The 126,182-nt window shown below is 38.1% G+C and overlaps 4 protein-coding genes across 6 annotated transcripts; all 4 read right to left on the bottom strand.

The window, feature by feature from the left end:
- Window positions 1-5,368: 5,368 nt before the first annotated feature.
- LOC145770317 (WD repeat-containing protein 93-like) lies at window positions 5,369-8,690 on the bottom strand. Its single transcript, XM_082581918.1, has one exon. It carries the CDS (start codon window positions 8,662-8,664, stop codon window positions 6,634-6,636), a length of 2,031 nt encoding a protein of 676 aa, XP_082438044.1. The 5' UTR covers window positions 8,665-8,690; the 3' UTR covers window positions 5,369-6,633.
- Window positions 8,691-38,776: 30,086 nt separating this feature from the next.
- On the bottom strand, window positions 38,777-49,148 carry LOC145770025 (ciliary microtubule associated protein 1A-like). Of its 2 annotated transcripts, none has more exons than XM_082581608.1 (6): window positions 48,893-49,148; window positions 47,696-47,899; window positions 47,279-47,380; window positions 46,653-46,774; window positions 42,554-42,694; window positions 38,777-41,042 (listed from the first exon to the last, which is right to left on the bottom strand). In XM_082581608.1, the coding sequence occupies exons 1-6, from the start codon at window positions 48,999-49,001 to the stop codon at window positions 40,950-40,952; spliced, it is 771 nt and encodes a 256-aa protein (XP_082437734.1). In that variant the 5' UTR covers window positions 49,002-49,148; the 3' UTR covers window positions 38,777-40,949. The 2 variants fall into 2 exon arrangements, with proteins under 2 accessions (XP_082437734.1, XP_082437733.1); XM_082581607.1 differs by lacking the exon at window positions 46,653-46,774 and adding an exon at window positions 43,507-43,628 and having other exon boundaries at window positions 48,893-49,147.
- Window positions 49,149-53,052: 3,904 nt separating this feature from the next.
- On the bottom strand, window positions 53,053-56,284 carry LOC145770889 (uncharacterized). Its single transcript, XM_082582633.1, has 3 exons — window positions 54,837-56,284; window positions 54,260-54,476; window positions 53,053-53,076 (listed from the first exon to the last, which is right to left on the bottom strand). The coding sequence occupies exons 1-3, from the start codon at window positions 56,282-56,284 to the stop codon at window positions 53,053-53,055; spliced, it is 1,689 nt and encodes a 562-aa protein (XP_082438759.1).
- Window positions 56,285-67,382: 11,098 nt separating this feature from the next.
- Window positions 67,383-117,840, bottom strand: LOC145771402 (uncharacterized). Of its 2 annotated transcripts, none has more exons than XM_082583163.1 (16): window positions 117,545-117,840; window positions 94,645-94,737; window positions 90,915-91,031; window positions 77,972-78,123; window positions 76,928-77,050; window positions 75,998-76,566; window positions 75,501-75,640; window positions 75,002-75,112; window positions 74,528-74,677; window positions 73,408-73,548; window positions 72,915-73,135; window positions 71,899-72,042; window positions 70,942-71,071; window positions 70,531-70,644; window positions 69,845-69,939; window positions 67,383-69,105 (listed from the first exon to the last, which is right to left on the bottom strand). In XM_082583163.1, exons 1-16 carry the CDS (start codon window positions 117,708-117,710, stop codon window positions 68,965-68,967), a joined length of 2,607 nt encoding a protein of 868 aa, XP_082439289.1. In that variant the 5' UTR covers window positions 117,711-117,840; the 3' UTR covers window positions 67,383-68,964. The 2 variants fall into 2 exon arrangements, with proteins under 2 accessions (XP_082439289.1, XP_082439290.1); XM_082583164.1 differs by having other exon boundaries at window positions 75,510-75,640.
- Window positions 117,841-126,182: the final 8,342 nt, after the last annotated feature.

Genomic DNA, 126,182 nt, shown 5'->3' with positions numbered 1-126,182 from the left:
AGGCTGCTATTTCTTGCATGCCATGATCTCAAAGTCGTCAATGATTGTGCAGAGCGGGCACTGGGCAGTCAAATTAGCTACTGACTTCAATGAAGTCCTTACGGAAAATGAACAACAGCGCCAGCTCCTCTATCAGGTGATCGAGCACCACAGAAAGCTGCTTCCAACAAGTGCAAGTAAAAGCCAACATGCCAACAGCTCCATTAAATAAAATCAATGGCTTGACTCTTTACAAACATTTCTTTTGCAATTTCTGGGCAATGTGTTGTCACCTGAAGCGTTGCGATTGTGACTGGTGAACGTACTTTTATACGGTTTTCGCTAAAGTTCAGTGCATTTAATTTCATACCAAACGCTTGTTAATGTGATCTATTTTGTGCATTATTTATGTTTTTCTGCATGTGGAAACACTTATTATATCATAAATTCAGAGTAAAACAATGGTTAACACACAAATGCTGCAACTGCAATCAGGACTGCAATGTAGATAAGTCAAAAAAGAATTACGTCACATATTCAAGGAATTTTGACGAATTATGCCAAAGAAAGCAAATTTAGAGGTCGATGGGAGAGCACTTCCTCTTGTCGGATTCACTTCAAATTTTCACAGTGTCATTTTTTCATGAATCCTCCTCAAATGAGAGGGTGTGCAAACAAAAATAAAAAATTTCCATTTTTTTTGGCCACCCTAACACCCATGGTTCCAATTGAAATAAAATGCTTCTGGGTAGTATCGAATTCATAGCCTTGAGAATACCAGCCCGAGAAACATCGCACGCGCTGCTAGTTGAATAAAACTATTGAATTTAGAACTTATATAGGCACTGTTTTCTTCTCCTCTCGTCTTTTGCTTTAAAAAAGAAGAAAAAAAAAATGTCATGACTGGTCAAATAGTGTTTCAGATTAAAAGACCGGAGCCGACCAAATAGCCAACTGCCTTAATCTTAACTGAAATATTATGCATTAGCTTAAGAACTTAGTTTCAAAATTTGAGTTTTTGTTTCATTTGCGGATATGCCCGACACTCTGGCAGCCCTGAATATACACATTTGTTTCATCATCTCAGTTTTGTTTTGACTTTTTAGTTTGTGGTAACAGTGGTACTTTCTTTGAATCCAAACAGTGGTAGGTCAACTGTTAAACCTGCACAAGTGAACAATGGCAACAGTTCAAGTCTTGAAACTCAAAAATTTTACAGTCTACATATAAGTTGATGGACAAATGGTTAAAATGAAGTATCCAACTTGCATAATCTAGTCTGGGTGCAACCTAGTTCATACCTTGAACCATTCGTACAGTCAGTTTGTACCCTGAAAAGATCGAGAGAAAAAATTAAAAAAAGCCGAAGTTGCCGATCGCAGTTTAATAGCACAAAGCCGAAGTCGCTGATCGGAGTTTCCCCAAACAAATTGAAACAAACTCGAGGGTTAGGGTTAGCGGAAACTGCAAAAAAATGTTTGTCGAAACTGCGGAAAAATGTTTGCGGAAACTGCATTCAGCGAGGGTTAGGGTTAGAGCATAGATTACTCTATGGTTAGAATTAGGGTAAGGATTAACGGAAACTGCGGAAAAATTTTTGCGGAAACTGCGATCAGCGAGGGTTAGGGTTAGAGCATAGATTACTCTATGGTTAGAGTTAGGGTAAGCGGAAACTGCGGTTAGCGGAAACTGCGGAAAAACTGCGATCAGCGAGGGTTAGAGCATAGATTACTCTAAGGTTAGAATTAGGGTAAGGGTTAACGGAAACTGCAGAAAAATGTTTGCGGAAACTGCGATCAGCAAAGGTTAGGGTTAGAGCATAGATTACTCTATGGTTAGAATTAGGGTAAGGGTTAACGGAAACTGCGATCAGCGAGGGTTAGAGCATAGATTACTCTATGGTTAGAGTTAGCGGAAACTGCGGAAAAATGTTTGTGGAGACTGCGATCAGCGGACTTCGGTTTTGAGCTATTTTTTCTCTCGATCTTTTCAGGGGAAAATTTTAAAATGATTGCGGAAACTGCGATTGGCGACTTCGGCTTTTTAATTTTTTTTCTCGATCTTTTCAAGGTACGAGCTGACGGTCCGAACTGTTCATGGTACGAACTAGGTTGCATCCATCTAGTCTGCTCCAATAGCTTAGTTGATTAGTGTGTGACTTTATGCACAAAGAAGATTTAAGATCAAGCAGCGCTGGTTCGACTCTCAGGGTGTGCGCTTGAGCATCACATTCTAAGAACTTTTCTTCATTCACCGGCACCTAATGGCTGGAATAACTCCATAGAAACAACACTTCAACAATTGAAAAACTTCACTCTGTCAATCTCGGCAACTGGCCCTGCGTTAAAAGCCTCTACAAGTAACCGGTATACGAAAATACCAGAAATAACTTATCAAAGCTTTGTCAGTCAGAGGATAAAGATTCAAAACCAACAAACTAATGTGCTTATTACGGTAGTTCATTTCTACTTATCTTTACAGCATAAAAAGTCATAAACTCCAAGTTATCAAGAACTAGCCTAGTCCAAAAGCTAAAATCTTATGAACATATAATATAGGTTGTGGCTATATTTACACCATGATTATAATATAGTGTGAATATAGCTTCAATAGCGTTGCCAGATAAGGAATTCTTCCCTAACTTGAGAAAAATTTAAAGCTGTTGAAAACAAAAAGTTGTATTTTGGAATTTTTTTTTTAGTCCTGGGCAAAGATCAAAACCCTAACCTTATTCCTAACTCTAACCCTTCTTAACTTTAATCCTAACTCTGGCAACACCTGATTGTAACCATGGCAATAAGTGGGTAATAATAGCCACTTCATATAAAAATATAAAGTTTTACAGTAGTTCTTCAGTTGGGACTGCAATATTTCTGAATGACTAGCAAGAGTTTGTTTATGAGTCTATTTCTCCTCCAAAATATGATAGGCCTAGATTTCTTCACAAATTTCCTTACTATTGAACTTTAATATTACTATTATTATAAATGAAGAAATTTCCTCACAGGCTCTGTTGTGCACTTTCACTTAGCTACTTGTTCAAGAGAGTTGAAACCCAGCCTGCAGATTAGTTTTTTTTTTAGATTTATTCAACCTTTGTAGACAACAAATCAACATAAAAATAAATAAATTGGCGACTGTTTTTTTATTTTATTTTAATGCTACAGCCAAAAAATTGAAGGAATCTCCGATCAGCTCGTTCCGCATGATCTCTCTCAGATTGGCAAACTTTAACTGAAACGCGAAAGGATCATGTTGTTTATAACTCAGGTCTTATTGTTTTTACCAAACCATGGAGCAGCATTTAACGATGAGCGTGGGAAGAGATTTGATCAGTGGCGCAGAGTCTAACTTGCATTTCAAATACAACTAACAAGTGGTGATTACACGGTTGAACTCGGGGGTTGAACCCCATCCAGAGCTTTTAAAATAGGTACCGTACCGTAGGCTACAAGAAAGTTTGCTGAAAAAGTGAACCCCCAAAAAATTAGAGACTCTGGATTTCATATAATTATGTATGTGTTTAATGGGGCAGAGTTTAAGGTTTATTTGACAACAGCATACCAATAGAATTTTTCAATATGCATCAAATGTTTGTCGTATCCAGGCTTACACCTGATGTTTGAAGATTTAGATTAGTGAACGGGAAGGCATAATGAAGCCAATTTTTGTGTCCACTCGGCTGTGCACTATGCAGCTTCCATTCTTATTTGACACTTGGCTATGCAGCTGACGTCAAATAAGAATGTAAGCTTTCACGGACCCCTAGTTGAGCACGGCTGGCCTAGACTACTGTGTTGAATTTTCGAGCATGTAAGCTAATTATTTCACTGATCGTTGCTGTTGTGGGCTGTGTTAAGGATAGCCTACCAAGACTTTTAATAAGGTAGGCTATGATGTAGATGAGGCCTAGGCTGCAACCACACAAAAAATTGAAAACTTGTGTAGGCTTTACAGACAGTGCCTATTACTAAACGTAGAAATGCAAAATAAAATATTTAAACTGACATAGGCTACGCTATTTCAATGTAGCCTACGCTCTCAAAGTGCAAAAAAACTTCATCTTGGAAGCTAAACTACCTTGAAAAATTGTTGATCAGTGGTGATATTTGAAGAATCACAGGTGCAGAGAAATAATATTCCATGGACATTTGGTTATCGCCTGTTCATGCTATTCTTTATCGACAGGATATCACAATGTTTTGCATTATTCCCTCTACATGCATAAACCTAATAATAAGAAATGAAGTTTAATGATGGTTGGAGAGACAATTGAAGTTTGTCCCCTGGTAAAAGGGTGCCATGTTGAAAACATGAAACACAAGAGGGCCTAGCTTAATTTAGAAGCACCACGGCCGAATGCCTGTCATTTGCAGAAGAATGGAATTAAGAATTTTCGAAAATTTACAACGAACATCTGTTGGCATTTCACAAAACTAGCTCACAGTAACGCAATGACTCACGTTTATTTATTCTCATTAAATGTTTTTAAAATCTAGTCTACTGTGGCGCTCGAGAGCTATTTTCTCTGACGTAACGCGCGTCACTTCACTGACGTCAAGTCCAATTCAAGAAACTTCTTCTCCAATTAACAAATACCGCGTGCTCTCGGAATGCAGTCTTGTAATCAATTTTTGCATTATGCCTGAATCGCATTTCTACTGTAGGCTACTTCATCGACACGTAGATCTACTGTTGTGTTGCGTTATGTGGTCGCGTGTAGAGTTTGCGATGCTTGTGGCTGCGCCTCTCCAATCAAAACTGGAGTTCTTTTTAAGAAACTGAAACTATGATAGGCTATAGATGTTGTAATCAAGGATGTAGAAAGGCTTGTAGAAAGTAGCTTGTAGGATGTGGCTGGTGAAATGTAACCTGTAAGAAAAAGATGCAATTTGTAAAGGGTAGGCCTAATATGTAAAATTCTATTTTTCAATCAAGATGCAATTGTAAATGAAAGTGAAAACGAAGTTCTTCCTTTCCGAAGTTAAAGTTCTTTCCTTTGTAATGAAGTTAATAATGTAGTACGCCAGTATGCTGAACTAAGTTTTGGTAGTGCAGTTATTTAGTCGTTCGGTGTGTTTGGATTCTGTTCTTCGGCAGTTTGAAGCCGAGTTAATAAATAACGCAGCCTTGAAGAACTCTAGTTGTGACCAAGCATTATTCTGTTAAGTTCAGTCGATAAACAAGGCAGTAGAGAAGACGACTTCGTGTCCTGGTCATTCCTCGCCAGTTATGCCCAGGAATGTCGCCGTCCTCATTGACGGCTGTAGCCTATATGAGCGCGCGTGTTGACTACCGCGTCCGCTACATCTACCTTTCACACTTAACTTGAAATTTGCTACAGCTTGCAGGTTAACCTTGGCTTCACTGGTGTGGTGTATTCCGGCCATACGGATTTTGAAAGCTATGTCAATACGAGCTGAGCATCAACTGCTATGATCAATAACCTTACAATATTTTAATGTATTTTTGAAAAACAACTAGGCCTATCCAATTTTATAACAGAACGTTTAACAGTGTAATGGAAAAACGTAGGCTACTATAAATCTTTTACTTCACAAATTGTTGATCTACGGTACTGACTTAGGCAATGGAGCGAAGGAGAAATATCAGTAAATAGCAAAAACAGACGAACAAAACGAATGAATGAGACAGGTCATCAGTAATTAAATTTTAAAGCACGAAACACGCTTTTCTGGTGTAGGCTAAGTTAAGCCAATCTGTTAAGCCTACAAGGCGCAGTAACAACATCTTGTGGTAGTTCTGCTTCTTTTGCACCAGAAGAGCTTACCATGTTTTGAAACGTACAAAACTTAAACATAAAAGTAACAGACCAGTCACTTCACAAATATATAAGGAAAACCATGCGCGGTTTTAAAGCCGATGTGGCGGCTATATTATAGATAACATACCTAATCACAAGTACACGGAGTTTGGCACTTGAAATCATTCCTTGAAACATATCAGAAAACTACACTTTTCAAGTAGAACATACCAATAAACTTAGCATGCGATTTGTACAAACACAAACTATGATAAATAAGATAATCTCTTGTGCCTTAAAGGTCATTAAGAAACAGGAAGAATTTGCATCACTCTGAAAAAATCGGTGTTTCTCTTCCAAGTTGCTGCAGCATCTCATCTAGTACAAAACATTTGAATGAGTTGAAGTGACCTTTTAAAATAAATTACACGCAAGAATGATTTAAGCAAATTTATTTTCAGACCAGACAGTTTAATCTAAACAGCTAAACCATCGATTCCGATCTGTCAAATTATTTTCAGTTAAGATGATGATAATTCATACAGAAATAAGAATAAGTGTGACTGAAGATGAATTTTTTAGCTGTTTAAGATTGAGCTGACACACGTGAAAACAAATTCATTTCTATTGCAAGACATGCAACCGAGTCGTTCATATCAAAAATAATATTGTGGTGGCTTGTGAGTAGCATGTGTCAGAAGATATTCCTTTCCTTTTTTTAATACAAAAGCCATATTATACATATAGGCTTTAATGCAAGACATGGATAACCATTCTAGTCTGAAAATCAGGCCCTTTTTCTATTAATGTAACGTTTGCAAACGTTGCATTAGTTTTAATAGAGTTCTTTAAATGACAATTAATCTGTTTGCATTTTTTTTGTCAGTTTGTTACCGCATTAGTCGCGACGTAATCGGCTCAATACTTGGCGACGATTTGGACGAAGGAGTGGAAGTTGCGTTGGAATTGCTGCGCGAATCGGGAAGTTTTGTGTTCAATAAAATGGACAATTCCTTTTTCATGGATCGCCATCTGGATGCCATCTCGCTGGTTCGCCTGGATTGTTTGTTGATCCGTTCAGTAAGAAGCCGTTGACATCTTTCTTCAACAGTTTCTTTAACGATCAAAGAAGGAACGATGCGAGAATTATCTCGCTGGAAGTTACTCAGAATCGGGTAATCTCTTAAGCAGAACGAATGAACGGTTAAATCATCGTTTTTAACAAACAAAAATCCTCCATCAAAAGAAAATGTCAATCTACATTTGGGATCTTCAAGGGACTCCGTCACACCAAGTTCACAAACAATATTCCCAGTCAAGGTGTCGCAAAGTTTTGCACCAGTGGTTTCTGTGCTGTATAGAAATACTTGACATCTATCAACCAAAGGTTTGATATAAATGCTTTGTTCTTGTGAGGTACCGGATGGGGGTATGATGGTTCTGCACTGGTTTACCGCGCAATCTAAAAATACAACAGCACCATTGCTGAGACCTATCAAACAAAATATGGGGGGTGGGTTGCTGACCACGGATGGAGAGCCGATTAAAGACCCATCTATGATGCAGATTTCTTTCACAGCGGATGAATGTCCAACATATACAATCCCTCGGGGTATACACAAATGCTTGTCTAGTACACTGACCAGTCCACTTTCAAATCCAAATGCTACAATGTTTGTGCAATCACTGACAGTTGACGCTGTAATAATACCACACATTGGCCACACAAGGTCTGGTTTCAGTTCTATGTCCTTGACGTTTTTGCCTAGGGTGTGAAGGGGATAAACTTGAGCCATGCATGAATTTTTCCACCACACACAAACTGACACGGGAATGTTTTCTGGAGACCCTATAGTCTCCGGCTGCATACGGCTGGGAAGAAGAAAATGCCACATAGGAGTCGTTGGAGTAGCATCCCCTATGTCATGTGATTGCAGTTCCTCATACACATTCTTTATCATGGCTCTCCGGATATCTAGATGAGTCTGTGTGAATAAATGAGTTCCTCCATTTCCAACAGTGTTGTGTAAACCTACTTTCTCTACGTTGTCTTGTTGCATCTGTGCATTGTTGCCAATAAGAGGAGCCGGGCCCCTGACCTTTAGCACAGCAGTCATGGCAGAGAACTTATATTCAAGTACTTCTGACTGTGCTACAGGTACATCAGTGGTACTATTGGTTACTGCTATGCTCTCAGAACTTGTTTGAGCACGTTTGGTTGCTTCTCTTTGGGCTGTTTCAATTTCGCGAAGCCAAGCGTCTCGAGGAAGTTTATAAATGTCAAACCACGAGGCATCCTCACATTCCAAAGCTAAGCCGCAGTAGTCTCCGTGCTTGGAAAGATTAAATCTTGTTGCATTTGATTTAGGACTCCCCTCTGGTTGCTCGTTCATCAGGTGGATCACTTGAAAAGTTTCATTAACAAATACAAACAAATAGGCAAATCCCATATCATCAATAGCAGCTATGAGATGCACATCTGGACCAATGACAGTACATGTCATGTGATCAAAACAAGCATTGAAGTCAGTGCTGTTCCAATCTACTATACGATTGTATGTTGCTGAATCGAAGGCAGCAAGTTCTCCAGTTGAGAAGCCAACAAATATGTAACGGTTATCATCACTGTGACATGTACATGACTGGTTGGCAAATTCTTCAACAGTTGACGAAGGATGACACACTGGTGGTAATATCCTCATTGCTTCTTCCATTCGCTTTTGTTCTCTCTCTACACTAACTTCCCAAGCGTCATCTAAAATTTGATTGAGACATTTGTCGATCAAACGATAGGGATGTGGAAGTTGATCAAATATTTGATCTGGATCAACAATGAATGAGTCTGCTTCATCATCGCTTCCGACTGAACTGATGGATGGGGCTGGTATGTCAAGTTGTCCTGCCCGTATATAAACTGGCATGATCAGTGCAAATACTACAACAGAAAGAAAAAAATCCTGCAAATCATAATATGCTTGATTAAAATAATGGATAGTTACTACCAGTATTAGCTTTTTGGTTGGCATTAAACATTATCGTTTTTAGGTTAGAGATAAATAACTTTATTTGCTAATCATATTCTATAACAGTAGGCTACGATACACAACAATAACATACATACTGTACCTACAATTCATAAACATAGAGAAATGCATATTATAGGTGTTGAATGATTCAATCTGATTAGCTTGGAGCAGCAAACGACCATTTGGTCATATAGTCAGCTGCTCCCTACTACAATATTAAAATAATATATACAATTATACATATACAATGTTAACTACAATATTACAGTAATAAAACAAAAAATCAGACTAGAGCAATGCTTTTCAACTTTTTTCCTCATTATGGTCTTCTTAAATAGAAAAAGCTTTGAGTGACTTGGGCTGACATGAAACATTTTGACAATTTTGTTTGGAAATGTTATTAAGTTGTTATCGATTGTCTGTCTATGGTTTTTAAAAAGTACCTCTCTACCAAAGCTAAACCTTAAAATGTGAGAAAAAATATTTAAACACTAAAAATAAAAGGGCTGATGTACTTGCAACTTAATTTCTTATTTGTTGTGGGTGGCTTGACAGAAAACAACTTCGTACAGAACGTAGTGTTCATAATGTCATTTTCAAGATTGTTTCAGTCCATTGATGTTGTTGTAGATTGTAAAGCCTAACACACATGGGTAATGAAGATAAAGCTAGTTAGACTATTTGGTGAAAAGACCCTCACCATCTCTCTGTCATATACTAATATAGCATGTTGTACTTCCCCTATTCATGAACTGTTTTTTAAAGTGTAATTTTCATTCTGTGCCATATCATCTTGTTTTTACATCATATTGGTTAAAATATAACATACAAATTCACTAAATAAAAAATAGTACCAGTCTAAGCAAGTTCATATTCATGAATAAAATGCCAAAATGGCTGTAAAATAACTAAAGTTAAGCATTTAAAGACATTGATGTTTTTGTAAATCATGTGTGATTGTCGCTTCTACTTTTTTCTAGACCTCTGCTATGTTTGGCATATACAGTTTTACGTTGTGATGGTAAGAAATAAAAACATGTCAGAGGCTATGTTTATCATAGATTGTAAATATAGCCTTTGAGGATAGCCTATATGTTTGTCCATGTTAACTCAAACAATATATTTGACCTCAGTATGCACTAAGGCATATTGTCAAATCTGTATTTTTTGCAAAACTTAAAGTTGCGTTGCATATATAAACATATGAAGGCAACAGCAATAAAACAAAAACAAAAATTGCAAAACAAAAACCCTCAAATTATAGGCAACTTTGATGAAACTACTTTGTTTTGTTTCTGAATTAAGTTGCCTAACTAGTTAACTAGTTAGTTACCACTAGTTAACTACTGTTATTTTTTATGGCCACCAACCTTGTAGCAAAAATGTAGTGTGTCACACCAGTCATTTCCCTAACCTAGGTTAACTAGCAAGTTTAAAAGAAAATTTGACTCAGCCATATAGAACAAACAGTTGTGCGACAAAGATCATGTGCAAGTTTGTTCGCCAAATGTGGTCACATTCCCTTTTGATGAAGAAAAACTTACCAAGTGAAATTCTCCAATTTTAGCAAAATTAAACTACAACATTTAAACTTTATAACTCGTGTTGAAAAAGGCATAAAAACTGGTTTGTGCTCAAATTAAAAATGTGCTGCAAAAAGTATACACATTGATTGAGTCACTTCGAATTTGAATCAAGTTAAAAGAAAAAAGTGCTTCTGGGAAGTGTCGAACTGAAATCCCTCGGCATCTCAATCACAAACACAATGAGAAAGTATGAAATCTTTCAAAAAAAACTATGAGCTTTAAGGCAATGAGCTTTTAAGTTTTAAGACAGATACACAGCTTTTCTTCATTATTCTTGTCTCGGTCTTTGTTGTTGAAGAGTAGATGAGATAAAACAGGTGAGTGAGTGAACAGCTTGAGTGAGCAGGTGAATATAGCCTCAAAGGCTATACCGATTACCGGTATTCACAATATATGGAAAGAATAGCCAGTGCTGTGTAAAACAAACTGAACTGAAACTATGTATGATAATACAGAAGCATAATCCGCACAAAACATTGGAATCAACATAGCATGCCGTACAATTGTCAAAAAGGAATCTAGCACAACACACAGCTGACAGTAGTAAGAGCAGAAGAAAATAGGTTTGAAAATGACAAGCACTGATCTCATTCATAATATATTCAGGATTAATATTGTTTAAACAGTTTTCACAAGTTTTACACGTTTTCACAAGTTAAGATTTAGTATCTTACCAAAGGCTGAATAATGAATATTACACAGATCGTCTACACTTTTGTGTCAAAACATCAAGGCCTCCTTATCTGAAAGCAAGTCTATGGTTTGTATAGCTACGTACGTACGGTTAGTCTTTCTGGAGCAAATTCTTGTTGAACAAAATTTATTTGATACAAACTACTGTATTCTAATCAATAAAAACAAAACTTCTTCAATTCAAACAAAATTTCACAAGATTTCACGTTCTCATCCATCACTAAACAAAATGTTCCGCTTGAGGTATTTGCGGTTGTTGTTGCTAGGAAGTGCGTTCTTGCGGAAAAGAAAAATAATGAAAAAGACAGGTCAGTTTTCAAAGTTAAATAGTGGAAGAGATTTTAGTTTTACCATTAAAGATAAAAACTCTCGGGTTCTTGTGAAATGGTTTAAATCTATAAATTAAGTATCTTTTTACAGAACTATACCATTTCAACCTTAGCCTGAAAGCTAATCTCTATGCTTGTTACAGACAATTTTCATATCAAACGTCACATAAGAACCGTTGTCTACTAAACCTGACGTCTTACGTCATGGACTGCTGCTAGAAACAAGCAAACATTAAATCATCGTTAAATCTTGAATTGCACAACCGTTTGAACACCTGTTGAAACATTACGTCATCGTTAAATCTTTAATTACTTGAACAAGTGTATACCAAACTTGAACAGGTGTAAGCCAAACTTGAACAGGTGCTTGAATAACTTATCATTGCTTATCCTTATTACGTCACAGTAGCTGCCTACGTGCGTTTGAGATATTGCAATGTATTCTCGTCATTCTTAAAATTGTTACTTGAAAGTTGGTCGCATTTTTAACTGTTTTGCTTAGTGCTTGCCAGCTGGACGAAATTTCCGTCTTTATCCAAATAATTTGCTTTGTAGGGACAACTTTAGTGGTGTATCGCGTTGCACCTCATTTTCGATAGCCTTGGGCTATTTTTACAGAAATACACTTTTTGAATAGACGTTTCAAAAGAGTGTTTCTTTCGGTCATGGCATACAGACGAACGGATCCGGAAATCTTAGCCTATGTTACAATTTTCCCACGAAGAGATTATGGTTTACCGCTGTGACCAATGCTATTCTCGCAACAGACAAAATAAAAGTTTTCTCACTCTTCCTCTTTCATGTGACCGATGGTTTATTTTAGGCTACCGTAAGTTTATATTACGCTTAAACACCACAATTAGCATTTACATATTTTTAAATGAGAATCATTATGACACTTTTTTGTTCGATTTCTGGCTGGAATATAGTCTATTATGTTTCACTAGCAGAAAATGTGGAAAAACATTTTGGAGAGCATCAAAGTTTAGCTAAAGCAAAAATAGTTGAAATAGTCACAGGATAAAGGATAAAATATTTGGCCTACTGTATGAAAAATAATACTCGTCAACAATTTTTTTTTCCTACATGGACTTTAAGAATTTATATAGGGGAATTTTGGGGTGCTGAATCCGAATCTGAGCTCAGATTTCCTCTATTACATCACATTTTCTTGCAATATGCATGTTCCATTTTGATGAGTTACGTAAAGCTGCTCATTCACTCACGAGTTTGACACCACACAATCATGCACAAAAGCAGCTTCAAATGCTTCCAGGCTACAGAAGAAACATGTTTTCAAGACCGGTAGCCTACAAGCGCTTCATTTATTGGGACAGAAGGGGCCAAATTAAAAAAAGTATTTTCACTCGGACGGCTAACTTGTTTACTGCACAGATGTTCAGGCTTCAGGGGCTTCTTTTTTCTCTTAGTTCACCTGCACATCATTCAAGTGACTGGAAACCTAGGACCCTGTTGTGTTCTTAGCTCATTCAATCAGAGTCATACTGGAATTCTGTTTTATTATAAAATTGCACAACCAAGATATAGTGTGATACCTGCAAAGTAAGCCCAAAACGAGAAGTGCCAATTAACAAAAGCAGGCGGATGAATATTAAGCAAAAGAGAAGACCTGAGGGAAACGAAAACAAAGTACATCGTTTCAATGCAAATAAACTAAAATACATAACACCTCCCCAATAAAATTTATGACCACCCATAACGAAGAGGTGGTTGGCGTCTTCTCTTTGATCGCCTTAATGTTTGTTCTTGATGCGATGACGATGATGGATCGTCGGTCGCTATCGGCGTCGATGAATCCTCGGTCGCAATCGGCGTCGATAAATCCTCGGTCGCAATCGGCGTCGATGAATCCTCGGTCGCTGTCGGCGTCGATGAATCCTCGGTCGCTGTCGGCGTCGATGGAACTGGAAACTCGTCAGCTGTCGATGACGACGTGAAAGTAGTCTCCCCTGGGTTCCCGTCTTCCGGCGAGATGTAACGCGGACGTAGCTGGTTGATATGGCGTCTCCATATTGGACCTCGAGGGTCTACTCGAACCTGCAAACTACGACTCCCGTGTCGTTTCACCACGACGGCAGAAACCCACCGAGGGCTTCGGCTTTGCCTGGAACCAAAGTATAAAGCATGACAAGGATCACCAACATCGAAGTTAATTGTTTTCCGGTTTTGTTTCCGAGGCGAAGGACTCGTCGATGGTTTCGTGATCTGAGATGAGGAAGGAAGTAAAATATCTAATTTAGTACGTAGTTGTCGGTGGTTTAATAACTCACTGGGAGAGTAACCACTGGCATTAGGCGTACGGCGAAACTGCATCAAGAATTGAGTGGTGGCACTTTTAGGCGGTAACGACGATTTTCTCAACGCCTGCTTGAAAGTGCGCACCAAACGCTCTGCAGCACCATTCGTAGCTGGATGGTATGGTGCTCCAGTGATGTGGACTATACCCTTAGCTTTACAATAATTCTTGAAGTCTTCTGAAGAAAACGTAGTCGCATTGTCTGAGACAATGGAGTGGGGGTATCCAAAATGGGCAAAATCCTGCTCTAAAAGATCAATAGTAGCAGACGTCGATACGGAAGAAGTTGGGTGAATAGAAGGATAGCCTACTTACTATAAGCATCGGTAACAATAAGCCAATTGGAACCTAAAAACTTAATAGCGTGATCGACATGAATTCGACTCCAAGGTTTCTCTGGAGCTATCCATGGGTGGATAGGAGCCTTGCTTGGTGCAGCTTGATGCTCACCACATGTAGTACATGTTCGGCAGAGGTCGACAATGTCCGCATCGATATTGGGCCAGTAGACTGCTGTGCTGGCCAGCTGTTTCATTCGCTGCATGCCGAAATGACCTTCGTGTAAAAGAGAAAGAATATCATTGCGGAGTTTAAAAGGAATAACTACTCTAGAACCATATAATAAACAACCATAACATGTTGTTAGAGAATCAGCACCTCTTCTAAACTGTTTGATTGGATCGTTAGCATTTGATTTCGCAGGCCATCCTTCTTGTGTAAAGCGAATAATTTTAGACAAGACTGGATCCTTGGAAGTTTCCTTGCGCAAAGTAGAAGAATCGGAATGACTAACCTGCGAATCCAACGTATCAATTGCGCAGACAATATCAACATCATCTGCACTTTCCTCCCCATCAAAAATTGTGTCATCGTTGGACGGAAGACGGCTCAAGGCGTCAGCATTTTGGTGATGCGTTGTTTTGTGATACTTGTTCCCGACAATTTTCACCAAATCAAACGTCATATAAAAACCGTTCAAGTCTACTGAATATTACGTCATGGAAATTCCTAAAGCATGTGCCAAAATTGCACCAGCGTTCATAAGAATTGTGTCAAACCTGTTTGGGCCTGTTTGGGCCTGTTTAAACAGGAAATATTACATCAGCTTTAAACACCTGTTGGAATGACTTCATAATTGTCTTTCATTATTGCGTCACAGTACTGCATACGTGAATTTGAGATATTGCTATCTATTCTGGTCATTCGTAAAATGATTGTTTGAAAGTTGGCCGCACATTTAACTGTTGGCTTAGTGCTTGCTAGCTGGACAAAGGTTCCGTCTTTTATCCAAGTAATCTGTTCTGTAGTGACAGTTTTCAGTGGTGTACGCGTTGCACCCCCTCGTTTTCGGTAGCCGTGGGCTAATTTTTACAGAAATACACTTTTTGAAAAGAAGTTCAAGTGTGTGTTTCTTCGGTCATTATATGCAGACGAAAGGATCCGGGAACTTTAAGTTACAATTTTCCCACGAAGAAATTATGGTTTACCGCTGTGACCAATACTCTATAGTATAACTAAATTGACTCAAAAACAACGCCCAGCGTGCTAACCGGTTAGCCGCCAGCGAAGGGGTAGGTTTATCTGGACCAAAAAGTGAAAGTAAAGGCTTATGATCCGTTACCAAAATAAATTTCCTACCGTAGAGGTATTGATAAAATTTCTTCAAAGCGAAGATGATGGATAAAGCCTCCTTTTGGATTTGGCTGTAGTTTCTTTGGGCCTTTGTCAAGATTTTCGACACATTGGCTATTGGCCTCTCGCTTCCGTCCGGGGAGCGGTGAAACAGTGTGGCGCCAATGCCCACGCTTGATGCGTCGCACGCAATTCCTAAAGGGAGCAACGGGTTAAAGTGTACGAGAACATCTTCTGCGGAAAGAAACGTTTTTAATTTTGCAAAAGCGCATTTTTCTTTGTGTTCCCATCTCCAAGGAACACCACTCTTGGTTAAATGATATAAAGGTTGCGCTACCGTAGAAAATTCTGGGGGCATAAACTTAGAAAAAATTGAACCGACCCCAGAAAAGAACGTAAGGTACCAGCATTGGAAGGAGCAGGCATGTTCAGCACAGCATCGACTTTAGGACCCTTTGAAATCCCCTGATTAGAAAGAACATGACATAAGTACTCGACATTTGCCTGGGCAAATCTACATTTTTCCTTCCTACATCTAAGACCTTTCGAAGATAAACGATCGAGTAGTCGTTTAAGGTTCTGGAAATGCTCTTCCGCTGTAGCTCCACTTATCAAAATGTCATCCAGGTAGACTGCTACACCTGGAAGGTCACTAGTTAAATCATCCATTATCTTTTGGAAATGGCCTGGGGCAGAAGAGATGCCAAATGGCATAACATTTTGCAGTAAAACCCCTCTATGGGTACTTAATGCCAATATTTTTCGACTCTTTGGACCTAACCTAATCTGGTTATAAGCATCTGCCAGGTCAATCTTAGTGAATCCGTGGCCACTCCCTAGTTTACGCATTAAATCCTCTGGAAGAGGCAAAGGGTGCCTGTGAGTTTTAAGTTGTGGATTAACCGTCGAAGAATAGTCACCACAAACCCTTAATTTGGATTTCTTACCTTCGGTAGAAGCCTTGCGAACTGGTACAACAGGAGTTCCCCAGTCGCAAAATTGTACAGGTGTCCAGATACCTTTTTCTATGCCGGCGTCATAGGCAAGAGCTAAGTCTTCTTGAATGGCGAAAGGCACTGGTCTGGGCTTTGAAAACACTGGTTTACAATCAGAGTTAAACTCAATCTCTAATTCGTAATCCTGAAGACAACCTAACTCAGGTTAAATAAGTCTTCGTATTGGTCACATAACTCGGAACATGATTTTTGAAAGTTAAAATCTATGTCGTTGTGACGATGAATAGCATGTAAAGATGAAGAAAAGAACTTATCTACCGAAATATCTAGTGCTTGAATAGCATCACGCTCTAATAAGTTAAGGTTAGGGATTTCACATACCATAAATTGAACTGTGGTCGTCTTTCCCGATTTGTTGCAGCTCGCTTCGGCAGTGAAAGATCCAATAATAGGCATCGAGTGCTTACTTGCCGATTGAAAACGTAGCTGCGGAGTCTGCAAGATAGGGTTGCCTAGCTGCGACCAAACTTAAGAGATGAAATTTCCCCCTGTAGCTGTATCAAGTTCCATTAAGACGGGAAAAGACTTAATAAAAATTTGAACCTCGAGTTTAGGAACTTTACTCGACGAATTATGAACAGTATTGACCTCCTGTATGCAGTTGACCTTAGAAGAATGAACTTGTGCGGCTTTTTTACGGCATGCGGATTGTACATGGCCAGTAAGTTTACAGAAATGACAGACCGCATTTTTAAATCTGCAGTTGTTAGCAAGGTGATTAGAGTTACCACATCGATAGCACTTACTTTGCTTGTTCGCATTAGCATTGACCACCGTAGCTTTCTTGAAAGAATATCGTCTATCGGTGCCTTTAACTTTATGTACCACCGACGGTTCAGTGCCAAACACCGTCTCCTTAGCCACTTTTGCAGCGTCTTCAGTTTCTATGGCTATTTCAAGAGCACGTGAAAGCAAGATCGTCAGGTTTAATTTTAAAGAGAGCTTTAAGAACTGCTTCGTTTCCTACCGAGCACATAAAACAAGTACGCAAAGCTTTATCTAAAGGATTAGTAATAGAAGAAAATTCGCACGTGGCAGCGGCTTGCCTTATTCGTGCACCCAATTCTGGAACAGTCTCACCTGGTTTCCGCTTCAAGTTGCTCCAGAAGCGAAATCGTTCACGAATAACGAAGCGCTTAGGGTCAAACTGTGCCTTCATGTAATTAGAAATTTCCTCCATTGTAAGTTCATTGATTGGCTTTGCTGTAGACTCTTGTGCGGCCAGATTGAGGATCATCTTGTAGATGCTGGCTGACTGGTTGGTGAGGAAAACTTGAGCCTTCTTATCATCAGGAACGGACTGTGCTTTTACAAATGTGCAAAAACGTGACCAATAATCAGTCCAAAGTTCTAAAGCTGAATCAAACTCACAAAATTTAGGAATGGCTTGAGATAATCGATTTTGGTTTTCTGATTCGCATGGAATTTTGAGGGCTGAAATTAACTCCTTCAGTTGTTCTTCATGATGACGTTCTTGCTGTCGCATTTGTTGTCGTGCCTGTTCTTCTTGTTGCTGCATTTGTTGTCGCATATGTTCTAGCTGCGACTGCATTAATTCCACCACCTTGTCCATATTGTAAATAATTTAAAAAAAACTAAAAGTTGTAGAAAGTAAAACTCGTAGGGACTAAAACTGAACACTTCTGCGTACCACTGTAAGTTTCTCGTTCAGACGTTCAGCATCCCATCCTCGTCGCCAAAAAACTCTGTTGTGTTCTTAGCTCATTCAATCAGAGTCATACTGGAATTCTGTTTTATTATAAAATTGCACAACCAAGATATAGTGTGAAACCTGCAAAGTAAGCCCAAAACGAGAAGTGCCAATTAACAAAAGCAGGCGGATGAATATTAAGCAAAAGAGAAGACCTGAGGGAAACGAAAACAAAGTACATCGTTTCAATGCAAATAAACTAAAATACATAACAGATAGCCTGAAAAGAAGCCTAAAATGGCCTTGCTCTAGCAAAAGGAGCCTATAAATAATGGATCCATAGCCTACTTATTATAGGACACCCTGTCTTCCTGAAGGAAAATTATGCAAACACCAAGGTTGTGCTAGAAAGGTTGACATACTGCAATTACCTGTGGTTGATCTGCGTGGGTCTTAAAAAAGCTCACTCTACCGCCATTGCACATCTAACTTGGACTAGTGAAGCAGCTTGTTAAAGTGCCTCTGACAGGTAAATAAATTCGCTAAATTTATCTAAGATACCAAAAAGATGACACTAACAAACTTCCCTGACCAGCAAATCGTAAAAAATATCAACAGGCTACTAAGTTACACGCTTGCAAACTTTCGTTGACATCGGCGAATCTGGCATTCATTCAATTGCGAAAATAAAAACGGCAACACTGCTGTGACGTCACAGTCAGCGGAAGGATACATTCTTTCTCTGTGATGACTTGGTAATGTGTGGTACGGCTACTGCAAAACGTGAGTGTGTGGGGCTCTGTTGGTCTAACTCTAAACTCTAAAGCATGTGCAAATTAAGAATTACCGAAATGAAAAAGTGAACTTATTATTACTATCAGGTTTCGATCAAATAGGTTGAGTTTACTTTTATCAAACAGCATCTCAATTCAATTGAAATTGCAGTTTCATAGGGCTACAATTTTCATACTTTTTTTTATTTGTCCTAATCTGGCTATAGCCATTTGCAGGGTAACAACAGTATCTCACAAACAGTAGCCTACCTTTAATTTATGGTTGAGGCAATGCCAACGATTTGCAGTTTATGTGACATTGTCAGCAGGGGTGCATTCCTAAAATTTTTTTGGGGGGGCTCTAACACTTAGCTGTGTTGTTATAGACAAAGTATGTATAAGTAATCGGTGTAGGTTAGCCAACAATGTTTACCTTTTTTAAAAGGAAACACTGTTCAGTATGTTTTTACTTCTGAACATCATGTCGAAAAACAACCCATGCTAAAACATAGCTTGAAGTATAGAAAAAGGTAGAAGCAACAAAACGTGGTTGAATCCAATATAAAATTATAAGTTTGAAATTTGGCTTGGTTGGTACAGTGCTACACTGCAATCTCCTTTGCTTTTTTTTTTACTGCGTAGGCCTGCCCTTGAAACTCGATTTGCATGAGCTAATTCCAATCTCTTAACTCAATTGTAAACTTATTTGTATGAGCCAATCCTAAGCACACTTGCAAAAACATTGACTGCAATAGGAAAGTAGGCTAAGGAAATGCATTCTTGAAATGAGCGCTTGTGGTTGCAGATTTGCTATATAAGAACCAATAAGCTGCCAATGTGACAGTTACACTAAAATCTCATTTAGTTATAAACGAACAGTTTAAAAAACTCCAATTACAGCAAAAGCATATTCCAAGTTGGTGCAAACGAGATTACACAAAACAAATAGCCTGTCTGCCAGGTCTTTGGTTTTATGGGCTAAATTATAAGCACCACGACAGTCCTTGATTTTAGCCAGCAAACAGTTTTTGCAGAGATCTGAGTTCATTCAATGTGGGCAGCTTAGAGTGCTTAACTTGAATATCCACAGCCGACCGATGAGTCTGCAACCACTTCTGAGTTGCCGCAGTGCCATTCCATAGATGAAGAGGTGGTCCATTGATGCTGATGAACAACAATGCTGAAACAAGTGATATGGTCAGCCGTGATCGTAGCGGTGTGATGACCAAGTACATTTGTGAAAATCCACGTTCGGCTTCAGCAGAACTTATAGCAACCATGTTTAGTACTACGTTCTTGAGCAACTTTATCGTATCTGGTATATGACAAGGATTGTCAAAGTACAATCGAAAATCGGAAATAGGAGTGATGACATGACATCTCTCCTCTATTTTTCGTAATCTCTGCTCCCCTTCTTGCCTTGGAACTTTGACTGCAGCAGGCCATAACTCTGGTACAATAATTTCTAAGCTCTTCACAGAATTTTCATTGTTGGTGTCCACCATCCTGCTTCCAATGTTGTCAACCAAAGCTTGAATAAACCGATTACGATCAAAGGAAGGGTAGTCTCTACGTCGAGCTTTGAACTGGTCCAATATTGTGCCTTTAAAGGAGTAGTTTTTTATACTTCCGGGACTCAAGTTAACAACTTCATCAAACGAATACTTTCCTTCTTGAATAGCCTTTTTTATTTGAAGTAGAGAGTTAACAGTCCATTTGACATGACGATTAGCTACTACGAACTTGATATTCCCAGTCTGGAGAGTTTCTGACAAAAGTGATAATTGGCGATTGCTATCAACTTATGTTCGTGTTTTTTTGCAGTTCTGTTGTGAGAAAGCTGTTAAAGTGTTACTTGTTCAGTCGAGAAGTTGTTGTTCAGCCAGAAAAGATGGAAAATGGAAGCTTGATCGAGCCCCCCCTACATCAAGCCTTTTCGTATTTCGGGGGGCTGAGCCCCCCCCGAGCCCCCCCAGGAATGCAACCCTGATTGTCAGTGACAAAGACCGTGTGCTTTCTTATCCCACTTTCCCACAAAACAAGGTACTGAGAAGAAAACGGTTAAAGTTTTCTTTAAGTGTTCGAAAGTGGGATGGGCCATACAAAACTAGTCGTATCCCGCACAACAACGTGTCGTTGGCCCATCGGAAACGTTCCGTGGGCCCTCCGTTGGTTTCCGACGTTGGCGCGTAAGATATTTGGCCAGCGGGCCAACGTGGGCGAATCGTCAGTCACAAAAATCGGTTGGCTAAACGTCGATCCCTCGGTGGCGCACTGTTGGCCAACCCTTTCCCAACCATTTGCCACCTGCGACCAACCTGACGACCAAACGCTTTCGTTGGTTCGACGTGGGATCCACGACGCAATTTACAACTATCCTCACTGTGGCGAAAAAAGGCTTGGCTAATCGTAGACCCAACGTTGATGCACTGTTGGCCAACCCTTTCCCGACCATTTGCCACCTGCGACTAAACGCTTTCGTTGGTTCGACGTGGGATCCACGACGCAATTTACAACTATCCTCAGTGGCAAAAAAGATTTGTTTAATCGTGGAACCAACGTTGGTGCACTGTTGGCCAACCTACGACCAAACGCTTTCGTTGGTTCGACGTGGAATCAATGACGCAATTTACAATCATCTCCTCTGTGGCGAAAACGATTTGGTTACTCGTGGGCCTAGCGTTGGCCAAGTCAACCAAGCCATCCATTTGTTAATCTACGATCAAACGCTCACATTCTACTTTGACAAAGGATAGACATAACGACCTTACCAAACCGAAAAAGTTTCTAAACTTTGACCACATGGTGGCGTGTAGTTAACTCACTTTTTTCGAGTTCATCTGTACTGATAATGATGACCACGAAGACGTGGGATCGAGGCCTCAATTCGCAGTAAACCTTATCACCTATCATACTAGCATTCCACTCGGTACAACATTGCTAGAAAAGGCATTCATACAAGCAAAAAGTAGGACAGATGGCAGTTAAGTTTGTTTTTATTTCTAACCATCACAGCAAAAACAAAAAACATGCTAAATATAACAGCGGTCCAGAAAAGGGCATAAGAGGCAAATTGAAATCAAATTTCCTGTCTTCCTCTTCTCAAACGCCCACCATCCCAATCTCTTGCGTATTTCAACCAGTCTGAAATAGCGGCATCGATATTTGAATTTGTTGCTGTGGACAAGTTGTGGGTTCTTCGTACTCCATCTAAAAATAATAATGTCATTCGGATAATTTGCAAATAGCTGGTCCAAACCAATATGTCTTGTGGAAAAGGTCGGTTGCTGAAGCCACGTAACAAGCAACTTTTCCCCTTAAAGTAATGAACTAATCGCACTTAAAAAAGCTCTGAAAGCATCTTCCATGCTTGACAAACTCAGAGTTACGTTGATTACAACAGTCTGGAAAAGAAAATGGGAATTATCCTGCTACAAATAAACTTTGAAATCATTTCTTTAAAGTTTTTGCGAATTACTTCTGTTACAAATACAAAATTGTGATTTTTTTCGTCACTGTAATAAAAACCTTTTTCATGCAATATTGCATTTCATCTCCTCACCCTGGATCATTTCGAGAAGGCTTAATTTTCGAAACAAAAGCTTAAAATTTCTTCCAGTCATGTTGAACTCTCTTGCCAATGTATTCGTCATGACATGGCTCATGAGCCTCTGAACAGTGCTGAAGACATCTTTTCCTCCAATGCATCCAAAGAACATAACCTGTAAAATATTATAATTTTAGATGTAGCCTATGTTAAACAAGACGATCTTAACAACTACAAAAACAGACAAAATGGCCTTCTGCAGCTGGAACTTGATATTTTAGAAGTAACTCACCAACTGTTTTCTTATATCTTTATCTTCTAGAAATGTTTCTATGTTCTGCACAGCACATCATCCTGGCTGTTGAGTGGAAGCACAAGATCACTAGGAGGCTCGCTTAGACACTGCTGATGATCATCTTGTGCTTTCACCAGAGAATCAAGTAACATGTGGGTCTTGGCTTGCTGCATTTTTTGTACCTAGATGCCAGTCAATGCTTTTGTCGCAAACCTGAAATACATTTTACTGTAATTGAATGGCGTTTTTTTGCTAAATTTTAAAATAAAATTGAAAGCACTCAATAAAGAGTCATAATAGCACTGGTGAGACCCAAAAGGCCGAAACAGAGGCTTTGACTGTGGTTATTATTCACTAAAAACTGAGAGGTTGTTGAAAAAGAAACATTAGGTAAAGGAGTAAAAGTAAAGGTGGTTCCATTCTCGATTCTAAGATTTGGGCAATATTGAGAAGAAAAGGTTCACATTAGGCTAACCCTTTAACTGCCACCCTTTTTTTGATGCATTTTTCAGAATTTACCTTGAGCAAGGCTTTGATTTTGTATTGCCGTATTTTGAGAATGGTAATTGCCAAAAAAAATCAAAACATTACAGTTGTTGCATTTTCAACAGCTTTTAGAATATGTTTACAAATTTTGTGTATTTCGTTTAAAAAAATGCCACAAATAACTAAAATTTCTGACAAACTACAAAAATTTTGTGTTTTTTGACTTTTTTGTTTCCGTTTAGATATCTAAAAAAAAACATTTAAACTGCGGTAAACGTCAGCGCTAGACGTCAGGCAAGCAGGCAAGTGTCAAGCTTTGCAGGCGACGTTGTCATGATAATGTTTATGTGTTATGCGAAGAAAGAGCCGCATAAACTTCACTTTGCACAAAAAATAAAAATTCTCTGTATCTGATTGAAAATCGAAGAAAAAGTTCAAATACAAACCAAGTAATTTTTTTCAACTTTTAGACAATACAAGTCTTCCTCTTTCTAAGAAAGTAAGACCCATGCAGTTTGGAAAACAAACACCAGAGTTATGGTGATGCAAAAAGTGTTTATTTTTTAGGGCTTGGGCTCTTTAAAGAGCCCGTGACAGTTAAACGGTTAAACCTTTGGCACTGACAAGACTTCGGCCGCCTTCCATTCAGAAACTACGCCCACCCAATTTATTGCACCCAAGGTGAAAGTTAGCGGTGTTTTTCAACAACCAGATCGAACAAGGATTGCATCATTGGAGAGCACACACCTTATCCGTTACGTCACCCCACCGCCATTGGGTATGAAGGTTTTTTACAAAATAAGGTTTGGGAACTAGCTACATATGACAGCTTAACTCACTAAAGAAAGTAATGCAATAGATTTTTAGATTTACCTTTAATTTCAAATCTTGACAGAGACATATCCTCATCAATGACATTTACATCTTGCAAAACATCTGTTTGGAGAGCTGAAAAACAATTGAAAGTTTTTAAAGCTTCAACATTTAATATAGTAGGATGCATCAATAAAATAAATTATATTTCTTGAAAACAGCTTATAAACAGGAATAATAGAAAGACTATGTTGCGATGGATTGAAACATAACTTACAAACTTTTGAAGAAAAATATTTGAAGTCTGACTCTCTTGGCTTTTATTTATTACGGCTAGAAATCTCACCAAATTTACTGGAAAAATCAGTTTTTTCCATTACTTCGTTTTGAATGACTGGGGCCAGATACAGCGTTGTTGCGACAAATCATCAAAATGCTGGCGCATTTGCATTCTTGCATTGCGGCGTAGGCTATTGTACGTGATGACAATAGTTTGTGTAGTTTCTCTTTAGGCATCATTAATTATGAAATTTTACTTTTTTAAAAACACAACTATACGAACAAAAACCTATTTTTAAAACAGATATAGTGTTACGGGCCACGTGAAAAATAATTCGACATACCAACATTGAAGAGATGTCAAATTCATTGGTTGCTCAATTCGTGGGCGTCGTTATAATCGCCAAGGTTCAAAATTAGCATATTTTAACTCCAGCAAAATCATTGCCGGCGTAAAATTACGAAATAGCGTCCGCAATTGCTGAAGTAAAAACTTTGAATACGTTTATTTGCCAAAATTTAAACCGCATTTTTAAATTTAATGATTTCCTGTCGATTCTACAACTTTATGCCCTTGTCAAGCAATAAGCACAGCTCACAAGACAAAATAACTACATTTTAGAAAATAGTATTCACTGCTCAAGAGTGCAAAAAGAACTGTTTTAGGCGATCAATTTTTTGACTTTTGTGTGTAAAATCGTTCTTAATAATACGTAACATTCCATGATCGTTGCATTCAATCTCAAACTTCAGCGGCGCATAAAATAATGATGTAAGGTTGGCTAGGTAATGATAATGGAAATAGACGTCGCTAATGCAGGCAACTGATTACACAAGAAACACAACTTTAACAGAATAAAAACACAGAAAAATGAAGTAAAAATGCTCGAAAAGTCGAAAGCGAGACACCCACCACCAACGGCAATAGTAAATCTTCATCGTTAAACAGTAACTTGCATTACCATTTTCAAATTGTGTGACGTTTTCAGCACGAAAATCGAACAAGCAAATGTTGAGAACGGCAAAGGGGTAATATTTATAATTGCGACCAAAGCCATAAAACATCTTATTTTGTATCATTTTTCAATTCAATTCTCACACATTACGAGTATCTTTGTTTGAAGAACGTCATGGGTAGTCTTCATCGCATATTTTACTGACCTAGTTTTGTTTAAATTCAATGGTTTGAAAAGCCCGCATCCTGATAATGCTTTTCATTATCCTATTGCATTTTGAGCTAGCTGATTTTGTCAACAGCATGATTTCTATCATTTTTCAATTTTTACTACCGAAGTTTTTTAAACTTCTATTTAGAATGCTAAAAAAATTCCAAAAACGCCAAAAATATGTCAAAAGGCCAAACTCAAAATAAAAAAGACAAATGCATTAAAAAAAACGCCAAATTTCTCATACTTGGCATTAAAAACTCCAATATGACAATCTTGTTGAGCCTCATCTTGCACAGCAGCGTTTAGCTTCCTGTCCGTGATGTTATAATAGCGACGTCCAGGTTTTTTTTAAGGTTTGGTTTGGGTGACCGCCAAGTAGTTTTAAGAGACTGCAAGTGTTTCATTTAAATATCAAAAAATAGCCATATTTGCTTAAGACATAGCGAGAAACAACCATTACTTTTCTACTGTGATTGCAAGTCCAAATTTTGGAAATTTGGGGGACCGTTTCGGTCCCCCAAAACACCTTAAAAAAAACATTGGCGACGTCCATGTTCATTCAACGCTTAAACTTAACAGTGATGTACAGAAGAGGTCAGCGACCACAAGTTTGCGATGCATTTGCTGCCGGGCCACAAAAAATAAATTATCTCGTAATAGACATTTTGGATTTGATCACATTTAATTTAGGCCTACACGCAATCTATCGTTTGTTCGATTTCAGACCATGCTTGTGCTTGGAGTAAAAAAAGATTGTCAAAATTTGATGTAGCCCATTCCTTACAACTCCAGCAAGTTTTCATCGACCTGAAAACTCAAAACAATTTACTTTAAAATGTAAAAATGACCTTATTGACTTAACAAAAACTTGACCAAATAATTTAGTGTGTTTTTGAGATTTTATGTGAAAACTAATTGATTTGGTTAATTATATCTTAACCTACCACAATTGCAAAATTGCGATACAACACATAGCAGTCTGAGCCACAAAACTGGCGACATAAAACAAACTAAATAATCCCTACAAAAAAACGCACCGCGCAAGCTTGCTACAAAAAGTTGACTTCCTTGAAAAGACAGTAGATTATCGAAACTAACGCAAAAATCACTACCCTGCACAGTGCACACCCAGGTCACGCAGTGGCGTAGCCAGAAAAACAATTAGGGGGGCCAAATATTTGATGAATTCAAGAGAACGACAAAGTGTTTTATTTGAGACATTGCCACCTGATGTGCAGTGGCGTATTCCGGTGGGTTGAGCAAGGAAAGCAATAAAAGTGGTGGGTAGTTAGAGCGTGCCTAAGGCACGCGTATTCTAGGGGGGTCCGGGGGCATGCTCCCCGGAAAATTTTTGCAAACTTTACACTCAAATAATGGATTATAGCGCTTTCTGGAAACACTTTTAGGGTAATATTTGTATGAAATTTATTAGCAGATAAACAGCTATTAACTTATTAAAGGTAGCTCTTACACACGAACGGGCAAAAACTGCGGCTAAAATTAGAGAACACCAAAAATTCAGCTACACAAAAACCCAACAGAGCAAGCGATTCTAAAATTGCTTCCACAGATTAGTTAAAAAAAGCGTAAATCGCGCAAAACTTTACGCGATTTGCAAAATTTATTGGTGTCTTTCTGTGTGTCAAAAACAAGTCCAGAGGGGTGTTAATAGCCAGACGTCTTGGAAAACGATATAAATTTTATTATATTTTCAACAAAGGACTCAACTTCTGAATTCAAACTTTGAAAGTTTGGGGGGTGCATGACCCCTTTCGCCCCCCTTGGCTACGCCAATGCCCAGGTGTGTCCTAAAATCTAAATTTATGAATAATTATATATTGCATTTAATACTACTACATCGGACTAATTGAATCATCTAATGCTTTATCAAAAATGCTAACAACAATAAAAACAGCGATATGCAGTAGGCTACCTATATGTACTCACCAATGCTTTTTCATGCGACTCCAGTCTCTGGACTCTGCTGAAAATTGAATGACGCTGTTCTCCAGGCATTTAATTAAATAATATGTGTTCTACTGGTGCAAATTAAGCTAAACTATCACCAGATGTAGACAGTGACAATCTGCTTTTATTCCGACGTTTCGTCAATCAGACACGATTGACTTCTTCAGGGGGCTAGACCAGGTAGTGACTACCAGTCTAGCATGGAAAAACACAGGACCATGTTGTTGAAATCAACTAAACATGCAAAATGAAAATTCAACTTCTAGACAAAAAATTATCGCGCGCAAAGTTTGAAATACCGGTAACTTAGAAGAAGGGACTTAATTGTTAACCATCAACAAGAAACTTAAATAACAACAAGATAGGAGAGTGAACGGCATGAGTCATCATGATGAATCGAGTTTTGTACGCACTACTGCACAGTTTTACAATCAGCATGAAACCAATTTAAACAACGTAAAATAAGATCTTACAATAGTTTTTTTGTAGTTCGCAGGAAAAGAGATGCCATCACTGCGATTCATTACATGAGGCTTTTTATTGATGAACCAACTTTCAGAACACATTCGCTTTTTATAATCACTTTCAACTTTTAGAATTTTAGAATTGCTCCAAGTTATTTTATGATCTGAAGTTATTGCATGCATGCAAGGAGCAGAATGTTCCGGGCGTTGATATTTGAAAGCTCTTTTGTGTTCATTAATGCGAGATTTAAGATCTCGTTTGGTTTCGCCAACATAAATTAAATTGCAATCATCACAAGAAACTTGGTACACCAAACTTGAGATTTCGCTTTGTCTTTTAAAGACGGCAAAAATTTACTTATTGTCAAGAAAGGTTTCAAAGCGACTTTTACACCAATTTCATTTAAGATACACCGAATTTTTTCAGAAACTTCCTTAACATAAGGCAGTGCTTCTCAACCCCTGGGTCCCGACCCAAAACTGCTTCGCCGTTTAATTTCGCTGGGTCGCTGTAAGATGTGATGATAAAAGATAATGTCTCTTGAGCAAAGTTAAAACTGCCTACCACTAATTTAGTTTTCGTAATTTCTGCTATTCTACGCTGCGGATTTCACTCGATGATTTTGCCACACGCATTTTGCGGTGAAGTGTACACAACAGTAGCCTACACAGTCACATTAAGACTAGGGAATTGTAACAATTAGTTGCTTCAAAAACCACACCAAACAAATACAATTACTTGCTAAAATTGGACAATTAATTGTTTTAAACCTTATCAAATAAAAAATTAATGCATTTCCCACATCCTCTTCAAAGAAGGAAAAAGGTGCGCAAGGAGGTGAAGGAATTTTTAATAAACAAGAAGTAGGCCTATAGCTTGGCAGAAAAGTTTGCTGATCAAAAGTGGCTTTTGTTTGTGGTGTATCTTTCTGATATATTTTCGCAGCTGATTATCTTGAATAAATTTTTGCAAGGACCAAACATAATGTTGGTCGATGTATTTGAAAAACTGATTGCTTTTACAGAAAAGCTGAATTTGTGGAAGAAGATCGTGTTCCAGAAAACAGCATCATTTAGGCTACTGTTTTGAAACAGTTACTGCAAGATACGGAGTTTGGCTTTGACGATGTTCAGCTTGTCATAGAAAGGCATTTGGGTTCATTGATGCGATAATTTGATTTGATTATCCCTAAAAATGCAAAGGATTTGGAATGGGTGCGCAATCCATTTGCTATTGATGTAGATACCCTACAGGAAAACTAGCCTACCTATGCATTTTTGAGTTTCAAGAGGAGTTTATTGACATTCAGTGCGACAGTGTATTGATGAACTGTTTTAAGAAAGAAACCATTGGTCAATTTTGGACAAAAGTCACAAATGAAAAAACTGTTGTTGGCACGCCGCAATGGTGCCGAAGTTAGTGGAGGATTGGGGGGATAAATCAAAATTTTATCAAATTTTAGACGATTTTGAACATTGGGGGGGATGCATACTTTTATACACAATTTTAGTGGTTCTGGTATTAAGTTTATTAAACAATCACCGGACCTCGGTAAATTAGCTGCTAACAGCATAATAATAATATACAGACAAGAAATCGTGGAGATTAAAGCGCTACCAGTGCTCTTGTGAATGACTGCTGCAAGATTAAGAAACAAGCAAAGAAAAATTGGTACCTCCAGCGGGATTCGAACCTATAAACTTCCAATAAATACTTAGTTTTTCCAAAAAAAACAGAAGTTATACTTTTCTTCTTGCGCTCTCCTTCACTAGAATCACTACACTTAGTGCGCTATCGGACAAAGTCACTAGTAGTCAGGAGATTGAAAACAATCGAAGCTACAGAAGAACATCTGCAAATTTATGACAAAAATTCTAACTTTCAAACACATCACAAGAACTTGTTACAACCGAATTGCGTCTTACGGTAGTGCACATTGAAAATACATTAGCACTGTCATTTATGCTGATGTCATTAAAAATATTTTGGTGAATGTTGCAAACAATGCTAGCATTTAACCTTTCATGTCCCAAAGTATTTCTCAGCCAGGTTTTCAATCTACGAAGATTGGAAAATGACCTCTCACAAGCAGCAGAGCTGACCAGGCAAAAAGAGGATCTTAATCAGCTGGAGTATTAAATTTGAGAATAAAGAGAGGTTTTTCCAACTCGGACAATGCCTGGTAAGCTCTTTTAGCATCGTAGCCTACAGAGATTTTACTCGGACAATGCCTGGTAAGCTCTTTTAGCATCGTAGCCTACAGAGATTTTGCTCCTGTTGCCTTGCTGAATGAATCAATTTGATAACTCATCGATTGTCTATTCAGCTCTGGATAATTTTTGACCATTTCAGGAACTAAGCCGGTCTTGAAAATTCGTGCAAGTTCTTTATACTTTGCAGAATCGGAATTCAGGCTACTTTCAAACCGTTCGGTCAGTTCAGAGATAACTCTGTCCATGAACTGATTGTAAAGTATTTTATAACTTAATGCAGTTGAGTGTCTGCAGGAGCTGCCATCGAGCCTCCACCCAATCTTTCAGAGACTCTTCTTTGCCGTGGTGCTTGCAAAGGCGTGATAAAATTAGCAGCAAATTTTTCCGGAAGTGAAAGTGCATTTTTGTAATTGTTCTCAAACTCTAAATCACGATATTTCTCTACAGTGATTTTCAGGGTCTGAAACAGCTCTTCACAAGAGTCAATGTCGAGCTTTTCTCCTTGCAACGTGATACTAAATTGCTCTATAAGTGCCAAAGGCTTCAAAATCAGCACAAGTCCCAAATACGTTTCTGCAGTTTCTTCATTACTGCAGTGCCGTGGCCAGTGGCCTGGTCCAACTCGTCCTTAATACCTTCAATGAAGGTCCTATAACATCAATAAAAGAAAAACAACAGCAATTTGAGATACTTTCAAACAACTAAATCGAAGTACAACTTCATAGCAATTAGTTTTTTTCTGAGTTATTGGGGGGGATGCTGTCAAAATATTGGGGGGCATATATCCCCCCATCCCCCCTACTTTGGCACCACTGCACACAGGCAGTAAAAGCTCTCCAGCCATTTGTTACTACCTGCATGTGTGAGAGAGGGGGTTTTCTGCGCTTACTAGACCGGGAGCCCGCGACCTTCACTCTAGGTGAAAAAGTTACCAATTTCTATTCATACAGCGATGTCTGGTGGTATGTGGGTACTCATAATCTGGAAGTCTGCCGGCCGCCGGTGGTGGGTGTGGGAATGAGGGGCATTTTTCATGGCCCAAAAAATGCGCTAGGTCAGCTGAAAAAGTTAGCGCTTGAAACTTAGTTGGTTGTACAGTAAATTGTTTCTACATGATTGTCTGGTATGTGACAGACACTTTCGGTGGTGGGGGGGCTCTGACAGACAAGTTTTATACCCTCTAAAAAATTTGCGCTAGGTCAGCTGAAAAAGTTACCAAATAAAACCAACTGATTATTAATCTGTGGGTGTCAAGCTTCACAAAAATATATGTGACAGACAAATTTGATGGTGGGTGTCCCCTAACAGACTGACACAAATTTGATGGTGAGTGTCCCCTGACAAACGACCTAAAATAATATGGCAATCACCTAAACTTGCGGTGGTGTATGGAATGAAGCGATGGCAGTGCGCTCAATGTATTTCATGAAAATGTTAGCCACAACCGGGGAAATGCAAGAACCCATCGGCGTACCATAAATTTGACCATAAAGAACGTTATCATAACAAAATACAATAGACTGAAAACACAATTTCAAAGCTTCTGTGACGTCATTCATAGAAAGTTTAGTCTGCAAACATTCTTTGAGAGGGACGGAAGTAAATAAGCTCACTACATCAAAAGAAACAAAGCAATTATTGTAATCAACAGAGGTGTTTTTGATTAATTGTACAAACTCAAATGAATTTTTTACGGTGTATTCTTGGTTCAACAATGGCGATAATATGTCAATTAAAAACTTCGATAAATTATAAGTAGGCGAACCGATAAAGGACACGATAGGTCGAAGAGGGGTGTGGTTTTTATGAATTTTGGGAAATCTATAAATTTTCGGAGACGATGATAAACTGGCATAGTGATTTTTCGTTGAGTTGCAAATCGCCAAACTAATTTGTTTACAGATTTTTCAATAGATGCAATAGGATTAGGTTGACGTCTTAAAATTTTGTATGTAGTATTGTCATTTAAAAGTTCAGAGAGTTTGTTATGATACTCAGAACGGTCCATAATTACCGTAGCGTTCCCTTTATCGGCTTTTATTATTTTGATGGAGCTGTCAAATTTCTGTTCTTTAAAAGCTGTCATTTCTTCTGGAAGAAGATTGGGTGGAGGGGGTCTTGCCGAATTCAGAATTTGAGTAATCTTTGATCTGACCATTGCAACACCAGCTGCGTCATTCACACCTCTGTATCCTTTTTTCTGTTGCCGCTACAATATCCAATTTCGGAATTGACTTGGGCAAAATGGCAAAATTGTGACCCTTTTTCAACACTTTGATTTGACGTTTAGTGAGTTCTTTCTGGCTTAGATTTTTCACCCATCGGTTTGTCAACTATGATGCGTCATTTCTTTATGAGAGCTGTGATTGTCGTAAAGCAGCTAACTTTTTTTCATGAATATATTTTGTTTTCTTGTTTGTCCTTTATCGGTTCGCCTACTTATAATTTATTGAAATTTTTAATTGACATTTCATCGCCGTTGTTCTTCTCTCTTGTTGTCGCTATATGTCAGGGCATCCGTTGGTTAGTCACTGCCTGGTGTCGTCGTCGATAGAAACTAGGCCTTCCATAATTCTGTATAGCCGGCAATCCTTGATAATGTGGGCTGCCGTCTGCATTTCACCACACTCACAAGTAGCACTTTCTGCCAAGCCCCAGCGCAACATGTCTGCACCATAGCGTCCAACACCAGTGAGCAAACGGTTACGCCTTGATGAGGCAAGTCTAGAGAGACCATGGCCCAGCTGGTTCTCGGGCAGGGATCTGAATACTTGGCGAAGTGGGGATGTGCTGCTTGACCATTGTTCACACCACGCCGCGCGGCACCACTGGTTGCTAGGGCTTCCACCAGAGGCTGCCAGAAGGTCTAGTGCAGCGCGTACAAATGGCTTTCTTGATTTTAGCCGCTGCTTTGGTGGATATTTCAGCGTGGTTTTCGCCATTGTCATTGTTGAACCTGAATTTGTTAAATCGCCATTGTTGAACCAAGGATACACCGTAAAAAATTCATTTGAGTTTGTACAATTAATCAAAAACACCTCTGTTGATTGCAATGATTGCTTTGTTTCTTTTGATATTGTGAGCTTATTTACTTCCGTTCCTCTCAAAGAATGTTTGCAGATTATCTCTCAATTACTTTCGCAAGATAAGTCTTCACACGAACGCACTAAACTAAACTTTCTATTAATGATGTCACAAAAGCTTTAATATTGTGTTTTGGGTCCATTGCATTTTGTTATAATAACGTTCTTAATCGCCAAATTTATGGTACGCCGATGGGTTCTTGCATTTTCCCGGTCGTGGCTAACATTTTCATGAAATACATTGAGCGCACTGCCATCGCTTCATTTCATACATACACCGCAAGTTTGGGTGAGATATGTAGATGACACTTTTTACATTATAAAAAGTCTGCGGTCAACCAATTCCATTAACATTTGAACAGCATATCTTCTTCAATTCAGTTCGCAACAGAACATGAAAAAAACAACTTCATATCATTTTTAGACGTCTTAATTATTTGTCACTATACCACAAACACTTTGACTACTACGATTTTCAAAAAACCCACACACACTGACAGATATTTAAATTTTAATTCACATCACCCCAAACATCAAAAACTTACTGCAACTAAACCTTTGTATGACAGCATTGACACACATGTCGCAGATCCGCATGAACGTTCACGACAGAACAAAGCATGTACACAATAGGCCTACGTTGTTCCCCAATGGATTTCCAAGAAAGCATGCTTGCCAACGACAACCAAAAAGTTTCATACCTCCATCTATACCCAGTATAAGTTTTTTGTTTCTTTACCTTATGTTGAGGGAGTTTCTGAAAAATTCGGCGTATCTTTAAATAAAATTAGTGTAAAAGTCGCTTTGAAACCTTTCTTGACAATAAATAAATTTTTGCCGTCTTTAAAAGACAAAGCGAAATCTCAGGTTTAGTGTGCCAAGTTTCTTGTGATCATTGCAATTTAATTTATGTTGGCCAAACCAAACGAGATCTTAAATCTCGCATTAATGAACACAAAGAGCTTTCAAATATCAACGCCCGGAACATTCTGCTCCTTGCATGCATGTCATAACTTCAGATCATAAAATACCTTGGAGCGATTCCAAAAATATAGAGCTTCGGTAGAGAGTTTGTCTTGTTGAACCATAGGCATACGAAGCCGAGCAACGTTATCAAGTTTAACATATTCAAGTTTATTATATACCGGTACCAATTCTAAAAGTTGAAAGTGATTATAAAAAGCGAATGTTTTCTGAAAGTTGGTTCATCAATCAAAAGCCTCATGTGATGAATCGCAATGATGGCATCTCTTTTCCTGCGATCTACAAAAAACTATTGTAAGATCTTATTTTACGTTGTTTAAATTGGTTTCACGCTGCTTGTAAAACTGTGCAGTAGTGCGTACAAAACTCGATTCATCATGATGACTCATGCCGTTCACTCTCCTCTCTTGTTGTTATGTTTCTTGTTGATGGTTAACATTTAAGTCCCTTCTTTTAAGTTACCGGTATTTCAAACTTTGCGCGCGATAATTTTTTGTCTAGAAGTTGAATTTTTTGCATGTTTAGTTGATTTCAGCAACATGGTCCTGTGTTTTGCCATGCTAGACTGGTAGTCACTACCTGGTCTAGCCCCCTGAAGAAGTCAGTCGTGTCTGATTGACGAAACGTCGAAATAAAAGCAGATTGTCACTGTATACATCTGGTGATCATTATCATTATATTCCTTTCTCGTATTGAGGGTTGGATACAATGCAATTGTTCTCGACCATACTGCATTTTCATAACTTAATTTTGTCCATTTAGTGATGTTTGATGTCCAAATCATTCTTGGTCTGCCTTTGTTTCTTTTACCGTTTACCTTCCTTTCTATTAATGATCTTTGTAACGAGTTTTGCCTTATTGTGTGTCCGAAATACTTCAATTTTCTTCTTTTGACTATTTGTAAGAGAATTTTGCTTGAATTAAATTTGGATAATTCTTCATCGTTAGTGACCTTTTGTTTCCATGACATTTTTAACATTTGCCTGTATGACCAGAGCTCGAAGGCATCGATCCGTTTTTCCATTTTTTGCTGAGCGATAACCACTCGGCCACTGAGGTGGTTAGATTGAGACTAGATAATAATAATAATGTTATGGTTTTTACTTATTGTCGCTCAGCAACAGCTAAGGTCTTTTAGCAACAGGACTCGTTTTTATTTTATATCAGGTTTACGATGTTATCATATTATTACCTGGTTTATTCTCGCTGCGTTATGCAATAAAGAATACAGTTGGTACTGTTTTTACCCGTAAGTCTTTGGTTTGACCCGACCTGGAATCGGTCTCAAATCTACCAGTACCAGAGCCAAAAACGAAACCACTTGGCCACTGAGCTGGTGTAGACACTAGATTACACAGCAAAACAAAACGAACTAAACATATTAAAAACAAAAAAACTAATTAGTTTTGCTCAGAAAAGAAATGGAAAACTAGATCCTCTCTACCAAAGCAAACTCTCTACTTAGTGGCACCTAGTGGATGCCAAAATTTTGGAGAAACAACACTTAACAACAAGCCGAAACTTCATTTTGTCAGTTTCGATCAAAGCTTCTTCCCCGGGTACCATACGCAAAACTATCAGGATTGCGCTTCCAAAAAAGCTTTCCCATTGTAAACAATCGTTTACTTTATAGGCAACGTACTATAACACTACGACTAGCCGCAAAAAATAAAGCATGCCATGTGAATATGATGCTACCTCTCAATGAAATAAAGTATTTAATATAGGAGTGATTGTAACATTTTGTTGAGACTTATGTTTTCTTTAATTGAAAACTATTTGATTCAATTGCATACGCATTAAGATTTGTTGGCAAAAGGTTGGTTCACAACCGAATGCCCACGGCGACGAACGCGCTGTGGGGCCCACCATTGGCTAAACGTCGCGTCAACAAACTACTTTTTATATAGCGTTTTTGTTGCAATAAACCTTCGTTCACTTTAATTTCGTCAAATTGTAACACATACTGGCCAATAGTTAGAATTATTTTGTTGTAAATACGAAAAATGATATTTGTTGTAGAAAGGTTGGTTCACAACCGAATGCCCACGGCGACGAACGCGCTGTGGGGCCCACCATTGGCTCAACGTCGCGTCAACAACTATCATTCATATTAAATTTTTGTTGAAATCAAGCTTTAAAAATTCTTCATTTCACAGAATTATAATACATACTTGCCATAATTCTTAATTCGTTTGCCAGAAACACCAAAATTAGGATTTATTCTCAAAAAGTTGACTGACAACTGTTCAATGCTCACGGCGAAGAACGCGCTGTGGGGCCCACCATTGGCTCAACGTCGCGTCAACAACTATCATTCACATTAAATTTTTGTTGAAATAAAGCTTTAAAATTCTTCATTTACAGAATTATAATACATACTTACCATAATTCTTAATTCGTTTGCCAGAAATACCAAAATTAAGATTTATTCTCAAAAGGTTGGCTGACAACCGAATGCCCACGGTGACGTACGCGACGTTGGCTTTTCGTTGGTTCAACGTTGTGTTAACAACCTATTTATTATATTGACGTTTGTTGAAATAACAATTTATAAAAGCTTCAGTTCACAGAATTGTAATGGGTACTTTTTATTATGTAAGATTATTTCACCGGGAATATAAAAATAAACAATCGGTGGCTGGGGGTTGGCTTTCAACCGAACGCCCACGACGGCAAATGCGACGTTGGCCCACCATTGCCTTAACGTTGTGTCTACAACCAAGTTTTACACAATATATATTTGGTAAAAAAAATGTTTCATGTGGTTTATATCGCCAAATTATAACATGTTGTACCCTTTTTTAGTGATTCTTTGTTCAGTGAAAGAAATAATGTTAGTTGGCAAATGGTTGTTTTGCGACGAAAAGCCGACCGCGACGTTCGCGACGGTTGGCCACCGATCAGCCAACATTGTTTGCTGTGCGGGATATGTTCACTTCACTGAAGATGATTTTGTTAATACCACTCAAGTAAAAATGCCTACAGGCATGTGTTGGAGTGTAGGCTATACTACAAGGTGATGCTCTCGGAAGCAACAATCGGATTGTGATGCCGTCATGCATTGTTTGTCGAATCCGAAACAATTTTCCAGATCCAGATTGCCGTTACACAGGATTTCAATGGCCAACTGAAGGCACGTTATGAGAGAGAGAGAGAACTTTTATTTATTTTTGAATAGTGATGATGAATTAAATATGAATGATGATTCGTACGATTTCTTCATTTTTCACTTCAAGTATATTTTAGGTTTTGTAGAAAAGTATTCAGTACAGTTTTATTAAACTGCAAAAAACAATAAATCTTCGAAAAAAGCAACCGCTTGTACCAACTCCGACCAAACTGTGATCCACCAATTACATCTAGGAAGCGTTTGTTTCATCCGTTGCTAACGACGTCCACTTAGGATGACGTAATACCACCAAAGTCGTCCCAGAGCAGTGAAATATGGAGTTTCGCCTGTGGTGGCGCTGCGGAGCAGTCGTTTGATTAAATTACGCCCTAGCCAGTCGAGTTACGAGGTTAAGATTAAAAAGGTCGCTAAGTGTAATTCTGCGCTAGGAAATGCTTTAAAAAGTTACTATAGCCTACTTGGATCCAACCTGTCAGGGGCACTTTAAGAATGCTTTTCCAAAACTACTTTTGTGATTGTAGCCTATCCTTTTCGGTCATTATTGGCTGCAGTAGCCTATAGCCTACAAACACTAAATAAATGAAATAGATTTAAAAAAGTACAATTTGGAGCACTGTGCTCATCTCTGGTAACTTGAAGACGTGACGTGAAGGGAAATGTCCACCACCCCATTTCAAAGTAACGGATGCCAACCTCCGCTTATTAGCCTATATAGCCTACAATAGAGACATGTCAATTGTCAAGTAACGTTAAAGAAAACTAATCTAAGGGTAATATCTGTATGAAACGAAAGTCTGAAAGCGAATGCCTTAAACACTGTGCCATATCGTCCCATCACAAATGGACACAAACTGATTTATATAAATTTAACAACTGGCGAACGTAGGGAGAGGAGTATTGGGCCATGCCCCTCCCCCCTTCAAAAGTGTTGATATCTTTTTAGCGTTGTTGTAATTGTGTAGTGCAAACATATTATCGTTCAAGAATGGTCTTGGGTACCTTCTACGGAGGAGGGGGGGGGGGGGCACGGCTGTTTAGGGCCCCACTCATTTTGTTTAATGTTTTTTTGGCTGCCGCTATTTGAAATAAAAAATGTTGTAAATATTACTACACAAGCTCGATATTTAATGTCTTAAACTAAACAAGGCGGGCCCACATCTCAATTTAAGGACCCAGCCATATTCACATTTAATTGGGTAGCTTTTTTTGACAATTTGAAATAAAAAAAATGTGACGATAGGCCTACTGCTGCATTAACTGCAGAAATGCCTCAATAGCATTTTCTTTCTAACTACCAAAAGAATTTTGAAGTCATATAATTTTCATTTTGTGTGGCGTGTGACTTGTCATTTTAGCATGCTGAACTTCGTTCTTTGTTTAGCCTATGTGGTGTGATCTGGGTGTGATGTTTTTTTCTATGAGACTTAACCTACTCTTGGACAGACCACGATTCCATGAAATAAGTGAAGCCTTGCGTTGCGTCATAATTTTGTTCATCAAGTTATTCTCGTCAATGAACGGGATATTCATCTTGAATTTTAAATAAAACTATTTTGCATAAAAGCACAACAGCAATGAGCTTGATAATTGTTTATTTGTTTTAATCATGGCGAACACAGTCAAAAAGATTCATTAGAAAAGTAGGCTAGCCTAAATAGTTCCCGTAGTATTTCAATGATAATGACAGTGGTTACATATCCAGTAAATCGTGCAATAAACAAAAACACAGTCGCAAAGCCCTCGAGTTAGTGCATAAAATTTCGGCAACCCACAGTTGAAAAGCGAAAAGGTAAATTTTTAGGCAAAGCTTCGCTGCGTAACCAATACTTAGCAAATATAACATTTTACATCGTTTCAACATGCAGTGGCATTGAAACGATATCTTAACAAATTTTACAAGCATCAAACTGTTTATAACCAGGCCAAGTATAAAAAAGTAATAAAATTGAAATTGAAACATAGGCTATTCATTTCAAAGGACTCATAGGTAATGATATCGCAAATGGCTAGGCTGGAAGTGATGCTAACCTTCAAGTTGGCAGAGAATCATTTTAGTAATAGCTGTGAGTAGAGGCAGAGTAGTCGCAGTTAAACAGTGAGTTTTTCAGACAGTGGTGAGTAAAAGAAAACACGTTTTAGACTACTCGAAAAAAAACATGAAAAAAATAGCTATTTACAATCGTTACGAGACATTTTCTCTTTTAAAGACAAACTTTGCGATGCTAAACACTAAGTTTGTATAGAGAAAAGGCAACGTGTGGAAGTTCAAAAGACAAGATACATCCCATTGACCCAATGATGACAACCAAAGTTCAATAAAACACCAAAGTAGCCACAACCATCAAAGGGCGTAAACTTGCTTGACTAAGCACCCTGACAAACTTCTCAAGAGCAACTCATTTGCAAGAGAAATACACGACAAATTACCCAGGATTTGGTGGCTGAAATGTAAAACTTTACGTTAAATAACGTTAGGCTACAATTCGGAATAACAAGCAAGTACAAACCAATGCGGTAGCTTAGCTGCCATGCTAATTTTCAATGAAAAAAACTTCACGGCAGGTAAACTTGTTCTTTTTCTAATTACAAGTAACCAATACAGCCAGTACTATTCTTTGTGACAAAGGGTTTGCTGCAAATATATCATCCCAAAGGTGTGATAAAATAAACTCAATATAGCTTTTTTACTCTAAAACAGGATCAGCAAATCAAAAGTGATTAGCTTGGTAGCCACTTTAACAAGTAGAAATTCTGCCACTGCGAATGACTACAATGCAACCGCCAACCAATCAGAACATGTTATAAGAGGCTACCGTCCAATTGTGACCTTTCTAGCACTCAGCCAGAGAGTTAATCTTTGTTTTGAACTTTATTTGGTAATTACAGAAGAAAAAAGGGCAATAGCAGTGGTGGGAATCGAACCCACGTCAATGAAATAACTACTTTCTAGCCCTAACCCTACCCCCTAATCCAACCAGCTGACAGAAAATCCATCACTTGATTTGCTTTGTATCATCTTCTTTTCGCTCTTTTACACGTCATAGAAAACGTAGCTTATGATTGGTTGGCGGTGCATTCTAGTCAATTGCAGTGGCAGAATTTTTCCTTGTTTGTAATTGTAGTATTGTTTGTTGTCACCACTAAGTGTCGAACCCGTGCCGCTAGAATGATATCTCACCCGCGGTACCGTTCCGCCACCATAGCGGCGAATTTTTCCTTGTTAAAGTGGCTATCGATTAGCTTGTCCATGTACGCCGCCTAACGGTTGTTTAAAAGTTCCTGGAGCGAACACGTGCGTGCTCCTGAAGAAGGCTGCACAAGTGAGTGACTACAAAGCTACAAAGTGCAATAAATTGATATTGACGCATGATTATAGATACAAAAACTACATAAAATCTTAAGCGCAAATTGTACAGTAGAAGATCTTCTGGCTTGGAGCTATTGACAGATTGGCCAATAAGTCAAGATGGTGAAATTGAAATTCCCTGCACACATATAAGCTGCTATATTTTGAGAGAATTAATTAAAGAAAAAATTGTTTTACTAAAATAAAATTTCTTTTGAAAATTGAACTTAACAAAGCCATGTTTACAGAATATGTAAAGTTTTAATAGAACTTTTAGTGGTGTTGTAATGGAATAATGATGTCGGTTTACCAAAAGGAATGGGGTACAGAAACGAATTAAAAGACCAAAACGAAACAAGTACGTTTGGTTTAAAGGTAGGGAAGTTACAAGTATTGTCTTTTTTAGTGACCAGGGTCGACAATTAAGGGAGCGATGTATTCTGAATGTCGAATTCCAAACGAATGAATAGGAGCAGATTTGCGAACGTTCATCATCTGAAATGAATAAACAAGTTGTAGAAAGTGAGCAGCACCAGCCTCCAGCACTGGTTTGAGTATTCAGATAAATAATTTATTTAAATAAAAAAATAAAACTTATGCTGTTAATTTTATAGGGAATGGGAATGATGTCAAGGGACAATTAATTGATAGAGATGCAAAACAAAATTTAATCAGTGCAAATTGAAAACGCGCACTTTAGTATCATCCACCTAATTTCTGCAGGATAGGGGGAAAAACAATTTCAAGAAGTTCCGCTACCTCTCTCTGACGCTGGCTACGTCTTGCATTACTATCATTTATGACCAGTCAATACAATCGCTGAGACACCTGCCCAAGCATCTAGCCCGCGTCACCTGACCGCCACTACTGCTTAAGGATGGTAAAAGGTAGAGACCCTCGACTCTTGGAGAGGCGAAAAAAAGATTAAATGAAGAAGATCATTTATATCAGGCCTATAGTTTAATATAGTAATGAAGTTACACAATGAGTTGTAGATGGGACTGTCCAAGGCCAGTAGCATTCAACATACGGGATAGCTGTTGTTCATGTTATCATTTGTTGCACAAAGTAAGTTTTTGTACAGCTCCTACATGGCAAAAGGACAACGTCTAGAGGCATTAAATTAAACCAAAGCAACAATGACAACTTTACTGGCTGAGTATTGTTATTGTTGGTACCTATCATCAATAAGTATGGTCTTTTAGTTTTGTCAGTACTTGTCAACAGGGAGTCCTCACTCTATACATAACAAACATACACCAGCGAGATGGTGACTGACAATTTTTTAACAAAGCAGAGCTCACAGAATTAATTGTTCAACCTTTTTGTCAGCGTCGAAAGGTTCTGTTTGACTGGCTTTGTTTTCTATGCTTTGTATAAGCTGAGTTGGTGATTTAAAAGAATTCTATTGTTGTGAAAGAAAACGCCCGCCCTTTATCGGTATTGTTGTAACATTATCAGAAGCAGAATCTTTACAATGTCACAATCGTTCTATCCCCGCTTCATCTTTTAATACGAAATATTTGAAATAAGTTTACATTCAGTAGCCTACAAAGATATCACGCTCGCCATCTTCCAGTGAGCCTTTAGGGCCGAGAGTCTATCCTTTTACCACCCCGTGTTGGTGATAATCTATCACGACAAAAAATGAAAAATTGTAAGATAAATTTGACTTTGCACTATAACTTGCTTGTCTACATGGTTCAGAAATTACTGACGTCATAACAACAGAAATAGCTCTCTCTTCATGTTGCTTCAGAGAAACCTGGCCATCATCCCGAAACATCAGGTTTGACTCAAATTTTCAGACTTCATACCACATTATCTACTAATGTCCTGTATACGGACCCCAAGATAGATATGTGGGCCTCACAACGCTCGATGAACACACAATCCATTGACTGCTGTGCCTGCATGTAACAATGTGACCTGCGGCGGCCTCAAACGCAAAAAGGGTCGACTAAGAAACAGCAACAAACACAGAAACAGCGTTAGACCATTATTACCTTCTCTGGGCTGTGCGCGCCTGGTCCTGGTTTTCGGGTTGTATCACTTGGCAGCATATTTCGACCAGTCATGCTGTAAAGCGGACCTTTGTTCTTGTACACGGTTGGCTGGATTATCCTATACGTGCCAGGACCAGGTGTCTGTATAACAATGTAAAATGTTCATTCCATTAATTTGTGACTATAAATAACGATCATTGTAATGATGAAAAATAAAAGTGAAGTGAACAAAAGATAAAAAGAAAATTCTCAAACACTTTCTATAGCGTGATCGTTAATGCCTGAGATGGGCCAAAGCAGTCAAAGTGAAGACAGATAACTTATAGCTTTAGTCAACAACTCCATCAAATTGATTTGAAAAAGATACGATGGAGGTTGTAAAATTTTTGCTTAATGATAATTAGCGTATCCTACTGTACATACATTGTGGAATACTTTTGTTTTCTTGATGCTGTCATATTAATAAGACATAGAATTATAATAAAAAAAGCAAAAATCCCAAGATCTAGATACAAAACTCGGCAGCTTGAGCTCTAGTATGTTTTTTTATTAGATTGATCAGGCATCCCTCCCATCATTTCTCGCAAGACGTTTCAAATGTTGTTTCTTTAATCACCAAATGCAACAAAAGGGAAAAACCTTAAAACTGTTATTCTGGCGTATGCAACATCATAACATGTTTTATCATCTAAAACGACTTCAATTCGATGACGTTTTCATTTTCTTTTTAAAATGTATCGGTCACAAAATCATTGCTTTCATCTAATGATAGAAGCGTTTTTATTTTCCTGTCAACATCTTAGTCTGTTATTTTCCTGTTCACATTGCCTGGGTTGCTGCATCAAGACGTTTTTGAAGTAGGCTATATTAAAACTGTGTAATTTAGCGCTGAAGGTTTTGAAAGCACTTTGTAATAACAAACTAAACTCTCGCGGCACAATTTTCTGATTCACCTTTCTAAAGTCTTCATACAAACTGCCTTTGTTGGATATTCCAGTAATTGTGAAACTTGGCGCAGAGGTGCATGTGGTCAACCTTTGACCTAATGTTCCCTCCAGATGATACGTGGCTGGACCTGAAATGTACTTCATTTCTACACTTTCTCTGCAGTTGAACTTTTGCAGTGCGTGTATAACTTGCATATTTCAAACATGTACTGTTTTGTTTCAGACAAATAAACCAAACATTGATTGATTGACTAGTCTCGCCAGTCTGATTAGCTAGTCTGACCAATGTTCACATTATCATTAAAGCTTCTTTTATATATTTTTGCTGCTTTCTGAAAAAGCTTAAATTCAAAGCCCTCATCCACTGTTATTAGATTGCAAAACAATAAACAGCTGGGTAATTTCCTATGTGGCAAAAATCAAATGGATTGAACCTTATAACTGTGCTTCCCTCGCGTTTTCCCCTTTGTATAGCCTCCACTAGAAGTTCTTTCAGTTAATTATTGAATTAAACCTCAGAAATTATCTAGTGATCCACATTTGATGAGAACTTGTAATGACACTAAGATAATTGTCACGAAACAAACCAAGGCACATGAACCTCAGTCAATTCGGATTAATTCCCATACTTTCTGTCTCTTCTAAACTGATTAGGCTTTCATGCCAACGCTCCACGCATTACGGTTGAAAATGCTTTGATATTGAAACCAGTAGGCTAGTGCTCGTGGGCATCAAGCATTCATGCAGCCATGAAAGTAGATTGGAACTAATGACATATGTGAAATGCAATAAACAATTATTAAAATCACCTTGTATGAAATCTCCAACAAACTATTGTTCTGTACAAATTCATGCTCCAAACATGAAATTAAAATTTTGATGACTTATTGATGTCAATGATTGTGAATGAAATTCCACTACAAGGTTGTAAATTTTAATAGATGGAAACATGCCTTAAAATTACAAAATATTACCTAGCTGTAGGATACATTTTGTAAGCTAGCAATTTATTAAGACAATAATAACAGCCGAAAAATATGTATTGCAAGCTTGCAAATAAACGATTGATCTAATGATGGATCCATTTCATAAGCCTGCGCAACTAACAGAAAGTAAACTAGCTGACAAACAGCATAATTCCAGATCATGCATTATCACAGCAATGGATCAGGTTGAAAACACAAAAAGTGAATACATAGTATGACATAGAACAAGTCAACAATAATCAGGTCGCTCTAGTAGCCTATACAAAATTACATAAAAACACAATTAAAATCTAGTAGGCTACCATGCAGCAACATCCTCTAACAATGTCATCTTCAGAAAGCAATTATTGGAACAACAAAACCTACAACGGGGCTAAACTTTTGCGAACAAACTACTTTACAAGGTGAAAAATTAGCACTATGCCTATGAGGGGTTTCGTTAATTAGTTTTGGGTGAATACTTATTTAAAATGAATTCCTATATATTTTATTATAGTAGAAAATATTATTAAAAAGTCCCCATCCACAATATTTGTGCACAACTGTTTGGTTAGGTGGCGTTTAATCACCCAACACACCATCATGATATTTACTCATTTGTCAGATTACCATGCAACACTTCATCACAGAAATTTTCATCTTTACGACATTTCATAATGAGTAGGTTACGTTTCATTGCAAATGTTAGGTGATAAAACATCATGCCAACCTCAGTTTGCATATGCTTGCTCTCCATACTCATTAAAGGATTAAACCAAGGATAGCACTAATTTTTCCAAAGCTATTTATGTTCTTAGCAATGTTAAGGCTATTAGCCTACAAAGACATAATACACTTTCAGAACTATGTTGAAAAAAATACCTGCTTTAATAGTTTCAGTGTCCTAACAATGAAAGCATGCAGGTGTGAGTTTCTTATTTTTAGTTTTGAAAATATTAAATCAGATCCAAGGCTAGATCAGAACAAAAAATCTTCATTTAAACGTTATGCATACCTAAGCACTACTTTTTTTCAACTCATGCATGATATGCAAGAAGATACATGCCATCTATGAAGACTAAAAGTCATCACAAACCATTGATAAGTCTTCAGAGAAACTTCCCACTACCCTCCTTCCTACTATACTGTAAGATGGAGGACTGGCCTTTGACATTGAAGGCACACCATACCCATTGGGGCCTACACATATAATATCAAAAGGTACGTAGTGCAGATCTTAATATTAAGAAAGTAATCTATCTTTGATTAGGTATTAAATATCTATGCAAATTTGTTTTATAAAATACATATATTGATTTCCATTAAGGATAGGCTAGGGCATCTCCTGACTAAGAAGCAACAGGCCAGCGATTCTCCATCACGTATCAATTAATCATTCTTTATTACAAAAATACATGGAAAATAAGCAGAGCCTTATTGGCATATGCATTTCGCTCTAACTGTAGAGCATCATTAATGCCTTATTCAAATAGAATCATAATAGAATAATAGTATTTTTATAATAAAGAACGATTGTTTTATAAAATTATTGGCAAAAAAAAATAAAACTTCAATTTCGAATAAGTACAGTATGCTGTTGAGTTAGCAATATGGATGGGATAAGGTGTATTTGAATTAGGCTGGCAGGCTTTTGGGGCATTTATGAAAGCTACAGATTAAGGGGCATTTTCTTATACACTTTCTTCAATGTCATATACTAATATCTCATAATTACCCAATTTCACTTTCTTTAACATCATCTAAGTAATTAAACTGGTTAAAAAAATCCAGGAGTCCAAAGTTAATGTTCTAAATACGCCTGATGTGTGTGCAAATCTGATAAGATTCAAATGACCAAATGTTGTTGAATTATATGATCGGGTTGGGTTCAGTTATTGAGTTATTTATCAAATCCAACATCAAAATACTGTACATCTTTCTTCAACAATGAAGTCTGGAGGACTGTGAATAGCAACCAATGATACCTATGTGATCGTGCTCTGTGTGCGAGTGTTGCATCAATGAATGTTATGTACATCAATGAATGTTATGTCAACTTCCACAGCACCACACCGTTATTTTTGCAAAACTGTTAAAAAAAAACACAGCAAGCAAGTGAAGTTAATACATTTTCTTTGTGGTTAATAACATGGAATGGTGTTAAGAATGACATGTTTCTAAACCAACCCTTTGCAGGTCATCATGGAAGGAACCGTAACTTCTCCTACTGACCATAGAGTAACTGGGTAATGAGGATTTACCTACTGAAAATGGCCCGAGAACCTTTGGTAGCATATAAGCGGCAGGTCCTAGAATTATGATAAAATACACATCATCAAATTGATGGGCCAAACGAAGTTAGATTGAAATAATTTGATGATAAAAACCTGGAAATTACTGAGCAGATATTGCTAACATAAGTTTTAAGATAAAAATGGTTATGATGTCAAAACAATAAAGCAACTATTGTGTAGAATTTATATTTTTTAAGATGAATGAAATAGTTAATAAAGTAAAATGTTAAAGATGTGTTATTTTCAAATCATTTTTACAAACTGGAATAACGTGAAGATCTTTTATATTACAGTATATGACAAATATAATTCAAACGTAAATACCAGTTTGGAACTTAAAATATTCAGCCTCAAAAAACTGAAAAATATGTTACCTCTTGTATGCTATAAAAATATGGAAATTGAAATACTAAAATTAACAAGTGAAAAGTTATTGAAAAGATGCAATTATAATGTTGTGCCCTAACCTTCTTGTATATTATGTGTACTCTCATTGCTTTTAAACATTAAAAAACTTACCTGGGCTGTTGTCAGATTTAAAACCTTTAGATCTTCCAGACAGTGAATAACTAGGCGCTGAGTAATGAGCAGACCTGCCGCTTTTCTCTGGACTGTACGTTCCTTTAATAATATAAAACAATTAGACATAAATATTCTTAAACCTTTTAAATATTTCAAAACACAATAATCATTGAAAAATCAAGCTTAAATATTTGTAATTTCCAATAAACGGTCTTTTAATGGTAATATGTTGGTACAAAATAAATCACTGCTAAAATTAAGTAGGCTACCAATTCAGCATAAAAATCATCTTATTTTACATTTAACTTGTACAGTTGTGTGTGATTGTAACAAAACGAAGCCTTTTATTATAAATAAACAAACGTTTTAAAAAATAAAAAGCACAAAATAATGCAAATAGATAGGAAAAAATACCAGGGCCTGGATTCTTAAAGGGGGGTATATTGTGATGTCGACCATACAAAGAATATCTAGGTGTTCCATCATTTCCAGTTCTTGTCACACGAGCAGGGACTAGGTACCCAGGACCAGGGCTACAATCATTTGTAAAAGTTGCATGTCTTGTTCCAAAGCTAAAAGCTGGGTTCCTTTGTTTCCTCAAATCATGGATAGAAAATCCTAAAAATTTGAAATATTATATTTTAAATAACTTTCATGCGAGCTGGACCCAATAAATTAAATCCATGATAAAGTCAAACACTGATGTAAAGTAAAGAAGCATTGATGCAAAGCAGTTTAGTTTCCAAAAATGTTTACTAGCATGTGTTCACTTTTTGCTTTTCTGGCTCTGTAATTTTAACTCAAATTGACCAATCCAAGATATTTTTCATTACTTACGGTAGGTGTAAGCCATGTCAACCATTATACACACTACACACACAAGCTATTCTAACTACAAATTTAACTGCAGAGGTCGTTCTATTAATAGATACAATTGCTGGTATAACTTGATAGTTTAAGTAGTAGTTAATAAATATATATAGTCTTTAATGAAAACAATGAAAACTATTAATACTACAAAAAGTGCTCAATGCCAAGCAAAAAGGCAAAGCAGAGCGATTTTATAGTCTTTAATGTATATTTTGTGTAATTTTGAAGGCATTGCTACTGGAAATCCAAAAAGCGTCCGGCAACACTGGTAATAGAAAATGATCTGTCGTTTGTTTAAAGTAAAATTAGAAGTTTTGCAGTGATTTAAAATTCAATGACCACACTATGGCAAGACCTGTGTGTATGAATTGCTATGCTGTAAAAATTTACATCTGTGAATTAATAAAAAAGATAATGACAATTAATTGATTGGTTTGATCTTTATCCTCGGACTGGGAAAGCTTTTTTGAGAGCTTGATCCTGGCAGTTTCGCATACTTGTAGGGACTTTGAACCACTGAGGCAGGCCTGTCGCCGAGATTGACTTGATAAAGTTTTCCGATTGTTGAAGTGTTGCCGGAGAATTATTCCATACACTTGGTGCCGCTGAATGGAAAGCAGTCTGAAAATGCATTGCTCAAGTGTACACCCACAGAGACGAACCAGTGCTGTTTGAACTTGAGTCGAGTGCGTATGGTAACCACTGAGCTAACGAGGCAATGATCTTCTTTGACTGATTTACCTGTTGATCCAGGAAGCATGTATTTTGGGCCTGGAGATTTAAAATGTGCACAAATTGGGCCTCGTGGTCGATGGGGCCTCCATTCCCCCACATAAGTTGCTCCAGTCATTGTGTTGGGTTTTGGAGAATTGTAAATTCCAAGAATGGCCGTTTTTTCAGTTTATTTAACCCACCCCTAAATGACAGTGGTACACGACAACACTTAACATACAGTTAACAACTTTTACACGTTGGCGCTGCAATAACAAAACAAATATTTAGTTGTCTACCCATAGGCAATAAATGCAGAAAATACTTATCTCCAGTCTAAGAAGAGATAGCAAAAACATGAAAGCCAGTGAAAAAAAATTCAGTTATTTTTGCAGTTAAATTAGTAAATCTAATCAAAAAATAAAGAGGCCAAATGTAGATAGTAAACTCATATTCAGCAAACGAGTCTGCTACTATTCGGTGAGTCCGATTCGGAGAGTTCCCTATTCGGAGACAGCTTTTTTCGGAGAGTTCCCTATTCGGAGATTTTTTGAAAATTTTTTTGAAAATTATTGAGAACCGTAGCCTAATTATCATTGCCGCTTTTACATCGTTTTAACGTCGCTAAACGTTCAAATCGTGCAGAAAAAAATAGAAATAAAATGTTTGAACAATTAAATGAAAATTCATCATGTCAGTTCAGTTGAATTGTTTTTATTTGTGACCATCATATCAAAAACAATACACGTCAACATAGCAAAGATATTTAAGATATGAAGTGAGCATTCTGTTGCTCCGGTTTTCTTTGGTAAAGTTATGAATATGGAACGTACCATATCACTAGGGTCTTTCCGGTGTCATAAATATGATTTAAGATCTCAGTGGTTAGGTCTAAACCCCACTCATCTAAAGCTTCGAGAATTTCAACTATAAAAGAAACGATATTGTGGAATAAAATACAAAATTCTCTACTGTAAGTGTAAATAAACAAAAGGCGTCGTTGGATTTAGAATTTTGTAATAGGTGAGGATTCTAATATATTCTAAGTTTGCATGCAGAAGGCGACGCAGGATACATGTCAATTTTATCTGAGCAAACATTAATAGTTCAAAAACAAATTTAATTCGCTTTTTAGTCTTAAGATCTCAATGGTTAGGTCTAAACCCCACTCATCTAAAGCATCGACTATTTTTTCTGCACGATTTCAACGTTAAAACGATGTAAAAGCGGCAATGATAATTAGGCAACAATACCGACAAATTTTCATTCAATTGTTCAAACATTTTATTTCAATTTTTTTCTGCATGATTTGAACGTTTAGCAACGTTAAAACGATGTAAAAGCGGCAATAATAATTAGGCTACAATACCGACGAATTTTCATTTAACTGTTCAAACATTTTATTTCTATTTTTTTCTGCACGATTTGAACGTTTAGCAACGTTAAAACGATGTAAAAGCGGCAATAATAATTAGGCTACAATACCGACGAATTTTCATTTAACTGTTCAAACATTTTATTTCTATTTTTTTCTGCATGATTTCAACGTTAAAACGATGTAAAAGCGGCAATGATAATTGGGCTACAATACCGACGAATTTTCATTTAATTGTTCAAACATTTTATTTCTATTGTTTTTTGCACGATTTGAACGTTTAGCAACGTTAAAATGATGTAAAAGCGGCAATGATAATTAGGCTACGGTTTCCAATAATTTTCCAAAAAAATTTCAAAAAATCTCCTAATAGGGAACTCTCCGAAAAAGGCTGTCTCCGAATAGTGAACTCTCCGAATCGGACTCTCCGAATCGGATTCTCCAAATTGGACTCACCGAAACGGGCCATTGCGTCAGCAAACAACTCGAAAACTATGCTGTCTTCATCTTTAGCGTTCTAAAAGTTTTATATACTGTAGTTTTCGAAACGCTTGCTAAACATGAGTTTAGTATCTACATTTTGGGCTCTTTATTATTAACCAAGCGTTTTAAACATTTTACTCTTAATTTGGTGAGTTTGATAAAGCAAAATTCATGTTAAATGTGATATCAATCACTGTACTGTACAGTATATAACTTTCCATTGGTAGTTGACTGCACTCTCTTAACAATGGCTAAATGTATACAAGTAAACGTTGCTTTTGAAAATAATTTAACCTTGATTAAGGGATATTGATAAACCATAGGCATAGCCTAGGAAGCTGAGCAACGTAATCAGATTTAACATACCGGTACTTAAGTTTATTATAATAATATTTACAGAAAACAAAAAGAAAACTACATTGAAACAAATTTTAAACGTTTTCAACATCACATGTCCTCTTCAGGAATAACGCACATTATTTTTATCTACCGTAGCCTACATCTAAACGTTTGAAATTTGTTTTGATGTAGTTTTCTTTATTGTTTTCTGTAAATTTTACTATAATAAGCTTAATTTTATGTTAAATCTGATTACGTTACCGTACTCGACTGGCTTCATATCGTTGACGTAAAACCAAATGGTGTTATGTCCAAAAATCATCAAACTGAGATAAACGCAAAAAACCATTTATTTTTTTGAATATTTTTGATATCTCAAATGGATCAAACACCAGTGCCACATACTTTCAACCATACCATGCTCTCCTTGGTTTGCACACAACTAGATGTTTTTCAAAATTGTGTGCCACCCCCCATTTTTTTACGCCCCTTTTTTGGACATAGCCCAGTGAGGTTCTCAAAGTAACAACCGGTTGTAAAACAAAAACTGGACATAGCCCATTACACTGCCAGGATTGGATTTGATGTGGTGCTTTTGAAAGAGCATGGCATTGTTTGCAATCATGTAGTCATCTGCAAATGGAGTTTTTTTAGCCTATTTCAACAATTTGTGTTTGTGGTGAAGAGCTGGTGCCTTCAAACACAAATTGTTGTATGGTAGCATATCACTTCGTAAGTGTAATCCTCGGCAGATTGCAATAATTATGCTTTGTTTTGCATTGGATAAATGATATAGTGATATTACTTTTACAGTGTTTAAATTACACTGGCCAACAAAAATTTTTTTTTTCAAGTGCCGAAGATATTTTAACGGATTCTGGGCAATTTTTGACTCTGAATTTAAAATTAACATCTGTTTCTTTCAATTGGCTCCAGTTTTTGAGATATCAATATTTTCAAATTTTGGCTAAAGAAAATTAGCTAAGTTTAACGTTTGCTAAGTTTTAAAGTTAAACTTGGTGACCAAGATAGGCCGTGGGCACCTCATATTGTCTGCAAAGCATGTGTAGAAAGCCTGAGAAAGTGGACTAAAGGTACACTTAAAAATTTTAATTTTGGTGTGCCAATGGTTCGGAGAGAACCAAAAAGCCATTTCAATGACTGCTACGGTACTTCTGTTTGGTAGACATACAAGGGTTTAATCGTCACAAGAAAAGCAGTTCGAATGACCTAGATTTAGAATTTGCTCAATGACCTGTTCCTCACTGTGAGGAAGTGCATGGCCATGGAGTATAATGAGTTTCATGAAGAGGTAGAAAGTTCTGCAAGTAACAGCGGTGGAAGTGTGTTTCAGCTATTCAGGAGACTAGTTCAGCTATTTTTCAGCTATGCTATTCAGGAGACTAGTTTCAGCTATTCAGAAAAGTAGTTCAGCTATTCCAGAGACACTCAGATAGGGAGGAGCTGAGTGATCTCATCAGGGATCTTAGCCTATCCAAAGAAGCAGCAGAAATGTCGGCATGTAGACTTAAAGACAAAAACTGTCTTGGAATCGGAGCTTCCATAACATTTTACCATGCTAGAGAAAAAGAATTGCTTTCATATTTTTGCCAACAAGATGAATTTGTTTACTCCAAAGACATCAAAGGGCTTCTGCTGAAAATGGAAGTACCACAATATAGAGCTCAAGAGTGGCGCTTGTTCATAGGCAGTAAGACACTTCGAAAAAAAGTGTCAACTGCCTTGCTGTAGGCCTACTAGCTTCTTATCAAGGAGAAACGCAGCTTCTATCAATACCTAAATCGCCATCTGGGACAAGTGAAGTTTTTAGTGTCAATACCATTTCACAATTGACAAAGAAAAAACTGTTTGATAAGTTATATTAAATGTCGCTATGTATCAGCTAAGGTCTTAATGTATTCTGTCACTCTACCACAAGTGTGACTTGAGCAAGAAGTGAACCATGAGCGCAGGAATATCAGTATCGTGACTGTCAACCAGACTGGTCATTAACCACCTGATCAGAAAAGGAAGGATTAACAATAACAGGAATGCACGATGATACACCAGTTATCATACCATATTAATTCAGGTGCACTAGTAGTAGTAGTAGTAGTCCAGTTTTAATCCGGTGATGTCCCCGTTACCGAGGGTGGCCGGATTCACCTCCAAGTGCCGCAATCGTCTTCACACCCTGCCTCCACATCGATCTGTCTAGCGCGTCCTCTCTTGTCAAGCCCACCTTGCTGCTTTCTTCCTCAACTTGCTTTTTCCATGTTTTCTTTGGTCTTCCTTGTTTTCTACGACCCTCCACTCGCAACTCCAGCGCTCTTCTCAAAACATCATCTTCATCCCTTCTCAAAACATGCCCATACCACCTCACTCCATTCGCTTTTGCCAACTTATCAACACTCTCATTCAACCCAAGCAAGCTCATAAGTTCTTCGGTATTCCTTTTGTCCACCACACATTGCTCTCACCATCGCTCTCTCAGTTCTTCTTAAAATCGCCAATTCGTTTTCCCGTAAGCACCATGTCTCACTTCCGTACAGCATTGCAGATCTCACACAACTAATATAAATTCTTCCTCTCATTTTCAACGGAAATCTTCTACCACATAACAACTCTCGACACTCTCTGAATTTCACCCAACCAAACCTTCCTCTTGCAGTCACTGCCGCTTCACAACCACCACTGGCATTCAATCTATCTCCTAGATAGCAAAAGGCATTTACTGATTCAACTTCGTCATTCAGCTTTTCAACAGGACCAATCATTCCTTCCTCAATCTTCTTGCATCTTTCAAATTCAAAACCATCTCCAGATCTGCATGTCACTCTCTTCATCTTTGCACATCTTCCATGCACCCATTTCTTGCATTTCGTACATGTAACAGAATTTGCCATCACTCTTCTTCCGCAGACGCCACATGGGTCAATTTTGCTCATTGTGATTTCCCCTTCCGTTCCGCTTATTACGACCTTTGTCTTTTTGATGTTCACACGCATACCTTTACATTCAAACGACTCCTTCCACTTCTCAAATTTCCCTCTCAGATCTTCCATTGTGTCACTCAACAAAACCAAATCATCGGCGTACAGTATCTCCATTAATGAATCTTCTCTTACACATTCGGTAATCACATCAATCACAATGGCAAAGATTAGAGGAGAGAGGACAGAACCCTGGTGTACACCAACCTTCACCGAAAACTCGTCTGAGAGGGCAGATCCAACGCGAACTCTCGTCCTTACACCGTCGTAAAGACCCATTACGGCTTGCACGAGAGCTTCTGGCATTACTTTTTTTCTCATTGCCCATTCCATCACTCTTCTTGGAACTCTATCAAACGCCTTTTCCATGTCCACGAAACACATGTACAAGTTTTTACCCTTGTCTCGATATTCCTCTTGCAACCTTCTCAAAATAAAAATAGCATCTGTCGTTCCCTTCCCAGGCATAAATCCACACTGCATCTCGTCCAGCTTCACCACAGATCTTATTCTATTCTCCAACACCCTTTCCACTACCTTCATTGCATGCTCCAACAGTTTTATTCCCCTATATGACCCACAATCCATTACATCACCCTTTCCCTTGAAGATGGGTATCACCACACTCATCTTCCATTCATTTGGCATTCCTTTTCCATCTAACACACGTTGACTGATTTCCTGCATTGCTTTCAGTCCTGTCTCTCCACTTGCGCGTATCATTTCCACAGTGACTTCAGATAGTCCAGGAGCCTTCCCCGATTTCATTTTCTTCATTGCTTGCGTTACCTCCTCTCGAGTAACTCTCTTTAATGGACCTGCTACCACGTCGGCTTCCACATTTTGATCCCAATCGTTTTCCTCGTTCATTATCATCTCCATATGTTCTTTCCAAATTCTTCCACGATCTTTCTCACTGAAACCAAGTTTTCCATCCCTTCCTTTAATACATCGTCCACCATCTACATCTTTCCCATCCCGCTTCATAACCTTCATAAACTTATATACTTCGTTAGGACTGTTTTTTAATTTGGTCAATTCCTGCTCAGCTTCTTTCTTCATAGCTTTTGCAACTATTCTCTTTGCCCGATTTTTCAATTGCTTGTACTTGAGCTTAGTTTCTTCTGATCTATTTCTGCACCAAGCCTTGTATGCGACTTTTTTCTCCCCAATCACTTCCCTCACATCTTCATTCCACCACCACGTATCTCCTCGATCCATCCTGCCTTTTGTTTTCCCACAAACTTCATCGCAAGCTTGCAAAACTACATTCTTGAAGGATCCCCATACATCATTCACATCGTTGTGAACAAGACTTTCAACTCTCTTTTTAAACCTTTCTCTTGTGTCGGCATCTTCTAACTTCCAAACTTTTCTTTTGATCACCCTTTTTTTATTTACAGTTTTCTTCAGACCTTTCTTGTCCAAATCGATAACCACCAACCTATGCTGAAGTTCGCATGGTATCGCTTTCACATCTTTGATCAGTTTTCTGTTTTTCCTGCATACCAACCCAAAGTCAATTTCGGTTTCATTTCCACCTGCACTGAAAGTCACTTTTCTTCCTTCCTCTTTCTTAAACCAGGTATTTGCAACACACAGGTCCTTTTCATCACAAAACTCAAGTAGTCGCCTTCCATCGCGATTTCTTTCTCCCACGCCAAACCCTCCATGAACACCTTCAAACCCATCAATTTGTTGGCCAACGTGGCCATTAAAGTCCCCAAGACCCAATACAATTTCCTGATCACTTCTTGTGCTCCATTCATAGGCCATTTCATCATAAAACCTTTCTTTTTCTGCATCGGATCTTCCACTTTGTGGTGCATAAGCACAAATTATTCTCATCACTACATTCTCGACCACCATCACTATCGCCATTACTCTGTCACTCTGTCTACGAACCTCAACAACATTTTCATATAGCTCTTCCTTTACCAAAATCCCAACTCCTCCGGTCCCAATATCATTGCCCGACCACCACAGCTTGTATCTCCGTCCTTTGACACCCAAAAACCTGGCTCCTTTGTTCCTCCATCGGACTTCCTGTAAACAGCAAACATCTACCTTCCTCATTCTCAGCTCTTCACTCACCTCAGTACCTCTACAACGCAAACTTCCAACATTTAGACTTCCCAGTCGTATCCCTGAATTTTTAACAGAAACGTCAGACAACCCGGAGATTCTTCGCACCCCCTGCCCATTTAAGGGCTGCCGGGGACTGGGGGCCATTCTATTTTTGACACTCATCATTAGGATTTTTTGGTGCATGTTTTTCTACAGGGAGCATGCCCTTGCTTACCCCCAACCTCCATTTAAAGACCGTAGTGGTCTTGATGACCGGATGCCTCTGCACGACAACTAACGAGTTCGGCCAACCCGGGTTTGACTTAAGTTTTCCTTCTTGAAAGATGTTGCCATTGTAGCCGTTGTAGCATGTAGCTATCATCCGCCTACGCCGCCAACCTGCCTGGCACGGGCATCAATGTCAGAAGTGAGGTCCAGAACTACCAGCGGGACGTGTTCCGGTGCCAACGGGCCCAGACCTGGAGTAAGGTGCTACCTCTCCTCCTGATATTGAGGATGCAGTTTAACGTCATACCCAGGACATACGTTGTGTAAAATTAGTATGCTATCTACAACCCTTGAAGTTCGTTACGCGACGCCCCCGTTTGGGAAGTCCTGGCCTAGTGTCTTATACAATTTTATTGGAAAATCGTTGAAGAAAATTGCACAAGTTATTTTCACACAAATGTTGTTTGGCAATTCAAATATGATACAATTCTATAGAAAGGACTGAATGTTTTGCATCATGACCTGAATGGAAAATTGAACATAGATCCTTGACACGATTCCATAATAAGGGGGTTATGTCCATAATTTATGGTAGCATTAGACATAGACGTATTTATACTATCAAGCTAGAAAAGGGCTATGTCCACAGAAATGCACATAGCCCAGTTTTGCTTTCAAAGTATGTGAGATATTTGGGAGTATGTCCATAGCTTCACCTTGAATTTGATTACATACAAGGCTGAAACCCGGAGTGCTGGAAAGAGCTGTGTTCAAAAGCCGAGAAACTGCAATAAAACAAAAAAACCTAAAAGTGGACATAACCCGGTTTGATTTTACGTCAACGATATGCCTGTGGTTCAACAAGACAAACTCTCTACCAAAGCTCTATGATATTGATAAGACAGTGATATTAGTTTGTCAAACTTTTTTTTTATAACCTACTTTAGATAATGTGTCAACACCAGTGATGTACGCGCATACAAAAAATATTGACGCCGTCAGCGTAAACGCAAACGTTCGAAAAACTATACGCCGTATGCATCAAGGTAACTTGTAAAAAAGTTGGCGGCGTCAGCGCATACCGTACACTAGCTTAAACTCATTTTGTTTGCTAGGTGCCAAACATTCACACGGTATAAACCACTTGAAACAAACAAGTTTTATTTTGAATTTCCACGAATAAACACAAGCACTTGAAAGTGTTCATCTGACATTTTGCTGTGTTTTGGTTTCAATATGTCTTTGCCCATTGAAAACATTCTTTCAAATGCAGCGCTGGAAGGTATTGGCGTGTTGTAGCAAAACAATACATTAAAAACTATGCGTTGACGCTATACGCTAAAAAAATGTGGCCGTTAGCGTAAAGAAAAAGTCTACGCTGCAAGTCTACGGTGTAGAATTTGCGGCGTATACGTACATCTCTGGTCAACACTGTGAAATTCAGAAACAGCAAACACTTAACCAGCCTACCTTCTCAATGTAGTGATTTGAAAAGTTAAATCATTTCTGCAATCACATCTTTATGTTACATTTTAAACAGCATGGTATACAACACACTTAGTACAAATAAAAAAATGTATTTTACTAGGATTGTCCTATCTGGCTCAAAAGAAAAAGTCTATTGACTCAACTGCTCTATGCAAGAAATAATAATAACAATAGCACTTGTATGGCACCACATTCATAGTGAAAACCTGTTGCTTGGCACTTTTGATCACAGTAACCAATAGAGTTTATTTAGCAAATTAATCATGCTGTCTGCTTAGTAAAAAGTTGTTAGACAAGTCAAAAATTTACTTAGTGTGACACCGTAGTTTGTAGGCTATAGAAATACTTTTAATATAACCAAAAAGGATATTTGTGGCTGCCATAGTGTGTTTGTATGCTAAGTTGCAAAATATAATTTATGTTCAGGATGCAAAGTTTTGGCAGGCTTATAATGCATTATAATATAAAAGCAGAAATATCACAATTAGAACATTGTTAAAGTATAAGTAACATAAAATAGAGTGCCAATGAAATGATTTAGTTTGGTGGTATGATCATATAGGTATGCAAGTGAGTAATTAGAAAACCAGCAGAGCTCTGGGTACTGGTAGCTTTGAGACAATGAAACAACACAACAATAAATGTTATTTAACAATTAATTTGCATAATCAAGTCCTGACACTAAAACTAAGCTTACATAAACTATTGCTTTAAAAGCATAAAAATTCAATAGTGACAAATTAATCTGACACTTTAAAGATAAAAGCAGCAAAATTCAGTGGTATTGCTAACAAAGCTTTTCAAACACAGCCTGCACAGATTAATTATTATTTGAAGTGTATTTTTAGTATGTACATAACCAACTGATTTAGTACATCAACAAACTAAAATAAAAAACAAACCTTTTTTTAAAACAATCTACAGTATGGCAAAATCCAATTGTGTATTGCTTTGTACAATATTTTATATTATTTTTTTATAGATATATAGGCTACTACATTTATACTACCGGTATTGCTTTATTATTATAGGTACCGTAGCATAAACCTAATAGGCTTTAATATTTTTTGGCAACAGTGGCCGAATATGAGTAGTTTTGGTTTTAATACTTGATTTATTATTACCTGGTTTATTTAGATTTGTACACCAGCTCCAAAAGATAAAACATAACATCCAGAAACACAAAAAGAAAACACCACATAAATATTATAACTCATAAGCGGACGGTTTTTTGATTGTTATGACAAGGTATATAGGCTAATATCTTTGCTTGTGTAGGGGCATTGCCTGAAATGAACTACATACCAGTACTCAAAGAATAGCTGTCAACAGGATGGCGACACCCCTGGGAACTGTTGTGGTAAGGAGTGATCCGGGTATGTGCAAGTGCAACTTTTAGTAATTGTAACTTTTCATATAAATACCAACTGATAATGAAGAAAATACCACCAACAAGCCATTCAATTGCAATGAGAACAACAGACTGTCATCGCAATAATGTCATAAAAACAGCAATTGAAGGAGTAGACCTGTTTTGTAACTAAACCAATTGAAAACTGATGTGTTGGAAACCCCTAAACTTATCGGGTGGTGGCAGCACCATGCGTCAAGATCTGATAATGTAAAATGCGTGTGAGTTCAAAGAATCTAAACAGTATTATTATTATTCGAACAGAAACTCGCCACTGGAACCGTCTTCGTAGACCTATCTGCCGCTTATGATACCATCAACCATAGGGCCTTGCTTCTTAAACTAGATCAAGTCATCAAGAACCCCACAATCAACCAAGCTATCCAATCACTTCTTACAAATAGACGATTTTTTGTTGAGATGAATGGTCGAAAAAGCCGATGGAGAACCCAACGTAATGGCCTGCCGCAAGGCTCTGTCCTTGCACCTATCTTGTTTAACATATACACCAATGATCAACCAAAACCCCCCAACGTACGTCGTTTCATTTATGCCGACGACCTCTGCCTAGCTACCCAATCAAAAAACTTCTCGGTGATAGAAAAGACCTTAACAGGAGCACTCTCCGAGTATTCCACATATTACAAGTACTGGAGCCTAAATGCAAACCCTTCCAAAACCCAAGTGACATGCTTTCACTTGAACAATCATAAGGCTAGCCAAAAACTTATCATCAATTGGGAAAACACTGCTTTACAATATACCCCCTTTCCTGTATACCTTGGCATAACACTAGACAGGACCCTATCCTATAAGACACACCTACTGAAGCTTAAGAAAAAATTATCTGCTCGCAACAACCTTTTGCAAAAGCTGGGAAACTCAAACTGGGGAGCAGATGAGCACACACTGAAGCAAACAGCACTGGCTCTCTGTTATTCGACCGCTGAATACTGCGCTCCAGTATGGGCTAGGTCAAGCCACACCAAAGTAATTGACTCCGAATTAAACCAAGCATGTAGAATCATAACTGGCACACTCCGTCCAACACCAATCGCCGACCTCTATAACTTAGCAACTATAGCCCCACCTCATATCCGAAGAGAAGTCACTACAAAAAAGGAAAGAGTAAAACAAATATCCGACCAACGCCACCCTCTCTATGAACACAAACTTATCCCAGCAAGACTCAAGTCACGCAAAAGCTTCATCAAAGTCGGCCCATTGGAACACACAAGCGCGACAGCTGCACGACTAGAAATGTGGACCTCTGAGCCCGATAGGACACAACATCCTGCCATCCCAAGTCCTTCCGAAAGTCTACAACAAACTCCCACCCTTGAGAGAAGAGAGTGGTGCTGCTTAAACAGAGCCCGCTGCGGAGTCGGGAGAAATAAAAGCAATCTTTTCCGATGGAAGATGACTCCTGACCCAATGTGTGATTGCGGCCTAGACAATCAGACAATGAAGCACATCCTCACCAACTGCCCCCTTAGCCCTTCATGTGATGACAACGACCTCAAAAACATCACAAACAATGCTCTTACCTGGCTCCGACACTGGCGTGACAAGCTATGAATGAATTTATTTGCGTCAGACAAAGTTGTCCATATCCACAACAAAAACAACAAAATAATACACAAACTGCAAATGCACAAAGGTCACAGAGAGCCACTTTGGATGCCGTCGGTTTAAAAGCTCACTAAATGGGCTATCTACTGTTACAAATTTACATACAATGAGCGTTGGAAGAATTGAAAGTATTCAGAACGATAAAAACAATCAGATGACATCAGGTCTGATATAAAGCGATTTGAGGAGTGAATACAACGGTTGATAAACGAAAACATGTTTTTCCTCAATAAAGCATCAAACGTTGTTATATTATACATTAGGTTTATACTTGATATTCACGGGCACTGACATAACGAGGCAAGTTGTGCAATATTCTAAAAGAATCATTGTAAGCAACATGTAATCGTTTTATACTAGAAGATCTAAACTTGTTCCACAACTGGGATGCGTAAAGGACATATAATAAGAGCGAAATACAATGTTTTTTACAGCGAGTGAGCATTTAGCGAAATGAGATTTTGCATTGTTTGCAGCACAGTACTGAGAGCGTACCTGCCTTGAAATATCTTTTTCATCTGAGAGAGAACTCTCAATAAATACACCCAGGTATTTTACAGAGTCTGTGAACACAATTTCAGATTTCCCTAGATGTAGCAGAGGAGCACGTGAAAGATAAAAGTTTTTTGGCGAAAATAACATACCAAATGACTTTTTAGAATTGAAAGTAATTTCATGTTCAACAGCATACTTGTGGCAAACATCTAACAAATTTTGTAAGCCACACAAACTAGGCGAGATGCAGCAAATGTAATCAGCAAACATAATATGATTTAGACAAGAGTTGCCAACATAGCAACCAACTTTTGTTTTATTGAGCTCATAAGAAAGCTGATCAATATATACTGCAAAAAGATAGGGGCTTAACACCCCACCTTGTCTGACTCCATTGGACACATTAAATGATTGGGACAGATGACCTCCCCACCTCACTTGCATGGTTTGTTTACTATACCAGTATTCCAATAAGCGAACAAAATACATAGGCACGTTGCGTGTGATAAGTGTTTTAAACAACAAATTATGATTGACTTTGTCGAAGGCTTTTGAAGCATCCAAAAAACAGAATAGACATGAGTGTCATGACTGATATAAGGGTGAAACACAGAAACAGGCTGTAGAAGTTTTAGAAAATAATTTTAACTATATTTGATGTAAACAGTAGGCTAGGCTACGGTACGTGTGAGCACACTAGAAAAGAAAATGCAAAGAAGCCTAAACTTGCTAATATGGTTGCTATTTAAAAAGAAACAACTACGATGTTAATGCTTTGTAGGTGAAGTGCTACAAAAATAACGCTGTTGTGATAAATAAAGTACCTGCGCTCACCCTTGACCCAAAAGGTGTGGTAGCCTAAGGCTATCTTGCTAGTTGTTCAAATTGCAATTCATGTCACAATCAACAACAGATACATGTGTAGCTAACTGCTCTAGGCTGCTGCTGAGCTGAGTCGGAGTCTGCCTCGCTTTCTGATCTAGTCTTGTTCTGAAACGATCCCTGTTTCATATCTAGAAAGCTAAAACCTCAATTGCTAAGGTAACAAGGATCAGTAGTCAGTAGATGTAACAAAAAATATATTTCGCACTTGTTAGTGCATCGTCAGTTCTGATGTACAAGTCAGCAGATACAAGTGTGATAGAAAAATTATCTACTACATTAATTCACCTATTACTGTGCTTTCATAAAAACGATTGCTAATAACTGCGTCTTTTAATAAAAGCATACCATACGATATTTCTTGCACTGCTCATGTTTAACTGCAGGCTGAAAATTTTGCAAAAAAATGTGACTTCTTGGTTGCCATACGCGTTGCTATAAAGACGTCATAGAATGATATTTTAGCTTATTTCCAGCTGTTTTTCAATTAGGGGACGAAAAGAAAATAAGATAGGACTCAATCAATCAATGTTTTATTTGTCAGTAACAGGAACATAGGTATATGTTTGAAATATGCAATATACACAATACAAAAGTTACACAAGTTCCCATACCAACAGGGAGACAACGAGACGACCATACGGTCTACTAGTCAATTGCCACCCTACGGAAATTACGATTTTGCCATTTAAAATAAGCTTACAAGAGAAAAAAAAATAATAAAAAATAAAATAAAACGTTGAAACGTTCCCGCGCTTCAACAACAACATACGCACAAAAAAAAACCCAAAAAAACAACATATTGATGATAACGTAGGCCTAAACACAAAATTCCATGAAGCAAGCAGAGAATAATCAAGTTTCCGAAGAAACTGACAAATTGGTTTCCATAACATATCACTTACGATGCACTGTGGCTTTGTAAAATTAACGTTTTGATCTCTTTTTTGAAACAATGAAATGATAAGTTTTTTAGCCTACTTGGAACCTCTGACCAGAGCATTGGTCCCAATACCTGCATGGACTTTTTGCCAAATTCTGTGTTTGATCTATTTATAAAATAGTTGTTGCTTGTTTGATATCTTGTGTCATGCTGATGAATAGATGAAGCATTTGTAAATAAATCACAATACGTAGACGGATACTGATTCATATAAACTTTGTACATATGTTTTTTTATTTCAATGTTATGTATGTCTTTTAGTTTCAAGATGTTCATTTTGAAAAATAAAGAATTAGTGTGAGCATAGTAATTTTGTTTCGTAATTATTCTTATAACCTTTTTTTGTAATTTTATTAAAGGATCCAGTGCACTGTCACAGGCCTTTCCCCAGCTTGAAATACAATATTGCAAATGACAGTAAATCAAAGCGTGATACACATCATTTAAAGTGTCTGTGTTGACATAATTTCTGAGTTTAAGCAACGCCCATGAACCTTTTGCTACTTTTCCGCAAATTTTATCTATGTGATATTTCCATGTTAATTTGTTATCTATGTAAACGCCAAGGTATTTTATTTGATCTTTTTGTTGAATGCTTGTGTTACCAATGTTAATGTTAAAATTTTTTATGTGTTTTTTATTTGTTATTAGCATGTATTCAATTTTTGAGAAATTTAACGATAATCTATTAAGCTTCAACCAGTTGTAAAGTTTTTGCATTTCGGCATTCACATCGTTCTGCAAATTTATTTCACATTTGTCGCTCATGGTAAGATTGGTGTCGTCAGCAAATAGTTTAACATTCATGTTTGTTGAACTTAGTAAGTCATTTGTAATTTGTATACAGTAAGAAAAGAAGGGGTCCCAATGTCGATCCTTGGGGCACACCGCAGGTAACCTGTCTCGAGTTTGAAGAGATTCCATTGACGATCGTGTGTTGTAGACGATTGCTGATATAGCTTTTTAACAATTGTAATGGAGGGCCCCGAAAACTATATGTTTGCAGTTTCTGTATGAGAATAGTGTGATCAACTGTGTCGAAGGCTTTAGCTAAATCAAGAAATACTCATTGCGGTATGAGTGAGAGAGAGAAACATTTTATTTCGTCTGTTGTGAGAATAGTAGCCTACGGTACAATTATAGCCTACACAATACGAATAAAAATGATAGTAAAAGTATGAGTGTAAGTTTTCTTAACTTGAACAATAGTGGCGAGTTTGATACTCTACCCAGTGATCGATTTCGAGTACCGTATTTACTTGATTGTAAGCCGCGGCTTATAAAGTTTTTTTTCCATCATGTTTGCGGCTTAAACTCAAGGGCGGCTTACAATCAAAGGCGGCTTACATTTTTTCTTTTTGTCTTTTTCCTTGTCGACTTTGCCATAGATGTTTTGCCGTGTCTGATGCCGACAATTGTGAATTTGTGACGTGCATTTTAAATTGTCACATGCATTTATGACGTGCATTCCAAAGAAAAAAAGGAGTTGTCAGTTTTATTTATGGTACTTAATGAACATACCGGTAAATTTGGAGAGTACTGCAGTTTCAGCTTTGCGTGTAAACAGTATTTGCGGCTTACATTCAAGGGCGGCTTACATTAAATTTTTAACACTATTGCATGCGGCTTACAATCAAGGGCGGCTTACAATCAAGCGCGGCTTACAATCAAGTAAATACGGTAATGGGTAGTACCAAATTTAAGTCATGTAGACAACCGGAAACAGACATTGCCGTCGGCTGCAGCGTGGGTCAGGTGTACGTCGGAAGACGTACACCGATGCATAGCGCTCAAGTCCGCTCTCCGCAATGCAGGATAAAGATATGAAACAAACAAAAAACAAACTCCATGTGTAGCCTATTTACCATCGTAATGTAGCCTATCCTTACCAAAAAATTACTTTGTCTTCAACACCAATTGTAATTTTACGTTGTAATTTTATGTTACATTTTTTGTCCAATTGTGGTCCCATTTATATTTCGTCTGAGCCTGGTTGATTGAGATTTTTATCTATTAATTGACTGTCTAATGAAGTTCCGTTTGCCTGAATAATATTCTAGTTAATTTGACTATCTGACTCCATTGAACTCTTTTCCCGCAATTGTTACTCGAATTATAATTTTGAAGTTCTCAGAAGGTGTTAATATAATTTTGTAGCTGTAACAAAATAAGTGTAAGAATTAGTGTATAGAAAAATAATATCTTTAATTAATACGTTTTAGAAGTCTAATTATTAACACAAACAAATACGAGATTTACTTAACGTTAAATACGGGATTTATTTAACGTTAAATACGAGATTTATTTAACGTTCTTTTTTATGTAGGCCTATCTAGTCTTTCTTATAGGCAGAATGCAAGCCTTTTTATGGCCTGCTCTCTTTTTTGTCTTTATAATATTCGATCGCTCCACTAAATGATCATTTCTGCAGGAAGGCAGAAGACTTGCTATCTTCCTGCCAGTGCGGAAAGTCAGCAACTTCTGCAGCATACACATACTTGTACCTTTCAAGCATTTAATCTACTATTCCTGACAAATAAATCATTGCTTGAGTGACTATGTGCACAGACCAATTTCAAGAGGTAGCCTACGGTAGGTTACCGTACGCTGAACTATAGCCTATTTGTGGGCATCGGTAGCCTATTTGATTTCAAAATTAATCCAGTGCCGGGATATATTTCAAAAAGTACCGAGTTATTTTAGCAGTAATCGGTACTTTTTGTCAAAAAGAAAAATTTCAAGCACGACAAAGAAACTGGTCTATTTTGCTAAATCATCGAGTTCACGCTCCCTCTCACGAAATAAATAACTGCAACGCTAAGTGGGTTGGTTTTTAAATCTTTATCTTTGGACAAACAAAGCCTTGATAGGTTCATTGTTCCTGGTAGTTTCGCATACTTGTAGAGGCTTTTAGACGCAGTGCCGTTTACCGAGATTGACAGAGTAAAGTTGCCGATTGTTGCCAGAGAATTATTCCATCCAATAGGTGCCGCTGAGTTGAGAGCAGTCTTTAGAATGCGCTTCTTAAGCGCACACCCCGAGAGCCGAACCAACGCCGCTTGATCTTAAGGTTTCTTCGTGCATAAAGTCGCTATCGGAGCGGATATTTTTAGAAATCTTCTTGCACATACAAGTAGAACTCGGTTAATCCGGATCTTCGCCTAATCCGGATGAAACTGGAAGTACTAATGATTTGTAATCTTTTTCTTGAGAAACGGCTTCGGATTATCCGGATTATTTAATCCGGATCTTCGCCTATTCCGGACAAAAGTTGCGCTTTCTCTATCGCTTTATCCGGATTTTCCCGACAGTTTTGCCATTTTATGCTAAAACGTAACGTGGCTTAGAGCGGGAAATTTCTTTTCTATTGTTCCGTTAATGTGACGCAATAAATCATTGCGGATTTCTTCTTTTCATGAACAGTAATCCCTCCTAACGCAAAATTCGTGCGCAAATGCCCAAACTCGTACTGTCACTTGAAAAGATGTCGGTGGAATTTTCGGCGGTATGTCGGTGATGTTTTTCCAATAGAAGACTTTGTTTGATTTTTTGTAAGTTTTCCAAAGAAACTCGTCTTCCGTAACTGTTTTCAAAAGTTTTGAGTGACTACAGATTATTCCGACACGCATGTCTAAAGATATAACTTTTGCCAGTGTGTTCTTGCGTTAAACGCAGAGTCTACAAATAGTCAAATACATTCGTTTTACATGCATACTGCATTTCAAAAGAATTCTATCGCTAATATGGTGATCGCGCGTCTCGGAATTGACAGATGACCACACTAATGCGTTCAATTTCGTTGATTTTTACCGATACCCTTCTATCTAGGTAACGTCAGGCTTGATAGAACCGTCATCGGTTAATCCGGATCTTCGCCTAATCCGGATGGAATCGCCAGTCAAATCGAATCCGGATTAACCGAGTTCTACTGTATATTTGTTTGGTGAACTACCGTACACTGTGGTTACCGGTACTTCAAACACTTTTAACAATTTGATCATATATTTTTTGCATTTATCATAAGCTTTGAAAAAAAAGGGCTGGCGGTTAATAGTTAGCTTGAGTGTTGAAATACGTTGTGATTTGACCTATTCTGCAAGAAGAAGGCTGCAACTAGTCAACTAAAAAGTTTCTATAAAGCGATTAAAACTAAAGCACGCACTCTCAAACCGTACAAGTTGTTTTCGACCGGTAGGCCTACAAATTTTCCACGTGTTTATTGAAATTGTAAAAACAAACACAAAACATCGTAGTTCCCCATCAGCTTGTGGGAAAATTGTAAACCCGACAAAACACATCATGTAGCTGATGAAACAACTCCAAAATAAATAAGTGGAACAACATAAATAGAAAAGATACGTGGAACTGATAGAGACTTTCCCCAAGTAAATTCAGGTTATAAATCTTAATATATAATGCTAAGTTACGACACACTTTATCTTCTATGTTAAAATTGCTAGATAAAATGTAAACTTCCAATATAAGTGATTACAAAGAATGTGAGAAAGGACGAAACAAAAGACTTGTACTGATGTAGAGAACGCTAAGTGTTTCAGGAAATAAATTTAAACATCGTTTGAGATGTTCGTTCCCAGATGAGTTGCATGAAAAGAGCGTTTTCACCTTTTTTTAATATTTGGCCGTCAACGGGAAAAGGGTCACAATAGCACATGGCAGAACAGAAAAGATGAGAATGAAAAGTAAATTGTTAAGCAGAACTGCATTGGTGACCATGCCAGTGAGTTGAATACATTCTTCGCGCTTTATGTTGCACGGTTTAATCCATAATACACATATGTGAAACTTTTATCAATGGTCAAGTCGTACGCCCATCCAGTAACGTCAAAACATTAAAGCATACATTCAGCACCTTTTTAATGCAAGGGATAGTTTTTCAAAACTACAGCATGAAAATCCTGCAGTTCAAAGCAGTGACACTTGTGCAGTTAGTATTGTTGAAAAGTTCAACCAGTCTGGGCATCATAAATCTTTTCTACAAATACTTTCTAAACGGGGTTGCATAAAAGTTTTTTTTAGTGTTCTTGGCAAAATTTCATCATAACTGTCTGCTGCTTGCTGCGATAAACGTACTAAATAAACAAGCTGAATTTGACAAAATGGTGACAGGTTTGTAAACAGCTTAACGTGTCCTTAAAGTAAACGTAGCCAAGTCACAACTTTTGTATGATATCTGGAGAGCTTAACATTCGATAATTTGACATGACGAAACGGGCTACTGCAACTCTGTGAAGGATAAGTCGAGTACGGTGTGTTTTGTTCGTTTCAACAGCCGACATGTTGACAAACAGCAATTCACAAGACCACACAAGTATTCGCAGGCAGCAACAGTTATGAAAAGGCACAAAGAATTCGAGTTTCGCTTTTTAAAAGACTACGATACAATCCAATAAGCAATGTTTCACATTAGTGGGACTTCTTAAAAAGTGAACTCTAGTCCACCCTCCTTGACAGCATCGCTGGTTGTAAGTGCCTCGTGAATGCGACGATGTTGAAATTTCATCACCAGTTGCTGTGATTCCAGCGGACCACAAACGGTTGGTAAAGCTGTCAACTATAGTACGGTCAGGTAGCAGCAAAGTCAGCTGAAAATTATAAACTAGCTCACACTATAAATGTCGTGACAAGGGTGTTATGAAAACAAGCCGCCATGAACTGGAACGCTATGTCTCGTTTTGCACGTCGCAACAAAATCGTTAATTTTCCACTAATACGTTCAGGAGGAACCAAAGTGGTCAATTTGTTGGATCACATGTCCCATATTTCGGCCAGAAGAGGTGGGAGTTGCTTGTCTTGAACTTTAAGAGCAAAGATCTGCTCGCTGTGGTAATTGTTGAGCGAACGAAGCTCCACCAGCTTCATCAGGGTGCGCGGGAACATGAGAGGTTCCTTAAAGGAAAAGTTGATTTTCATTATTTTTGCTGCATAAACAGCTTTAGTTGAGGAAGATTTGTGTTCCACGTTCCACGACACACAATTATAAAATATAATCATTAACTATATTTCAATAATCAATAATTTGACAATTATTATATTATAATATCATACGTAAATAACTGTGCGTTGGTTGCTGATTTCTCAGGAAAAAATTCCCAGAACCAAATCATATTGAAGGAATACAGTGTTGTTACAAATATTGAAAAAGCGCTCTATTGTAAATCAAGGGTGGGCAACCTTTTTAACACAAGGGCCAGTTAGGAAAATGTAATGCTTACAGGAGGGCCGCACACCAAATAAACACAAACTCATATTTTCAGCAATGGAGTTTATCTTGTTTCTCGGCAGCCGATTTGTAGCAAGAATTGACAGCGATAGACACCGTGTTTCGCCCAAGAATGTCATCCTCCTGCAGTGAATTCAATTCAAGCTGGATTTCTACAGGCGCAAAACTTATTTCACAGGTACAGGGGAGTGAAAAGACGGCCATATCACTTTTTAAGCTTCGAAATTGTGTAAATCGAGATGAAAATAGCCTTATCTGGGGAAAAATAGCTGAAAGAAGATGAAGGGCCGCACAAAAAAATGGAAAAGGGTCGCATGCGGACCGCACGTTGCCCACCCCTGTTGTAGTACTTTAAATTGAGTGTTTACAGAAAGTCTAAATCCTTCAGATGAGTGCAACGGTCACCTCGGGGCGGTGGATTTTGAGATAAATCCTCAGCATCTGAACGTACGAATCCTGGACCGCCTCAACTTTGCCGATGTCTTTTAAATTGGGACGATCTGGTGTCAATAATGAACTGTTATGACTTTTACGTACATTCAACATAGTTTTATCATAAAATAAGTTAACAAATATGACAACCAATCAGTAAGCACGGTGATTCACGCTGAAGTATCTTCCCTCAAGCGTGGGAAGGACTGCATCGCAGCACTGAATGGAAGCTGTAAGAAGTTACTTGTAAACACAAATTAAACGTATAACCATTCACAGTAGATAGAGAGGGTAACGTTTCATTCATTTCACTTCATCGATGGTTCCTGGACACTTGGCTTGATACCTCACCTAGGACAACGTTAATGTCCCAACGATGGTAACTTATCCCTTCGAATACCAAGAAAGGTTCATACAATGCAAGCCAACTTGTTCAAAGATTCATAAGAATAGGAGCGTTGTGGGCTTCAAGGTCATGGCACAATATCGCAACAAAGTGCGAAATATAAATATAAAAATCCACAAGAATGCCAAGAGCTACTTTGTTTACAACCTAAACAAAAACAAAATATTTCAGGCAAAACTACCCAGCATTACAGTGTAACTGAATAAACTCTTTCACATAATTTTCATACGAATGACTCCTCAAAACCACATACCAGCTGAGAAAGTGTTTATAGCGACTAAGAGAGCATACTCGGCTTCGTCGAGACCCAGCTTCGCCATGCTCTCACAGAAGTCAAATATGGGGTCGACGAATTCCACCTGCATTCCTGCGCAATAACAAGGAAATTTATGTGCTGGTCACAGTAAACCTTCTGCGAAATAGCGAGAAGAATCCAAAGCAATTCATATGTAAAAAATTTTAGAAACAAGAAATACCTCTCACATTTCAGCAGCAAGCAGAAACCTTCATTAGATTAAATTGATGCAAGATAAAAGCAATGTTTTTTAACATAAAAAAAAACCAGTAAATTCAATCACGAAACGAAAAGGGGTCTTTCTTATGAAAATAACTTTATAAAATGATCGTGCCTCAATGTAGAAGTAGATATACTAAGTAGACCTACCTGCTCGGTAGAAGCTCGACTTGTCGTAGTATTTGCCGTTTAGAAAGTTGATCGCTTTTGACTTTTTGTCGTATTGCTTGGCAGCCCTCAGTAGCATTACTTCAATAGTGCAGGCCTTCAGTAACAATATCTGCAATGATAATAGTATCGTTTGTTTTAGTCATGTTGCTATCTTCTATTCCTATTATGCAAGATAAAGTGAGATACAAAACTACTGAAGTAAAATAGTAAAGACAGCGAAAAGTATGTAACAAAACTCTCAATTTTCCAACTATACTTGGAACTGCGCATTACTTTACCCTTGTATTTGGAAATCTTCGGGTATAAACCAGTAAAAGATTAGTACCGGTATGTTGGAATGTTTAATCGATTAAGTCTGTGGGCTGCATAGTCAAGTGATGAGAGCCTTGGTTCGGCGTCCGCCGAACCGGGTGTTCGACACTGCTGAAAAGCATTCAGCTGTATCGTTAGCAAGACACTTAAAAGCATGCCTGAAGGTGGACATGACGATTGGTTTCCTTGTCTTCCCATTCATTTAATCTTCAACTACCGGACCAAGTGCGGATACGACAATGAAGTCAGATGCTTTTGAAAGATGTTAAACTAACGACCTTCACAACTTCGGTCAGATTCAATGGTGGATGCATTAACAGTGGATTTCTTAAACTACCGATTAAATCAACCGTTTGATTGTATAATTAAGAATCAGATTACATCAAGTTTATCTGTGGATCAGTAATCGGAAGATTGCGGTTGGTGTAATAGCAAAAACGTAGTTCGCAAAAAAAAAATTGCTTAATCACCAGATTTTCTTGATCGGTAAATAATCCACTGCTGGTGCATTCAACCCTTTGCATATTTAGCAAAAAATTGATTGAAAGTGCACAAAACGCGGCTGTGGTGGCAAACAGATAGAGCAAACACGGTGCAGAATAAACAACAAAGCGAGCTACATACTTGGTCCTCTCTGGTCACCGTGAGGAATCCAGGGAGCTGCTTTGTAAACTCCACGACTAGTTGCACGATGAGGATGGCGAGCTCAGTGAAGTGAGCAAACCTCGAAGCACGACTCCGATGGGAGTCACCCATGTCCACCCAAGGCTGAAATGATAAACATCGATTAACAATACTTCCAACCTCACATCAAGATATCCAGACAGCAAATCAACCGTTTTGTACATTGATTCAACGCCTGCACACGTTGAATCAATGTAAAAAATGGTTGATTTGCTGTCTGGGTAGTAACGGTTTCATTAAAACTGGATCTTCAAACACAGGGGTCCGCGGCACAACAAAGGCTCTGCATTTACGGCCTGGTATATCAATGCAACACATTGTCGGTGCTATTGTCAAGGGTAGAAGTAGATGCGTTAAGTATTATAAGTGGTGACCTTCTGATTCAAATGCACCACAACAAAGGTTTCTAATTTTTCATTTAATATTATTCTATGGGTCATGAAGTCGGGATCTATGTTTGGAGGCAGCAAGTCAAAAGATGAAGCGGAGACAACAAGTTCACGTTGGAATGATGTCAGCTATTTCCAATGTGGTCTAATATCTAGCAATGAGGGATTCGGTAAAGGGAAAATGTGTAAAAAGTCGCCTGGCAAGCCCATATTGCAGTTTGATGTGAAACCAAGAGTTGGGAATTTAAAGTTCGAGCTAATGTTTGGGCAAACCTTTGAAATGTTTTGAGCATGGACGCAGCTACCAAACTTGAATATGATAAGTATCGTAAGTTGTTGCTTTTATCAAACTTGAGCTATTCCAATTAAAGTCAACAAAATTATGTGGATCCTCACTGCAAACTACAAGATACAATCAAAAGCCATGATCAACCATGAAAACCGGAAACCATTGGATGAGATTAAATCCCGAACACTAAAGGCTTTTGGGGCCAGCCAATCTGTATCTTTCTATTCTTTTAATCATCAGTGTCTTGTACAACGTAAAGACAGCACTTAGTGACTCACCGTCACTTTGGCAACGTCTTCCTGTGTGGGCCACTGGTATCGCGTCTCATTGATCTGTAGCATCTCAACCACGTTGCGTTGGTGGGAAGACAAGCTGGGAACAGGGTCCCCGGTGAATGAGAGGTTGGGAGCAAAATGACGTGGGGATGCGACAAAGGGATTGGGGGATTCTTTCTTTATTCTCTTCGCCTTGCTTCCACCGCTTACCTCTGACAACACATCTAAACGAAAAAATAAATTCGCTCTAACATGTTTTAGCTTCCAGTATCCTTAAAGATAATTCACAAATTTAACATTAAGCCAATTAGAAATTAATTTAAAGGCACAAAAAGCCATCTCAGAAATATCTGAATTTTGTGTTAAACGTCGTGATAACAGGTTTGTGTCATTTTGGTTTCTCTGTCTATCTATTCTTAATGAATTGTGAATTCGTTATACCATTGTGTTTTTTTTATCATGAGATGAAAAGATATACTTGATCGTCGCCACTTACTTTCCTCTTTCATGCCAGCCTGCCTGCACTTGGTCAAACGACAGAACTGGCATCTACGCCGCATGTAAGTATCCATTTTGCATTGACTGTCGACTTTGCATTTGTAAGTAGAGTTTTTAATTACGCTTCGTCGAAAGAAGCCTGAAAGAAAAGTGAAGTAAAGTTAAATTTCGGTGAAGACGTATTTAACGTAGTATAAATGTAATTGGACGTACGGTAATGTAAAACAAGCCATTAAAAGCAAAGAACGGCTGATTTATACCAGTCTGATATGTAGGCTTGGGGGTTAGGTCACGCCCAGATTGCAACGTGCAAATGAACATCAAATGTCTTAATCTACCAACGATATTCAATTACTCATGTAAGAGAAAAGCCATGCCAATAACACAGGCGACTTTCGATTAATAAACAACTGTTCAAGCCGATGAGTCCAGGTATCTTGTTTTCGATAAGTTATGGCTGCGGTAAGGCGCTCTGCTGCTTACGAAAAGTCAAAAACTTATGTTAAAGTCAAGCCATGTTGTCAATGATAAGGGTTAGTAGAAAGCAATGATGGAGAATAATTTGCCTTTAGACGAAGTCGTGTCATGTGCGAATTTGTAATTCTAAGAACTCTTCAGCGCCAGTTTGGTAGGCTGGTGGTCATTACGGCTGTTTGAACGAAAGACTTTTGTGCTGAACACTTGTAAGCTCGAATACTTTGAAAAGTTGTTGATCAAGTGAAACCAAGAAAAAGCATTTTATGTTGGAATGAAATAGTTTTCTTTTCAGCAATTCTAGTTAATATTTCTGTGGTAACAGAGTCAGAAACACCAGAGACATCAACACCTGGCAACTCTTCTACAGACTGCCGACGATCCCAACGAAACAGCCCTGTGTGAGAAGCATGCCAGGCAGCTGAAGTGCTGAGAGATCCACGCAACACCAACGGAAGCTATTTCCAAAAACAGGAAAGGCAGAAAAGCCCGTCCAAAAACCGTCTGGCGTGTTTTCATTAAAACTCAGCTAGATCACAGCAAGCACAGTAGATTCAACGTCTGCAGACGTTGAATCAATCTAAAAATGACAGCTTTTGCTGTCTGGGATAATGAAGAATGTATTTCGTGAGTTAGCCACTAACCTTTGCAACCCTCGCAGCTAAGTACGCCGTAATGGAAGCCAGACGCCTTATCCGTGCAAACAGAACACACTTCGTCGCCGTCTAGTTTAGGCGCAGGGCCTTTCTTGCGCTTCTCACGAAATGGGGTAGGTCGATGGGAGGTCGTAGGCCCTGAAAAACAAGAGAGGTTGGTTGCATTACATGTTTTGCGTATTATACTATGGCGAGTGTCACATTACAAAATGCATATATATATAACGTTCAATTCAGTAAATTGACTACTATTTAACTTAGCTTAATAGAAGACCACTAATCCACTATTTACAAATGAGACTTCAGTGAGAAACAGCCGCAATGACAGTACAGGTTGGCAAAATGGACGTCATTGGAATTGCATGAAAATCATCAACTCATCACTATGGTCCTACATTGTTACATTAATAGCTGATAACTTGCATCAAATAGACTCACACTAAAACCCCTTCTAAGTGTTACCTGGACTACTTGGACCAGCATTTGACTCGCGGTAGCCTGTGTCGGTTATATGTACCATGGGAGGAGTGGCAGTGGAGGCCGGGACAGCTTCATGGAACCCACATGCTGTAACTGCAAGAAAGCATGGGGTGGAAAAAACGTATCAAGGTTAGCCCTGGAAAAGTTCGTTCTTTCTTACACGCAGATGTTACTAAATGAATGCGGAAACTTAAATTTAAAAAAAAATGTGAAAACAAAAGCCAGCATCGAAATAAAGCTACATTGTCGGTCTGTTGCCAGAACTGAGATATTAATATTATAACAACGCTATTTCAGAGTTCAAAAGTAAGGATATTAAAACTTGATTTTCGAACAGGTTCCTTGAAATTCCTTTGCTTCTAAACCCGTTGCTGTTTCAAAAAAACTCCATTTGGAAACAAGCGTTGTCGCATTGTCGGCGAGAAAAACACGATGTTTTAGATTGTAATGATGAAGTAAAATAAACCGAATAGTCTATTACCATGCTGACCTGTTGATGGCGCAGTGACGAAGGGGTGCATTGATGACGTCACCGTGGTGGGTGGGGTCGAGCAGAGGTTGACCAGGGGTACTTCAGTGAAGGTCGTAGATGGGAGGAGATTGTGCTCATTTAATGGCGTCCTGAAATTGATACCACTGTAATAGCCATGACCACCCAATGTGGATGATAGAGCTGGTGCTCAAGCAAACACCAACGCCCCTTATCTTGTTGTGTAAATTTATGGACAGAGAAATTCTGATGCAATCAATGCATGGTGTGTCTTTTTTTGGTGTTATCATTAAATTATATGAATATTGGACTACTTTTTGTGCATTCGAAATTCAGCAATGATATAGTAATATCAAGCAACGATGTACAACTTTTCCGGTACCCTACTGTATACACTTTCGTACTGACTAAAAACACAACATGTTCATCACACCAAAACGACCAATCGTTTAAATGGTTTAATTATTATGACCATACATTTAACTTACTTCTCAGTGGAATAATGGTTGCTGGAGCAAGGTTGGTGTTCGGTACTTCTGCCTTCAGATGTTAAAGCTTTAAAAATATCTTTCGCTAAATTGCCATTTAACTGTTTTTCTTTCAGCTTATCCAAGTCTGTCGTGTTGCAAATTTTTTGAATCTCATTCAGTACTGCTGGGGTTAGCAGAGAGGTTAGACCTTTATATGTGGTTGGAACGCTTGATGAAATGTGTGGATCGTTGATTGGTGTGGAAGATGTCGAGGTAAGGTTCGGTTTCCTACTTTGGTCCACTCCTGCTGAGGGGACGGGGAAAGTTTGGAGGGGGACAGTGGTTGTTTGGGTGCAGGCTAAGGGAATGGTGAAGGTTGTTTGATGAGTTTGCGTGACGTGACTTTGATGAGAGGCTGATTGATACTGGGGCACTGTTGCGTAATGATGCGAAGTTTGCGTGGACAATGTTGCCTGAGAAGCAGAAATATTCCCTTGCAGTGTGGGCGCATTCAGAGGTTTTGTGGCATTTCCTACCACAGACACTGACGGCTGATGCACTACCCCTGGTTGGACGGGTGCAACTTGCTGCAAAGTAAACCATCTGTGGTCACATATTGTTCGCGCAATTGAAATTGACTGATGACGGTTTTCGTTAACGCACATTTTATCGTCCGTTCTATAATATACAACAATAAAAAATCCAGCCAAAAAGACATTTTTATTAAGTTTCTGTTGGACTTCTTTTTTACAGTTAAGTTGATTCAAGTTTACAACTTAAGGCAAAGTTCAAGAATTTAAAGTCAAAATTTAGTTTTAAAAATCATCTTTTATGTTATTGAAACAAATGTATCGCTTGGTAAAATAAACATAACTTCAATCAAAATGTCACAACTAGAAAATAATACAAACAAAGCAACTTAAGACAAACAAGCGAGACCATTCTAACCTGCGCTTGTGAAAACTGATTGTTTGGAGGGACTTGGTGAATCGGAACGAGCATATAAGCTGTGGCGCCCCCTTGTGGTGTAGCTGGAGGCTGAACTGGGACTTGGTGGACAGGCGCAATTATCTGAAACGTTTAAGTAACACATCTAATGTCCGGTGACTTTTAATAGGGCGTGTAGTTGTGTCTCTTTGCGGGTCAAAGTGGGAACAAAATCTACAACGTACATTTTGATTTAAAAAAAAAATTAAACCAGATGTTAAAATGCTTTTAGTGCAAATCACCAATGTATTGAATGATATGGAAATTGTCTATCACGTTTATAAGCTCGAAAATAGTCAACAGTTTCCTTATGCAACAGGTTGCCACTCTAAAATGCTCAGATGAGCCGACTGTTTCTAGGAAACGCTTCCTGTATGTATTTATTGAACGAACTGCGAGATACTTATGTTGTTGTTCAGGGTCAGTAACCCTACAAAAATCTTTTTACCTTTTCTTCAACACCAGCATTTAGCATCAGGTCATTGCTGTTCCTTTTTTTTAATCAAAATGACTTTAAAATATATGGTATTTCATAAAATTACATTACACACTTCTTTCCAAAACATGTTCGCCCCGTTAGCTCAGTTGGTTAGCGCGTGACTTCTGGAACGAAAAAGCTTCAAAATCAAGCAGCGCTGGTTCAACTCTCGGGGTGTGCGCTTGAGCAACGCACGTTAAGGACTGCTCTCCATTCAGCGGCATCTAATAGATGGAATAGTTCCCCGGCAACAAGACTTCAACAATCGGAGACTTCACTCTGTCAAGCTCGGTGGCCGGGCCTGCGTCAGTGACTCAAAGCCTCCACAAGTATGCGAAACTGCCAGGATTAAGCTCTTCAAGAAGCTTTCCCAGCCCGAGGATAAACATTCAATCAATCAATCAAAAGATTCGTGGCAAGTGTTGATATTACTGAGTATCGCAATATAACAAAAAGTTTGTACAATACTAGTTTGCAAGCGAACGTTATTTAAAACTTGCCAACAAGTTTTGAATTTGAAATCTTACTGGAGTGTTCAGTTGAGTTTGTTGGATCTGAGGAAGTTGATTTTGTTGCTGAATTTGCAAAGCCTGTGTGCCAACAGCTTTTCCATCAGCACCGATGACTACTGGTTGAACCATCGGTTGCGCCGGCTGTTGACCGTGGTTACCACAAGCTGCTGTAAAATACACAAACTTCAAAGTATAAGTTAAACAATAGGCAGACATACAATCAAAATCAATGAAGCAAAAGTAAGACATCTGTATGATGTTTTGAAACTTCCCTGGCATGTAAAAGAATCGTTTTAAAATCTCATACGTGACAACAATTGCTTCGATCACATTCTTTGAACATCATTATTAGATTTTTTTCAATCAAACGTAAAGATAGCAATTGCTGTCTTCATATTTCAACTATTACTTGCTGAAGTAAAAACTTTTCATGTTGTGCACTTTGCAATCCCTGCATACATATGTTGAAATGTCCACGAAAAAGAGGGGGTCCTTTCAAAGGTGACTTGTTACATTATATATCGGGAATGTTCATTTCAAAAAGTGAAACCATTTGCATGTACAATTATTCTTAATCTTATCTTTCACAATCAGCATATCGAATCCTATTTAATATATCCTAATTTAAACGTTACTATTAAAAATAATCCATTCAGATTAGAGAAAATAGCAATTTTTAAGACAAGATTCAAGGCTACTTTGCCACAACGATAGTAGGCTGAAACAATCGCACAGAGAAAGAAATAACTTTATTTGCCAAATAGCACTGCGAAAGTTCTGGGTGATCAGGGCCAGAATGTGGTCCAATAGAAAGTATTTGATGAAAACTGGAACATGTTCAGGTTAAAACTGGTTCTCAACGTTGTTAAATGAACAACGAACATCCATAAATGCAATCACAAGAAAATCGCCCAGGTAGCTTCAAAGGAATCACGTCAAATGTTTTCTTTTTAGGTGGTGGTGATCAAGCTATGGATGAACTACACCGACGAAAGAACAGCTAATGGAAAGAGAGCAAGCCCAATACAGAAAAAGAGGCAGCCTGTTTCATGTTCTTAAGCGTTGAACAACTAAAGCAGTGGGCTTTTACTCAAGTAACTGCTGCTCAATAAACCACAGCTGAAAGCGGCGAGCCGTGCAATGAATCTAACATGGCATTTGGTGATTTGAGGAAACATTTCATTCCATTGCAATGCAATTAAAAAGACTTGTAAGAACATTAAACAATAGAGAACTAAAAACCAGTGACCAAATTTTCCACCAATTAGATTGAGATCAAGCTCATTATTCAACACTAACTGGTTCCTTACCCGGAGTTGAAAAAAGTGAAAAAAAGAGCGTTTTTACATTGTTTCAACATCGCCCTCGCTATTCGTCAGATATATACAAAAAGGAAACTTTTGCTGACTGGCTAAAAAGACACACTAAAAACATCCAGTGACAAGGTGTGTAACAATAGTAACTAAATTATTATGTATGTTTTAAGCAACAGCTGGTTGCAAATTAGCATCAGTGAAAAGTTGCCGTAACTTGAATGACATTCAGTAGCATAGCAGGCTCACATCGTTTGCATGGACAATTACATGCAGTTACGTGTTTTAATGAACGCTGCAAACAATGAATTACAGGGTGTTTCAAAAAATTTGACATCATCGTACCGTCTTGTAACTTTGCCAACCATCGTTTATACGATTTCAAATTTTAACAGTACATTCAGTACAGATACAACATAAAATTGTATCTGTGTATCCTTTTACTCTACACAGAGCACAAGCTGGTTTTTTTTTCGCTGAGACTTTTTGGCCATTTGTCCGAAATGACTTGAAAAAATTCGGTCATTTTTTATTTATTTCGGTCATTTTTTCTGATGAAAATATTTCCTTTCAAGTAGCTGATACAAACCAAAATTTACACTTCCTGACTAGCTACAACATTAAGTTTCGCTGAGAAACGTTGTCGTGTTTTTTCGGACATTTTGACCGAATTGACTATATATTTTTTCGGACATTTTGACCGAATTAACTATATTTTTTTCGGACATTTTGCTAAAAAATCGGTCAATGACCGAAAAAAAAAACCCAGGTGCACAAGCAACTTTCTTGTTCGAACTTTTTATGCCATGTTTAAATCTGCTTTCCATCTGGCCTTTTTCTTCCAAATCGTTGCGTAAATGCACGGTGCACAATGTTATCAACGATCTTATTCGACTGTGTTCTAGCATACTCCAGTACACAAAATGCCTTTTTTACGCTATTGTATGGCATTTCTACATCTAAAAAGAAAAACGCCTGAAAATTAAAAAGATAAAGTTTTATGTTTTGGATCTGTACTGACTGTACATACTGTTAAAATTTGAGATCGTATAAACGATAATTGGCAAAATTACAAGACTGTACAATGAGTGTACATTGTACAATGATGTCAAATTTTTTGAAACACACTCGTCGTCGTCTGAGCTTCTGGGGCCGAGGGTCTATCCTTTTACCACCCCAGATTCACGATGTTCCCGGACTACACTGGAAGGCTGCTAGAGAGCAGCCAGTCTTTAGTTTCATCATCCATGACGCGCCCGCAGACCTTCCACTCCGTTAGGTGGCTTGAAGATGGTACAGTCATTGATGATGTGGTCTGCGGTCTGTTCCTCGGCACCACATTCACAGGAGGAGGAAGAAGCCATTCCCCATTGGTGCATGGTTGAGCGGAAAAGGCCGACGCCCGTACGGAGACGGTTGAGGCGCACCCACGCCCGCCTCTGTAGTGTCAGTGGAAAATGGAAACACACTGTATATATAATTATAATATATTTGATTTTCTTTTTGGTAATCATTTTATTGCTTCTTCACAAAACAATGTGTGACGTCTACACAGTAAAGTTCTGAATATACCACTGACACATTGACGACACCTCATGTTGGTATGCAATCTCAAACCTCAAATGCCTTATTAGACAAGAGGGCTTTGGCTTACCACATTAGTCAAATGCCAAGTTTGAATACCGGTAAAACAACACTGACTGCAACAAAATAAACTTGACAATGAAACAAATGTATTGACTTAAATCCTATTTTTGTTAATTTCCACCCTTAGGATCGTCTTGCTTTACCTACAACCATTCACCAGTGTTACTCAACGAGAGGAAGTAATTGTCGAAAATTTTACCCTTACTTGCTGTATATTGATATGTAATCTCACCTGCCTAGTCGTCAGTTGTTTCAGTGGCAGCAACAAACTAAAAATGAAACATCAAATGGTGCTTGTATGTCAAGAAAACTTTCTGTGCCAGCTTGCGACAACAACAACTGCTGAGTCCATTGAGTGAGATACACGTTCATGAACTACCTTTTTGTAAGTAAATTGGGAATAATTTATCCACAAAATCATGGGAATAACGCTCAACAAATCATTAACATTGAACAAACACTTGTCGTCTTTGACCAACTGAGCAAGAACATAGTAAAAGGTTACGTCAGGACAAGATCGTGCAATGAACGAGAGTAACCTTCTCTTTGCCCTGTAGTGACCTTTTTGTTGCAAGCGATAAGAAGCAAGATAAGCAGACGCAACCAATATCAAGCACTGGCAGAAACAGGAAATCCTTTGCAAAACAAACACGTTTGTTTTATAAAGCCGTACTAATTAAAATTTCCTTTTTTGGCAAAACCTAAACTAAGTAATTTTTGAAGTTTTTACTCCAATCCAGAATGATGTCCAGTGATTAAGAATTTCGATTAAGCGAAGGGGAAGGCAAGTAACCCGATCTTTGTGTGCAAACCTGGGCAGCATAGGTACGACCTACAGAACATCTCAGCCGCCAATAAATCCATTTCTTAAGAACACACTAGTTCAAACAAGCAGCAAAACTTTCAACAAAACAAGACATAACTCAGAGCGACCAGTATATACACAGACCTTACCAAATGTGCTAATCTATAATAATGATTGGAAGCTGGAATTCTAGGCTAAACGTACTTTATATTTCTTTGAAAGGATAGCTAAGAGAAACAACATTGCCAAAGTGTGGTCACTGAATCTCAAATCACTGCAAAGCACCTGGTGACACTTCAGGCCTCGAAATTCGTTTTTGTTGACGGCGGACTAACGTGTCCGGTTTGAGCAGCTATCTCGGCGGACAATTTAAGTCTCACGGCCGTTACACCAGTTTTAGCGTCGATCGTCATGCTTAATCACTTGATAATTCTTCATTATTTGAGAGCCATAGCTACGGTTTAGAAGGCTTTTTAAAATTTCAGCAAAGGCTTTCATCAGACCAACGAGGTGCGCTTGAAGAGTCAAAGCGCGGTGTAGCTGCTTAATACGCCGCATAACTGATTAACTTCCACCGAACGAAGTCGTGTGGATTTTTGCGTCACAATGCTCTGGGCACGAGTCGGAAAACTTCTACGCTAACGCCACTATTTTCTGCTGTGCAAAGTTTCACTAGGCATTTTTCTTTAGGTTTATTTTTGCGTGGTATGTGAGTGTTCCAGAGGCTCATTTGTTTATTGTTTCTACGCACGCGTCATCTGATTTGTTAGCGCTTTACCTGCGGGAAGGCGCCTTCTCAAAGGTAGAGCCAGCACTGTTCACTTTACTTTCAATCATTCCAGTTTTCTGTTATTTGCCGTCCGGATGGCTAAAATCTTTTGGTGTTACTGCTTGGTATTTGTGAAAGACTATTTTTAATCCTTCAATAAGAAAATCAAATCAACTTCAAAAATTGTGTGTTAAAAGAAGTTTTAGAAAGGATAGGGAAACTTATGTTACAAGCTCTCTAAATTTAAGTCTCTGTAAACAACTTAGAGGGACGAACCAAATTAAAAATAGTCATCAAAGGGTCATCAAAGGGAACGTTAGAGATGCCCCCACGTACCCGGAATTTAAAAGACATGTAAGCTTTGGGGCCGCTAGAGATGACCCCACCGAGTCGAATTTAAATAGGAACGATAATTTAACCTGGGAAGCCTTACTTCTTGACGAAACCCCAGCGGTCTCTCGATCCCCGGAGCCTTATGTGCCCGAGTCTAACTTTAGGGACACGTATGGGTGCCAGACGACAGGAACTCAGAACTTTGGTGCGAACCATTCTCACAACCCACAAGTAATCCCAAGGCACGTAAGTACTGGTCGTTCTAACATCTATGATTCTCGGCCACCCAGGGAGTCTGAAATTAATTGTACACAACAAGATTCATTTTTTCAATATCAAAACTGTAGGGCCTATCTCGATAGAGCTACTTTGATTGCTTATAATGGGGAGAATATGCCCTTCATATTTTTCAAAAATCGCATCACTGCTTTAATGAAAAGCTGCCCCTTCCAAGAATCTTGCCTAACTTTACTGCAAGCTGCGTGTGTCGGAACGGCTGCGCAAACTATAGCTAATCTTGTTTCTGATACCCCAGGTTTGCCTCCTGAGGCTAGGATTAAAATGTCTCTAGAACGGCTATCACAACGCTTTGGAGTACGTGGTGGCTTTTATGCGGAACCGGAAGTCAGGAAGTATCGTTACGGACCTAAGTGGCAATCGGTGTCGGCTTCTATGTGGAAAGACTACAAAGATCAATTATCACAATGTTTGCTTTACGCCCAGGCACATGACCAACGCGACAAGTTGGAAGGACGGTTTGTATTAGACTTAGCGAAACGACTGCCACTGGCAACACGATCGAAATTTTTAGACTTCCTGTTTGAGCAACATGGCAGTACTAACGAACCTGAGTTTCACAATTTACTTGATTTTGTAGTACGGGAAGAAACATGTCTATCTTCCGACTTCGCCATATTGTTGCTAGGTGATTCTGACTCTTCGGGAGCCAAAATGACGTACAAGAAATCATCTGCATGCCCAGTGAGGCAAACTTCAGCAAAGGTATTTAGTAACAGTAAATATTCCTTTACAACACGCCCTTGTCTTTGTTGTTCGATGAATGGTGCTGAAGAACATCACCGTTTATCACAATGTACTAGATTCTTAAACATGTCTCTTGTAGAACGAAAAAACCTGATCATTAAGGCTAAAAGATGTTTGAATTGCTTGAGTAGTAACCATATTGTTGATGACTGTACCTACCGTAATACTTGTCGTGAATGCAGAGATGATCGAGTTGAAAAGCATCATTTCCTCTTACATCAACTTTATAAGTTGGTACCTCAGTGTAATTCTTCTACAAAAGTACACTACAACGGCAATAGAAATCAGGCACCTGGACGCAACAACAACTTAGAGGTACGTAGCGTCTGTATCCGGAATGTCAAGGCGGCCTGGAATCGTGTGACTGCCGCCCGGATTGTCAATCCTATCAACGGACAGTCGAAGTTAGTTTACTGTCAACATGACCCAGGATCTCAACTAACCTTTGTGTCAAGTAAATTAGTCCGAGACCTGGGTTTATCTCCTTTCGACAATGTATCGTTTAATATGGATACAATGATTGGGAAGAAAGCAACCAATGCCGATTTAGTAGAGTTTAGCATCCAGTCATTAAGCACGGGAGAATTGTTTAACAGCATTACATCAGTAGTCAACCCCACTTGGGGTGATGATGTTCACGCACTGCCACACGTACAGAACGTGAGTGACTATCGGAATTTTGATGATGTAGAGATTTTTTCCTTAGACAAAATGGACACGGTCGACGTACTTATAGGTAACGACAATGCTCATCTCATGTTGGTCCACGAGGAGCGCCCAGGAGGAAATGTTACTGACCCACACGCAATTCTTACTCCTCTTGGTTGGCTGGCCTGTGGTGGGAGATCACCCATAGAGGCGAGCGTTACAAAGGTTGGTAAAACCAGTCTGGCTTTAGAATGTGATGTGATATCTTACCTCAAATCTGAAGTTAAAACTAAAAATCAGGAAATTAATGACCTGAAAGAGGTGATTAGGGAAATCTCGATAAATGACGAATTACCTCAGTTATCTCGTAATGATGTGATTGCAACTCAACAAGTCGAACCAAATATTAAGTTAGAAGGGGAACAATTTGAAATCCCCGTCCCTTTGATGAGTAACATCAACTTACCTAACAATTATAAGCTGGCGGTAGACAGGGCTGCGGCACTTCGGAAAAAGGCTTTGAAACAACCCGACCTTTGTGAATATCTAACCGATACGATGAAAGACTTGCAGTCGAATGGCTATATCGAGCGTATCGATGACGACTCGAGTGCAACTCACGCTACGGGTTGTACATGGTATCTGCCATATTTTGTCACTTCGCAATCTAAGAAGCGCATTGTATATGATGGGAAGTCCGAATTTAACGGCGTGTGTGTAAATGACGTAATTATGTCTGGCCCGGATCTTTTGAATCCGTTGCTACATGTGCTAACTAGGTTCAGGTTAGGGAAATTTGCCTTGATGGCCGATGTTACAAAATGTTTCTTTCAGATAAGACTGCCTGCGAGGCAGAGGAATCTCTTTCGAATACTCTGGTTTGACCAAGATGACATAGAAAACGGCAAACTAGTCCCATTTCGTTTTTGTGTCCACCCTTGGGGTGTGAAAAGCAGCCCGTATGTAGCCTGTTTAGCCTTCAAGAAGATGGCTGAGCAGAATTCCAATGAGGCATGTAAGTTGACTTTAAGTAACGTTCTGCAGAATATGTACATGGATGACTTTATCTTTTCAGTTAATTGCTTGGAAGACGCAAAGAAAATCGCCGATGAATCAATAGAATTATTTCATAGTCGTGGCTTTAAACTAGTAAAGTGGAGTGCTAACAGAAGCGCTATGGATATTTTAGCTGGACTGACCAGTGAGTCCCTGGCGCCTGCTATCCGTGACCTTGATTTACATGCGGACGGGACGTATTTACCGTCTGCCAAGACTTTGGGCTGTGTGTGGCAAACAGAGTCTGATGAGTTACTCATTAAATGCTCTCTAGAGCCCCTGGTTAAGTACACACGTAGAACTATGCTAAGTCAGCTGGGACAAAACTTCGACCCACTTGGGTTTTGTGCTCCATTTTTTGTAAAGGCACGTTTGATCCTTCAACAACTAGCCATCGATAAATTGGATTAGGACGATGAGATCCCTGATAGTGTTGTTAAGGATTGGACCGTTTGGCTCCAGTCCTTGTCGCTCTTGAAAGAATTTTCGTTACCGAGGTGGTACTTTGTGGATGGCATAACGCCAGGCCCAACTGACGTTGTGACGTATCAGTTGCACGGGTTTTGCGACGCTTCTAATCAAGCATTCTCGTCCGTGGTATATTTACGCAGAGTCGTGAATGATATGCCGAGTGTCTCGTTTGTACTCGGAAAGTGCATAATTGTGCTAAAAAATCAGTTTTCCTGGCCTATCGCCAGAAAGGAGTTAGTGGCAGCGGTAAACACGCTGGAACTTGTTAAGCAAGCAGATGAGGCTTTAGGATCTTTAAATTGTGAGAAACATTTTTGGTGTGACTCTCGTACTGTTCTGCAATGGATAAAAAATCCTGACTTGCGACTCGCTAAATTTATTGTAAGAAGGATCGATAAGATCTTGCTACGGTCCAAAGCCTGTGACTGGCGATACTGCCCAAGCAACATGAACGCGGCGGACGTGGGCTCTCGCCCAAATCTTGTGCTGAAAAAAGAGTCGCGGTCGCTTTGGCTAAACGGCCCACTTTTCCTTCAACAGGCGGGTAAACTGACACCCGGACAAGAGACTACTGCAGTCCATGCCATTAAAGCAGATCTATCAAATGCGCCGCATGGTGGAGGTTTAGATCGGCTCATAGAGAGCGCACCAACGCTATATCTGTTACAAAAAAGAACCTCTTACCTTACTGCCTTTGTTGAGTATGTTCGCGCTAAGGCCTTGAAGAGTGAATTTGCCATACCAAAGTTGAACGCCCCTTATCTTGACAACGCACTTAATAACATTGTACGGTATGTTCAGAAATCGGTGTACGGTGATGTAATACAACAGACCAAGGAGGAATCTCCAGAATCCTTTCAACATGTATTAAAGCACTGCATTGCGAATGCCGCTACTAACAAACAAGCAAACCTGAAAGAAATTACCCTTTTAAAGAAATACAGACCCTGCGTGGACAACTTAGGGGGACTCCGCATCGAGGGCCGCTTAAGCAAATCCCCTGCCATCTCATTGGAGACAAAACATCCCTTGATCCTGCCCTCCAGGCATCCGTTAACAAGACTTGTCGTGCTATTTTACCATAACCGAAATTCGCACAGCGGTTCTCAACACACATTACTTTCCTCCAGACAAAGATTCTGGATAGCCAATGGCAATGCTGCTGTGCGGAAATACTTACACGACTGCGCTGTGTGTGCTATAAATAAGGCACAACCCATCAGACAACTTATGTCGGACTTGCCGCAATCTCGTACAACGGCTAACAACAAGCCCTTTTTCAATTGCGGCATCGATTATTTTGGCCCTTTGCTTTACACAGAGGGAAGAAGTCACAAGAAAGCTTGGGGTCTCCTCTTTACATGTATGGCCTCTAGAGCGGTTCACGTAGAATTAGTGACTTCACTGGCGCTCAATGATCTTTTACTTGCATTCTCAAGGTTTTGTGATTTACGTGGGCCGGTTAAGACAGTTTACTCCGACAATGGGAGTACCTTCCAAGCTGCCCAAAAAAGTTTACCTGAAACCCTCCAGTCCAAACCATTTCAAAACTCCTTGAGAAAGGAAGGGATTGACTGGGTTTTTATTCCACCTTATGCTCCAGCCCAAGGTGGTGCTTGGGAATCAATGGTAAAACAAATCAAGAATGTGCTATATCACATCTTGGATACGAACTCACGTAAACCAAACCTTATCGAACTAATTACTTACATAAGTAATGCTGTCCGCATCGTTAATGAACGCCCTTTGATCCCAATCAGTGATGACCCCAAAGATTTCACTGCTATCACACCTGCAACTCTTTTAACTCCATTTTTTTCTCCACACTCCGTATTAGGTCAACCCGCTGAGCGAGATCACCTTAGAAGGGACTATCGCTTCAACGTATCCTTGTCCAAACAATTTTGGGACAAATGGGTAGAATTCTACTTACCATGGCTGCAAGGCAGAAAAAAATGGATTAAATTACGCGAAAACTTAAAACCTGGCCAATTAGTTGTGTTGGGATCTCCAGAAGATATTGCGAAAAGAGGCAATTATCAAATGGGTAGAGTAGAGGAAGTCATTCCTCAAATGAGGAATGGTAAGCCTATTGTAAGAAGGGCTAAAATTGCCATCTCTCAATGTGATGAACATACAGGTGAAACCAAAGTGAAATTGGTCTTAAGAGACATCTCCTGCATTGCCCCAGTTGAGATGCCGTAACTTGGGCCGTGACTTGGGCCGTGACTTGGGCCGTAACTGGGCTCGTAACCTTGGGCCATAACTTGGCTCGTAACCTTAGGCCGTAACTTGGGCCGTAACTTTGAACCGTAACTTTGTACTTTTACTGTAGCCCTCAAACCGAAGCCCCTTGACCTGCTCATCCCACAGTTCGGTAAGGTACTCGAGATCCTTGTTATTTAGGTAGTTTACTCGATCGGTGGGTGGTGGACAACCCTGCTTCCAACGTAATTTAATACGTCTGCTAACTCTATATGCTTTGTACCTTTCGTACGTTTAACATAGCCTACGTGATGCTCTGTGTAGTGGTTTTCTTACGTACGCATTGTGTCAATTTGTGTACCATTACTTTGATACCCTGTGTATTAATCTCTGCTTACGTATCACATCAATTTGTGTACCATTTGCGACGTTTTGCCTTTTTTTGTTTGTTATTTTTTTATTTTGTTATCTGTGCGCATCACGCCAATTTATGTCGAGTGGAAGTTGGCTTCATGTTATTCCTTGCCATTTGCGCCAGTTTGTGTAACTAAACTTCATAGTCAACGTTGTCCGGCAACTCATCACTTTGCGTTATTGTGTTAAATCCGGTGTGATTAGTGTTCGATTCAATGTATATCTATACTTACTCAATGTACTTGTATCGACTCAATGTATATGTATAGCTTACTTCTAATTGTTCTCTCCAGCCTGCTGCAGCAGGCAAGTAATAACGTACATGTTAGTAAATATTTATGTGTAGGCCTGGCAATGACCTCTTCTTTAATCGCTTGTAATTATGTGCCATAATTAGGGGCCGCAATGTTCCAGAGGCTCATTTGTTTATTGTTTCTACGCACGCGTCATCTGATTTGTTAGCGCTTTACCTGCGGGAAGGCGCCTTCTCAAAGGTAGAGCCAGCACTGTTCACTTTACTTTCAATCATTCCAGTTTTCTGTTATTTGCCGTCCGGATGGCTAAAATCTTTTGGTGTTACTGCTTGGTATTTGTGAAAGACTATTTTTAATCCTTCAATAAGAAAATCAAATCAACTTCAAAAATTGTGTGTTAAAAGAAGTCTTAGAAAGGATAGGGAAACTTATGTTACAAGCTCTCTAAATTTAAGTCTCTGTAAACAACTTAGAGGGACGAACCAGTGAGCGAAAGTGAATTTTCTATGGGCCTTTTCTTTCTTACTGTAATACCACAACTCGACAATTTTTTTTCCAACTTGCTGTAATAGCCTACTCGTATAATCTAATTTTGTAACCAACCTTGCCTTATCAATATTACTCGGAGATCAAAGGCACATATTGTGACGTAAGACTTGAACTTGCGCGTGCTCCCATCGATTCTTAGCGAAGAATTCACCTTTGTTACGCTGATTCAATGTCATCAATTGTAGAAACAACGTAAATATTGAAAGATTTTCAGCTTGAATGAAAGCTAAGGGATACAATATTCACATTGTCTAGATGCGCGCTAGAACGCGCGGGAAATTATATTCTCACAACAATTGTTCATGCTATGCAATGACGATTTGTATCGCTAGTTTCTGTGTTATTCTTGGCGGACAAATATGACCGATCTAGAGGGTACTTCCCGCGGACATCACATGCTGTGACGTCGGACATGTCCGGTTGTCCGCCGTGAATTTCGAGGCCTGCGTGACTTTGAAAAAGGATTAAGCCTTCACTTGTTACCAGTGTTGACTGTCGGTGGATGCTCTCCAGACTCCCAAGCACAAGTGCCAAAATCTAGTTCAACACTAGTATAATAAGAGCAGCATATAAGTATTCCAAAATCTCACACAATATACATAAAAACTATCTTTATCATGTAGTAGGCTACTTAAACCACCAACTCATACTGGTGATAGTCAATGCACTATTAAGTGAAGCAAATCAACATCTGGTCAAATTTGACAGTTGCATGTTGACATAACTTGTGATAGTGTGAAATAAGTCTTTATGGTCAACTTAATCCAGCCAACAAATTGCCAATAAAATATTCGAAAGAAATGAAGTACATCAGAAAGACAAAAACATAAATGTATGAAACAAATAATAAATTTACAAGCAGTGTTTCGAATCCTATTGTGCATTGTGAAAATGCAGCAACTGTATGTTTGTGCCCAGAGCGAGTGGACATTTGACTTCCGGGAATTCTGACACAAAACTCTAGTTCTTATTTCGCAAACACTATAATATCGTGAAGTGAAATACAACGCAAAACTGACGTAAATTTCAGCAAAGAATTCTACAAAAGTTGCTGCAAATCTGAAAGTGTTAACATGAAAATGCAGTACCAAAGAAAAGAATGATAAAAAGAAGCTATTCTATGATTCTAAAAGGACTTTGTTTAAACCAAGTAACCATATTAGGATAATGTTTACAGAAAACTGGTGATAAGTTGCTTCTTGACACTGTCTGCTTTGTAAAGTGCTGTGGAGCAACGCATTCTACGATGGATACAGCGCTATATAAAAACTAACATTATTATTATTATTATAAAACAAGCAACCTAATTTCAATGTACACTAGGATTTAAAAACTGTTGTTTTCAAACCAAAAAGAGCAGCCTACTAAATAAACAAAGTTTTTATAGGAAGTATTGGTGCAAACAACTAGATTTCATGACAAAAATAAATACAAGATTTCCTTCACTCACCAAATTGAGATAGTGCGGAAATGTTGGCATTGTTTGTCCCAGGAACATTAAGCAAGACAATTCCCCCAGTGGGAACACCTGGTGGGGCTGCAACTCCACCAACCATGCCGGTTCCTCCTGTAAAAAAACATCTTTAATAAACTAGACCGGGATATGGCAACACTGTTGGCTAGCCCACATTTTACAGCCAAACGAATGCACACTAGACAGTAGACACGTAAACAAATAAAGAACAAGGAAAAGTAAAGAATAAAGATATGATACAGTTTTGTTGTGTGTGATTTAACACTATTTTCTACTCTCTACTTTTCTAAGGGTTGCTTTTTTTATGCTTATTGCCTAATGCCTATGCCCCTGAAGCAAACAACAAAAAATCAAGTTCAAGGTTTTTATGAATCTCTATCGAACTTTTTCCAGTAAAATCATCTCAAAAATGAGAAACAAAACTGTCTATACAAAACCTCCAGTCCTCCACCCAGACAGCATAACTGCACCGGACAATGGATAGTTGAGGCAGGGTCTGCTACTATTCGGTGAGTCCGATTTGGTGAGTTCCTAACCTCTAACCCCTAACCTTAACCCGTAACCCTTAAACGGCAATGATAATTAGGCTACGGTACCCGATAATTTTTAAAAAAAAATTGAAAAAATCACCAAATAAATAGGGATCGGACTCACCGAATTGGACTCACCGAATCGGACTCACCGAAACGGGCCATTCCGGTTGAGGCAATGTCACATCTACGACCTACGTCATGATGAAAGCATTCATGCACCAATCACATCACTCTCATACCAAATCATTGAGTGGTATGCTGCTTGGTGCATCGCCAAAAGTGCAAGTACAGTAGGCTACTTGTCTGCTTCGGAATGGCCCGTTTCGGTGAGTCCGATCTCTTAACATAAAAAAAACCAGTAATGGTTTTTTCAATTTTTTTTAAATATTGGGTACCGTAGCCTAATTATCATTGCCGTTTTAGGGTTAGGGGTTAGAGGTTACGAACTCACCGAATCGGACTCACCGAATAGTAGCAGACCCTGTCTGCTTGTAACACCCATAGACCACAAAAGTATATTTATTGCTTCGCACCTGACCAAAGCAATATGCAACTCTGCCAGCTATGCACTTGTTTCAAATTCTGACTGTCACATTTGTTTGCAATTGAAATCACTCCATTACATCACTGACATTTCTAAAAAGTAATCAACTGAATCAGTAAAGTTTACAGATTAAAAATAACAATGAATTGTCTGTAGATCAGCAAGTTATTGGCACAACTGTGTTGAGAACGAATTCTGGCTAGCCCTATTTTAATTGTCGCTTCCTCTCACTTTGTTTATTACTTCCACTAGCATGCCATATTGCCATACTGCAATTATTGTATTGGATTACTGGTAGGCAACTAGGCATGCACATTCTTACACATCCAAAATAGGAAAATATGCAGAGGGAAAGTACAGCAAGTGTTAATGTATAAACACACTCCATCTAGAGATGAGATAAATACAACATCATGGGGAATATTGACCACAAGAGGTGCTATATTACTAGGGTGGAGTGAAAAATTTTTTTTTTTTCAAATCAAAAAATCAGATTAACCAAAAGTGGCGTATGGACCTAAACCCATAGTTATGTGTTAAGGCATAATAAGTACAAACTGACTAAGTACTGCTTAAAATACTTTCTAAGTAGTTAGTACAAAGGATATGCAAGCAGCAATCATGGATATGTGACAAAAAAACTCAATCCCAAAAATAAGTAGCAAAGACTCATATGCAATAATGTTACAATGTTATATGACATTAAGTTTTAAAATTTACATCTTTGGTTTCCATGAAATTTATAAGAAATTACTTACAATCAGGGTCGCATTATAAAAATTATCATGTGGTGAAAAAATATTGAAAACCTTCAACCTGAAAACATCAGGACTATCAAAGTCAGAAAAAATATATTTCGACTCTGATCCATTGCAAATTTGGGCAAGGCTGACTCTGCTTTGGTAAAGACCCTTGCCAACCTTAATCCACCTCTGTTTGCAATGAGTGTTACAGAAACCATGACATCAACTCATTTATAATTACACGTATCCAATAGAAACACATAGCCAGGGGCTCCGAAAGGGGGAAAGTCGGGCAACTTTTCCCCCTAGCATAACATTGTAAAGGAAAAACGAGTAGTTTTTCGTTTTTTCCATGTTTGAGGGGGCCCATTTTTGCCACTAAAATGATAGTGTACCAACTTAAAAAAAATAAATTTTTGAATGAAATAGGCAGTTCCAAGCATTTTTCGATCATAGTATATGTAACTTCAAATGTATCTCATCAAGAACGAATCATTCTCGTATTAAGGTAAGCGATGTTAAACTGCTTCAAGACGTAAAATTTGATGCTGTTAAGCCTACTGATTTCTGCATCATCAATTTTCTATTGTTTTAACTTGAAAACTGGTGCTGCTGCGTTTGGCTAAGCGTGTGGCCTACTATTTTTGCTTGACCAACATAACCTTGACTTCAAAAACTGCGTTGGCCAAGCGTAAGTCCGCCCTGTTTACGTCTTGAAGCAGTTTAACATCGCTTATCTTAATACGAGAATGATTCGTTCTTGATGAGATACATTTGAAGTTACATATACTATGATCGAAAAATGCTTGGAACTGCCTATTTCATTCAAAAATTTATTTTTTTTAAGTTGGTACACTATCATTTTAGTGGCAAAAATGGGCCCCCTCAAACATGGAAAAAACGAAAAACTACTCGTTTTTCCTTTACAATGTTATGCTAGGGGGGAAAGTTGCCCGACTTCCCCCACTCTCGTAGCCTCTGGCTGTGTATTGCTATTGGATACGTGTAATTATAAATGAGTTGATGTCATGGTTTCTGTAACACTCATTGCAAACAGTGGTGGATTAAGGTTGGCAAGGGTCTTTACCAAAGCAGAGTCAGCCTTGCCCAAATTTGCAATGGATCAGAGTCGAAATATATTTTTTCTGACTTTGATAGTCCTGATGTTTTCAGGTTGAAGGTTTTCAATATTTTTTCATCACATGATAATTTTTATAATGCGACCCTGATTGTAAGTAGTTTCTTATAAATTTCATGGAAAGTAAAGATGTAAATTTTGAAATTGAATTTCAAATAGCATAGTAACATTATTGCATATGAGTCTTTGCTACTTATTTTTGGGATTGAGTTTTTTTGTCACATATCCATGATTGCTGCTTGCATATCCTTTGTACTAACTACTTAGAAAGTATTTTAAGCAGTACTTAGTCAGTTTGTACTTATTATGCCTTAACACATAACTATTGGTGTAAATAGTTCAAATATAGCATTTTCACTTCTTCACGTTATATAGCTTTCAAACTAATAAAACGTCATTTTTTATTATTATCAGCTTATGTAGTTAAAATAGAGACAAAAGTTGCATTAGAGCATATATAAATATGGACCTTCTGGAAATTTTAAGCCAAAAACCAACATTCTAGCTTAACCGGTTTCCAAGTTATGGGATTTTCATGAAATTTGACCCTCGGATGACATTTAAAAACTATGGGCCATCTGGGTGTAGGTGGCACAAACCCAAAACCTTCTCAGAAGTTGGTTTTAGGTCCATACGCCACTTTTGGTTAATCTGATTTTTTAATTTGAAAAAAAAATTTTTTTTACTCCACCCTACTATATTACTATCTGGATCACAAACAGTTACAAAATATTTAAACAACCCTCACCAACATTCCCAGCACCACCCATGGCACATAGAGCAAGTGGTATAGTCGTCAGCCCAGACAACGGCATTGCAACTGGCATAGACATCACTGACGCTAGAAAAGTGTAACAATGTATTATGTAAACATGTCATTAGGAATACAACATTACAAGGTCAGGTAATGTTTTCATTATGATGTGTAACGATAACAAAGTTGAAGTAGTGTTTTTTCACGTTCTAGGATATCCAATGTGTAAATATATATATACATAAATACAAAGGCAAAAAAACAACAACAGAGAACACTGTATTGGCTGGGCAGTGGGCAAGTATGCAAACACACAGAAGATATAAAAAGTACGATATAAAAATATACCGGTGCGGTATATATAGGTTTAACTCAAATTTAAATATTGGACATGATGATACACAAATAAACTGAAACACATGTTACAACCTAGTTTGTTTTTGGTCATTGACCGATTTTTTAGAGAACTGTCAGATAAAAAAGCCAATTCGGTCAAAATATCCAAACAAATCTGGTTTCGCATGTTCACATGATTGTCAACGTTTATAGAAAAAATGTGCTCTGCTTATAGTTTACTGTCATAGTGTATATTAATTATGCAGTAAAGGCTAAAATCAGATGATACCAGAAACAAAAATAACAGTCAAAGTCAAAAGATTAGGCAAAGCTATTATAGTCAAGTAATGTAAAAAAAAAATTTTATTCAGAAAAGTTGTCCTACATTTTTTAGCTTATCAAGTATGACCACTAAAGTTGGTCACAATATACAGACCATGTATGTCTATCATCCCCCAATAAAATTTTTGAAATCCTTTAACTGGTTTGAAAATTATGCACAAAATACTTGAATTTTTTTTCACCCCAGCTTTGGGGTAAAAAAAAATTTTATGGGGTAAAAAAAACACCTGTTAGTATAGCAGCTTCTTCTTTATTATTATGTATAATATTGATTTCATATGTAGTGTAAATGACAGGGTTGTCGGTATTTTACCCGACCCATTTGAAACAACCCACGTATATAAACCCAAAAAAACCCATAAAAAACCCAGAGCATCATATTTGTCCAGTTTTTATTAGAAAATTAAAAAAATGAACAAAAATACTACAAGGCACTTAAAACAAACTTTAAATTAGGACTTAAGGATGTGATTGTGAAGTAAATTTCCAAAAATAAACTGAAAACGCAGTGGATATTGTACAGTACACAAAAATCAAGTAATGCCACTTTGTGTATACTACATTAAAACTCATTTATGCAAGAAGGCCTTATAGTTAAACTGGTGAAAGTACTACTCTACTGTAGTCTGTATATATGATGCAATTGCAATTTAGGAGGCTAATTTAGGAGGCAATTTTGCAATTGCAATTTTGAAATGCAATTTAGGAGGCTATTTACTAATTACAGATTCTGGATTCTAACGCATGGCTGTTTCAGAGCATTTGTCTAAATGGCTATTGGCCACGCAATCGCTCAATTGCTCATCCATTACTATATTATAATATATATATGAATGATAAAAAATATTTAAACATGATGGCATAAATGCTCCTTGCCTTCAAATCTAAAGCAAATGATGCAATAATGTGATTTCTACCACCGTAGCATCAACTTGGTATATAGAAATCAGTGGATGATGCAACATCCAACTTGATCTTGAAATTAATGGATGATGCAACATTCAAGCAACAACAGCCCAAGTGCATTATTTTATTGAGTTATGCAAGCATGTACTGTGAGTGAAAGGCACTTCATTCGTAAAAAGTAGTTTTGAGGTGAATTAAGCATGAATCTACCTTTTTTTGCATCTTTTTTTAAAAAAACCCAATAAAACCCGGGTATTTTTAAAAAAACCCGGGCGGGTTGGGCTTTTTTAAAAAAACCCGGGAAAGAAGCTTTGTGTAACTTATATATCAAGGACTGTGAGAGATGCTGAACCTACAGTCGAAACCGACCGGATGGGTCATGATTTTGATTTTGAACGATTTTGAACATAAACGATTTTGCCCACAATTTTTGTATGCACTTTTTATTAAAATACACATTGTGAAATCACAAAGTCTCATTTCTGTAATAAAAACAGCAGCAAGACAAAAAATTGTGTCTAGTATACATATGCACGCCATCTTCAATTTTATCTGCAGCTCTAGCTTGATAATGCGAGTGGGCGACTAAATTTGCCGGATCGTGAATTCTAAAAAATCAACCAGCAGTTTGTGAATAAACATACAACTAAAAAACAATAGACAGGAAATAAAACAACAGTTTGTGTATGTATGAATGTATGTGTTATGCACTATCGATCGATGGATCACTCTGTACTCTCAATCTGCGCTATTGATCAACTAACACGCAACACTAACCTCAACCTCGGACCCCCAATTCCAACAAACATCAACTGATTGTGCATAACAAATCAGGGTTGATCGGTTTAAACCGGGGCGGTTTAAACCGCCCGGTTAAAACCTGGTTTAAACCGGGCAGTTTTGACCACCTATTGCTGGTCAAAATTGGTCAAAACCCGTTTAGTGTATGAATAATTGAATTAAAAATATTACCCTCCATGTTTAGTAATGATGTTCAACTATATTTTGTTTTGATCAACAATAACCTAAATTGTGAAGAAAGGGGCGTTCTTCCCGGCTATCAGCACAAGGTTTAGTCATTGACCGATTTTTTAGAGAACTGTCAGATAAAAAAAAGCCAATTCAGTCAAAATATCCAAACAAATCTGGTTTCGCATGTTCACATGATTGTCAACGTTTATAGAAAAAATGTGCTCTGCTTATAGTTTACTGTCATAGTGTATATTAATTATGCAGTAAAGGCTAAAATCAGATGATACCAGAAACAAAAATAACAGTCAGAAGTCAAAAGATTAGGCAAAGCTATTATAGTCAAGTAATGTAAAAAAAAATTTTATTCAGAAAAGTTGTCCTACATTTTTTAGCTTATCAAGTATGACCACTAAAGTTGGTCACAATATACAGACCATGTATGTCTATCATCCCCCAATAAAATTTTTGAAATCCTTTAACTGGTTTGAAAATTATGCACAAAATACTTGAATTTTTTTTCACCCCAGCTTTGGGGTAAAAAAATTTTTTATGGGGTAAAAAAAACACCTGTTAGTATAGCAGCTTCTTCTTTATTATTATGTATAATATTGATTTCATATGTAGTGTAAATGACAGGGTTGTCGGTATTTTACCCGACCCATTTGAAACAACCCACTTATATAAACCCAAAAAAACCCATAAAAAACCCAGAGCATCATATTTGTCCAGTTTTTATTAGAAAATTAAAAAAATGAACAAAAATACTACAAGGCACTTAAAACAAACTTTAAATTAGGACTTAAGGATGTGATTGTGAAGTAAATTTCCAAAAATAAACTGAAAACGCAGTGGATATTGTACAGTACACAAAAATCAAGTAATGCCACTTTGTGTATACTACATTAAAACTCATTTATGCAAGAAGGCCTTATAGTTAAACTGGTGAAAGTACTACTCTACTGTAGTCTGTATATATGATGCAATTGCAATTTAGGAGGCTAATTTAGGAGGCAATTTTGCAATTGCAATTTTGAAATGCAATTTAGGAGGCTATTTACTAATTACAGATTCTGGATTCTAACGCATGGCTGTTTCAGAGCATTTGCCTAAATGGCTATTGGCCACGCAATCGCTCAATTGCTCATCCATTACTATATTATAATATATATATGAATGATAAAAAATATTTAAACATGATGGCATAAATGCTCCTTGCCTTCAAATCTAAAGCAAATGATGCAATAATGTGATTTCTACCACCGTAGCATCAACTTGGTATAGAAATCAGTGGATGATGCAACACCCAACTTGATCTTGAAATTAATGGATGATGCAACATTCAAGCAACAACAGCCCAAGTGCATTATTTTATTGAGTTATGCAAGCATGTACTGTGAGTGAAAGGCACTTCATTCGTAAAAAGTAGTTTTGAGGTGAATTAAGCATGAATCTACCTTTTTTTGCATCTTTTTTTAAAAAAACCCAATAAAACCCGGGTATTTTTAAAAAAACCCGGGCGGGTTGGGCTTTTTTAAAAAATCCCGGGAAAGAAGCTTTGTGTAACTTATATATCAAGGACTGTGAGAGATGCTGAACCCACAGTTGAAACCGACCGGATGGGTCATGATGATGATGTAAACGACTTTGCCCATAATTTTTGTATGCACTTTTTATTAAAATACACATTGTGAAATCACAAAGTCTCATTTCTGTAATAAAAACAGCAGCAAGACAAAAAATTGTGTCTAGTATACATATGCACGCCATCTTCAATTTTATCTGCAGCTCTAGCTTGATAATGCGAGTGGGCGACTAAATTTGCCGGATCGTGAATTCTAAAAAATCAACCAGCAGTTTGTGAATAAACATACAACTAAAAAACAATAGACAGGAAATAAAACAACAGTTTGTGTATGTATGAATGTATGTGTTATGCACTATCGATCGATGGATCACTCTGTACTCTCAATCTGCGCTATTGATCAACTAACACTAGGGTGCACCATTTGCCCCAAAAATTTTAAAACTTCTGTAATTTCATCCTAACTTTTTTTTACTTGTGAGGTTAGCTTAGTAAAAGACAACTTCAAAATTTTGTGTTGTTTGGATAAAGTTTGACCCCCCCAGCCGGCCATTATTTAAGGCCACTTACAACACTTTTTGATGATTTTTGCCACTAGAGCGCGCTGTGGATAATAATCAACTAACAGTTTAGTTTCAGCAGATGCCTCTCTTCTTACTCATTCATTAAAAAAAAAATTGGTCAAAATAGGATGAGAGGGTGCAGAAATATAGGGAATTTTATATAATTCTATGCTTAAGAGCGCCCCTAGTGGTGATAATACATTATCAAATAACTAGCTTGTTTGTTATCCAAATCACATGAAACTGGTGTCTAACCCCCCATTTTCGAAGGTGGAGATTTCATTTTTGATGCTTGGTTTTAACAGATTTGGTACTGAATGACAAAAACATCATATTTTTTATTTTACACTACTGTATGCCAAAGATGAAATTGTGTTATTACGGAGAGTTGCGGTTTTTTATATTAGCTTACACAAAATGAGATGTTTAATGGAGAAGTAAAGCAATGACTTATTGCAGGGATTCTTAAACTGGGGTCCGTGTACCTCCAAGAGGTACGCGGACTAATTTTAGGGGGTCCATGAAGGCAAATGGAAATCTTAGTGTATAATTTCAAAAATGAATTGTTGTTTTGTTGTCTTTGCCACATTGTTGTTTTTACCGCTATTTGAACATTGCAAAATTTTATCAGTTGCAGCTAAGCTAGACGTCAGCTAGGCTCGGTTAAGATTGTGAAAGGTTTTTGGTAAAGAGAGCCATGGCTGCTATAATCCCTTTTGCAACTACATATTTATGTGAGTCTGGATTTTCATCCTTGGTAACTATCAAAACAAAGAGTCGAAACCGATTGGATGCAAAGGATGACATGCGTGTTGCCCTATCAAAGACGAAGGCACAATTTCATGTTTTTGTTGAAGACGAACAGCAGCATCCTTCAAATTAAAGAAATTAAATCAAAGATATTGAAAAACAATCTGCATTCGCTATTTTTTAAATTTAATGAAACATAAATTTTGTTACCTCAAATCAAAGATAGTTAGGCTACTACTCTCTTCACCCTAAAAGGAGGATCATCAGAAGGTCCTAATTCAAATAGAAATAAATTTTGTTACCAATTCATTTCCATTTTATTTGGTTATGTCCAATTCATGCTGATCTAAAAAGTTTCTCGGACTAGGCCATAAAGGGGGTCCACGCAAACCAATTTTGTTTTAAGGCAAAGGGGTCCGCGTTAAAAAAAGTTTAAGAACCCCTGGTTATTGCAATAAACTGCAAAAAATATATTGCAATTACCTTAGCAATTGAGGTTTTAGCTTTCTAAACTTTTATGCATTCATGCATAGCTAAAATGCCCGTTTTTTATCACATTCCTTGGAGAAACTCCTGAGCGTGGAATCCGCTTTCAAGCTTCAGGTGCTATGCATCGCACTTGTTGGATGGCGAAGGCGATTTATGCAAAAAGCTTGGTCTGCATTTATGGTATCTGTCCGAAGAAATAGTTGGACTAGCCTTGTTTGATTCTCGATTGTCTGTGGAAAGTAAAAAGCTAATGGTGGCAACCATGTTAGATGAAACAGGAGAACGTCCACCAAGGAGACCAAGCATCAAAGTAGCTGCGTTTCTTAGCAATAAGGGTCTAGAACAGTATTGCACCTCTAATTCAAAATGGCTTCTTCGGCTGTTGGGTGAAGATGAAGTAATAATTATACTTTCAAAGGATCCTGTCATCCTGCTCATTGGACTGAAGATGGTGCATTTATTCAAGCTTTACACATGGCGAAGAGACTTTCAGTAGTGAATGACAGAGCAGAGAGAGGAGTTGCTCTAAGTCTAATCCAGGATTTTAACAAAATCTTAACTGAAGATGAGTACCAACTTCAGTTTCTTTTGCAAGTTGTTACTGAACACAGGAAACTGTTTCCAAATTCCAACAAGAACAATATTGTCGAATGTCAATTCTTCTTCATTTAAACCTTCTTTGTTACTCCAGGGGTCAAGGGCTCTGTCTTTTACCACTCTTGGGCAGTGGTGATGCCGTTTAGATGCTTGAGCAGGTGTCGAGCAGCAATCCTTTGATTCGTCCATTGATTCGTCGTCCAGTTCAAGCAGACCACGCACAGTCACACACCATTTGGCCCAGTACAGATGGTGTGATCTGTGGTTTGTTCCTCTTTGCCACACTCACAGATTGCGGAATGCGGATGGAGCCATCCCCCATTTGTGCATGTTGGAGCGGAATAGTCTGACTCCAGTACGTAGGCGGTTGAGATGCACCCAGGCCTTCCTTGGCAAATTATGCATTCCGGTTGGATGGGGGCTGGTGTCGGAGATACAACTTTAGAGTCTTGAGGAGTTCTTCTTCTACTCTGAGCTCCATTTGTTGTCCTCCCAGGTAGCCGCGCTGATAGATTGGTCTTCAGCGGTTTTCATCAGGAGTTGTGCGTTACATACAAATGGGTGTCTCGATTTCAGTTGCCGAGGATGCTCGATTGCTCACTCACAGACTCGTAGAGACTTGAGTGGAGCAAGTGGTTGGGGTTCGTAGTGCGACGAGAAAGAGACAGGATGGTTCTTTGCGACGAAACTCAGCTGGTTGGTTGCCTGCAAGGACAGGGAAATTGTCCGATGGTGTAGGTCGCAGACATCCTGTCACGATACGCAAGGCAATATGTAAAATATTGTCGATAATATTGCTTCTTCCAGTACTGACCAGAATTACATTTTGAAATGAATATCGTTACCAGTGTTCCCTCTAAGGTGCAAAAATTAAGACAAAAAAAACAAATTTTGTAGACGGTTTCGTGGTCACAAAAAAGGTTGTAAAATCAAGATTTGGTCAAATGCGTTTTTTCTAAATAACTGCTTTTCTACTCAAGATAGATGCATTCAATGTTCAGAAAGCAGATAGAAAACCATGTTTTCTGCATCTTTTAACACAATAACTGTATCTCTAGCTCAAGTGGTTTTCGAGATACGCAGATTTGGTATTTCGAGGGAGGGCACAGAACTTTAGGGGGGGAGGGCCACCTCTAAATCAACTTCAAATTAAAAAAAATTTTGCAAAAGTTATTTTTTCTGGCAACCTCACCATTTGAAAGGGTGTCCAAGCAAAATTCAAAAACTCAATTTTAAGAGCCACCCTAATGTAGGCCGTTTGTTTGTTAGAATACTATCATGTCTGCTACTGCGTCTGCTGTTTCTCGTCGTCAGTGTCTAAATAACCTGGTTTCCTTTTGCTATATATATTTGCGGCAGTTTTACTTTCCTAGCCAAAGAAAAGACGTCAGTGCATCTGTCAAATAAGCCTACTTTGCATATTTTAAAATAAAACTTGGTGATAAAGATAAGTCTTGAGCACCCCACAAGGTATGTAAGCAGTGTATCGAGAGTTTGTGGATGTGGACCAAGGGAACACGTGACAAATTGGTATTCGAAACACCTACGCTCGAAGATTTGGATCATGATGAATGTCTTATTGATGGCAGGCCTAATGATGAAGATTTTGAAATTGAAGATGATTCAGAACTTGGAGTATTCCATCAGCATGAGTTGAATGATTTGAGACTAGGAAAAAAGCTTCGGAACTTAGCATCCAGACTAAATGAGAAAAACTTACTTGGAAAAGGAGCGAAGGTACCATATCGTACTTTCGATCGAGAGAAAGTGTGTTTTTACCGTACTTTCGAAGTGACAGTTGCATTGTGTATTTGTGGCTTTGTGTATTGCCATAATGTAAAAGGTTTACTAGAGGAGTTGGGAATTCCGATCTACAACTTAACTGAATGGCGAATGTTCATTGACAGCTCAAAGAGGAGCTTAGTACAACCTTCTCCATAATGTCAATTTATACGGTGTAGTACCAATTGCACATTCAGTTAGTCTTCGTTAAGAATACGGAAACATAAAAAGAGTTATGGAATCGTTGCAATATCACAAGCACAATTGGATCATATGTGTTGACTTTAAGATTGTATGTTTTCTTCTTGGTCAGCAACACAGATACACAAAGTACCCCCTCTATTTGTGTATGTGGAACAGCAGAGCCCAGATCAGCACTGGATGGAGAGGAATTGGCCTCCGAGATCTGACCTTAAACCTGGTGATCCCAATATTCTACATGAGCCCCTTGTTGACAAAGAGAAAATTATTTTCCCACTGTATATAAAGCTCGGCCTAATGAAGCAATTCGTTAAAGCATTGTCAACTGAAAGCAACTTTTTCAATCACCTCATTTTGGCTTTTCCTGGCCTGTCAATACAAAAAATTAAGGCTGGTGTATTTGATGGTCCACAAATTCGGCAACTCATCAAAGATGAACGATTCTGTGGTTCAATGTCAGAATTGAAAGAAAATGCGTGGTTATCATTTAAAAACCTTGTCAAGGGATTTCTTGGGAGTACACGGGCAGAGAATTATATTGAAATTGTTCAGAGGCTATTGGAAAGCTACAGAGAACTCGGCTGCAACATGAGCATCAAGATGCATTTTTTGCATTGCCATCTTGCTAATTTCCCGGAAAACATTGGTGTGGTCAGCGATGAGTAAGGAGAAAGATTCCACCAAGATCTGAAGGTGATGGAGGATATAATGATATATGAGTGAATGAGGATATAGTGCCCTATAGTGACCAATTTGTAAAATAAGCATCAAAAATGAATTCTCCACCCTCGAAAATGGGGGGTTAGACACCAGTTTCATTTGATTTGGATAAGAAAGAAGCAAGATATCTGATAATGTATTATCACCACTAGAGGTGCTCTTAAGCATAAGAATGTATAAAGTTGCCTATATTTCTGCATCCTCTCATCCAATTTTGACCAACTTTTTTTTAAATGATTTAGTAAGAAGAGAGGCATCTATTGAAACTAAATTGTTAGTTGTGTATTTTACACATCGCCATCTAGTGGTAAAAATCGCCAAAAAGTGTTGTAGGTGGCCTTAAATAATGGCCGGCTGGGGGGGTCAAACCTTGTCCAAGCAACTCAAAATTTTGGAATAGTTATTTTCTAAGCTAACCTCACAAGTAAAAAAAAGTTAGGCTTTCTTGTAAAAAGTTGGGGCAAATGGTGCACCCTAACTAACACGCAACACTAACCTCAACCTCGGACCCCCAATTCCAACAAACACAACTGATTGTGCATAACACATCAGGGTTGATCGGTTTAAACCGGGGCGGTTTAAACCGCCCGGTTAAAACCTGGCAGTTTTGACCACCTATTGCTGGTCAAAATTGGTCAAAACCCGTTTAGTGTATGAATAATTGAATTAAAAATATTACCCTCCATGTTTAGTAATGATGTTCAACTATATTTTGTTTTGATCAACAATAACCTAAATTGTGAAGAAAGGGGCGTTCTTCCCGGCTATCAGCACAAGGCTGAGCACTCACTAGTACAGCGAGGCTCTTTTCTTTTGTTGGCTCTTTTCTTTCCACAAAGATAAGAGTTAAATTTACTGGTAAAGGGGTGGTCGAATAAATTTGTGGCTAGTGGTCAAAACCAGTTTTGACCACTTAGAGATCAACCCTGTAACACATGCATATATTGGCACTGATGCATCCAGAAGTTTGTTTTTGTATTGTTTGGTGATATACTGCTTGGCAGTTGACATAACACTAATACAAAGCCAAAACATTCCATATAATAGCCTACACTGTTTTTTTTTACCCCAAATCAACAAATTTTTTTGGGGTAAAAAAAACACCTCAATAATAATTTACACAAACATTTGGAGGCCCCAGTCTTTGTTGCATCTAGTAGCCTCACAACGTAGAGGGTCTGCTACTATTCGGCTAGTCCGATTCGGCTATTACCCTATTCGCCTACAGCCCGATTGGGCTAGTCCGATTTGGCTAGTCCGATTGGGCTAGTTCCCTATTTGGCTACAGTCTTTCTCAGTTAATTCCCTATTCGGCAATTTTTTGAAAATCAAACAATAATCCTTCTGTAATCCAACAAAATCCTTCTGTAAATCCAACGACGCCTTCTGTTTATTTAGAGAATTTTGTATTTTATTCCACAATATCGTTTCTTTTGCATTCTTGCATTTTATCCACCGTTTACCTTTGAGTGCCTTCCCAGACGGCAAAATCAGTCATTTTTACATTGATTCAACGTCTGCAGACGTTAAATCAATGTAAAAATGGCGGATTTTACTGTCTGGGTGAGCTGTGTGATAAATTAAAGTCTTCGGTGGCGTCATAGTGAATTGCGTGTAATTACCACCCCTTGACGGAGGAGCAAGACTACGCGCGCCTGTATTTAAAAGAGAATAGCGGAGAAAAAAGTGGGAAGCGAGGTAAAGTTGTTTCCCATAGAAATGCTTGTCACAAAGCAATAACGAAATTCTGGAAAACCTTTTCGAATGCGTTGATTAATGATAGGCAGCAAGCGATCGGCAACAAAGAAAACATTCTTTAAATGCAAACCGCAACAGCTTCGCAATAAATAATCACTAGAACGAGTAGCGATGCTACAATCCCACACCAGACAACAAAATCTGCCACTTTTACATTGATTTAACATCTGCAGACGTTGAATCAATGTAAATATGATTGATTTTGCTGCCTGGGACATAGCAAAAATCTACCATTTTGTGTCGATTCAATGTCATCAGATGTTGAATGCACCCAAAAAAACAAAACATAATTTGCTACGTAGACGGAGCGTGCGTTTGGCTTTATGAGCTTGCAAACAGACTTGATGTCGCTTTTGAAAGTAGCAACCTCTGCACTGCAGTGAATTGCGCGGTGCCCAGTGAATCGCTCGCTGTGAAAATAAACTTGAAGTCTCGGCCCCAGGTAACCACTAACCAACGCAACAAGGGCTGGTACAAACCGCATTGCGCACACGCCGCATAATCAACGCAGTAACGGACTCACGCAAACTGAATGGCGCACACACGACCGTTGCCATAAAATCCCGATCAAAGGCGGAATATGCGCATCTTTTGTTTCATCTGCAACGCGAAAACGGGCGTCTTACAGCGGTCAGTCATAAGTTGCGATATTGTAGTGAAAAGGGAGCAATGTCAAGTCGAAAACTAAATCAAACGTCTCTCCGTAACTATTTTTCAAGGGCTGCTTACGGATGTCAGCAACTTTTAAATTTATTCAAGGTGACGTGCTGCTGAATTGATGTAAACATGAATGATTTTACTTTCCACAGGTATATTTTCAAGCGTATGATCAAGTTAGTATTTGCATTCCATTTTCAAAACATTGTCATTCCATTTACACTTTACAGTGTACCTTAGTAAACCTTTTCTTCTTTTGTTTCATGCTAATAAATCTAGTTCGTTGCTAAACTTTATGTTGTGCTTAGCTTAAAGAGTCGCAGTCCATTAACCGCTAGCTAATGCAAACGCATGTGATGTGTTTGCTTAACCGAAGTGGTCGAGTTTTGTTTATAATAATTAACGGGAGGTCGAACGTAGCGATAACTCCAAGTGTGGCAATGAAAGCAATCTTAGTGTGACGGCATAATTACGTCATCCATCTGCGTGACATTTGCTGAATTTACGTTGCTACTGATGAAATACGCTTTCGCCCCCACCGCCAAAAAAATAGTTAGGCGCCTATGATTTTGAACAATAACACACTCGAACAACTAACAAAACACTTCTGTTTATCTCATTAACCTGTATTGTTAATCATGAAAAATGTTCTTTTGATGTAAAACACATATTTTGAACAAACCCAGACAACAAAAATGACATATTTTGCCGTCTGGGAAGGCACTCAAAGGTAAACACTGGATAAAATGCAAGAATGCAAAAGAAACGATATTGTGGAATAAAATACAAAATTCTCTAAATAAACAGAAGGCGTCGTTGCATTTACAGAAGGATTTTGTTGGATTTTCAAAAAATTGCCGAATAGGGAACTAACTGATAAAGACTGTAGCCAAATAGGGAACTAGCCCAATCGGACTAGCCAAATCGGACTAGCCGAATCGGACTAGCCAAATCGGGCTGTAGCCGAATAGGGTAATAGCCGAATCGGACTAGCCGAATCGGACTAGCTGAAACGGTCCATTCCGCAACATAGTATGGTACTCACAATATAACATTAAAACATTCATACCACCTATCACTAAAATTTAGCAAAAACCTTTAATAAACTCCTCCGAACCTTCTTTTGCACCCTTTGCTGGCCATATTTACTCCATCTAACATATATATCTCTTCTTTGTCAAATCCAATCTTTTTCCTCTACCCCTCAAAGTAATCACTAGAGACCACTTAAACAGACACTAAAAAAGGTGAGTGAATATCTACTCATTTTAGATGTGAGATGGTATATAAGTGTTTTTTTACCCACTATTTTTTTACCCCATTAGATTATACAGCTATTGTCGTGTGACCAAACAAAAACATAAGTAGCTGTGTCTGTTTGGTCGTATAACTTCATGCATCTTATAGCTTGATATTAATTGTCTTCGTTTTTTATGCTATTGCATAATGTAACGTTTTGTTATTATTACCGTAACGTAATTATTACGATATGGTTTATATGATTGAAACTTGTGTTTCGTGTCTGCAAAAATCTTATTAGGAAAGCATGGTCAGGGTTCGATCTTAGCGCTGGTCCTCTGGCCAATGTCTAGTGCGAGTTCCCCGCGGACCAGTACGAATCGTTTCGCACTAGGGTGGAGTGAAAAAATTTTTTTTTTTCAAATCAAAAAATCAGATTAACCAAAAGTGGCGTATGGACCTAAAATCAACTTCTGAAAAGGTTTTGGGTTTGTACCACCTACACCCAGGTGGCCCATAATTTTTAAAGGTCATCCGAGGGTTAAATTTCATGAAAATCCCATAACTTGGAAACCGGTTAAGCTAGAATGTTAGTTTTTGGCTTAAAATTTCCAGAAGGTCCATGTTTATATATGCTCTAATGCAACTTTTGTCTCTATTTTAACTACATAAGCTAATAATAATAAAAAATGACATTTTAGTTTTAGTTTAAACTAAAATGTCAATTTATTAGAGACAAAGGACATTTTAGTTTTTAAACTAAAATGTCATTTATTATTATTATCAGCTTATGTAGTTAAAATAGAGACAAAAGTTGCATTAGAGCATATATAAACATGGACCTTCTGGAAATTTTAAGCCAAAAACTAACATTCTAGCTTAACCGGTTTCCAAGTTATGGGATTTTTATGAAATTTGACCCTCGGATGACCTTTAAAAATTATGGGCCACCTGGGTGTAGGTGGCACAAACCCAAAACCTTTTCAGAAGTTGATTTTAGGTCCATACGCCACTTTGGGTTAATCTGATTTTTTGATTTGAAAAAAAAAATTTTTTTCACTCCACCCTATTTCGCACTGGTCCGACTGTCCAGTGTCCAGTGCGAAAATATCATCGCATTATGTCGTTTGATCGTTTAGTGCGTGGTTCTCGTTTGCGCTTCTATTCAAACAAGAAAACACGTGATCTGTGCGTGTTAAACCGTAAGAAAAAGGCAGCAACATCACGTGTTAAATCATAAGAAAAAAGCAATCGCAACATCACGTGACGATATTAAATCGAAAGAAAAAGGGGAATTGCAACAACACGTGAGCTCTGGTAGCCCAGTAGATTGAATGACTTGCCTAGATAAACTGTTGTTACTGTTATTGCCATTGTATATTTCCATGTTATTGCCACCATTCATCAGGCCTCGAAATATCCGGCGGACATGACTGCCGGAATGAACTCGAATGTCTGCCGAAGCCGACTCATTGGTTGGTCATAAATGACCGCCGCAAAATTCTTGACAAAAATAAAGCTAATGCTGCAAAAATATATTTTAAATTTGAATTGTTACAATTGTTGGTTTAACGCAATAAAATACGGAGCTGAAACAATAATAGTACAGGCAATTGCTTTAAAGATCACATTAAAGTGGCGTGGTTAACGAGCTGATGGCAAAAGTAGCCATTTTTACATCATTTCAACCCTGGGTTTTTTTTTCGCTGACGCTTTTCGGTCATTTGTCCGAAATGACTTGAAAAAATTCGGTCATTTTTTATTTATTTCGGTCATTTTTTCTGATGAAAATATTTCCTTTCAAGTAGCTGATACAAACCAAAATTTGCTCTTCCTGACTAGCTACAACATAGGCGCCAACTTTTTATGCTGTATTGATGCATAAAACAATAGATGAACTAGCGATCGGCAGCAGGACAACATTTTTTGAAAGCAAACTGCAGCAGCTTCGCGATAAATAATCACTAGAACGAGTAGGATGCTACAATTCCACACCAAACAAAATCTGTCATTTTTACATTGATTCAACGTCTGACGTTAAATCAATGTAAAAGTGACTGATTTTGCTGCCTGGGACATAGCAAAAATCTACCATTTTGTGTCGATTCAATGTCATCAGATGTTGAATGCACCCAAAAACAACATAATTTGCTACGTAGACAGAGCGTGCGTTTAGCTTTATGCGCTTGCAAACAGACTCGATGTTGCTTTCGAAAGTCGAAACGTCTGCAGTGAATTGTCGCGGCAGTGAATCGCTCGCTGTGAAAATGAACTTGAAGTCTCGGCACGACGTAACCACCAACCAACACAACAAGGGCTGGTTCAAACCGCATTGCGCACACTAGGGTGGCCAAAAAAAATTGAAATTTTTTATTTTTGTTTGCACACCCTCTCATTTGAGGAGGATTCATGAAAAAATGACACTGTGAAAATTTGAAGTGAATCCGACAAGAGGAAGTGCTCTCCCACTGACCTCAAAGTTTGGTTTTATTGGCATAATCCGTCAAAATTCTTTGAATATGTGACGTAATTCTTTTTTGATTTATCTACATTGCAGTTGCAGCAATATTGTTTTAACCATTGTTTTACTCTGAATTTATGATACAATAAGTGTTTCCACATGCAGAAAAACATAAATAATGCACAAAATAGATCACATTAACAAGCGTTTGGTATGAAATTAAATGCACTAAACTTTAGCGAAAACCGCATAAAAGTACGTTCACTAGTCACGATCGCAACGCTTTAGGTGACAACACATTGCCCAGACATTGCAAGAGAAATGTTTGTAAAGAGTCAAGCCATTGGTTGACTTTATTGCACTTGTTGGAAGCAGCTTTCTGTGGTGTTCAACCACTTGATAGAGAAGCTGGCGCTGTTATTCATTTTTTGTAAGAACTTCATTGAAGTCAGTAGCTAATTTGACTGCCCAGTGCCCGCTCTGCACAATCATTGACGGCTTTGAGATGACGCCAAACTTTGCAGGCTTCTTTATAATCATCACAATCACGCCATGTGTCGACAGAAGCAGTGACTCGAAAAGGTTAAGGGAATGCTGTGTTACAAACTGTGCCAAAGAGAGACGTTGAAACTTGACAATTTTGTTTGGGGCAACACGACGATCGACGAACATCTTCGGGAAATGGGTCTTTCTTAAGAGCATTAACGATTGCTTTCTTTTCATCATCTGTGTTATTATCATTGAATAAAGGTAGTGCAGCAAGATCCTTACTGATGTACCACAAGCGCAACCTCAACTTTTTTCTGCCACTTGAGAAAATTCATTGTCAACCTCTTTATAATCCTCTGTGAGCTGTAACATTGCTAGGTCATTTGTAGGGGCAGATATTGATGAAGGTGCTGCAAACCAAAAAGTGGCATAGATGGTAGTAGTTAATATTACTTCATCTGCAACTGTACTGCACGCAAGTGGCAGTGTAATCTTATTGATCTTCATCTCGTAGTAGAGACGGCGAAGAACCACACCCCATACAGGCAGCTGACATGGCCCCTCAAGACAGTCAACAAATGAACACCCACTCTCTAGTGTTGACTCTCTTGAGGGGCCATGTCAGCTGCCTGTATGGGGTGTGGTTCTTCACCACCTCTACTACGAGATGAAGATCAATAAGGTTACACTGCCACTTGCTTGCAGTGCAGTTCTTGTGGGTGAAAGCTAATATCGCTACCACTGCAAAGACTCACGTTGTTACCAAACTAAAACACATCCATCAAGAGCATAGAGGAAAATCAAAGCACAAAGGGAGGCGAAATTCAGCTTCCTAGTTGACCTCAGAAGCTGACTTCACCCAGAGCTTAAGTGCATTATTTGATATTGCATATGCTAACTGGGAATGCCGCACAACAATACCAGAAGACTGCCAGTTTTTGATAGACCAATGTGGTGCATGACAGATACTGATGACAACAGAGGACCCAATGCATTGCAAAGCTGCTGCAAAGTATAAAAAGCGCAAAGATGATGAACAGAGACACAACAGAAATCGCATTGATCCAGTACCATCAAGTGCTGCTTCTTTCTCATCTGAAAATGATCAGCAGATGATGAAGATTCTTCCAGTGACCCACTATTTGCACCACAAATCCAAATAACAGCAAAACAAAAAAAAACTCAGTAGGAGCAGCCATTACCAAAACACTGCATTATTGATAATCCACTGTTAAATGCAGCACTGAACAGAACTATAACATCAAGTCGTCAAGCAATGATGATCATCACTCCTGATCTTGCTGCAGCTGGAATTGATATAAATGAATTGACAATGTCACATTCCTCTGTCATGAATGCTCAAAACACCTCACGTGAAAGCCTGGCAGCTGCAGTGCGGAAAAAATTTAAACCAACAGTTCCACTTGTTGCTCATTTTCATGGTACCATTTGACTAATGCCACTGGCACAAAGCGCGACTCTTTGGCCATTGTAGTTTCTGGTATGCATGTTGAAATACTGCTTGGCATTCCAAAGCTGCCTATTGGAACGGGATCACTAATGGGCCAAAAAGTAGTGGAATTCATACACGAGTTGTAGCAGAGCATTTAGCTGCACTTTGTTTTGACACAACATCAAGCAATATGAGAATCCACACTGGAGCTATCACTGTCGTGCAGCAGGCATTTAATTGAAGGCTGCTACTTCTTGCATGCCGTCGTCTCAAAGCCGTCAATGATTGTGCAGAGCGGGCACTGGGCAGTCAAATTAGCTACTGACTTCAATGAAGTCCTTACGGAAAATAAACAGCAGCGCCAGCTCCTCTGTCAGGTGGTCGAGCACCACAGAAAGCTGCTTCCAACAAGGGCAAGTAAAAGCCAACAGCTCCATTAAATAAAATCAATGGCTTGACTTTTTACAAACGTTTCGTTTGCTTTTTCTGGGCAATGTGTTGTCACCTAAAGCGTTGCGATCGTGACTGGTGAACGTACTTTTATGCATTTAATTTCATACCAAACGCTTGTTAATGTGATCTATTTTGTGCATTATTTATGTTTTGCTGCATGTGGAAACACTTATTGTATCATAAATTCAGAGTAAAACAATGGTTAAAACAAAAATGCTGCAACTGCAATGTATATAAGTCAAAAAAGAATTACGTCACATATTCAAGGAATTTTGACGAATTATGCCAATAAAACCAAACTTTGAGGTCGGTGGGAGAGCACTTCCTCTTGTCGGATTCACTTCAAATTTTCACAGTGTCATTTTTTCATGAATCCTCCTCAAATGAGAGGGTGTGCAAACAAAAATAAAAAATTTCAATTTTTTTTGGCCACCCTAGCGCACACACGACATAATCAACGCAGTAACGGACTCACGCAAACTGCATGGCGCACACACGACCGTTGCCATGGAAACCCGATCAAAGGCGAGGAATATGCACATCTTTTGTTTCATCTGCAATGCTAAAACAGGTCAGTCATAAAGTTGAAAGCAGGTCAGTCATAAGTTGCGATATTGTAGTCAAAAGGGAGCTATGTCAAGTCGAAAACTTAATCAAACGTCTCTCCATGCTTCCCACGACAATCTTGTTTTTATCAGTAAACGGGACGGACCAGTGCGATCGCGTGCGGACCAGTGCAAATGGTGAGCCACTGGTCCGGTTGGCCAGTGCGAAAAAAAGTTAAGGTCGACCCCTGATGGTATACAGTTTTTTATTGGTGGCAACATGAATATTTAACATCTCAAGCATTTTCCACATCTATTTACACAAAACTGAAAAATACGTTTGCAACTTTGCATCTTTATGGGAATTTATTTAAAAAAAAAACTTTATGGGGATTCTGAACAGTTGGATGACCATAAGAGCTCTAAACGACGTCTCTTTGTAAAATACGATTCAAGGAAACGTTTGTAAACGATTTTGCTGGCTTGGGCCATCACGCACGATGTTTTTTTCTTTCACCTTGGTGGGCTTGACAAATCCTTTCAAGATACATTTCCTTGCAGTGGTTAGTTGATATCATGTGGTGACGTTTTGCTGCCATACTTGCTGGGCAAATTATTTAATAAAAAAAATTAATACAATAAAATGTAGTGAATACTGTAAGTCTCAATTTATAAGCTCTGCTATCAAACTGCGGAATGGCCCGTTTCGGCGAGTCCAATTCAGCAAGTCCAATTCAGCAAGTCCGATTCGGCGAGTGCCATATTTGGCGAGTTCCCTATTAGGCAATTTTTTGAATTTTTTTTTAAAATTATTGGGTACCGTAGCCTAATTATCATTGCCATTTTAGGGGTTGGGGTTAGAGGTTAGGGGGTTAAGGGTTAGGGGGTTACTGGTTAGGGGGTTACTGGTTAGGGGGTTAATGGTTAGGGTGTTAAGGGTTAGGGGGTTAAGGGTTAGGGGGTTAAGGGTTAGGAGGTTAAGGGTTAGGGGGTTAAGGGTTAGGGGGGTATTTGAACGTTTAGCGACGTTAAAACTTGGAAAAGCGGCAATGATAATTAGGCTACGGTATCCAATAATTAAAAAAAAAAATTCGACAAATAGTCGAATGGGGAACTCGCCGAATAGGGCACTCGCCAAATCGGACTAGCCGAATAGGGCACTCGCCGAATCGGACTAGCCGAATTGGACTCGCCGAATAGTAGCAGACCCATCAAACTGATGCTGAAGTTAGCTGAACTATTTGCATCTGTTTAATAGTCTTCAGAAAGATGATGAATGGTGCTTAAAGTTTGTGCCAATTACTGAATTTATTGTTGTTTTTTACTTACATTTACAACCTTTGTTCACATTGATTACAGAAAAAAAACTTTAATCTAGACGCAATGAAGTGGGAAGAACCTGGAAAAGTCGCTGCTCCTGAGAATTTTAAATGACTTTCTAAATGGCAAACAATCATGTCAACTTCATTGCAGAGCTGCATAAACAACATCTAACCATTACGTATCTTATAACTGCAATGCATGATGCGACATTTTCAAATTCACCACAATGGCAATTTTGCTGATGCAAATGGTAAAGAACGCAATGCTGGGAAAGGGTTTCAGTAAATCAGTATGCTTTGGAGAGTTACTAATCTGATTAAGAAAGTCCTTGCATCTCTTCAACTGCTTATATGCTCAATGATGAACACAATATCGTATGAACTACAAACCTATGATGACGATTGCAGCATTATAAGCTTATTATGTTAGTTTGATAATTTGAAATGAAGAGGCTACAGCATGAAAGATGAAATTGTTTATAAGCTGTTAAATTTAAATATTATTACTTAGAGAACATTTCAGCTTTATGTATTTTTTTCTAGTGGATTATTTTCATTTTGAATTGTTTTTGGGACTGTTTGTGAAGTATATATACTATTTGTGTCATTATTGTTACAAACATTAGGGTCGCTGGTGATAGGCCTAGTATAAATGTTTTTGTTGATTCAAAAGTTCATCTGCTTTCCATGCTGATAAGGTTTTATATAAACATTTCTTTAGTAATCTTTACATTGATTCAATGTTTTTAGACAATATAGCGACAACGCAAGACACATTCTGCTGTCTGGTTAAGCAATTTTAGACCTCATTAGACTAACAGACACTTAACAGCTAGAAATCATATTTGAATAGCAGAAAAAGGACCGGATTAAATTGAAAATGACCGAAATGTTTGATGCAAATTCTGACAAATGACTGAAATACTTTAGCAAAAAAAAAAAAACAACCCAGGTTGCAACTATGACAAACCATACATTTATTATCACCATATGCGCCGACTTCCGGTGCCCCCGTAAAGTTATAGTTGCGGGGCAACAAAAATGGCTATTACAAGTGGTGTTTCAAAGATAAAATACTTTGCGATAGAAATTTAGCTCATTTAAACAGACTTAAAGAATACCGAAAGCGAAAAACAGCCTACGTCGCTCTTGCCCGCAAAACAGCAGCTGATTGCATGGCTTTCTCTTGAACGTGAATTACTACTGAGAAGGACACGCTCACAGTCACACACTGCTGATGTTCTTGCGCGTGAGGAGCAACTTCACAGTCAAAACGCGTGGTAGAAAAAAAGCGAATGTGAGGTTGAAAGTTTATTCTCATTTCACGAGTTATCTAAAAGTCGGTTAGATTTTTTGTGACTTCAAACGTGAACTTTATCAAGTTGAAACTACGACACAACAAACAATTGTAACGTGAATACAGCTTAAAGAAAAAACGCAATTTTCAAAACTGTCATCCGTGTTTTGCTTCAATAAGCACTGTATTGCGGAATGGCCCGTTTCGGCGAGTCCGATTCGGTGAGTCCGATCCCTTAACGGGGGATTTTTTCAATTTTTTTTTTAAATTATCGGGTACCATAGCCTAATTATCATTGCCGTTTTAGGGTTAGAGGTTAGGAACTCAACGAATCGGACTCACCGAATAGTAGCAGACCCCTGTATTGATATATATATTGTGATAATAAATACATCTCATACACTCATCTATATACACTCCTGCACTAGCCTACCTATTTGATAAAAGACTATAAAGACTTTCGAAAAAAAAACAGAAGAGAAAACACTTCGCCGTTGTTAACGCTTTGAAGGTAAGTAATTAGCAAAACGAGGTTAATAAAACTGATAGCAGGTTTCCACTCTGCTTGAGATCATGATTTTTTTGCGTTTTATTTCGATAACTTCACTGTCTTGATCGTTGTGATTCACTCGCACGAACAGGAAATGAATAGGCTTGTTTTCCAACTGTTCCGATTATGAGCTAATAATATCAAAATTTTTACGACTAGGCGTACTGCATGCGTAAAACTAATCGTTACAAGCAGCGGTTCTAATAAATTCGGTTTGCCACCTAGGACGTATCAATATAAACAAGACCAGGCCTCGAAATTCGTTTTTGTTGACGGCGGACAAACGTGTCCGGTCTGAGCAGCTATCTCGGCGGACAAATTAAGTTTCACGGCGGACACACCAGTTTTAGCGTCGATCGTCATGCTTAATCACTTTATCTTGATAACTCTTCGCCATTTAGGAGCTATGGCTACGGTTTGGAAGGCTTTTTAAAATTTCAGCGAAGGCTTTCATCAGACTAACGAGGTGCGCTTGGAGAGTCAAAGCGCCGTGTAGCTGCAATACGCCGCATAACTGATTAACTTCCACCGAACGAAGTCGTGTGGATTTTTGCGTCACAATGTCACAATTTTTGCGTCACAATGCTCTGAGCACTAGTCGGAAAACTTCTACACTACCGCTACTATTTTCTGCTGTGCAAAGTTTCACTGGGCATTTTTCTTTAGGTATATTTTTGCGTGTTATGTGAGCGAAAGTAAATTTTCCATGGGCCTTTTCTTTCTTACTGTAATACCAAAACTTAACAAATTTTGCTTCATTTTGCGGTAATAGCCTACTCGTATAATCTAATTTTGTAACCAACCTTGCCTTATCAATATTACTCGGAGCTCAAAGCCAGACATTGTGACGTAAGACTTGAACTAAGTTGCGCGTGCTCCCATTGATTCTTAGCGAAAAATTCACCTTTGCTACGCTGATTCAATGTCATCAATCGTTAAAACAACGTAAAAATCGAAAGTTTTTCAGCTTGAATAGAATCTAAGCGATACAGTATTCACATTTTCTAAATGCGAGGGAAATTATATTCTCGCAAGAATCGTTTGTGCTATGCAATGACGATTTGTATCGCTAGTTCCTGTGTTATTTCTCGGCGGACAAATATGTCCGATCTAGATGGTACTTCCCGCGGACATCACATGCTGTGACGGCGGACATGTCCGCGGTGTCCGCCGTGAATTTCGAGGCCTGCAAGACACTAAGCTTAATCAAAGACTATTTTAATTGAGTAAAATAGCGTTATGGATATGATGTCATCACCTTTCTCGCGCCCCAAGGTTTTTTGAAAAGTCGGCGCCTATGATTATCACATAAATAAAACAAGTTATCCTTGAAATAAGGCCTATGTTTATATTTGAGTGGAGAAGTTACTTATTTTAATCATAAACATACATCTGAGCAGTTACACTTAATGTATAATTAAAATGCTTACTTTCTACAGTTGGGGTTTCTGTACTGCCAGATACAAGACTAGAGCTAATTGATGGATACACCATGGATGGGTGTGATTGAGAGTAAGTGGAGGTAACAAGATTTAATCCAGGATCCTTCCTTGAAAAGTGAACCGTTGGTGACGATAATGTAGAGTCTTTGTTCATATTAGAAAGTAAAATCAGACCTAATGTAGTGTCCACATCATAAACAGCAACTTGTGTGTCTTACGGCATTATTTGAACATAAATATTATGTGAGTTTACCACAGGACCTGTTTCTGTCTATAATGTGTCCAATTCCTGTAACATTTGGAGAAGGGTTATATACAATTATCCATCATAGCCAGTTGAAAAACATTTTATATGCAAAACTTAGATTGGTACCGGTATAGGCTTCAGGCATGAGTAGTAATTTTCAAAATTTCGTACAACTCGGCAGTTGTAAACTCAGTACATTACAGTTGACTAAGCAACAACTGAGCTGAAATCGGTAAATGATGAACTGAAGCAAGCAAAAACTGAGCAAACCGATACTTGACATGTAACAAATCAGCAAATTCAGTTTAGCAAGCGATACCCAAGAAGATCCACTGCTAGGTGAAAATTTATTTGCTGACTTGGGCACTGGGCAGTAGCTGAAATGTAGGCTATGGTACGGTGTTTGCTGAATTGTGACATGCGGAGTGGTCCAACTACCTTATTTTCAAACATGTTTTAAAACTGCTTACTTAAAAATCAGGTCAGGGTTGCCATTGACTAGTATTTCTGTATCATGCATGCATTGTAGGTGGAACACTTTGATACAGTCTTAATGGAGGAAAAATGGGCTAATGGCGACACATCAAGTCAGACCACAATGCAGAGAAAAGCAAACAGCCATCATTGAAAAATACCTCAAGAGAATGCCTAGTACCGGTACACGCTGACAGATAAGGATGGGCAAAATAGAATACCGAATATAGAATAACCGGTTGTGAAGCCTAACCGGTTTCAAAATGCATATGAAATCGGATAATTAAAACCGCTTTAACGATCAACTACGTACGACTCCGTTTGGTCGCAACGAATTTGCTACAGCAAAAGTTGCATTGTTCATCGAATTGGGCAATCCGGCAAAGGGAAAACGCACAAGTTTCGTTTTTCGCATTAAAGAGATCTTGTCAAACGCTTTGCAGTCGTCACAGTCTTGCAGAAGTACATATGGGTAGTTGGCTTTGTCTTAGCTTTTACTATGCCAGTACATTGACATGGACGACTTGTTGGGCTGTGGGATTGAAGATGCCACATGCAGTAATGAAGATGAATCAGCAAATTTGGCTTCCCCACCTTCCGAAATAGATACCTATCTCACGTTGTTGAAAACATCCACTACTGTACATCTGTTGAAAACGTCCTTGTTGGGTGGAAAGCAAATGAAAACCAATTTTCTTATATTAGTAAGTTCAAAATATTTTTGTGTGCCTGCCACACCTGCTTCTTCAGAGAGATGTTTTTCAAGTGCAGGTTTAACTGCCACCAAGTTAAGATCCTGTTTGACTGGTGAACATTTAGAAAGTCTAAATTTGTTACACTGCAATAAGCAATTTTTGTGATATTCATTGTTTTCGTAAACTCATAAAAATTATTAAAATGTGTTGATAGTAAAACGGTCAATTATTCTAGAATAGATATCTGTATTTTAAATTCGGTTTCAGTATTCTAGAATAGCTAATTACGGTAGGCTATTCTATTTTGCCCATCCCTACTGACAGAAAATTAAGAAATTTACTGTAAGCAAACGCAACATAATGGAAAAAATGTAAAACATAGCTGGTAGCAATAAAATGTTACAGCCATCCAACACACAATTTCTGTTTGCATTTATTATATCTTTTTTGTATATATATACTTCTTTGTGATATTAGGTTTAGTCCAGATTCTGTAAGTTTTTGACAGCTCACTACTAAAATCTATAGGCTACTGTATTCTTATAGTTTTTCATATAAAAAAAGAACTGATTTAAATTGTGTTTCTTCACCAATGGGGTTTAAATGGGTAAAAGTATTTTATACTTTGCAAATATTTTTGTTAGGGTGTAATATGATGCAACTTGCAAAAACTGAATACACTGCTCCATTCTAAAGGCACAATCGGCTATGTGCAGCAAAATCCAAATTGTATTATAGCATAACAGCTAGGGTGCATCATCTCCCCCTTATTTTTTAAATCAAAGTTGTGCCATTGAGAAATGGTGTCCATTTTAGGTCAGATTCAGCCAAAAAAATTATGGGGGCTGTGGGACCCCCCTACCACCACCTCCGCAACCCCCCAAATCCGCTTCACTAAAATCGCAATAACTCAAAAACCAAACAAGATAGACAAATGGTGTTTGGTATCAACATCATCGCAACTACTTGATTTAATTCAAATCTGCCAAAAAATTTGCAATTTTATGTGAATTTTAATTTTCGATTTTGTGACAGGGTTTGTATGTTCATGTGTAATACGAAAAATATGAAAATCAATCTTCATGTTGACTTTTCCAGTCGCTTGTAGATATCTGGCTGGTTAAATTTAAGACTGCTCAAAAGTATTCCAGCCATTCTCAATAAATTTCGAGTTTGAAATGGTCCCATCAGAGAATATTCCATGCTCATCATCATCAACTGATGGTGCAAGCTTTGAGGACGATGTGCCCAGCTGTAGCACAGCACCAGAGGTTCACAGGAGAAAGTTAAAAACTGGTGCACTGCTTGAGGTGCCTTATGATATCCTGTAAAGAAATTCAGTTGTTGAAACTATGACAAGGTGCGGTATTTCTCCAGCATCTGCTTCAGCTTTTCTACAGAGCATCATAATGGAATCAACATACACTGGGAAAGAAGAATTGACTGGCACACAGTTACTATCAAAATTTACACTGTCATATGCTTCTTGTGATCGATACAAACGAAAAACAAATGTTAACATAGCGGAAACCATCAAGGAAAATTGGACACCACCCTTGTTGTATAACATACATTGGGATTCTAAACCCATTCCAGAATTTAACAACAAATACAAAAAGGTTGAAGTTATGCCTATTTTAGTATCAGAAGGTCATCAAACAAAACTTCTTGGTGTGCCATCTTTCAGCCCCAAAGTTGGGCAGTACGCTGGTAGCATTATCAGTGACTTCGCTTGTGACTTGTTACGTGAATGGAAGTGCTCTATGGATGGGACCATAAGTATGGTGTTTGACACTACATCTACAAACACTGGTCTGTGGTCAGGAGGTTGTGTGGAACTGCAAGACCGGTTAAGCAAACCACTGTTATGGTGTGCCTGCAGAAAGCACATTGGTGAACTTATTGCTGGCAGTGTTTTTGATGCACTGCAAATTGAAACATCCAAGTCTCCAGAGATCACAATATTTAAAAACTTTCAAAGTTTCTTTAGCCATGTTTCTCAAGATAATTTATCTTTTCCTCCTTATTTCAGTGAAGCCGAGTACATTTCAACCAGTGGAATGGATTTCCTAAATAAACAAAGAAAAGATGCTACAAACCTTGCTACTCAACTGCTGACAAAAAATGATAGCAGTGATATCCCTAGGGCGGACAATGAAGAGCTTTTACAACTACTTCTTTTTAGTTTTCAAGCACCCCTCCCACACAAACCATTCAAATTCAAAAAACCAGATGCAAATCATAAAGCTCGATGGATGGCTAAAGTGATTTATGCAATAAAGCTTTCATTGCTATCTATGGAGGCGGAAAAAGTGATGGATCCAAATAATGCCAGAAAATGCTTGATTTTACAAGGTCCCAAGGACACCAAAAAGGTGAAAAGATATGCAATGTTTCTTTTGTATGTGTACATTCCTTGGTGGTTTCGTTGTGGTTCTGCAATATCTGCTCCACAGGCTGACCTAGCAATGATAAAAACATTGCATCAATACAAACAGATTGATGCAATAGCAGCGTCAAGTGCATTAAAAAAGCTCCATTTACATTTGTGGTACTTGACTGAAGAGATGGTCCCACTTTCCCTGTTTGATGACCACGTTAAGGATGAAGAGAAATGGGAAATTGCTCAAGCTCTGTTAAAAGTTAAGGAATCAGCTCCATCAGTCCCTCAAAAGAGACAAGGAAATGGAAAGCCAACATTTCCAATGCTGGTTGATGAAAAATCTTCCCTGGCAGACTTGATAGAAGATTCATGGTACTTTTTAAACTGTTAAAGTTGGAAACAGATTTTTTTAAAAGAGATATTAAAGAGTGGCCAAAAGATAAACAATATTTAACTGGAAGAAAAAAATCAGCATTAATTACTGTTGTTAATGACTGCTCACGCTCAGAGAGAGGAGTTAAGTTGGCCACAGACTTCCAACCATCAGCTAAAATACCAAAACACTTTGAGAATACACTTCAAGTGGTGGAGAAATGCAGATCCAATAGGACAAACTTAAGGAAAAAGCCGCTCACATAAGATATGGTAGATTTATCAATTGTCTTACCAAGTGAGCAATACATCATTATTCATTACATTATATGGTATCTACCCAGGGATATCTAGAGAAGGGGATATGAAGGCTCGCAGCAATTGCCTTATTCTCGTGACACTACCAGGGCGGTAGTTTGTAGTGCTTTAAACATGTGGTTCTGTTTAAAATCGTAGAAAGTTTTGTAGTGCAGCTGGTACAGTGAGCTACAGGAGACAGTTAGCAAATGTTACGTAGAGCATATTCAAAGAATACTTGCTTACAAAGACAGTTGAAAAGTTACCAGTAAGCTGTTTTTTTGAACAAAGCCTTTGCAGTAGGCTAGATGTAAAGCAAGTATATGGGTAGTTGAATTAACAAGCAACCATGAGCATGCTGTGAATATCCAGGCCTGATGCTAATAGCGCAATGCAAGTTATCATAACAAAATTTATTAAACTATATCGGTGCCAATTGTCATTTTACGATAAACACAGATTATTTACGATAAACAAAAGCCCTTCTATTGTCAGACGTAATAAAAGCCTTCGTATCCCCTTCTTTAGATATCCCTGGGTATCTACCATTCATTTTTGTACACTTTTTTATTCCAAGAGAATCTCCTGATAAGCAAGCACGCACATGTATTCCTCACATTGTACTGAGACAGAAACGTGTTTTTGATGTGTTGATATATTTCACTCTATCAGTGTGTGTTGTGTATGTGTATCTGTTCAATTGGAAACTGGGTATGGCAGCAAATAACAGCAGGCTTGCTTTACACCAAGATGGAAATAATGCAAAAACTTGTATGACAACATTAAAATAATACAAATTGGCTATGAACTAACTTTATTAGGCCAGTTATCACAAAATCAGATATTTTATAGCAAATGATATTTCAAAAATTGATTGATTTTCAAATATTTTTGTATTATGCATGAACATACAAACCCTGTCACAAAATCAAAAATTAAAATTCACATCAAACTGCAAATTTTTTGGCAGATTTGAATTAAATCAAGTAGTTGCGATGATGTTGATACCAAACACCATTTGTCTATCTTGTTTGGTTTTTGAGTTATTGCGATTTTAGTGAAGCGGATTTGGGGGGTTGCGGAGGTGGTGGTAGGGGAGGTCCCACAACCCCCATAATTTTTTTGGCTGAATCTGACCTAAAATGGACACCATTTCTCAATGGCACAACTTTGATTTAAAAAATAAGGGGGAGATGATGCACCCTAATAACAGCCTATAGGTATCTCAATGGTACATAAATAAGTTTTATTCAGAATGACTCTATATTGTTTGTATAAATTCATTATGATACTTTCAAGTTCATTTAATAGCAGGAAAGTACTGCAGTGTAGACTGTTGTAAAATACTTCAAGCATCTTGTGAAACATTAACCTAGGGTATGGCCTTGGCCTATATTCTTGGGATTATATTTAGCATGTGATTACTTTTAAAAATTACACTGGTCTACACGATTTTTGCTCTATAAACTTTGAAAACTGAGTTAGAGTAATTTTGGGGTGCTGAATCTGAACTCAGATTTATGTTATCACGTCAGGTTTGTGAGATAGCCTATGATAACAGCATATTGTTACTTTTGTCAAAAGTGGTAGATTTGACATTGCGTTTATTGCACATACACATTGTGTAAGATCCAGAAATCCAGGCCATGTGGTGCATAAGTAGCTGAAATACACCTACCAATTATAATTTTGTTACCAATTTGTTTTCTAAGCAACATTATTAACAAGGCAGTAATAACAAGCTAAAAGGGAGGCTATAAGTGTAACTGACCCCCTCCCCCCGTCAATGTTTGGCAGTGGCTATTTGACCGGCTCCGGTCTTTGAATCTGAAACACTATTTGACCGGTCATGACATCACTACATAAGCACTTTTTTCTTTTTCTCTTTCAAAGCAAAAGACGATAAGCGCGTTAAGTCTTAAATTCAACACGTTTTCTTCAACTGAGTCCGTGGCGCATACGCAACGTCTCGGGTTGCCATTCTGGAGGGAATGAGTTCGATACTACCTGGAAGCATTTTTTTTTTTTTTTTTAACTACAAAAGGATACAAACTGATATGAATGAATCAACAAGTGAATAAAAAAGTTTCAAAACGAATTAAAAAAGTTTTTTCTAGTCTTTATTTTTAACAAATTCCTTTCATTTCTTAGCACAAATTCTCTGAAAAATTCACACCTTCTAATAGGCTGTAAGATTACGTTTCGCTGAAGTCCGAAGCTAAAAATTAAATCCAGTCTCATTGTCGCACAACAATCAGTCAAGTTTCAAATCATCATCTCAACCAACCCTTCAAGACAACTTTCCACTTTCACTTTACTACGCTACGCTGAAGAGGTCGGGAGATCGAAACACTGGCCTTTGTCCGTAGTTGCTTTTCATAATGTCTTTTTAGACATTCTTTTTGGGTCAATAATGTCTTTTTAGATATTACTTTTAAAGAAATAAAAAGGAGTCAAAAGGCATGTAAATTTCACTCTGTGTGGAGCTACATGTACTTGAGAGGTTAACTGTTATTCTTTTATTCACAAATTAAAAAAACTTAACTTTATTACTCACATTTGGAAAGATTTAAAAAAATGGGCTGTAGCCTACTCAAATTAAAAATTGACGACAAAAATGCACTTTGGGTCAAAATTTAGTTAAAAAAAAAAAAAAATAGAATGCTTCCAGGTAGTATCGAACTCATTCCCTCTAGAATGGCAGCCCGAGACGTTACGTATGCGCCACGGACTGAGTTGAAGAAAACGTGTTGAATTTAAAACTTAAGGCGCTTGTCGTCTTTTGCTTTGAAAGAGATGAAGAAAAAAGTGCTTATGTAGTGACGTCATGACCGGTCAAATAGTGTTTCAGATTCAAAGACCGGAGCCGGTCAAATAGCCACTGCCTCAATGTTTTGCATGAAACCACAAAGATTTAAGCAGGCCTATGGCAATGCTTGTCCAGTAACCATATTTAGGCTGTTTTGGCCTGTCTAACACTAACCTTTCGTTACAGCACTGCATATGTTGGTGGTAAACGCAACGCCAAATCTTCCACTTTTGACAAAAGTAACAATTTGTTGTTATCATATTTCACAAACCTGACGTGATAGGATAAATCTGAGGTCAGATTCGCATTCAGCATCCCAAAATTACCGTACTCTAAATCAGTCTTCAAAGTTCATGGAGCAAAAAAAATTCTTTTTTTGTAGACCAGTGTTATTAATCCAGGTAAGCCATCAATTCAACTGAACAGTACACAAAAAAAACCTGGAGTAATACTTTCTCTGTGATAGTTTGTAATGGTAGCCTACGGTACCTGCTCTGGAGATACCGTACCAGTACTGTAGTCTGGAAGTATCATCAATGTGGATACTTGGCCCCCAAAGTACACATAATAACAACGATTAAACAATAAATACTACAAAAATTGCTCAATGCCAAGCAGAGCAAATTATCTTTAAGATTCTATTTGAATAGGGACCTACTGAACCCCTTTTGGAGTGAAACAGGCTGTAAAGGTTTTAAAAAGTTATGGTATAACTACATTTCATGTACGGTACCGTAATAACAACGATTAAATATTAAAAAATTAACGTGAATGGCATGGTCTCAAATCAGCTAGAAAATCTGTCTTTTTATATTGCAAATTGTGATAACAACGGCTTTTTTCGCTGGGTTAATTCCTGTTTCCACTTTTTTTCCACATGACATGATTGACAAGACAAAAGTAGAAAAGAGTGACGACATAAATGCCTAATTTCAATCAATAGTTGACGGTTTCAGAGCTTCCAATCATAAATTTGTAAAAATTCTTTTTGCATTAACAATTTTATGAAAACTCCAGGCTTCAGTTCAGTTTGTTTTTATTTCTGATCTAGACATTTTTATTAAACTCATGCATATGGCCACCGAAGGTATGTTTCTTACAATTAAATAGATAAAAATAAATTTAGGAAAAGCATGTTTTTGTATATCATCGGTTGCATTCATTCCTCAAATCGCTTGATCAGACCTGATGTCATCTGATTGTTTTTATCGTTTTGGATACTTTCAATTCTTCTAACTTGTAACACTACCGTTGTATGTAAATTTGTAACAGTAGATACTATTTAATGAGATTTTAAACTGATGACATCCAAAGTGGCTTTCTGTGCATTTGCCCCGATTTCTGTGCAG

Source organism: Aplidium turbinatum, chromosome 5 (genome assembly GCF_918807975.1).
Source record: "Aplidium turbinatum chromosome 5, kaAplTurb1.1, whole genome shotgun sequence".
In the NCBI taxonomy this organism is placed as follows: domain Eukaryota; kingdom Metazoa; phylum Chordata; class Ascidiacea; order Aplousobranchia; family Polyclinidae; genus Aplidium; species Aplidium turbinatum.
The sequence above is the reverse complement of the archived record's forward strand: the minus strand, read 5'-3'. Positions and strand labels throughout refer to the sequence as shown.

Coding starts and splice junctions, on each gene's coding strand:
- LOC145770889 (XM_082582633.1), bottom strand. CDS start 56,284: ATGGCCCCCAGTCCCCGGCAGCCCTTAAATGGGCAGGGGGTGCGAAGA. Junction 54,477..54,836: donor GTTACTCGAGAGGAGGTAAC/GCAAGCAATGAA, acceptor TATTTTGAGAAG/GTTGCAAGAGGAATATCGAG. Junction 53,077..54,259: donor CAGACGAGTTTTCGGTGAAG/GTTGGTGTACAC, acceptor TTTTCTGATCAG/GTGGTTAATGACCAGTCTGG.
- LOC145771402 (XM_082583163.1), bottom strand. CDS start 117,710: ATGAACAAAGACTCTACATTATCGTCACCAACGGTTCACTTTTCAAGG. Junction 76,567..76,927: donor ATCAGTTTTCACAAGCGCAG/GTTAGAATGGTC, acceptor TTTACTTTGCAG/CAAGTTGCACCCGTCCAACC. Junction 69,940..70,530: donor TATAAACACTTTCTCAGCTG/GTATGTGGTTTT, acceptor TATTGACACCAG/ATCGTCCCAATTTAAAAGAC.
- LOC145770317 (XM_082581918.1), bottom strand. CDS start 8,664: ATGCCAGTTTATATACGGGCAGGACAACTTGACATACCAGCCCCATCC.
- LOC145770025 (XM_082581608.1), bottom strand. CDS start 49,001: ATGACTGGAGCAACTTATGTGGGGGAATGGAGGCCCCATCGACCACGA. Junction 47,900..48,892: donor CATGCTTCCTGGATCAACAG/GTAAATCAGTCA, acceptor TCAAATTTTTAG/GATTTTCTATCCATGATTTG. Junction 46,775..47,278: donor TAAATCTGACAACAGCCCAG/GTAAGTTTTTTA, acceptor TCATAATTCTAG/GACCTGCCGCTTATATGCTA.